This window comes from Sus scrofa, chromosome 15 (genome assembly GCF_000003025.6).
Source record: "Sus scrofa isolate TJ Tabasco breed Duroc chromosome 15, Sscrofa11.1, whole genome shotgun sequence".
Taxonomy (NCBI): domain Eukaryota; kingdom Metazoa; phylum Chordata; class Mammalia; order Artiodactyla; family Suidae; genus Sus; species Sus scrofa.
This window is the reverse complement of record NC_010457.5, coordinates 88,181,735-88,315,075: the sequence shown is the minus strand read 5'-3', so window position 1 is coordinate 88,315,075 and position 133,341 is coordinate 88,181,735. Positions and strand designations below refer to the sequence as shown.

General features: G+C 36.6%; 1 protein-coding gene and 1 long non-coding RNA gene across 8 annotated transcripts; one reads left to right on the top strand and one right to left on the bottom strand.

Annotated features, from left to right (window-relative positions):
- On the bottom strand, positions 58,680-116,325 carry DNAJC10 (DnaJ heat shock protein family (Hsp40) member C10). 7 transcript variants are annotated; one of them, XM_021076313.1, is made up of 25 exons: positions 116,079-116,300; positions 115,615-115,690; positions 115,443-115,503; positions 114,224-114,571; positions 112,555-112,720; positions 110,444-110,494; positions 104,632-104,714; positions 104,079-104,210; positions 103,402-103,495; positions 101,826-101,903; positions 91,700-91,743; positions 90,936-91,073; positions 87,815-87,904; positions 86,552-86,665; positions 84,814-84,928; positions 79,811-79,938; positions 79,390-79,506; positions 74,742-74,843; positions 73,109-73,264; positions 71,880-72,013; positions 70,912-70,965; positions 70,234-70,381; positions 62,716-62,835; positions 60,649-60,753; positions 58,729-59,526 (listed from the first exon to the last, which is right to left on the bottom strand). In XM_021076313.1, exons 4-25 carry the CDS (start codon positions 114,425-114,427, stop codon positions 59,515-59,517), a joined length of 2,385 nt encoding a protein of 794 aa, XP_020931972.1. In that variant the 5' UTR covers positions 114,428-114,571; positions 115,443-115,503; positions 115,615-115,690; positions 116,079-116,300; the 3' UTR covers positions 58,729-59,514. The 7 variants fall into 7 exon arrangements, 3 of the variants coding, with proteins under 3 accessions (XP_020931972.1, XP_020931971.1, XP_020931973.1); XR_002339457.1 differs by having other exon boundaries at positions 58,680-59,526; positions 60,649-62,835; positions 116,079-116,312; XM_021076312.1 differs by lacking the exon at positions 115,615-115,690 and having other exon boundaries at positions 116,079-116,325.
- On the top strand, positions 116,356-122,119 carry LOC110257183. The gene is made up of 3 exons (XR_002339458.1): positions 116,356-116,669; positions 120,254-120,349; positions 121,551-122,119. It is a non-coding gene; the product is annotated as an uncharacterized LOC110257183 (long non-coding RNA).

Sequence of the window (133,341 nt, the reverse complement as noted above, 5' to 3'; positions counted from 1 at the left end):
AGAGATTTGTGTGATTGTGTGTTATTTATCTAAATATCAAGTTCATCTGTGAACTCCCCAAGCAGTGTCTCATTTCTATTTGGAAAATTGCACTTGGTGTTTTTTCCATTGTCTATTTTGGTCCTTGTGAAAAGAAAATGGAAAAATGGCTTGATGAGGTGTCATAATGCTTAAATCCACACCCGGTCTCTAACATTTTCCCCCACAGGGTTCAGTCTACAAAGTCTCTAACACTTGCTGCTATTAATAAAAGCTGAATAAAACGATGCCTTTGTCTGAAGACATTAGCAGGATTGTAGTTGTGTTCCAGATGACTGGGGGCTGAGATGAGGGTGTGAGAAGGCCAGTTGCCCAGGGCACCGACCTGAAGGGTTGCTAAATTTGTGAAGGGGGAAGGCAGCCAGCCAGTCATCAATGAACCACAAGTTCTCCATGGCCAATCTACGTGTCCATGATGCTTGGAATAGTTCTGCTTACTTTGAGCAGTTCTACCACATGTGCTCAGACATTCTAATGATCATTTAAATATTTTATTGAAGCAAGATTTTAAAAATTGGACGTGAAGTCTTCATACTCGTGTTAATGACTATTTTAGAGTTAAGGTTATAAAGAGAGCTGAATATTTTGAACTTAAAGCAGGAAACCAGTATTGCACTTTCTTTCCCCTACTCCCCAAACCCTCCACAATAGAAGAAAGATTGTTTCCCTATTTAGTAATTTGAGGATACTGCAATATTTCAGCACTCTGGCCAAGCAGGAAAATCACCTGCTAACTGGGCCCCATCGTATTCCAATTCAAATGGGTCTCTAGTGGGTAGGTCTTAAATGATCACTGCTCCCTGGGTGTTTTGAATGAGAACCACGTGGCAATGGTTACTATAATAGCCTAAAAGTTTAGCTTACATCAGGAACACCTGGAGGGCTTGAAAAATGGGTTGCTGGGCCATGCCCCCAGACTTTCTAAGTAAGTCTGGCGTGAGACCTGAGATTCCCATTTCTATCAAGTTCCAGGACTCCTGGATGCTATCCCAGGGACCACACTTTGAGAACCACTGCTGGAATACGAATCCTGACTGCTGTGTATCCAAAGGTACTTTCACTCCTAGAAAACGTCTGTTGTTGTTTCTGGTGGAGATTTGGAGAAGGGGCACAGAGTTAGTGCCAACAGGCAGGAAGTAAGAGTTAAGATGAGAATGTTAAAAAAAATTGAAGAGGGGTAAATTTGATCTTTAAAAGTCCAGGCTAGACAGAGAAGTTTTACCAAAGAAGTTTATGGAGAGAAAACTAGAGGAGCTCTCATAAATGTAAGAGGATTTAAATGAAATTTAAATGAAAAGCTTTGTCAAAAGTCTCTATTTCTCCCTCAAAGTAACAAAACATGTAAGTAACACATGGTTTTTGGCGATTCCCTCTTACCAGTGCCCCATCTCTCTGGGATGGACCACATCTGTGTTAGGCCTATATAAGCATTACATTCCCCACTTTTTTTCTCCTTCTTCATTCTTCTCTCTAGGAGAACCACAACCTGACTTCAGCTCTGTAAAGAAACAAGAATTAGAAGGGATAGGGTTTCAAAGACTCAAAAGACAATACTCTTAGGGCTTAAGGAAAGAGGGGCTTGCTTGAATCTAGGAGAGACCATGTTCAGGGATGGAGCAAAAGGCAAGAAAATGTATTATTGGTCAAAAGAGATCCTGGAGTGTGGAAGCCCCTGCACTTCAGTTTTGTGTGTTGGCAGGGGTGAGTGAAGAGGTGCTCGTGAGGGGCCCCCATTGGTAGGGTGCCCTGGTTGCTCCCAGAAAAGCATCAGAGTAGACACAGAGCTGGGACAACATTAGGGCTGACGGGTTCCGGGGGGTTTGTAGAGGTGTGTGATTTGGTTTGAGGGGCATGGCCGACAGCGCCAACACAGAACTCTCAATCGCTCATGTAATAGGAATCTACATATAAAACAAACAGCCACAAATCCTAATGAGCCATTTATTTCAAAGTTCTCTTTAGATTTACTAGCTCTGCACATTCAGTAAACCCAGGCAGGCTTCCCTTTGTTCAGAGCACCCACACTCACAGCAGGAGACATTAAAAGACAAAAAGACTCAAAGCAAAATGGGAACATGGGCTCTGGTTCTCAACAAACAGGATATCATCTTCTGAATTAGGGAAAGTGGGTATGAGTGAGATGAAGAAAAAGTGGATGTCAAGATTTAATTTAGAAGGAGTTCCCGTATAGCGCAGTGGTTAACGAATCCGACTAGGAACCATGAGGTTGCGGTTTGGTCCCTGGCCTTGCTCAGTGGGTTAAGGATCCGGCATTGCTGTGAGCTGTGGTGTAGGTCGCATAACGCAGCTCGGATCCCGTGTTGCTGTGGCTCTGGTGTAGGCTTGCGGCTATAGCTCCCATTCAACCCCTAGCCTGGGAACCTCCATATGCCACGGGAGCGGCCCTAGGAAAGGCAAAAAGACCAAAAAAAAAAAAAAAAAAAAAAGAAAAAGACTTAATTTAGAAGAATCAGATGGGATACACTCTTCTTCGGTAACACAATTTTTTAGCCACATACATTTACAATTACTTTAAAAGGGCACCCACAGGTTGTGGGAAATGAACAATTCTGGGAATCAAAACACCTGAAATCTAGTCCTGATTTCGTCTCTAACAAGGGGCATGTGGTCAAGTCACTTGGGCTTCCTGAGTTTCACTGTCTTTTTACAAACTGAGGACCTCTAAGGTCAGCCCTGACAAAGATCTTGTGAAACAGAGACGAAGTCTGATGTGAGGTTCTGGTCAGGCTCCTCGTTTTGGAAACACAAAATGAATTTGTATTTCTTGCCTGTCTTTAACTGCGATTCAAATCTGGTAAAGCTCAGATTTCTTTCCTTGGGCTTGGGGTAAGGTCAAAATAAGGTTTCAGAAGCACAAAGAAATCAGTAGAGCCTGGTCCTTTAGGTTAGGAGAACACAGAATGAAATGTTGGGACAGTTCAATTTTGGTAAACAAGAAATTTGAGTACATTAGCACAACGCCAGTGTAGCGTTTAGTAAGTGTTCAGTTTCTTTTTTTTTTTCTTTTTTCTGGAGGTGGGAAGAAGTTTACATTCTTCAAAAAACATGGACTAAAATAGTTGATACTTAGACTGGAATCTCTTTTATAACAAAAAACAAACCTATTTCTCAGTTTCTTCTGTTGCTCTCTGTTGGTTCTGAAACTGGGAAAGCAGAACAATTTTTCAAAAATTGAGATTCAGCTCTTTATTTTATATGAAAATGACGTGTATTTGTTCTTGATTCTTGGTCTTTGTTTTTACCCCTTCTGCTATAAGCAAAAGTAGGAAGTTCTAAAAATTAGAATTCTGATGGAGTGTAGAAACTATAACTGGGTTATTAAGGATTTAATCAGGGAGTTCCTGTCGTGGCTCAGCGGAAATGAATCTGACTAGCATCCATTAGGATTCAGGTTCAATCTCTGGCCTTGCTCAGTGGGTTAAGGCGTGGCTGTGAGCTGTGGTGTAGGTTGCAGATGCGGCCCGGATCCCACGTTGCTGTGGTTCTGGCGTAGGCTGGTAGCCACAGCTCCAATTTGACCCCTAGCCTGGGAACTTCCACATGACGCGGGTGCAGCCCTGAATAGGCAAAAGACCAAAACAAAAGAATTTAACCAGAAATTTGGAATGAGTATAAATACTAGCTATTTCTCATAGTTCCACAATTAAATCAGTAAGAAAACAGTATTATGAAACAATTAAAAATTGGCCTTTACAGGTCATCTGTGGCTTATCAATTCTGGTGGTCTCACTAAAACTTACTTTTTCATTGGATTATCAATATAAAATGCATCCTTTGCTAGTTTCTGAGCCCATCTCTTACCCTCTCAACTTTCGTAACTTTCCTTTGCTAATTTCCTTTGTTAATTTCTCTTTGTATTTTGTATTCCTCTCCCTGTTGGGTTATTTTTGCCTCCACATATACATATGTTTAACATGTTCTAATCTTGAAAACAGATTCTGTCTACCCACTGCTGTAGCCCACTGTTTGACTTTCTCTTTTTCCTCTTCCTTTCTCCATTTATCTCTCCTTTTTTCTCCTTATCCCTCTATTGCTGTCCTCTTTCTCCCTTCCCCTCTTCCAGATGCTCCCTTTCATTCATTCACTGGGTTGGTGCTTTTGAGGGGATGGGTGTGCACTGTGTTCCTAGCACTGTAATGAGTTCTGGAAAACATGACCATACTAGGCAGATTGGGCTACTCATGGGGATCTTGTACATTAGATGTCTTAAGCTAAGTGCAGTTTAGGGAATCCTTTCTAATTACACGAAGATATATCCTTTCTTTCTTTCTTTCTTTCTTTCTTTCTTTCTTTTCTTTCTTTCTTTCTTTTTTTTTTTTGGCTGTGCCCACAGCATGTAGAAGTTCCCCAGTCAGGGATTGAACCCATGTCACAGCAGTGGCAATGCTGAGTTCTTAACGGCTAGGCCACCAGGAAACTCTAAGAAAGTACTTCTTTCCTGCAACACTGTGATCTGACCTGTGACAAATCTGTACTATACTCTGTGTAAATGGTTAACAAGTCATTTGCAAACTGAGTATACAAATCTTAGGGTTAGTACTGAAGTCTCTTCAGAATAGTCATCATGATCACAAAGTTTGTTTCAGAATTTGCAAGTATCAAGTGTCAGTCAAAACTGAAGATGAAGCACTCATGAATGGTGGATCCTCATGGGTCTTAAAATCTGGCAGAGGAGACAGACATTTTGTAACAAAGAAGATAAGTGTCATTACCTGTGTTCTTTATCTCCAATCCACTGCAATTCAGCTCAATGCTGTAGCCCAGGCCATTAATGATGCATCAATTCCAAAAGCACTAGACCTTTTTTTGTTTTATTTACACTTTTAATTTCTTATTAGAGTTTATCATTTTCATTCTTCTGGAAATGTCTTTCTCCTTTGCTTTGTGTCCTGGTTCTTCACTTTTTCCTTCTTATCCCCTAGACCCTTTTGATAGCTCTTCCTATATTTATCAATGAAATGGGTGTCATTTCAGAGGGTTCTACCACCAATCCTTTCGTAACTTTCCTTTGCTAATTTCCTGCGGTAAAACTGACTATTCTCATGCATTCTGTTGCCCCCTTTCTATGGGTAGCTACATATCCAATCATCTCTTTTTCATCCATTCAAATGTCTACTGGCATTCTATCTCAGACTCAACAGGTTCTAAATTGAACACACTTTCAACAAAACTGTATCTCCTCATGTGTTTCCCATTTTGTTTTAGACAATCACCATACACACAATTGCCTAAACTAGATTTATTATTGTAAATAAGAGCAGCAGGATTTTCAAGAACTGGCTTTTATAGGTAATATTCAGATTGAGATTGAGATTTAAATGATAAGAAGGAGCCAATCGCAAATATCTATAGGACAGAGTATTCTAGGCAGAAGGAGCAGAAAGTACAATGGCCTAAATGTGTTGAGGTGTTCATAGAACAGAAAGAAGCCTGGTGTGGCTGGAAGGAAGTGGACAGGAGCGAGAGTAGTGCCGGATAAGCTTGAGAAATAGGCCGGGGTTACATCACCAAGACTGTTGTCAATCAAGGAAAGGGTTTCATTTTATTCTAAGTAAAATGAGATGTCACTGAAGGATTCTTCAGCCAGAGAGTGACATTTAATTGATGCTTTATAAAGATCACTTCCTTGAATAAATGGTCATAATTACTAAAAAAAAAAAAAAAAAAAAAATAGATCACTTCCACTATGCCATGAATAACAAATTGTGGAGAGGCAAAAGTGCCAACATGGCATCCAGCTAGGAAGCTCTTTGTCAATCTAGGCAGGAGATGCTAAAAGCTAGAAATAGGCTAGTACTAAGGAGCTAAAGTCAGGATCAATTTTGGAAGTAGCATAAATAAGACTTACTGATGAATTGGATGTAGGGGGAAGGCAAAGGCATAAAAATCACTCCTAGGTTTTTGGTACAAGCAACTCTGGAGTCATTTTACTAAGAAAGATAGGAAAGGAATAGAAATTTTTTTGTGAGGAGGGCAGGGGCAATGTTTTGTTTTGATTATCTAAATTTGGAATGTCTTCAAGATCTCCAAAAAAAAAAAAAAAAAAAGTCAAATAGGCAGTTGGATGAATCAATCTGAAGCTTAGAAGAGAAGCTGAAGCTAGTGACCCAAGTGTGGGAGTCACTGACATGTAGAAAAGTATTTGAAGCCAAGGAGCAAATAAGACTGTTCAGTAAGTGAATGTAGGTGGAGAAAAGCAGAGGACAAGAGGGCAGAGGATGGAGTCTTGAGTTACACACACATTCAGAGGTCAAGTAGGAGAGAACTAGCGGATGAGTTCAGCAAACTGGGGAGGACCAAGAGAATGTGGTAACTTTGAAGCCAGAGAAGAGTTTGCTTTACTGGACAGTGATCAGTGCTAATGAGACTGAAGCAAATGGAGGGTGGAAAAGGGGCCTTATGATAGAGTCTGTCAATGACCCTGACAAGAGCAGTTTTAGGATTAAAGGGCTCCTGCCTTTGAGAGTAAGTGCTGCAAGTCACCCAGCCATACTTTACTTCTCATTATTCTTCATTAGGCTTACAAATGGCTGCATTAACACTGTATAGCCCTTTATAATAACTAGTAATGGTCTCCACTGCTGAGAACTCATTAGAGGGAATAGTGTGTGCAAAGGCATAGAGACATAAAAAATGGTATGACCTTTTAGGAACTGGCATTAGTTGAATGTGGCCAGTGTATTTTATGTGGGTGAGAGTGAAGGTGGACGAAGAATGAAGGTAAAGAAAAAAAGAGTGAAGGTGAAGTTGGATAGGTAGACAGGACAGATAAGAGTGGAGTCTCATGGTTATGTAGTTTTTCAGAGTTTTGCCATTTTCCTCATAGAGATCTTATACATATTTTGTTAGACTTCTACCTAAGTATTTCATTTTGAGGGGGTGCTGATGTAAATGGTATTGTTTTTATTTCAAATTTTACTTGTTCATTGCTGATATATAGGCATACCTCAGTAATATTGCAGGTCCAATTGCAGGCCACTGCAATAAAGTGAATATTGCAATAATTGAGTCACATGAATTTCTTGGTTTCCAAGTACATATAGAAGTTTTATTTACACTATATTGTAGTCTATTAGGTGTATAATAGCATTATGTCTAAAAAAAAATATATGCACAGGCCATAGTTTAAAAGTACTTTAGAAAAGGCGAACCATCATCTGAGCTCCTCAGTAAATTTTAAATTTTTTTGCTGGTGGAGGGTCTTGCCTCAAAGTTGATGGCTACTGACTGACTAGGGTGATGGTTGCTGAAGGTTGGGGTGGCTTATGAAAATTTCCTAATAAAATAGAAAAATTTGCTGCATTGATTGACTTCCCTTCATAACGATTTCTCTGTGGCATGCAGAGCTGTTAGCTTTTTACCCACAGTAGAACTTTTAAAATTGGAGTCAGTCCTTTCAAACCTTGTTGCTGCTTTATCAACTAAGTTTAAGTAATGTTCTAAAGAAATTGCCATTTTTTTAGCAATAAAGTATTTTAATACTATAAACTTTCAATTAAAAAATGTGATATCTGTGAAGTGCAATAAAAGGAAGTATACCTGTGTAGGAAAATGATTGACCTTTGTATCTTTGTATCCTATAACCTTCCAATAATTGCTAATAGGGAGTTTTCTTATAAGGGTTTTTTTGTTTGTTTGTTTGTTGATTGTTTAGGATTTTCTACATAGATGATCATATCATCTACAAAGACAGTTTTATTTCTCTTCCCCAACCTGTGTACTTTTATATGCTTTTCTTTTCTTATTGCATTAGCTAGGATTTCCATTACAATGCTGAAAAGCAATGGTGAGAGGGAACAGCCTTGCTCTGCTCCTCATGTTAGTAGGAAGGCTTCAATTTTCTCATCATCAAATGTAATGTTATCCATAGGTGTGTGTGTGTGTGTGTGTGTGTGTGTGTGTGTGTGTGTGTGTAATCATATGGAAGAAGTTCACCTATAAGCTTACTGAGAATTTTTATCATTACTGGCTATTGTTTCTGTACCAGATTTTTACTTCTAAGTAGCTTTTTACTTCAAAGGAGATTTTGTCTTTTGCTTTCACTTTTAACATTTTACTTTCAACTTTTGCTCTTATACTTTCTAGTTTTTCTTTTAACTTTCACTTTTTGCTTTGAAATTACACTTTCACATTCCATGTTTGCTCTTGCTTTCCACTTTCACTTTTAAGTTTTCACTCTTACTTTTACTTTTACCTTCTACTTTTGCTTTTTTACTTTCACCTTTTACTTTTTATTTCTACTTTTCACTCAAATTTTAACTCCTTTCACTTTTACCTTTACTTTTGCTTTCACCTTTTCCTTTTCACTTTACTTTTAACTTTTACTTTCAACTTTCACTTACCTCTACTTTGTACTTTTTAGTTTTGACTTTTTATTCTTCAGTCTTATACTTTTTACGTTTATTTATTTGATTTTGAATATTGAATCAGCCTGCCTGAGATAAATCACAAGGTTATAATGTATATACTTTTTTAATATATTTTCAAATTTTATTTTCTAATATTTTATTGAGAATCTCTGTATTTATGTTCATGAGAAATGCTTGGTCTATATTTTCTTGTCTTATAATGTCTTTGTCTGGTTTTAGTATTATGGTAATGCTAGTTTCATAGAATAAGTTAGCATTTTCTCTGCTTCTATCTTCCAAAAGAGATTATAGAGAATTAGTATAATTTTTTCTTTTTATATATATATTTTTTTCTTTTTATGGCCACACTTGCAGCAAATGGAGGTTCCCTGGCTAGGGGTTGAATTGGAGCTGCAGCTGCAGGCTTGTGCTATAGCTATGGCAACACTGGTTTTGAGCCACATCTGTGACCTATGCCACAGCCTGTGGCAATGCACGATCCTTAACCCACTGTGCAAGACCAGGATTCAAACCTGCATCCTTATGGACACTACATTAGGTTCTTAACCTGCTGAACCACAACAGGACTCCTAATTTCTCCTTTAAATGTTTGGTAGAATTCACCAGTGAACCTATCTGGGCCTGGTACTTTCTGTTTTATAAAATTATTAATTATTCACTTAATTTCTTTAATAGATATAAGCCTATTCAGGTTGTCTATTTGCTCTTTGTGAGTTTTGTCAAATTGTGTCTTCCAAGGAATAGTTCCCTTCATTTAAGGTATCAAATCTGTGGGCATAGGGTTGTTCATGGTATTCTTTTATTATCTTTTCAATGTCTATAGCCTCTATACTGATGTTCCCTCTTTCATTTCTGATATTTGTATCTTCTTTTTTCCTTAGCCTGGCTAAAGGCTTATAGAGTTTATTGATTTTTTTTTTTAAAGAACCAGTCTTGTTTTTTCTCTATTTCCTGTTTTCAATTATTTTTGCTCTTAACTTTTATTATTTTCTTTTGCTTACTTTGGATTTAATTTGCTCTTTTTCTGGTTTTCTAAAGCTGAATCTTAGATGATTGACTTTTAGATCATCTTTCTTAATGCTATTGATCTTCAGCAATGTGGAGGTTAGGGGCGATGACTCTCAAAGCAATTGAAAATCTGGACTAAATTTATACTTGGTCCTCTATTCTGTATGTGCAGTTCTGCATCTATGGATTCAACCATGGATTATTTAGTCCTATAATATGCATTTATTGGAAAAAATCTGTGTATAAGTGCAGTTCAAATGAGTGTTGTCTAAGGGTCAACTTTACACTTAATGGTATAAACTTCTTTCAAAGCACTGCTTTCATTGTATCTCACAAATGTTTACGAGCTGTGTTTGCATTTTCATTTTGTTTAAAAAATTTAAAGCATTTTCTTGATTTCTTTCTTGACCCATGTGTTAATTTAAATGTGTGTTTTTTAATTTCTACATATTTCAGGATCTTCCAGTTATCTGTCTAGTTTTTTATTTCTAGTTTAATTCTACTGTGGTATGAAAGCAGACATTGTATGATTCCTCCTGTCCTAAATATATACATTTTACCACACCATGGCATATGGAAGTTCTTGGGCCAGGGATTGAATCCAAGCCACAGCCACAAATTGTGCCACAGCTGTGACCACACTGGATCCTTAACCCACTGTGCCAGGTCAGGGATTGAACTTGCATCTCAGCCGTGACCTCAACCTGACTGAGACAACACAGGATCCTTAACCCTCTGGGCCACAGTGGCAACTCTCTATTGTTTTAAATTTTTTAAAGTGTATTTTATGGTCTGGAATGTGTTCTGTCTTGATGAACTGTGTGAGCTTGAGAAGGATGTGTATTCTGCTGTTTGAATGAAATAATCTATGGATGTTTATTATTTCTAGTTGATTGATGCACGGTATTGAGTTCAACTATATTCTTACTGATTTTCTGCCTGATGGAATGGTCCATTTCTGATAGGGAGTGTTGAAGTCTTGAACTACAGTAGTGGGTTCATCTATTTCATTTCTTGCAGATTTATCATCTTTTTGCTCTGTCAATAGGCGTATCTGTGCGGAAGATTGTTAAATTTTATTGGAGAATTGGTCCCTTTATCATTATGCAATATCCTTCTTTATCCATGATAACTTTCCTTGTTCTGAATTCTGCTTTTTCTGAAATGATATAGCTACTACCATTTTCTTTTGATTGGTGTTAGAATGATTTATTTTCTCTATCCCTTTACTTTTAATCTCTATAGACTTTATAGTTAAGGTGGGTTTCTTATAAGTAAAGTTATTATACTGTACACCTTAAACTTAGTGTGATACGCCAATTACAATCAGCTGAATAAAACTGAAAGAAAAAGGTCGGAAGATAAAAAATGTTGGTGAGGATGTGGAGAAAAAGAGCCCTGTACACATTTTGTCAGGATGTAAATTGGTACAGCCACTATGGAAAAACAGTAAAGCAGTTTCTCCAAAAATTAAAGATAGAACTACCATATGACCCAGCAATGCCATTTGTGGGTATATAACCAAAGGAAATAAAACCACAGTTTCAAAGAGAAAAAAAAAAAAAAAATGATTTCCTTTAGACCATATTGGTTGGGTCTTGATTTTTGATCCACTCTGACAGTATCTATTAATTGGTGCATTTAGGCCATTGACATCAAAATAACTAGAGATAACACTGCTGTTATGATACATAGAAAAGTTTAAAGTAAATCCTAAGAATTCTCATGAGGAGAAAACTTTTTTTCTTGTATCTATATGAGAAGATTGATGTTAACTGAACCTATTGTTGTAATCATTTCACAATATATATCAAGCCATCATGCTGCATGCCTTAAACTTGTAGAGTGATGTATGCCAATTACTTCTCAATAAAATTGGAAAAAAAATCAGAAAAAGACAAAAGTGACTACTGACATAGTTGGTTAATGTCTACCATGTCTCCGTTTTCTATTTTTGTTGCTCTTGTTCTTCATTCCTATATTTGACTCCTATTCTTTTCCTGCCTTTTGTGGTTGGAGCTGAATATTTCTCTTCCTTCAAGTCATTTAGATTCTGACAAAACTTTTGCAGGTTAGGCTCTGGTTAAGTTTTTTCTCTTGAGGGCATGTTTGTGAAGGACAAAATGTTCTACTATGTTTCAAAGTGGTTCCTTTTCCTCTCTCCCTGCTGGAAGCAAGAGGAGATTTTTCTCTGATATTCACCATGAGAACTTTGCAGAGTTTTAGGAGGTAAAACACAAAGTGTGAGGGACCATAATGACTGGATCCCCTAGGAGTTTTTCTCTCTGACTTGCCATATTTTGGCTCTAGAAATTCATTAATTATAGTTGAGATTCTCCAGCCCCTGCATGGGTTTTCATGGAGGTTTTTATTGACAGGTTTCTACTCTGTAAGTTGTGATTCTCTGCATTCATCTGTTGGTCTCTCCAACCAAGGGGCAGTGGTTGGTCCTATGACCTCACTTCCCTATGTATCTAGAAGAGTTGTTGGGTTTTTGCTTTTGTTTTTGGCTGTCCCATAGCATCTGGAGTTCCCAGGCCATTGATCAGATCCAAGCCGCAGTTACGGCTTAGGCCACAGCTGCAACAACGCTGGATCCTTTAATTCACTGTGCCAGGTAGGGCATGGAACCTGTGTCCTGATACTGCAGAGACATCACTGATCCTGTTGTGCAGCAGTAGGAACTCCGAGTTGTTGATTTTTAAGACAATCTTTTTAGAGGAGTTTTGGGTTCATAGCAAAATTGAGAGGAGGACATAGATATTCCTATATGCTCTCTGACCCTACACACGCATAGACTCTCCCATTGTCATCATTCCCCAGCAAGTGATACATTTGTAATAAATGGTGACCTGCATTGACAAATCATAATTCTCCAAAGACCATAGCTGACATTAGAGTTCATTCTTGGTGTTGTATATTTTTGGATTTAGACAGATGTATAATAACATGTATCCATCATTACAATATCATACAGAATATTTCTACTGCATACAAATCTTCTGTTCTCTGCCCAGTCATTACCTACTTCTGACTTTGAATTATTGATTTTTCAGTTTAGCTGTTTCTTCATTGTTAGGATGAAGTGTGACTTCTAAGCTTTTTACATGTCAGACTGGAAACCCCTTAACTTCATTTAATTTTTAAAAATAAAGGTTAAGAGCAAGAACTTTCTATTTAACTAAGAGCTTTGAGTGAATTTTGGACTTATTCAAGGTTTTATTGTATCTTAAGCCAGTTGAGATGGTTCTTCTAAAATATGTTGCAAACCAACTATAATGGAAAAAATAATAATCATTAAAAAATAAAATAAAATATATGTTGCAGCTAAGAATACAAGGAAAAATCTGCTGTTCATACTGGGGAAAAGTTATTAAACATCTATTAGCAATCTCATAACTACTGCTATAGTTTAGAATTATTCACATCTGAATTTAAATTTCCTGGCCTGCTCAATTTTTTAATCTCTAGTACTTTTGAGTCTAGAACACAAAAACACTAACATGCTTAAATATGGCAGTCTCACACTAAATAGGAATAATAGGCCAAATGCAATTACTTGAAAGTATGCATTTTTCATTATAATTTCCATTGTTATTTAAAATTGAGAGCTTGAGTACTATAATTTTCACTGTTTAGAAAAGAATATGTTTTTGGTTTCTAATACTTCAAGCATCAAAAAAAGATGATTGTTCCATGACACTGTTGAAGTGTTTCTGGGGCTAATACACTTAAGGGAAATTTATTTGAAAATAGAAATAAAATAAAAGTCTTGGTATATGTACCACCTATGTTTCCAATTGTCTGTAGATCCAGCCATTCATACACTGATAACTTAAAAATTGGATCCAGAGTCCTTTTAGAGGAATGCCATCAAGATTGATAACAGAAAACTTTCTATGTATTCGAAAGTGGTCTAATACCATATTTTAGGTAATTATCTTAGATAAATTATATTGCTGGAACTCTTGCATTTTCCCATCTTTGAAAAATGTTATAAGTCAGAATCTCAGTCATATTACAAATGGAAATTTACTAAGTGGATATTAAACAACTAAAAAGATTCATTGATGTGGTTTTTATATAGCAACACAAAAGGCAGAAATAAAGCGAGCAGTATAGTGATTGGTTAGCTAACAAATACTCAAGGATGTGAGGAATTAAAGTACATTTTCTTTTTTCTTTCTTTCTTTTTTTTTTTTTTTGTCTTTTTAGGGCCATACCCACAGCATATGGAGATTCCCAGTCTAGGGGTCTAATCAGAGCTGTAGCTGCCGGCCACAGCTAAGCCAGATCCGAGCCGCATCTGCGACCTACACCACAGCTCACGGCAACACTGGATCCTTAACTCACTGCAAGAGGCCAGGGATCGAACCTGCAGCCTCATGGTTCTTAGATTCATTTCCACTGCACCACAATGGGAACTCCAAAGTACATTTTCTTAATAATTTTATATTATTATACAGGATGGAGCCTCATGATGATAGGGAATCCTGCCTTCAAAAATACATTAGAAAAAAAATTTTTAGGAGTTCCCGTCGTGACGCAGTGGTTAACGAATCCGACTAGGAACCATGAGGTTGCGGGTTCGGTCCCTGCCCTTGCTCAGTGGGTTAACGATCCGGCGTTGCCGTGAGCTGTGGTGTAGGTTGCAGACGTGGCTTGGATCCCGCGTTGCTGTGGCTCTGGCGTAGGCCGGTGGCTACAGCTCCGATTCAACCCCTAGCCTGGGAACCTCCATATGCCGAGGGAGCGGCCCAAGAAATAGCAACAACAACAACAACAAAAAAAAAAAAAGACAAAAGACAAAAAAATTAAAAAAAAAAAATTTTAAACCCTTGGTATTATTTATTTGAAATGATTATCATATTTGAGACTGGGCATTATGTAATTATTGCTCTAATTTTATCCTTGTTTCATCCAATGTTAAAGCATGTGGTAGGCACTTAATAAATATTTGAATTAATGAGTGATATATTTAATTTGCATTATTAAATGAATGTCATTATTGAATGAGTGTCATTATTAAATGACCAATGTCATTTAAAAATACCCCAAAGTTCCCATGTGGCCTAGCAGGTTAAGGACCCATTGTTGTCTCTGTGAAGATGCGAGTTTGAGTTCTGGCATCTCTCAGTGGGTTAAAGATCTGGCAATACTGCAAGTTGCAGCATAGGTGGCAGATGCAGCTCAGATCAAGTGCTGCTGTGGCTGTGGTAGGCCTCAGCTGCAGCTCCAAATTTGACCCCAGCCTGAGAACTTTCCTATGCTGCAGATGTGGCCATAAAAATAAAAAGAAAAAAAAACCATTATTTTTATTTTTAACTTGAGGTAAAAAATAAAGGTATGGTGCTGTTCAAAAAAAATCTTGACATGGAATACATGTCAAAAATTGATCCTCATTTCTTGTGAATTTGTGAATCTGCCTATTCACTGAAATGTATTTCTATCCCTCATAATTGATATGATGTTTTCATCGTTGCTTGCAGACACATGCAGAGGAACACAAAGTTGACACTGTCCAAGGCACACACATTCTCAGCTGAAGCTGTGCAGGATGGCTCTCAGCCTTCTTGTTTCACTTATACTGTAAACAAGTGACCTCACAGTCTTTTTAGTGTCATGTGTTCCATGTTTTTGTGCTTTTTGTTGGTTATTTTGTGGCTTAAAATGGCCTCTGAGCAATACCATGCACAAGGAAAACTTCTTTCAGGTATGAGTTACAGTGTGATTGACTGAGTTCAATGTTAATTAATCAATATTATATGTTACATCAGGTGTCCTTAAACAGACATGCATAAAACAGGGCTACATATTGATCAGTTGTCCACAGTGTGACCTGAGGCTTGCAGGAAACTAACCCTGTTTCTCCTCCATGGACAGTGGTTCAATATTTGCTCATTCAGTGTTTGTGATGAATTTATAGAACATAACTACCCAGAAAAATGAGAATTGACTGTATTTATTGATGAAGTGATGGGTGGATCTGGGGTTTGCTTAAAAATAATTCACAGAGGGAGTTCCCATTGTGGCTCAGCAGGTTATGAACCCGACTAGTATCCATGAGGATGCAGGTTTGATCCCTGGTCTTGCTCAGTGGGTTAAGGAACCAGCGTGGCTTTAGCTGTGGTGTAGGCTAGAAGATGCAGCTCCAATTCAGCTCCTATCCTGGGAAATTCTACATGATACTGGTATGGCCCTGAAAAGCCAAAAAAAAAAAAAAAAAAAAAAAGGTTCACAGAGGCACAAGGGTTGGGATGGGGCATAGATGAAACACATGGATGAGTAGAAAATTAGTGAAACTGCAATTAGTTATTAGTTAGCTGCTCATTAAACTACTTCCCCTATTTTTGTAAATGTTCGGCATTTCTACAATAAACAGTTGTTTTTAAAATCCCATTCTGAAGTATTTAAAGAGTTTAATTTCAAATAATTTCACAAAGTTTGCTGCCATCAGTTTCATTACTTGACAAAAATTTTCCTATTTTTTTCCCTTCCTCTGCATCCTGTTCCCTCCAGGTTTACCATATTCTACTGTTGTAGGTAAAAGAACCTGGATGTTAGAATACAATCTGAGGGCTGTGAAAAGAGGGTCATGGAATTTTACAGGCACATTATGTCTGGCAGGGTTCTGTTCACCTCCCTAGAACAGTCAACACATTAAACAAGGAAGCTGCTGCCAGTGATTTAACTCTCCTTTCTACTTCAAGGACCGGGTGCCATCCTTTCCCCTTTTGCTTTTCTGAGGATGAGTTCTTGGAGAATGTATTAGGGAGCCTTCCTGGTAAGGGTTAAAACCCATCCAGCATGTCTAGGGTGATGCGCTGAGAGAGTTTATTTACTTTAAAGGGAAGAACACTCTTTTTTTAGTTTCTGGTTGACCTTGACTCTAGAGTATAGAGGATGGTCTCAGGACTGCCCTTGATAGATGAAGAATGTACGGATTGACCTATGAAGTGGGCTCATGGAGAGGGAGGAATAGGCCACCAGTTCTGTTTGTTTATTTGCCTTAATGAAAAAAGCCCAGGCAGAACTGAGAGAAATAGGAGAAAAATACAGGGAAAACAACATAATTGTACCTTGTGCTTTCCTAATGTTTCTTGCCTGTAGGGCTCAAAATATTCTGTAAACGTTAACTCAAACATCAGTAACTCCGAGGTACAGGCAGGGCAAACATTATTATCCTCATCTGAAAGATGAGGTTAGGCAGGGCAGGGAGTAGACAGAGCCTAGATTAGGACTCAAAACCTGACTGCTGTGCAGCCACCAGCAAAGTTAACTCCAGGACCCTACCTTCCCTTCTCGGGGTGGTTTTCTTTTCTTGGTTTAGTTGTAATCCATCCCCTCCCCATAGGCATTTTGTGATATCTCTTCTCTCATCAGTGAGGCCTTCATGGACCACCTACCCTCAGTAGTTACCCACCCCATCACATTCTGTCCTTCTCCAGCTTTACGATTGCTTGTGGTTCTTACTACCTGGCACACAGTTTATTCCTTGTCTCCCCTCACTAAGCTGCTCCATGAGGGAATACTGTGCTAGTGTGCCTCCAATGCCTGTGGAGCCCCAAATGGGTGTCGAGGAAATATTCGTTGACTATCTCCCTTCCTTTATTGAAAGCTATTTTTAGTTAAAATCCAATCGTATTATTTCAAGGTGTTTGAAAAATCTTAATATAAGAAATCATCTAGGGTTTACTTTTCTTACAATAGGAGAAAATGTGCTGTAATTTAGCCAAAGGAACAAAGCACTAATTCATTGCAGCTAGTAGTTTAAAGACAGTATTTTTTGCCCAGCAAGGGATCCTTTTGATGATCTCTGAACTATGTCCAAGACCAGCACCCACCCCTCCAACAGCTTCATCAGAGACAGAAAGTGAGAAAAGTGGATGAGAGACAGGCTTTGTGTCATTATATAACGGTAGTGCAGTTTAAATTGTGGAGAAATAAAACAGGATTTTATTATAACTGAGGTATAATTCAATATCAAGAGTAAAGCCTTTCAATGCTTTTAAACAACCTCCTTTTCTGTCCTACATCTTTCTTTATGTCAGGTATCTGACTTTCATTTTATCTGAATAAATTGTTTCCACACACACACAAAGGAAGCTTTGCCTATTAGCTAAGCAATCAGAGGGGTGCTTCTCTAGAGGCTCAGACCCTCATCTAATCAAGGATAAGGCAGAGCAATCCCTCTCCCACAGGCTTGTCTATTGATTAGGGGGTTTGTATAGCTTCCAAATGGTAATCTTTTCACAGTTATGTGGTATCAAGGGAGAGCCTTGTCTCACCCCATCATCAGGACAAATTGTAATTAGGAGCAAATCAGGGCATGATCAGACTTCTGGTAGCTTCTGAAAGATTCAAGTGCAGATTAAAGCCAATTTAGGTGATAATCCATATTGTGGTTATTGTGTATAGTTTATTTTTTAGTTAATATTTTCACATTGGTTATTTCTAATTTATTCTCAACTGCTATATACATTTTGATATTTTTTTGGTCATTCCTTTTTTTTTAACCCAGTCTTGGTCCAGGAAGCATTTAAAGTGGCTTACACACACACACACACACACACACACACAAAATAAGGAGAATGATTACATTAAAAAATTGGTGGAAGAGGAAACCAGTATAAAGGAAAAGTGAGGGTAAGCAAGGTGAAATAATAATAATGCCTAAACATAGACCATTTTCTGGTGGGTGGGAGGAGTAGGTACTGGTCTAAGCACTTTGCACATATGAATTCAATTTATTCTGATGACATCCATGTGAAATCAGTGCTATTAAATCTCACCATTTTACAGATGAGGTAACTCAGGCATGGAGAAGTGGTCGAGACCATACAAATAGTAAGTGGTAGAGCTCTGGGGCTTGAATCTGGGCACTCTAGCTCCACCATGCTTTACTGATTCAACAATGAAGCTGGAAATAAGGTTTATGCACAAAGTAGAAATTGTAAGGTCCCACCGTCCTGCTAGAGACCGACCACAAATTTGCCTCTAAGATTTTTGGCAGATAAAATCGAGAAGGAAAAACGATCAGTTACATGATTTGCAGTATTTAGGAGATAAAAAACAAGCTGGTTGCTCAAGAGAAGCATAATTATTTCTGGTTGGGAGACCAGGAAGAAAATCTTCTTGTAAATCCTCACAAAGAAGTCACTATGTAATGAAGTGGACACTATTCTCCAGTTAGGCTGTCAGGTTTTCATAGGTCTGTTTTTTTACAACATCCTTCACTGTGTCGTAATGTATAACCAACACCAAAGCCAAATTAAGTAAAAGGCAGTTCTGAAAGGGTGGGAATTTCAGAAGATGTGGTCAGGTTTGTGGATCTCTGCTGGTCTGGCTTAATTTAGGAAAACATTTTAGGCTATTTAGAGGGGAGAATGGACTGCAGATTCTGCAGGCCACTGTCCATAATTATTATTTCTCTCAATTGAGCTTTTGTAAAACTTTGAGTGGTAGCGAGTTTGAGGTTCTTTCCTGACCAGTACCTGGATTGCAGCTTTTCTGTGCTGTTGGTTAAGTAGAAGACTTTGCTTTAGCAGCCAGCTGAGCTGGGCGAAAGACAGATCTTCTTATAAAAGTTAAGGAAATGCAAGAATACTCTTTGAATAGAGGGCTACCCTATGGGATAGAATTCAATAGGGTAGAATGTGGGGCCCTGACCACCCCTAAAATGTATGGAGCCAGAAAGACTCTGTGCAGATCAAAAAGTTCCCCATAGAGAATTTCAACATGGACGTCTTCTTTTTTTTTTTTTTTTTTTTTGTATTTTTGCCTTTATTAGGGCCGCGCCTGCGGCATATGGAGGTTCCCAGGCTAGGTAGGGGTTGAATCAGAACTATAGCCGCCGGCCTACACCAGAGCCACAGCAAGGCGGATCCGAGCCGCGTCTGCAACCTACACCACAGCTCACGGCAACGCCGGATCGTCAACCCACTGAGCGAGGCCAGGGGTTGAACCAGCAACCTCATGGTTCCTAGTTGGGTTCGTTAACCACTGAGCCACGATGGGAACTCCAATATGGACTTCTTAAAGCAGGTAGAATCAAATGTGACTTAAAAAAAAAAATCTCAGTAAAGGACTCCTAAAATTTTTAAACTTAAAAATAAAACCAAAGTAATAAAATATAAACATGAATTAAAAAATAAAATCATATAAAGAAGCTTAACCCATAAAGTAATAATCCTTTACACCAGCCCTCTCCTTTCCTCTTTCACACACCAGAAACCACCACTCAAATTTTGTTGTTCTTTTTACCTAGAGATATATATACTTTTAAAAGTATTTTGCCATATTTGCTTTGTCATCCTCTCATTCTACATGCATATATGTAGACATAGATGAATAGACATAGGATTAGCTTCTTGACCATTTGAAAGTAGTTTGAATATGTTATGTCCCTTTACCTTTAAAACAGTCAGTACTGGAAGTTCCCATTGTGGTTCAGCCGGTTAGGAATCCAACATAACGTCAGTGAAGTTGTGGGTTCAAACTCCGGCCTTGCTCAGTGTACTAAGGATCTGGCATTGCCACAAGCTGCGGCATAGGCCACAGATACAGCTCGGATCTGGTGTCGCCGTGGCTGTGGCATAGGCTGGCAGTTGCAGCTCCCAAACCACCCCTGGCCAGGGAACTTCCATTGCCACAGGTAGGGCCATAAAAAGGAAAAAAAATGTCAGGATGTATTTCCAAAGTACAAGTTGAATATTGTATTATATAACCACTGCACTACTATCAAATTCAGGAAACTTAATATTAACTCAATATTTTATCTAATCTATAGTTCATATTCCAGTTTCATCAATTGTAATGTTCTTTGGAGCATTCGTTCCCTTTAAATATGAGATCTAGTTCAGGATTAAGAATTAATCTCCTTTATTCTGAAATGATTTCTCAGACTTTCTGTTTTTTTACTGTTAACACTTATCTTTTATATTAAAAATTACTTAAATTTTATTGAGATAAAATTGCCACACAGTAAAACTCTATGTAAATTGTACAATTTGATAAATTTTGAAATACGTAAACAAGATCTCATATTGTTGCCAGAATTTGGCCTCTATCTGCTGGTGCTGAATTGAAATGTGGAGACAGAGTTTGGGGTAAAGGAGAAAAAATAGATTTATTGCTTTGCCAGGCAAAGGAATGTCAGAGCAGGCTAATGCCTTAAAAACTGTGCCCCCCCCCCCCGCCTCCTTGGGAAGGATTTGGGGAAGTTTTATAGTTAAAAGGAGAGAAACTGGTTTCTGGATAAGAATCAGGGTTGGAGGTGAATATGCATTCTTCTTTCTTTGGGGGGAATCTTAGTCATCAAAGCTGGAGTCAGGAGATTTTGGTATGATCATGATGGTGGTCTTCTGGGTTATTGCCGAGAATAATAGTACTTGTGGAGAGGGCATATTGATCAGAGATTAGAACTAACTAGGAAAGTTCCTGAAAAACATCATATGCTAATAATCTTTAATGCACAGGCAATTGTGTTCAGGGTGCCTAATCTTTAGCTTTCAGGTGATTGTGTTTAGGGTTCAGTTAAGCCAGGAGGAGGACAAGGAAGGACTCTAAGCTGTCCTTGACTGTTCCTCCCTTGTCTTGGTATCCCCTCCCTTCCCTGATCAGCAACTGTCTGAACCTGTTCCTAGGAACTCAGGGAAGGTCATGGTGGCTGAATGAGGCCCATATCCTAAGAACAAGAAATGGGGGACACAGAAAGGCTCTTGCACTCAGGAGCCCCACAGAGCTGTGTCCAGTTTCAATATGTCCCTATGTAATTTCTCCCTCTAGCCACCCACCATCTCACCTGTTCCCCGTAGAACTGATTTGCTTCCTATTACTAGATTAGTTTACATTTTTAGAGTCATGTAAGTGGAATGATAAACTATGTATTTTTTTTCAGCTCAATTATTTTGAGATTCATCCATGTTGAAGCACACATCAATAGTCCATTCTTTTTTCTGTTGTTGAAGTATTCTTTTGTGTGGTTATCCTATAGATTGTTTACTCATTCACCTGCTGATGGACATTTGGGTTGTTTCCAGTTTGGGGAAATTACATATGAAGCCATGAACATTCACGTATAAGACTTGTATGGACATGTTTACCTTCTTGGTAAATATGTTTGACTTCTTAAGAAAGGGCTAAACATTTCCAAAGTGGTTGTACTATTTTATATTCCAATAGCAGTGTAGGAGGACTCCAGAGCCTAGTGAATGGTCAGTTTTTAAATTTTAGTGATTCTAGTAAGTGTGTAGAAGGGTTCATTGTAGTTTTAAGCATTTACCTAATGACTAATGATTTTGAGTACTTTTGGTGTTTATCATATGTATATCTTCTTTGGTGAAGTTGATATCACAGATTTAGATGGTCACCCTTCAAGCTACCTTGAATGTGACCCCTATGACATGCCCCATATCATTTTTGGATCATGTCCTTTCCATCCCGAAAATATAATCTAAGCTCACCTTGTACCTTTCTTGCTGCAGCCTTGAAGTTAGTCATTTTTCTAAGTGGAGAGTGATATTTAGAAATTAAGATCTGAACATTACATGTGCTTATTTCTGCTGGAGTATAATTGCTTCTAGGCCTTTTAAGCATATAGAGCCAGGGAATCTATCTATCTATATATCTAGGAATTGGAAAAAGTCAACAACTAGTTGGGGGTGGGTGGAAAGTCCTGATTTTTAGCATTTGCCAATTTCCATGATGTAAATTTTCCCTCTATGGATGGTTTCAATTTCATGAGCCAATAGGATTAGCTAGCTCATTTACCCTAGCTAGCCAACCTACCCTAGCTGATCATGCTAGCTCATCTATCTATCTATCTGTTCATCTATCCACCTACCTTCCTACCTCTCCAATTCCAACTCAACCCTTCAAGCTTCTTGGCTTCATTCACTTCATATTTTAACTTCCTTTATTCTATAGTAACTGTCCCAGCTCTCAACAACCTGAACATTTTAACTCATTTATTCATTCCTATAATCCACAATTGTTTAAGAATTGTTTAAGAATTACTACATTTATATCACTACCAAAATCATACCAATTAAATAAAGTTCAAGGAGTTCCTGTCATGGCTCAGTGGTTAACGGACCCAACTAGTATTCATGAGGACTCTGGTTCAATCCCTGGCCTTGCTCAGTGGGTTAAGGATCCAGCATTGCTGTGTGCTATGGTGTAGGTGGTAGACATGGCTCGGATCCCACATTGCTGTGGCTGTGGTGTAGGCCAGCAGCTGTACCTCCGATTCAATCCCTAGCCAGGGAATTTCCATGCGGCTCAGGTACAGCTCTAAAAAGACAAAAACAAGAAAAAGAAAAGAAAGAAAGAGAAAAAAAAATTCAAGATTTGTTTGCATATCTGCTAGGCTGCAGGCATGTAGTCAAATCAGGTTTAAAACTTTCTTGGTCTAGTGCCCTCTTCCCTTCAGTTTGGTTATGTTCATTTGAAATATAGATGGGTTCATTTATATTTGTTTGCTTTCATTTTTGTGATTTTGGGCTCATCTTTGTTGGCTTAGTTTTATTTTTTGAATATGTAGAATATTCCCATGACTCCAAAAGTACAAAAAGAGAAGTGAGAAGAAGTGTTGTTCCCTCCTCTATCCCTTTTACTCCATCTATCACACCCTTTGTAGGTTTCCAATTGCATTGATTTCTTTTTTATCTTTTTTGTGTTTCCTTTTGCAAAAATAAGCAAACACATGTATTTCATATTTCCCCTTTTTTTCTTAGGCAAATATACTATACTACAGATATTCTTTTGAAATTTGCATTGCTCATTTAACAATATATATTAGAAGCCACTCCATATCAGTTTATGTGGAACTTCTTCTCAAGGGATAAACTTAATTTTTTTTCACAGCTACCTTGTACTCTATTGAGAGTGCATAGTGTAGTTTATAAGACCAATCTCCTACATATGAGCATTTAGGTTGTTTACAATATTTTACAACTATAAATAATGCTACAATGACAAATTTGTGCATACGTATTTTCATATTGTTAAAGTGTATCTTCAGTGTATATTTCCTAAAAGTAGGATAAATGCAACAGTAGTTTTGTTATGTGTTGTGACAACCATTTTAAAAATTAACTTCTTTGAGTTCCTTGCTGGTCTAGTGGGTTAAGGATCTGGTGTTGTCTTTGCTGTGGCAACAGTTCAATCCTTGGCCTGAGAATTTTTGCATGCTGCAGGAGTGGCCAAAAATAAAAAAAAAAACAAAAAATAAAAATTCACTTTTTTTAGTTCTTCCTCAGGTAGTTAAGTAACATGCTTATATTGCTTTAAAAATACATTAATTTTTACATTGGCTTTGATTTCCTATTACAGCAGGTGAGGACTTGCACATTTACACCTTTTCTCTTCCTCCTTCTTCCCAATAGTTTTATCACCATTTCTCCAGCATTGGCACTTAAAAGTGGCTGGGAAAAGGAACTTTAGCTCAGATAATTTCTGCTGGCCCTCTCCTGAAATAAGCACAAATAGTATGCTTGCAATGCCAATGAAGCCTTAAGATACGTTCCCAGCTTGACTTCACTACGTGACCCTCCAGTGTTTTTTAAATTTTTTACTTCCCTTTTTTTTCTTAGCTTTTTAGGGCCACACCTGTGGCATATAGAAGTTCCCAGGCTAGGAGTCAAATCTCAGCTGAAGTTGCCAGCCTACAGCACAGTCATAGCAATGAAGAATCCAAGCCACGTCTGCAAATTACACCACAGCTCACGGCAACGTGGGATCCTTAACCCACTGAGAGAGGCCAGGGATCAAACCCGCATTCTCATGGATATTAGTCAGGCTTGCTACTGCTGGGCCACAACAGGAACTTCTGATTTCTTTTCTTTTTTTTTTTTTTTTATTGAAACGTAGATGATTTAGAGTGTTAGTTTTCAGGTGTAAAACATAGTAATTCAATATTTTTATACATTATACTCCATTTAAAGTACTTTTTGTCCTTTTTAGGGCTACACCATGGTATATAGAGGTTCCCAGGCTAGAGGTCAGATCAGAGCCATAGCTGCAAGCCTACACCACAGTCATAGCAATGCCAGATTCAAGCTGTATCTGCAACTTACACCACAGCTTGCAGCAATGCCAGATCCTTAATCCACTGAGGAAGGGGTTGAACCTGAAATCTCATGGTTAATAGTCAGGTTCTTAACCTCCTGAGTCACACTGGGAACTCATCCATTTAAAGTTATTATAAAATCATGGCTATATTCCCTGTGGTGTACAATATATCTTTGTAGCTCATTTTTTTAAGCTCATAATAGTTTGTATCTCTTAATCCCCTATCTATATCTTGCCTCTCCACTCTCCCCTCTCCTCAGTGGTAACCATTAGTTTGTTCTCTATATCTGTGAGTCTTTGTTCTGTTCTTTTTACTTTTAAAATTTTTTATTTTGGGGGAGTTCCCATTGTGGCACAGCAGAAACAAATCTGATTAGTATCGATGAGGATGCAGGTTCCATCCCTGGTCTTGCTCAGCAGGTGAAGGATCCTGCATTGCCATGAGCTGTGGTGTAGGTCACACCCACAGTTGGGATCCTGCATTGCTGTGGCTGTGGCCAGCAGCTGTAGCTCCAACTCGACTCTTAGCCTGGGAACTTCCATGTGCTGCAAGTTTGTCCCTAAAAAGCAAAATTAATTTTTTTTTTTGGCTATGGCTGTGGCATGTGGAAGTTCCTGGGATAGGGATTAAATCCATGCCACAGGAGTGACCCGAGCCATTGCAGTGGCAATGCTGGAACTTTAACCCACTGTGCCACAAGAAACTCCTTTTACTTTTTATTTTTTTAGATTCCACGCATAAGTAATAACATATAGTATTTGTCTTTTTCTGTCTGACTCTTTTACTAAACATAATAAGCTTACTAGGTCCATCCATGTTGTTGGAAATGGCAGAATTTTATCCTTTTTTATGGCTGAATTATATATATATATGACCTTTTTATCCTTGCATCTATTGATGGACCTTTAGGTTGTTTCTATATTTTGGCAATTGTAAATAATGCTGCCATGAATGTAGGGTAGCATATATCTTTTCAAATAACTTTTGTTTTCTTTGGATATACCCCCAGCAATAGAATTGCTAGATGATATGGTAGTTTTATTTTTAATTTTTTGAGGCACCCTCCCATACTTTTTTCCATAGTGTCTGTACCAATTTACATTTCCATCAACAATGTAATAGGTTTTCTTTGTCCATATCCTTGCCAACATTTGTTATTTGTGGTCTTTTTGATGATAAACCTTCTGACATGTGTGAGGTGATACCTCATGTGGTTTTTGCTTGCGTTTCTCTGATGATTAGCGATATTGAGCATCTTTGCATGCACTTGTTGGCCATTTGCATGTCTTCCCCAGAACGTTTATATTAAGGTTTTCACATATTGAATTGTATGAAATGTTTTATATATTTTTGATATTAAGTCATCAGGCATATCATTTGCAAATATTTTCTCCCATTTGGTAGGTTGTTTTTTGTTTTGTTGATGGTTTCCTTTGCTGTGCAAAAACTTTTAAGTTTAATTAGGTCCCATTTGGTTTTTTATTTGCTTGTTTTGGCTGCACCCATGGAGTATGGAAGTTCCTAGGCCAGGGATTGAACCTGCGCCACAGCAGCAACCTGAGCCACAGAAGTGACAATGTCAGATCCTTAATCCACTGAGTCACAAGAGAACTCCCCCTTTGTTTACCAAAAAATATTTCTGCAATTTACGTCAAAGTATGTTCTGCCTATGTTTTCTTCTAGGAATTTTATAGTGTTGGGTCTTAAATTTAGGTCTTTAATTCATTTTGAATTTATTTTTGTAGATGGGAAATTGTAGATATATTTTGAATTATATTTTGTAGATGAGAAAATGTTCTAACTTTATTCTTTACATGTAGCTGTTGAGTTTTCCCAGTACCACTTATTGAAGAGACTATCTTTTCTCCATTGTATATTCTCACTTCTGTTGTCCTAGATTGACTTAAGTGTGTGTGTTTATTTCTGGGTTTGCTATTCTTTTTTGCATTGATCCATGTGTCTGTTTTTGTGCCAGTAACTTACTGCTTTGATGACTGTGGGTTTGTAATATAATCTGAAGTCAGAGAGCATGATACAAAAGCATGAGCTTTGTTCTTTTTTCTCAATATTGCTTTGGCTATTCAGGATCTTTCTTAGTTCCACATAAATTTTAGGATTATTTGTTCTAGTTCTGTGAAAAATGTCCTGCATATTTTGATAAGGGTTGCATTAAATCTGTAAATTGCTTTGAGTAGTATGACCATTTACCAGTATTAATTCTTCCAATCTAAGAGCATGGGATATCTTTGCATTTCTTTGAATCCTCTTCAATTTCTTATTCCAGTATTTTATAGTTTTCAGCATATATGTTTTTCACCTCCTTGGTTAAGTTTATTCCTAGGTATTTTATTCTTTTTATATAATTGTAAATGTGATTTTTTTTGTTGAGTTCTCTGATAGTTCATTATTAGAATATAGAAAGGCAACAGATTTCTGTATATTGTGTATCTGCAACTTTTCTGAATTCATTTATTAGCTTTAATAGTTTTTTGCTTTTTAGGATTTTCTATATGTAGTACTATGTCATCTGCAAATAGTGACAGTTTTACTTTTCCCTTCCAATTTGGATACCTTTAACTTCTTTTTCTGATTACTGTGGCTAGGACTTCCAATACTCTGCTAAATAGAAATGGTGAGAGTGTCCTCCTATATTTTAAAGCTGCTTCTATCAGCTCAGCTTCTCCACTTATCAACTCTGTGCCTTCAAACAACTTCATTTTCTTGTCCATCTGCTATTTCAATGTCACAAACTGGAGATCCCAGGCTTGATTTGGCATTGTTTAGCCCTCAGAATATTTTTAAAATGTTTTAAAGTAGTTGTCAACATTAAAAGACTTTTTAATAAACATCCAGATTATGGCTTTTCTTGGTAAATTGGAATCTCTGGGCTTCTGTTTCCCATGTCTATAATCCTTTGGAGCTAAGGAACTGCTTTGCACCATTTAGGTGGGGGAGGTCCCAACTGCCCTCATTTACTTTGCTTCCTGGGCTACGTGAGTTTGCAACCCCTGAACAACAGTCTCTCTCCTCTCAGAGAGATAAGGACATTAATGTTCTCACCCTTCCCTTTATCTGGGTCAGTGTATATTTATTTTGCGTTGTTAAGTTGAAAATCAATGACAGTATTTGCATTTTCATGACTTGTTTATTTTATTTCTATGTATTATTAAAAAATAGCTCACTGAAGAGACAGCTGGTAGGTTAGAAATATGTTTTTTACTCCAGATTTAATGCTATGGTGACTCAAGGAAGAGTCTGAATTCATCCTTCATTTCTACACCCTGACAATTGCTTCCTATGTTCTCTAGTTTTTCTCAGACATGAATGTGCCCTAATAGCCCCCCTTTCTCCTCAGAGAATTCTTTCCCAGGGCCTCTCTTTCTGGCTCCAATCTCTGACCTGGGTCATCTTTAGTCTTCTTGCTCAGCCATTGTCCTGTGATTTTGCTTCACTGCTCTTTTGGGTTGGAGACTGGATCTCATGTATTTTTTTAAAAATGCCTTCTTATAAACAATTAGCAGAATCATACCAGCAACTAACTGTCTAAGAGAAGATATTTTTATTATCTGCCTACTCTTTGTGCCTGGGTAGGTGTGCATAGAAACCTAGATTAAAAATACTTTCCCCTCAACATTTGAAAGCCTTCCTTCACAGTTTTCCAACATATCCAGAGTTCCAATTACAATCTGATTCCCGTTATTCCATAGGTAACTTATAGTGTGTGTATGTTTCTTGTCTGAAAGTTTTTAGGATCGTCTGTTTTGTTCTGGAATTTAACAGTTTCATGCCGAGTAAAAGTTAAAGTCCTTATAATGACCCTCAAAGCCCTCTATGGTCTGGCTCCCCATTCTGTTTCTCCTCAAACCTTACTGCTCTCCATTAGCTCATTCCAATCCAGCGATAGTAGCCTCCCTATTATTCCCTGAACTTGTCTAGCATGTGTTGAAGCCTCTGCTTTGGCTATTCTCACTACTGATATGCTCCACCCATAGGTAACCTTCTGGCTATGTTTTTAGTTCCTTCAATGTCATCTTCTCTAGGAGACCTACCCTGCCTACCTTATTTAATACTACAATCCTCTTGCTGCTCCTGTACTCCCTCTCTCTCTTACCTTGTTGTACCTTTTCCTCTATTATATCTCCTTGTAACATATTATAATATTTACTTACATTGTGTTCATTTTCTATCTCTCACTGAGAGAATCAAATCTTCACAAAATCAAGACATTTAATTTTGTTCTCTTAAATGCCTAGAACAAAGCCTAGTACCTTATAAGAGCTCAATAAATTTTTTGAATGATATGGGTTATGTTGAACTCATACAGTTAGATCATAACTGATTCCTATTCAGACAGGCCAAAGGAAAGATGACAAAGAGAATCACAGTGTTACATTTGCAGAAGCGCTGAACCTAATGTCTACTCACTTTGAGATTAAAGGCTTGCAATTTATTAGGAAAGAAACTGGCATGCATTTTAGATGGACTGTTGGAAGTCAATAAGTCTGTATTTTGTGGGGTGCAAAGAGTTGTTCTTTCAAAAAAATGGGATATGTTAAGTGCCAAATCCATGGATGGAATTTCTTTGGCATTAACTTCAGGAAAAAACATAAAGCTGTAAAAGAAGCCAATCAGTTATGCCAGTGTGGGTAATAGCTTTAATGAAAAGCTTTGGGAGGAAAAAAAAAGAGAATGATTATGTCTTTTATGTTGTTTTTGGACTTCAAAATATTATCCTGTTCCACACTCCCAAAGCCACCTCACAAAGATAACCAACTACATTAGTGTAAACTTAGTTAATTTGATAAAATATACTTTAGCTGATGCATTTAATTCTAATGAAAACTGAAAGATCACAGCAAGTGAACAGGCCTGAACTTACACAGTGAGTATTAGAATCCAATTTTCTGATCGTTTAGAATACTGTTTAGAGCTTAACTTAAAAGTGTTTTCAATACTTTGTCAAATGCAAAATATAATTTCTTTTTTTTAAGTTCTAGTGATTTTATTTTATTTTATTTATTTTTTTTTTATTTTCCCACTGTACAGCAAGGGGATCAAGTTATCCTTACATGTATACCTTACAATTACATTTTTTTTCCCCACCCTTTGTTCTGTTGCAACATGAGTGTCTGGACATAGTTCTCAATGCTATTCAGCAGGATCTCCTTGTCAACCTATTCTAAGTTGTGTCTGATAACCCCAAACTCTCCATCCCTCCCACTCCCTCCCCCACCCATCAGGCAGCCACAAGTCTCTTCTCCAAGTCTATGATTTTCTTTTCTGAGGAGGTGTTCATTTGTGCTGGATATTAGATTCCAGTTATAAGTGATATCATATGGTATTTGTCTTTGTCTTTCTGGCTCATTTCACTCAGGATGAGATTCTCTAGTTCCATCCATGTTGCTGCAAATGGCATTATGTCATTCTTTTTTATGGCTGAGTAGTATTCCATTGTGTATATATACCACCTCTTCCGAATCCAATCATCTGTTGATGGATGTTTGGGTTGTTTCCATGTCCTGGCTATTGTGAATAGTGCTGCAATGAACATGCGGGTGCATGTGTCTCTTTTAAGTAGAGTTTTGTCCGGATATATGCCCAAGAGTGGAATTGCAGGGTCATATGGAAGTTTTATGTATAGATTTCTAAGGTATCTCCAAACTGTTCTCCATAGTGGCTGTACCAGTTTACATTCCCACCAGCAGTGCAGGAGGGTTCCCTTTTCTCCACAGCCCCTCCAGCACTTGTTATTTGTGGATTTATTAATGATGGCCATTCTGACTGGTGTGAGGTGGTATCTCATGGTAGTTTTGATTTGCATTTCTCTTATAATCAGCGATGTTGAGCATTTTTTCATGTGTTTGCTGGCCATCTGTATATCTTCTTTGGAGAAGTGTCTATTCAAGTCTTTTGCCCATTTTTCCATTGATTGATTGGCTTTTTTGCTGTTGAGTTGTATAAGTTGTTTATATATTCTAGAGATTAAGCCCTTGTTGGTTGCATCATTTGAAACTATTTTCTCCCATTCTGTAAGTTGTCTTTTTGTTTTCTTTTGGGTTTCCTTTGCTGTGCAAAAGCTTTTCAGTTTGATGAGGTCCCATGGGTTTATTTTTGCTCTAATTTCTATTGCTTTGGGAGACTGACCTGAGAAAATATTCATGATGTTGATGTCAGAGAGTGTTTTGCCTATGTTCTCTTCTAGGAGTTTGATGGTGTCCTGTCGTATATTTAAGTCTTTCAGCCATTTTGAGTTTATTTTTGTGCATGGTGTGAGGGTGTGTTCTAGTTTCATTGCTTTGCATGCAGCTGTCCAGGTTTCCCAGCAATGCTTGCTGAATAGACTTTCTTTTTCCCATTTGATGTTCTTGCCTCCCTTGACAAAGATTAATTGACCATAAGCGTCAGGGTTTATTTCCGGGTTTTCTATTCTGTTCCATTGGTCTGTCTGTCTGCTTTGGTACCAGTACCACACTGTTTTGATGACTGTGGCTTTGTAATATTGCCTGAAGTCTGGGAGAGTTATGCCTCCTGCTTGGTTTTTGTTTCTCAGGATTGCTTTGGCGATTCTGGGTCTTTTGTTGTTCCATATAAATGTTTGGATTGTTTGTTCTAGTTCTGTGAAAAATGCCATGGGTAATTTGATAAGGATTGCATTGAATCTGTAGATTGCTTTGGGTAGTATGGCCATTTTTACAATATTGATTTTTTCAATCCAGGAGCATGGAATATCTTTCCATTTCTTTACATCTTCTTTGATTTCTTTGATTAAAGTTTTATAGTTCTCGGCATATAGGTCCTTTACCTCCGTGGTCAGTTTTATTCCGAGGTATTTGATTTTGTGTGGTACAATTTTAAAAGGTATCATATTTTTGTATTCCTTTTTTCTAATATTTCATTGCTGGTATACAGAAATGCAACTGACTTCTGAATGTTAATCTTATATCCTTCTACTTTGCTGAATTTATTCATCAGTTCAAGGAGTTTTGGGGTTGAGTCCTTAGGGTTTTCTATGTATAGTATCATGTTATCTGCATACAGTGACAGTTTTACCTCATGTCTTCCTATATTGGATGCCTTTTATTTCTTTTGTTTGTCTAATTGCTGTGGCTAGGACTTCCAAAACGATGTTGAAGAGCAGTGGTGAGAGTAGGCATCCCTGTCTTGTTCCAGATTTGAGTGAGAAGTCTTTCAGTTTTTCTCCATTGAGTATTATATTTGCTGTGGGTTTATCATAAATGGCTTTGATTATATTCAGGAATGTTCCCTCTATACCCAGTTTGGCGAGGGTCTTGATCATGAATGGATGTTAGACTTTGTCAAATTCTTTTTCTGCATCTATTGAGATGATCATATGATTTTTGACTTTTCTTTTGTTAACGTGGTGTATGATGTTGATTGATTTGCGTATGTTGAACCATCCTTGTGAACCTGGGATGAACCCTACCTGGTCATGGTGTATAATTTTTTTGATATGTTGTTGGATTCGGTTGGCTAAGATTTTGTTGAGAATTTTTGCATCTACATTCATCAATGATATTGGGCGATAGTTTTCTTTTGTGGTGGTATCTCTGCCTGGTTTTGGAATGAGGGTGATGGTGGCATCATAGAATGTCTTTGGGAGTATTCCTTCTTCTTCAACATTTTGAAAGAGTTTAAGGAGGATGGGCACCAATTCCTCTTTATATGTTTGATAGAATTTGCCTGTGAAGCCATCTGGTCCTGGACTTTTATTTGTAGGGAGTGTTTTTATGACATTTTCTATTTCATTTCTAGTGATTGGTCTGTTCAGTTGGTCTGTTTCTTCTTGATTCAGTTTTGGCAGGCTGTAAGATTCTAGAAAGTTGTCCATTTCTTCCAGATTGTCAAACTTGTTGCCATATAGTTGTTCATCAAAATATAATTTATAAACACTGTAATCATCCATTGTTGAAATGTGAGATGTACTTTTGACTTTCAAATATCTATTTCATATCCATGTTGCAATTAATTAAAACATAATTCTATAAGTTCTAACCAGAAGTCTTATTATATAATGATTATATTCCTGTTTCTGAAGTGTCTTACCTATGCTACATTTGAGTGTCTCAAATCATGGTGTACAATTTATATACCTGGATGCTAGATTTATTAAGCAGAAAAGAAATGAGAAGCAGAATACAGTCATTACAGGAGCCAGGTTTCACTTGTCAAGGAAAATTTTTTGGAAGAAGGCAGTTTGAAGAGATCTTGATAGAGTTCCTGTCATGGATCAGTGGTAACAAACCCAGCTAGTATCCATGAGGATGTAGTTTCCTTCTCTGGCTTTGCTCAGTGGGTAAGGATCCAGCAGTGCTATGAGCTGTGGTGTAGGTCACAGACCAGCTTGGATCTGGTGTTGCAGTGGCCGTGGTGTAGGCCAATTCGACCCCTAACCTGGGAACTTCATATGCCCTAAAAAGAAAAGAAAAAAAAAGGTATGTCTTGAAGATGAGACATGGAATTGAAGCAGTTTGGGTCAATATTCTGTTAACAGCTATGTAATCATCATGGACACATCTATTTTCCCTAGCATAGTGTCAGGACACACAGTGACTTCTAGCTGGACTGAGCTTTTAAAAGTTCAAGACATGTGTATGTTTTTTAAATTTCACTTGACAGCAACTCACTTGATACTTATTTGGCCAAAATGATATTCAAAAATACCGTGTATAAATGGTCACCTGAACACATTTCTCCCTTAAATTCTAACTCTTGAGACCAAGTAAAAAGTTTTTATGTTGGGGCTTATTCACACCAAGGAATGCCAACTTTGTTTGCCAGCTAGTTATGATTCAAGAGGACTGTAAACTAGACTCTAGAGGTTTTTATTTTTTTTTAATTGGAGAATTACTGCTTGGATTCAGTTTTTATGACTTGATCCCATAATGGATGAATTGGCCTACTTCTGAGGGAATACATTTCATGTAGGGTAGATCTGTGTGTGGGTATTTATCCACTGAATTTATATAGTGTATATTGTATGCCAAATGAAGATCATTAAAAATATTTACTTGAAAATAAGTCATAAAATTTAAATAGTGAACAAGGGAGAAAGAGTAAGGAGAGTTGGACAAGAGGGGAGAAAGGATATAGTTACTTGGTAGAAGTAAGAGAATAAAGCAAAGACAAAGTCGAAAAAAACAAGTCAGTTTAGCAGGCAATGTAACTGATATATTAAGCAACTAAGGTGATTTGATTTCTGGTTCTGGAAGGCATGATTATTACTGTTGTAATTTATTTTAAGAAAGGGAAAAACATGCTTCATTAAATAATGGCTTTTACATTTGACATTTTACACAGCAGATTTAAACACATCTAAGTATTGTTCAGCTCTATAAGGCTGAAATATTTACTTTGTAAACTTCTCAAATTTCACACGCAGAAAGTCAAGCAAACTAAAGGAACAAGCTACCAGGAATCTAGCCCCCTAAGTATGTCAGTGAATCTTGAAGGTCACAAGTGAAAAATTTCTTTTGCTCTTATGGATCTAACAATCTACCTTAAAAGACAACATAGGACATAATTGGAGAATAATAAAGGGTTGAAAAAAGCTCATGCTTTCTTTTTTTTTTTTTTTTGGTCTTTTTGCTATTTCTTGGGCCGCTCCCACGGCATATGGAGGTTCCCAGGCTAGGGGTCGAATCGGAGCTGTAGCCACTGGCCTACGCCAGAGCCACAGCAACTCGGGATCCGAGCCGTGTCTGCAACCTACACCACAGCTCACGGCAACGCTGGATCGTTAACCCACTGAGCAAGGGCAGGGACCGAACCCGCAACCTCATGGTTCCTAGTCAGATTCGTTAACCACTGGGCCACGACGGGAACTCCAAAAAGCTCATGATTTCTTATAAAAAAAATACTGAATTATGTGGTAGAGAGATATTAGAAATTTAGAAATTGATGTGGAGTAAAGAAGTCGGCAAAGGCTTAATAGAGGAAGACAGAATAAGTTTAAGTTTGAAGGATGAAAAAGGCAGCCAAGTGGGAAAATGAGGCAAGGTATGAAAGTACAAATCAGTGAAGGTCCCAGAAAATATTTTGTATGGAAAAATTAATATTTAAAAATTCAAGGTGCAAATCAAAACCACAAGCTATCACCTCACACATTAGGATGGATACTATCAAACAGAAAATAACAAGGTGAAGAGCGAAGAGTTAGAGAAATTGGAACACTTGTGAACTGTGGGTGGGAATGTAAAATGGTGCAGCCACTGTGGAAAATATTATGGGATTCCTTAAAAAACTAAAAATATAGTTACCACATAATCCAGAAATTCCAATTCTAGGTAAATATCCAAAAAAACTGAAAGCAGAGATATTTGTATACTCAAGTTCATAGTGGTATCATTGACAGATTCCAAAGAGTGGAGGCAACCCAACTGTCTTTTGAGAGATGAATGGATAAACAAAATGTGATATACCCATATAACTGAATATTATTCAATTCTGAAAAGGAAAGAAATTCTGATAATGCTATAATATGGATGAACCTTGAGGTGAAATAAGCCAGTCACAAAAAGACACATACCATTTGATTTCACTTATATGAGGTATAAAGAGTGGTCAAATTCCTAGAAACAAAGTGGGATGGTTTTTGCCAGGGACTGGCAGAAGGGAAAATGGGGAGTTGTTGTTTAATGGGTATAGAGTTTCAATTACACAAGACAAGATGAAAAATTCCAGAGATTGGGTGCACAACTCTGTGAATATACTTAACACCATTGAACTGTACATTAAAAATGCTAAGTGGTAAATTTTACGTTATGCGTATTTAGCCATAATTAAAAAAAATAAAGGAATCAAGTGTTCTAAGGAAGTCACAAAATGACCTTTATTAATTTTAAACTTCCTTCCCCCCAAAGGTAAAACCTAGACATCCTCGATATTCTTGCCACAGTGTTAGATACTTCTCTAAGTCTGAAATAGTTGAGAGTTCTCATCAGTAGTGATAATTAAAAAATAGTTCCAGAATGCAAGGCCATTCTAGAAGGCTTCTAAATACTCTACCCTTACATTTTCCCAGGAAGGACATTACCTGGTTTTCTCCTGAGATAAATAATAGTCCTTTGTGCTGCAGAAGCTTGTTTGCTTTCCCTCTCCTCTAGGACTGATGAACACAGATGTAACCATTACTTGAAGGAAGACTTATTACTATTACCCATTGTTAACATTCTTCTTTCCGAGATATTTCAACTCTCCATTCTTACTTTCTAGATATTTTTCAACATTTAATACTTCCTATTTATCCTTTCTCATTTTGACTCTAGTTTTCTCTCATATTCCCTAAATAGTGGTCCTTTAACATATTTGTTATGCTTACTCATGAGATTTTAGTAGACGAGTATGTCTTAGTTTTCTATTAATTGTTAATTCGACTTGGAGGCATTTAACATCTAAGATGTTCTTTGTCTATTAAATTTCATTACATGAAAAATTTTCATTTCTATACCCATTTGGACTAAATTAGATTTCTGACTTTTTCAGCTGTCATGATTAAGCACATAAGCCTTCAGTAGTGGTCTTGCATAGAAAGATCTAAATCTAGATTCTCTGGCTTTGGCAGGCATATTTTGGTCTAACTCATGGACTGTTGAGTAGAAAGTAGTTCATAGGTTTGTCTGAACTTCTAACTCATACACCATTTAAAAATCAAAACACCTGTAGATAACAGTATATAAAGTAGGCTCACACTATTTTCTTCAATTTCTAGAGACGTAAGAAGCAGAGGCCCCCAAACTAGTGGGTGATGTGTCCCTCTCTGGAGCCAGACTGAATATGAACATGGTAACACCAGGAATCTGGATCATCCCCTCTGGTGCTGATCAGCTGATTTAGATACAGGACTGAAGCTGCAGAAAACACCAAGCACGAGACTGTGTTGACATGAATTTGTTCTTTACCTGATCCCAGCCAATATTTTTTCAATGAGTGAGAGATTTTTGGAAATGATTTTGTTTCAAATTGGACTTTACCATGTATATCAAGTACCGCCCCAGTTTAATTGTTTGTATTGCAAGAGGAGACAATTCACACTATCAAATTACCCCATCACTAATTCCTTTAGAGATACTTCCAAACCGCTGGTCTCTTGCACAGCTCCTACTCTTGCTGACCTCTTTATCCCCACTATTTCCATTGGAGATCTTACCTCCTGATATGGGCAGTACTTTCTCTTCATAGTCTTTACAAATGTTTATTCGAAGACTGCTGTGAAATTTGAAAATAGTAGTACAGCAAAAGTTTAGGTGCTTGAATCCTTCCCATAGTTCTCCTCTCAAACCAAGGGAAATTTCCTTTTTGAAAGCCACTAGACTTCTTAGGATTGAATTTGTGCCTCCAGCTTGGGGCACTATAGCTTACCTATGTTTCTAGGCCCAGTTTGTACATGTGCATGTTATCTATCACAGCTGGGACATGTAAAGAATCTTGAGAGTTGCACCTATAGTGCCCCCAAGAACTAAATTCAAGTTACATCAGAAGGAATGATGGGCTCTACTTGATAACACAGGGCAAGAGTAAGGAAAACTGTGAACTCAGAGGAGTATGGAAGCACATCCAAAGTGAAGAAGTCTGTGCTCTGCCTGAGAACACGGAAGGAGGTGAGGGGTCAGGCTGTGTATAATCGAGACTAGAATCCATGTGAGTCCATTTCACGCATTAGTTAAATAGTAATTTACTGTTTACCTATATTGCCTTTGGTATACCATGTTTCTTGAAATATACTATTCAAAGGTGTTCAGAATCATCTGGGATAGCTACTGCACAATGCGCAAAACTCTTAAAGAGCTGTTTATAGGGGGGAAATCTAGTTTCTCATAAATACACTTTTTTTGTATCGAAGCAGTACTGAGAAAATAACAGTGAAATGTTGGGCTGCAGGGAGAGAAAGAGATCAATTGATCCAAGGCAGGAAAGAAGAAATTCAGGAAAGAGCACCCCTGACAGGAGCAGCCACTGACGGTTGGCTATTCCAAGCTGTGGCATCCGTCAAGGGCAAGGCCTAGGTGCTGCCAGTCAAGGGAATGGTCCTTAGCAACTGCAGAGAAGGTCATGTTAGCCAGATGGTATACCCTGCCCCTTCCATCACCCTTGCAGAAGATGGTGAGACTTCTGTGCATCATTAGTTTTTAGTTTTGTTAGTCTGGTTTGACTAGACAATCTCAAGACAGTTCTTTCTGTTTGAGAATTCAGTCTTAAAACCTGAGTGAGGAAACGATCATAATTTTCAAGCATTCTAATAGCTTGGGTCAGTTGCATAGGCTCTAAATAGTGAAATGGTTCTCAGTTTCCAAGCTGGGAGGGAGTAATGAAAGGAAAATGAATTGCACATAATCTCTTCCAAAATAGCCCTGCTTAGTGCCAACCAACTCCATCTTTATCCTGCAGTAGTTTTCCTACTTCTCTTAATTCAGCAAACAGATAATTATAAATGTATCATTTGGGGTTCTGTATAAAATTTCAATAATATCTTCATTATAAAGATAATACTTTGCTTTTTAAAAATAAAACTTAGTTTAAAAACTTTATTATAGAAAAAAAATGGAATACTATGATCTACACCTATTTATTCATTATTCAGCTCCAGTACTTAATAAGATATCCCCATCTTATTTTTCTTAACAATCACTTCCAGCCCTTTGATTATTCCCCCATCCCCCTGCTGTTTTTGGTTTTGTTTTATTTTCCCCAACATTCTAGTTATTGAATTATCTTCAAGCCAGTCCTAGACATTATCATTTTGTAGATACCATTAGCACAACTAAAGACAATTCCACTTACCGAAGAATATTTAGTTAGTGTCAAATATCCACTCAGTGTTCTAAATATCCCCAACTGTCTCATAAATATTTTTGAAGGCTGTTTGTTCCAGTCAAAATCTAAATTAGGTCCGTATATTGCCTTTGGCTAATACGGCTCAGAAGCACTTTTCTCTAATATTTCTTTTAATCTATAGATTACCCTTCTTTTTGTATTTTTTTCTTGCCATTTTTTTAAAAGAAACTATGTCATTTGTTCTGTTGCCTGCATATATATTTTTAACATGTTATCTCATTTTGTCTACATGATTATCTGATGAAGTAGGTACAAGAAATAATTTTACTTTTTTAGCAAATGATCAGGGTACTGAGAAATAAAGTAAGCAGTTTGTCCAAATTTAGTAAGTAGTTGAACCAGGACTAGTATCCAGCAAATATAATATTTCTTTGACCAGAAGAGCAACCCTTTTTACCCAAACAGTGAGCCTCTTATTTCATGAATTAAAGCATTATTAAAACACCAAAAATACTGAGGAGAATTATACATAAAAAATTAAGGTATTATTGGAGTTCCTGCTGTAGTTCAACGGGACTGGCAGTGTCTCTGGAGCACTGGGACACAAGTTTGATCCCTGGCACGGCACAGCGGGTTAAGGATCTGCCATTCCCATGGCTGTGGTAAGGTCACAGATGCAGCTCAGATCTTATCCCTGGCCCAGGAACTCCATATGCCATGGGGCAGCAAAACAGAAGAAAAAAATTAAGGTACTATTAGTGCAATATATGTTTACATGTTTATGATTTCTTAAAAAGTAATTCTTATATATTTACCTAGGCACCATTTTCATGACTGAGAATCATTGAGCCTAAATATATGCATATATAATCACATGTCTACAGTAGTACATGTGTCTGTATGACTTTCTTAAATTTATTCTTTTATATCATTCACATGTTTAGTATTTGTCTTAGTTGCTATACTAGATTTTACACTTTTGAATACAAAGTACAGTGTTCGTTTCTTTGGAGTTTCTCATAGTAAAATGTATGTGACTGATATTCAGGATTTTTTTAGTTAAAAAAAGGCAAAGTATGCTGTGTGAATTCTCATTAAATATTGAGATATGAATAGCATTTTCTGTGTTAATGAAATACCTTCTATTTTTCTGCTTGTTTATCACTGCCATCTACTGGTGCCTGATGTTATTTCTGATTAAGATCCTTCAGCGAAGTCTATCATAGGGACTTTCATGAAGAAAAAAGTAATTATGAAATCATAAAAATTCTTTGAGAAAGCTCCTTTCAAAGGAATAAGTGCTTTCTTGATCAATAAAGCTACCTTAAGTGTACAATAAAAATGACTAACTTCTAAAAATTTTTCATAATATCTACAATACCCTCTAAGCATTTAAGAGTTGCTAATTAACTTATAGAACATCTCTACAACTTTTGAGGCATAAAATGATTACAACTTCTAGCCAGTAATTCTTATCACAGTTGAATTACTGACATATTAATTTTTTTTGTGTGTACCTGCAGCATATGGAAGGGCCAGGGACAAATTTAAGCCACAGCTGCAACTTATACTGTAGCTATGGCAACACTGACAAATGAATTTTAATAAATTTAGCAATATAGAACAATACTTCTGATTATTAATTAGAATATACATTATACATATATCTCTGGGTTATGAAAACAGAGCAGGATAGAACATAAGAAAGTCATGGCTTTGCTCCTAAAAGATACTGGGAGGAGGGAGGTAGAAAAATTTATTTAGAATTTTTTTAAGTTTATGCAAAACACATCAACAAAATGAGTTCTGAAATGTGCTTAATCTCTGTAGTAAAATGGTTTTTTGCCTTTTGAATTTATCATTAGTTAAAAATGATTAAATTATCTTTTAAATCCCTAATACGGTGATTTACATCAAGGCATTTTGATATGTTATTGAGTCTTGTGTTCTTTGGTTACTATTATTTGGGAAATAATGAATTGCTGAGGTATTTTAAAAAATCACAACGTAGTTGATCTAGCAATAATCTGAGTTTTTATACTAAACTATATGAAATGTTGCTGTTCCAAGCCTGAAAATTTCATTATAAAAATACACATATCACTTTTATTAATCACAAATTTTTTTTTCACTGCTGTGACAAAACAGAAAGTAAATGATATTTGAAACACAGAACTAAGGGAAGAAATGTTGATGACTAGTTACGGTTAGGTCTAAATTTAAATTTACTCAAAATAGAGTAAAAGTAAAGATGATATAGACAGACTTTATCGTACCTTCATAATTTTCATGGTAATTAGAAAAAAGGGAGATAAATATTTTTTGTGAATTAACTATTTTTCCTAAATACACTAAGACCACTAAATTTTTCCTGTATTACTGACTTCAGCTGGCAGTGGTTCCTGAAGTGTGTATATATATACACACACACACACATATATATACACACACACACACACACACAAACATATATTACATAAGTAACAATATATTTGGTGTCAGAGCCAAATATGTTAACATAATGGCCTGCAACAGATACTTCAATGCTGTGTCAGAGCCAAATATGTTAACATAATGGCCTGCAACAGATACTTCGATGCATAGATGGGGTTTTTGCTTGTTAAATGGTTTCAGAACCATGTTTTAGTTTGCCAGAATCTTATCATTTAGTAATATATTCATTAAGAATTTGAGTTTTCTTTGCATTCTCTTTAATTTCCTTGATTGATGTTTTACAGTTCTCAGCATATAAGTCTTTCACCTCCTTGGTCAGGTTTATTCCTAGGTATTTGATTTTTTGGGGTAAAATTTTAAAAGGTATTGTATTTTTGTATTCCATTTCTAATATTTTACTGTTAGTAAACAGAAATGCAACTGATTTCTGAATGTCAATCTTATATCCTGTTACTTTGCTGAATTTGTTGATCAGTTCAAGTAGTTTTTGGGTTGAATCTTTAGGGTTTTCTATGTATAGTATCATGTCATCTGCAAACAATGACAATTTTACCTCTTCTCTTCAAATTTGGATACATTTTATTTCTTCTGTTTGTCTGATTGCTGTGGCTAGGACTTCCAATACTATGTTGAATAACAGTGGTTGAGAGTAGCCATAAGTATCTTGCTCCAGATTTTAGTAGGAAGGCTTTCAGCTTTTCTCCATATTTGCTGTGGGTTTGTCATAAATGGCTTCGATTATGTTAAGGAATGTTCCCTCTATACCCGCTCTCATAAGTTTTTATCATGAATGGATGTTGGACTTTGTCAAGTGCTTTTTCTGCATCTATTGAGATGATCATGTGGATTTTGACTTTTCTTTTGTTAATGTCGTGTATGGCATTGATTGATTTGCATATGTTGAACCATCCTCGTGAACCTGGGATAAATCCCACTTGGTCATGGTGTATGATCTTTTTTATATGTTGTTGGACTTGGTTGGCTAAAATTTTGTTGAGAATTTTTGCATCTATATTCATCAAAGATATTGGCCGATAGTTTTCTTTTTTGGTGGTATCTTTGTCTGGTTTTGGTATTAGGGTGATGGTGACATCATAGAATGTCTTTGGGAGTATTCCTTCTTCCTCAACCTTTTCAAAAAGTTTAAGGAGGATGGGCACCAGGTCCTCTTTGTATGTTTGGTAGAATTCACCTGTGAAGCCCTCTGGTCCTGGACTTTTATTTGTAGGGAGTGTTTTTAGTACATATTCAATTTCATTTCTAGTGATCGGTCTGTTCAACTGGTCTGTTTCTTCTTGATTCAGTTTTGGCAGGCTGTAAGATTCTAGAAAGTTGTCCATTTCTTCCAGATTGTCAAATTTGTTGGCATACAATTGGTCATAGTATTCTCTCATGGGTTTTTTTATTTCTGTAGTATCCATTGTGATTTATCCTTTTTCATTTCTGATTTTATTTGGGTTTTTTCTCTCCTCTTCTTGGTGAATCTGACCAGAAGTTTGTCAATTTTGTTTACCTTTTCAAAGAACTAGCTCTTGGTTTTATTGATTTTTTCTATTGTTTTTTGAATATCTGTTTTATTGATTTCCTCTCTGATCTTCATGATTTCCTTCCTTCTGCTGATTTTAGGTTTTGTTTGTTCTTCTTTTTCTGATTCATTTAGGTGATGGGTTAAGTGGTCGAGTTGAGATTTTTCTTCATTTTTGAATAAGGCCTGTATTGCTGTGAATTTCCCTCTGAACACTGCTTTTGTGGCATCCCATAGATTTTGAGTGGTTTTGTCTTCAATATCATTGGTCCCAAAATATTTTTTTAATTTCCTTCTTGATTTTCTCACTGACCTATTGGTTTTTTAGTAGCATGTTGTTTAGTCTCCATGTAGTTAGTTTTTTCTCATTTCTTTTCCTGTGGTTGATTTCTACTTTCATGCCATTGTGATCAGAGGAGATACTTGAAATAATTTCTATACTCTTAAATTTGTTAAGGTTAGTTTTGTGCCCCAGTATGTGATGAATCCTTGAGAATGTTCCATGTGCACTTGAGAAGAATGTATATTCTGATTTTTAATGGAAAGATATTACATGCTTATGGGTTGGAAAAATCAATATTGTAAAAATGGTCATACTACCCAAAGCAATCTACAGATTCAATGCAATGCCTATCAAATTACCCATGATATTTTTCACAGAACTAGAACAAACAATCCAAAAATGTATATGGAACCACAAAAGACCCAGAATTTCCAAACCAATCCTGAGGAACAAAATCCAAGCAAGAGGCAGAACTCTCCCAGACTTCAGGCAATATTACAAAGCCACAGTCATCAAAACAGTGTAGTACTGGTACCAAAACAGACATAGAGACCAATGGAACAGAATAGAGAATGCAGAAATAAACCCAGACACCTATTGTCAATTAATCTTTGACAAAGGGGGCAAGAATATAAAATGGGAAAAAGATTGTCTTTTCAGTAAATGGTGCTGGCAAAACTGGACAGCTGCATGTAAATCAATGAAACTGGAACACATCCTCACACCATGCACAAAAATAAACTTGAAATCACTGAAAGACTTAAATGTAAGATAAGATACCATCAAACTCCTAGAAGAGAACATAGGCAAAACATTTTCTTATATCAACCTTACAAATATTTTCTCAGGTCAGTCTCCCAAAGCAACAGAAATAAAAGCAAAAATAAATTAATGGGACCTAATCAAATTGACACGCTTTTTTACAGCAAAGGAAACCATAAAAAAAAAAAAAAAACCCAAAAAGACAACTTACAGAATGGGAGAAAATAGTTTCAAATGATGAAATTGAGAAGGGCTTAATCTCTAGGATATATAAACAACTTATACAACTCAACAGCAAAAAAGCCAACGACCCAATGGAAAAATGGGCAAAAGACCTGAAGAGACATTTATCCAAAGAAGATATACGGATGACTAATAAGCACATGAAAAAATGCTCAACATCACTGATTATTAGAGAAACGCAAATCAAAACTACCATCAGGTACCATGTCATACCAGTCAGAATGGCCGGTATTAATAAATCCACAAATAACAAATGTTGGAGAGAGTGTGGAGAAAAGGGAACCCTCCTGCACTGTTGGTGGGAATGTAAGCTGGTACAGCCACTACAGAGAAGAGTATGGAGGTACCTTAGAAATCTATACATAGAACTATCATATGACTTAGCAATCCCAATCTTGAGCATATATCCGGACAAAATTTTCCTTAAAAAAGACACATGCACCTGCATGTTCATTGCAGCTCTATTCACAATGGCCAATACATGGAAACAACCCAAATGTCCACTGACAGACAATTGGATTAGGAAGATGTGGTATATACACACAATGGAATACTACTTAGCCATAAAAAAAGAATGACATAATGCCATTTGCAGCAGCATGTATGGAACTAGAGACTCTCATACTAAGTGAAGTAAATCAGAAAGACAAATACCATATGATATCACTTATATCTGGAATCTAATATATGGCACAAATGAACCTTTCCACAGAAAAGAAAATCATGGACATGGAGAACAGGGAGTGGGAGGGAGTAGGAGGGACTGGGAATTTGGGGTTAATAGATGCAAACTATAGCCTTTGGGATGGATAAGCAATGGGATCCTGCTGTATAGCACTGGGAACTATGTCTTGTCCCTTGTAATGGAGCTGGATAATGTGAGAAAAAAGAATGTATAAATGTATGTGTGACTGTGTCACCTTGCTGTGCAGCAGAAAGTTGACAGAACACTGTAAATCAGCTATAATGGAAAAAATAAAAATCATTATTAAAAAAAGAATTTGAGTTTTCTAAGTTTCTGGTTTCTTATTTTCACCCATTCATTCTTCTTTAAAATTAAGATGCAATTGACATGTACTCCTGTATTAGTTTTAGGTGTACAACATAATGATTTGATACATATACATTGTGAAATGATTACCACAGTAAGCTAATATCAAGCAACACACAGTTACAATTTTTTTTCTTGTGATGAGAACTTTAAGATCTACTTTCTTAGCAAGTTTCTAATTATAGTATTGTTAATTATAGTCGTCATGCTGTACATTACATTGCTAGGATTTATGTATCTTGGAACTTGAGGTCTGTACCTTTGGACCACATTTACCCATTTCATCACTCCCCCATCTGCTACCTCTGGCAACCATCTATCTGTCTATTCTCTGTATCTGAGTTCAGTTTTTTCTCTTTTTCAAAGAGTTTACATATACGTGAGATCATACAGTTTTTGTCTTTTGTCTGAATTATTTTATTTAGCATAATGCTTTCAGGACTCATCCCATCAAGTAGAGTGGCAGGATTTCCTCATTTTTTTTAGCTAAAAATATTCCATTATATATTGAATATAAATAATTAATGCTGAACTAAATAAAGTGTATAGATTTTTTTTTGATAGGCAAGAAATAGATTTATTAGGATAGGATGCTTATGAGAGATTCAAGTGGGCAGGCAAGGAAGCTCTGCTCTGAGGATCTGGTGGGCCACAATTTTATCATCCAAGGGGAGTGGGGGTAGGAAAAGACTGCCTCTTCCTTTCTGGGAGTAGTAGCTCTCTCCTTGGTATTCAGTAAGGTGTGTATTCAAATCAGCTGAAGGGTGGTCCTCAAACTCTTGCCCTTGGTCTGAATCTGAATGCAGGCCTCACCCCATCCCCCCCCCCAATGACCTGAGACAATTCTCACCCTTCCACTAGTCAAGCAAGCCTGCCTTGTTCTGATGGATTTTTGAGCAATTTATTAATGTAGAGTGATCTCCCAAAGTCCCCTAGATTTCCCTCTCTATCTATGAGCCTCTACCGGGACTTCTACAAATATTGTGCCTACTCCATCCCTATCATTCCCCCCTCCAGGTGTGTTATGCCTCTTTATGCATAAAAGGGATATTGGGTGACGACCATTCAGTAGCTACTTCCTGCTGAGTTAGGGCATAGGCCTGCCTAGGGAAGGAAGAAAACACCTAGCTAACTAAGGGCACAGATATCTTTTTGAGTTAGTGCTCTTATTTCTTTCAAGTACCCAGAAGCTGAATTGGTGGATCATGTGGTAGTTCTATTTTTAATTTTTTGAGGCACTTCCACACCGTTTTCCATCTGCCTGCATCATGCTACATTTCCACCAACAGTGAATAAGAGTTTCCTTTTCTTTACATCCTCACCAGCACTTGTTATTTCTTGTTTTTCTGATGTCACCTCACACCTATTAGAACGGCTATTATATCATTTTGGGTTTTTTTTTATAGACTAATAACAATTTTATTGATTTGAGTCCTCTCTCTTTTTTGCTTGATAAGTCTGGCTAAGGGTTTATCAATTTTGTTGATCTTTTCAAAGAACCAGCTTTTTGTTTCATTGATCTTTTCTGTGGTTTTCTTGTTTCTATTTCATTGATTTCTGCTCTGATCTTTATGATTTCTTTCCTTCTACTAACTTTAGGTCTTGTCTGTTCTCCCTCGAGCTGCTTCAGATGTAAAATTAGCTTGTTTATTTGAGTTTTTTCCTGTTTCCTGATGTGGGCTTGTATTGCTATAAACTTTCCTCTTAGAACGGCTTTTGCTGTATCCCATAGGTTTTGGAGTGTCATATCTTTGTTGTCATTTGCTTCTAGGTATTTTTTAATTTCCTCTTTGATTTTTTTCAGTGATCCATTGGTTGTTTAGTAGCATGTTGTTGAGTCTCCATGTATTTGTGTTTTTTCAGATTTTTTCTTGTTGTTGATTTCCAGTCATATAGCGTTGTGGTTGGAAAAGGTGCTTGATATGATTTCAATTTTCTTAAAGTTACCAAGGGTGGATTTGTAGCCCAGGATGTGACCAATCTTAGAGAATGTTCCACGAGCACTTGAGAAGAATGTGCAATTCTGTTGCTTTTGGATGGAATGTCCTATAAATATCTATTAAGTCCTTCTGGTTTAATGCATCATTCAGGGCCTGTGTTTCCTTATTGATTTTTTTGTCCAGTTGATCTGTCCATTGCTGTAAGTGGGGTGTTAAATTCCCCCACTATTATTGTGTTATTATTGATTCGTCCTTTTAAGGTTGTTAGCAGTTGCCTTATATATTGTGGTGAACCTATGTTGGGTGTGTAGATATTTAAAATTGTTATATCTTCTTCTTGGATTGATCCTTTGATCATTATGTAATGACCTTCTTTGTCCCTTAAAATATTCTTCATTTTAAAGTCTATTTTGTCTGATATGAGTATTGCTACTCCAGCTTTCTTTTGATCCCCGTTTGCATGAAATATTTTCTTCCATCCCCTCGCTTTCAATTTGTATGTGTCCCTAGAAGTGAAGTGGGTCTCTTGAGGACAGCATATATATGGGTCTTGTTTTTGTATCCATTCAGCCAGTCTATGTCTTTTGGTTGGGGTGTTTAGTTCATTATCATTTAAGGTAATTATTGATATGTATGTTCTTATTGCCATTTTATTAATTGCTTTGGATTTGTTTTTATTGTTCTTCTTTCTTTGTTCTCTAGTTCTCTCCTCTTCTGGTTTGATGACTATCTTTAGTGTTGTATTTGAGTTGATTTTTCTTTGTTTATGTATCAATTGTAGATTTTTGTTTGCAGTTATTCTGAAGTTTTGATATAAGAGTTTACATGTATATGAGATTGTTTTAAGTTGTTGTTCTCTTAATTGAAAGTTCATCTCCAGTGTCCTGCATTTGTACCCACCTCTTCTCATGATTTCTGATTTTGGTGGTATAATTGTGCATGGATGATTTTGTATCTTTACGGCATATACACCTTTACTGGTGAGCCTTGTCATGTGTGGAATTTTTGTTTCCTGTTGCTGTCTTGTCTTTTCTGCCTAGAGAAGATCCTTTAGTATATGTTGTAAGGCTGGTTTAGTGTTGTTGAGTTCTCTCAGCTTTTGCTTATCTGTGAAGGTTTTGATTTCTCCTTCAAATCTGAATGAGAGCCTTGCTGGGTAGAGTAATCTTGGTTGGAGGTTTTTTCCTTTCATCATGTGAAGTATATCCTGCCACTCCCTTCTGGCCTGCAGAGTTTCTGCTGAAAAAATCTGCTGATAACTTTATTGGGGTCCCCTTGTATGTTAATTGTTTCTTTTCCCTAGCTGCTTTCAAGATTTTCTCTTTGTCTTTAATTTTGGTCAGTTTGGTTACTATGTGTCTTGAGGTGTTACTCCTTGGGTTTATTTTATGTGGTACTCGTTGTTCTTCCTGGATTTGAGTGAGTGGTTCCTTTCCCATGTTAGGGAAATTTTTGGCTATTATCTCTTGGAATATTTTTTCTGTCTCCTTCTCTCTCTCTTCTCCTTCTGGCACCCCTATAATATGGATGTTGGTGCATTTCACGTTGTCCCAGAGTTCTCTGAGACTCTCTTCATTTGTTTTCAATCTTTTTTCTCTTTTCTGTTCTGCATCCATAATTTCTGCTAATCTGTCCTCCACCTCGCTTATTCATTCTTCTGCCTCCTGTACTCTCCTGTTAGCTCCTTCTAGTGAATTTTTTATTTCTGTTATTGTATTTTGCATCTCTTCTTGTTTAAGGTTTATATCGTGTATCTCTTTGGTCAGTGTTTCCTGTAAGTTATCCATCTTTGCCTCCAGTTTATTTCCAATGCCTTGCATCATCTTCAGCATCAACAGTCTAAAGTCTTTTTCCTGGAGGCTGAGAATCTCCTCATTGCTTAGCTGATATTCTGAGGTTTTTCCTTTCTCCCTCATCTGAGTTATAGTTCTCTGTCTTTTCATTTTTATAGGTTTTTGGTGTGGTGGCCTTTTTACAGATAACAGAGTTGTAGCCTCTCTTATTTCTGGTGTCTGCCCTTCACCCTTGTGGCTGAAGTCTGTATGGGGGCTTGCTGTAGGCTTCCTGATGGGAGGGGCTGATGCCTGCCCACTGGTAGGTGGAGCTGATTCTAATCCCTCTGGTGGGTGGGGCTTAGTCTCTGGATGGGATTAGAGGCAGCTGTGTGCCTGAGGGGTCTTTAGGTAGCCTGTTTACTGAGGGGCAGGGCTGTGATCCTACCTGGGTTGTTGTTTGCCCTGGGACTTCTCAGTACTGACTGAAGTGTGGGGCCAGATTTTCCCAAAATGGCCACCTCCAGAGAAAGGCACTGCTGCTGAATATTCCCGAGAGCTTTCCTTTCACTGTCCTTCCCCCACAACAAGCCACATTCACCCCTGTTTTCCCGGGATGTCCTCCAAGAACTGCAGTCAGGTTTGACCCAGATTGCTATGGAGACCTCGCTCTGCCCTGGGACCCAGTGCACCTGAATGTCTGTGTGCACCTTTTAAGAATGGGGTCTCCGTTTCCACCAGTCCTGTGCAGCTCCTGCACATAAGCTCCACTGGCCTTCAATGCCAGATGCTCCAGGGGCTCTTTCTCCCAGTGCCAGATCCCCACACGTTAGAGTTTGATGTGGGGCTCAGAACTCTCACTCCTGTAGGTGAGTCTCTGTGAACCAGTTAGTTTCCAGTCTGTGGGGCTTCTCACCCGGGAGGTATGGGGTTGTTTATATTGTGAAATTGCCCCTCCTACCTCTTGATGTGTCCTCCTCTTTTTCTTCTGGACTAGGCTATCTTTTTTAAGGTTTCTGGTCCATTTGGGTGAACATTGTGGTTTTGCGTTGCATTTCCCTCCTGTCACTGATGTTGAACACCTTTTCATGTACTTGGCCAATTGTACATCTTCTTTGGATTAATAATATCTATTCAAACTCTCTGCCAGTTTTAAAATAGGATTGCTTGGGTTTGTTTTTTGTGCTATTGAGTTTTTATGTATTTTGGACATTAACCCTGTATCAGATAATATGATTTATAAATATTTTCTAGTATTTGTAAATATTTTCTGGCTGTCTTTTCTTTTTGTTGATGGTTTCCTTTACTGTGTGAAAGCTTTTTAGTTTGATGTAGTCTCACTTGTTTATTTTTGCTCTTGGTGTTAAGTAAAAAAAAAAAAAAAAAAGAAAAAAAAAACCATTACTAAGGCAGATGCCTAGTTTTCTAGTTTTATGGCTTCAGGCCTTATGCCCAAGTCTTTAATCCACTTTGACTTGATTTTTGTGTATGGTATAAAGCAGTTGTCCAGTTTCATTCTTTTGTAAGAGGTGGTTACCCAATTTTCTTCACACAATGTATTGAACAGACTATCCTTTCTCCATTGTATATTTTTTGCTCCTTTGTCATAAATTGACTATGTACAGAGTTATTTCTGGGCTTTTGAGTCTGTTCCATTCATTTCTGTGTCTGTTTTTGTGCCAATAACATACTAATTACTATAACTTTGTAATATAATATAGTATTCCTCAAGATTTCTTTTGTTACTTGGGGTGTTTTGTGGTTTTATACAAATTTTAACATTATTTCTGTGAAAAATACCATTGGAATTTTGATTGGTATTGTGTTCAATCTACAGATTGCTTTGCATAGAATAGTCATTCTAATAATATTCTTGCAATCCATGAGCATGAGATATCTTTCCAATTATTTTAAGTCTTTTCAGTTTCATCAATGTCTTATAGTTTTTAGCATACAGGTCTTTCACTTCTTTGCTTAAATTTATTCCTAGATATCCCTGATGCAATTATAAATGGGTTTTCTTAATTTCTCTGACAGCTTATTAGTGTATGGAAATATAAATGATTTTTGTGTATTGATTTTGTGTCCTGTAACTTTACTACAGTTTTTTTTTTTTTTAAGAGCCTTCAGGGTTTTCTATATATAATATCATGTCATATGCAGGTAGAGATCATTTTACTTCATCCCTTCTGATTTGGATGCAATTTCTTTCTTTCTTTTTTTTTTTTTTTTTTTTTTTGCCTCATAGCTCTGCTAGGGTTTCCAGTACTATTCTGAATAAAAGTGGCAAGGGTAGGAATCCTTATATTCTTGATCTTAGAGAAAAAGTTTTCAGCTTTTCACCACTGAGTAAGTTGTTAGTTTGTCATATATAGCTTTTATTATGTTGAGGCATATTCTCTCAATACCTACCTTCATGAAAGCTTTTACTAAGAATAGACGTTAAATTTTGTTAAATGCCTTTTTCTGCATCTATTGAGCTTATCATATGCTTTTATCCTTCATTTTAAAATGTGACTTGTAGATAATTTGATTTCAAGATGTTGATCCAGCCTTGAATCTCTAATATAAATCATACTTGATCCTTTTATTGTATTGTTGAATAATACTTCATTAATCCTTTCTGTTCTTTTTTTAGTCTAATTTCTCTTTCTGATCTTTCATTGTAGATTATAGAAATGCAATTGACTTCTCTGTATTAATTTTGTATCTTGCAATTTTACCAAATCTGTTGATGAGCTCTAATAGTTTTCTAATACTCTTTAGGATTATCTAGGTATAGTATCATGTCATCTGCAAACAGTGATAGTTTTACATCTTCCTTTCCAATTGGGATTCCTTTTATTTCTTTTTCTGTTCTGATTGACATGCCTAGGACTCCCAAAACTATGTTGAATAGTATTGGTGAGAGCAGACATCCTTGTCTTGATCCTGATCCTAGTGGGAACAATTTCAGCTTTTCACCATTGAGAATGATGTTAATTAGCTGTGGGTTTGTCATATATGGCCTTTATTATGTTGAGGTAGGTTCCCTCCATCCCCACTTTCCGGATTTTTTTTTTTTTAAATAACAGAAACGGGCATTGGATTTTTTCCAAAAGCTTTTTCTGCATCTATTAGGAGGGTCATATGGTTTTTATTCTTCAGTTTGTTAATTCAGTTTATCCCACTGATTAATTTGTAGATATTGAAAAATCCTTGCATCACTGGTATAAATCCCACTTGATCATGGTGTATGATCCTTTTAATGTATTGCTGAACTTAGTTTGTTAGTATTTTGTTGAGGTGTTTTTTTTTTGTTTTTTTTTGTTTTTTTTTTTCTCTTTTTAGGGCTGCACCTAGAGCATATGGAGGTTCCCAGGCTAGGGGGTACTGAACTGGAGCCATGGCCACTGGCCTACACCACAGCCACAGCAATGCAAAATCTGAGCTGCATCTGTGATCTACACCACAGCTCATAGCAACACCAGATCCTTAAACAACTGAGCGAGGCCAGGGATTGAACCTGCATCATCATGGATTCATTTCCGCTGAGCCATGATGGGAACTGCTACGAGATTGTATTAAGTTGTTGGTCTCTTAATTGCATGTGCATCTCCAATATTCTGAATTTGTACCCTCCTCTTCTCACAATTTCTGATTTTTGTAGCATATTTGTGTGTGTGGATGATTTCCATATGTATGCCTTTACCATTGAGCCCGTTATTTGTAATATTTTTGTTTCTAGTTGTGGCTTTTTCTTTTTCACCTAGAGAAATTCCTTTAGTACTTATTGTAAAGCTGGTTTAGTGGTGCTGAATTCTCTTAGCTTTTGCTTATCTGTAAAGCTACTGATTTCTCCTTCAAATCTGAATGAGAGCCTTGGGTAGAATAATCTTGGTTGGAGGTTTTTTTCCTTTCATTACTTTACTGTGCCACTCCCTTCTGATCTGCAGAGTTTCTGCTGAAAAATCTGCCAATAACTTTGTTGGGGTTCCCTTGTATGTTTTTCTTTTCCCTAGCTGCTTTCAATATTTTCTTTGTCTTTAATTTTGGTCAGCTTGATTAATATGTGTCTCAGGGGGTTTATTTTATATGGCACTTGTTGTGCTTCCTTGATTTGAGTGAATGATTCGTTTCCCATGTTAGGGCAGTTTTTGGCTATTATCTCTTCAGATATTTTCTCTGGCCCTTTCTCTCTTTCTCTTTTCTTCTTCTGGCACCCCCATAATATGGATGTTGGTGCATTTAACATTGTCCCAGAGTTCTCTTAGACTGTCTTCATTTCTTTTCAATCTTTTTTCTTTTCCACATACGTGATTTCCACTAATCTGTCCTTCACCTCACTTATTTGTTCTTCTGCCTCCTGTTTTCTGCCACTGGTTCCTTCTAGTGAGTTTTATTTCTATTATTGTATTTTGCATCTCTGCTTGCTTAATCTTTAAATCTTCTATTTCTTTGCTCAGTGTGTCTTATAATTTATCAATCTTTGCCTCCATTTTATTTCCAAGATCTTGAATCATCTTTACATAATTAAAGTCTTTTTCATGGAGGTTGGTAATCTCCAGATCACTTAGCTGTTTGTATTTTTATTTTTTTCTTGTTCCTTTATCTGAGTCATAATTCTCAGCCTTTTCATTTTGTATAGATTTTTTTGGGTGGTCTCCTTTTTGCAGACAATAGGGTTGTACCTTCTGAGGTCTACTCCCCTTGTGGCTGAAATTGATACAGGGGCTTGTTTCAGGCTTCCTGATGGTTGGTACTGGTGCTTGCCCACTGCTAGCTGGAGCTGATTCTTATCCCTCTGGTGGGTGAGACTTTGTCTCTGGGTGTGATTAGAAGTGGCTGTGTGCCTGGGGGTTCTTTAGGCAACCCATTTGTTGATGGGTGGGGCTGTGTTCTCACCCAGTTTTATTGTTTGGCCTGGGACTTTTCAGCCCTGATGGGTGGGGCCAGATTTTTTCCAAAATGGCCACCTCTAGAGGAGTTCCCACTGATGATTACTCCTAAGAATTTTGCCTCCAGTGTTCTTCCCCCACAGTGAGCCAGTCACCCTGTTTCTCCAGGAGATCCTCCGAGAACTGCAGGCAGGTCTGACCCAGATTCCTATGGTGTCTCTGCTTTGCCCTCACACCCAGTGCACATGAAAGACTGTGTGCGTCTCTCAAGAGTGGGGTCTCCATTTCTCCCGGTCCCATGGAGCTCCTGCACACAAGCCCCACTGGCCCTCAGTGCCAAATGCTCCTGGGGCTCCTGCTCCCAGTGGCAGATCCCCAGGAGTGGAAACTGAGATGGGGATCAAAACTCTCTCTGAGATGTACTTTCCAGTCTGTGGGCCACCCACCTGGCAGGTATGGGTTTGCTTATACTGTATAACCATCCCTCATACAATCTTGATGTGGTCTCCTCTCTGTCTTCTGGAGTAGGTTATCTTTTTTACTAGTTTCCACTCTATTTTTTGAAGGTTGTTAAGCAGTTGGTTGTAATTTTCTTCCTTTTTTGGTTTTTGTTTTGTTTTGTTTTGTTTAGGGCTGCGCTCATGGCATATGGAGGTTCCCAGGCCCGGGGTCTAATTGGAGCTGTTGCTGCCTGGCCTACACCACAGTCACAGCAATGCCAGATTTGAGCCGCATCTGTGACCTACACCACAGCTCACGGCAACACCAGATCCTTAACCCACTAAGCAAGGCCAGGGATCAAACCTGCAACCTCATGGTTCCTAGTTGGATTCGTTTCTGCCACACAACAGGAACTCTCAATTTCGTTCCTTTTATGAGAGGTTAGCTCCAGTCCTATTCTGCCATCTTAATCTCATCCAGCATAACTTTCAATATATGAAACTTCTATGCAAGTTTCCAGAGATCTGTTGAGGCCCAGCCAGAGCAGTCTGGGCCTCAAAATATGCCTATAGTCATTTTAAAAAAGAAGGTTTCTTCCCTTTCTCCTTCTTTTGTTTCTGGGACCCCTGTAATGGAAATATTGGTTTGCTTGTTGGTGTCTTATAAACTTTCTTCACTCTTTTTATTTTACTTTTTGCAGATCTGATTGGATGAATTCTTGTCTTTGACTTCATTGATCCTTTTTCTACTTCAATCTGTTGACCTCTCAGTTGAACTTTTCAGTTCAGTTACTATATTTTTTAGCTCTTTAATTTTTATTTGGTGCATTTTTGTATTTTCTATGTTGAAATTCTCACTTCATGCATCATTCTTCTGACTTCAGTAAGCATCTTTATGACTGCATTTTGAAACTTTATTCAGTAAATCCATTTCATCAAGGTCTTTTTCTGAAGTTTTTATCTTGTTTTGTTTAGAACATAGTCCTCTGTTTATTTTCCTTGAATCTCTGTGTTGGTTTCTCTGCATTAGACAAAACCACCTCTCCTCGTCTCAAAGGAGTGGTCTTGTGTAGATGAATCTTGGCATTTTAACTATGCCTTAGCTCTTATCTGTCTCTCATACCTTTGTGATCTTCCAGGTAGGCTTCTTAGTGGTGCTCCATAGTGGGAGGTATACTAGGTCCCACTGGTGTCCCAAATGGGAGGATCTCAGTCAGCAATTAGATGCAGGCTGAATGGGGACAATTCTCAAGCAGTAGCTTTAAAAGTATGCAAGTATACCTCTTAAAGGGGAAGACTGGGAGATGGCATTTCTATCTGCTCTCTTTGCTCTGAGCCTTGGGGGGATAGCCAGTTACAAATTGTTTGCTACAGTGCTATGGGATCCACAAGTACTGGCCATTAGGTGTCCCCTGGGCAGCAGGTACAATAGCTGGGGTGCTAGATGCTTGCACAAGCTTGCTCCCTGGAGGTGCCAGTGATCTGGAGTGAGGCAGAGGGAGAAAACAAATATGGTGCCTGTCAGCCTCCGTGGTCTCCAGAGAGTACTAAAATGAGCTCCTAGAAGTATGCTAAGCTAGAAGCTAAAGCATTCAAGTAAGCAAATATGCCTCTTTCAAGTAAAGAATGGGCATGCTTCGGCATGTTGCCTCAGTGCTAGGTGTTGGAGGATTAGACATGGTGAGTCAATACAAGCCTGTAAGGAATTGCTTCTCAGATTGCACAAGCCTTATGTGTCTTGAGGATGCAAGCCCTACTGGCTTTCGAAGCCAGCTATATGTTATGGAGATCCAAGTCTTAAAAGTTAGAGTACCAGCTGTGGGGTCCATACTTTTGATCTTCAGGGAGAAACTGGTAGTCATGAGTTCCCTCCAGCTGTGTCACTGTGCTAGATCGGGTTTATGGTGAGACTGTGTCTCAACTGCTCTGACCCATTACAATGTAGGTTTTTTCTCATTCATGTGATGTGTAAGAATTGCTCAGCTAGGCTAGATTCTGGATTTCTTTTAGAGGGAATTGTTCTGCATGTAGCTGTAGATGTATTATGTCCACGTCAGGAGGTAAGTTAGGAGCCATCTTGTTTCAGAAACTATTCTTTTTTTTTTTTTGGTCTTTTTGCCTTTTCTAGGGCCGCACCCATGGCATATGGAGGTTCCCGGGCTAGGGGTTGAAATGGAGCTGTAGCTGCCAGCTTATACCACAGCCACAGCAATGCCAGATGCGAGCTGCCTCTGACCTACACCACAGCTCATGGCAATGCCGGATCCTTAATCCACTGAGCAAGGTCAGGGATAGAACCTGCATAGAAGGGATAGAATTCTTAGTTGGATTCATTAACCACTGAGCCACAATGGGAACTCCAGAACCTATTGATTCTTAAAAAAAAATTACCTTCTCCAGTAAAATATGCAGCTGTTAATGAAGAATTCTCCATCAGTAGTTAATAAACTTGTAGATTATTTTGATGAGCATCAGCACAGACTTTTTTGAATATGATTACTAATTTTCAGGACAGCAGGCTACTAAGGAATCTACTCAAGTGACAAGATAATGCAATCAAGTGGTCAAGAAACCACATTTCTGGATTTAATATTGATATGCAGCAGTCTGGTGTCAGCCTCCATCCATTATTCTGTTTAGTCACCTCTCACAAAATATAACCAACCACTAACAAGTGACAGTATAGTTGACTCTTAAAGAATATGGGGTTTTGGGTTGCCAACACCCAGCATAGTCAAAAATCCACATATAACTTTACAGTTGGGCCTTGGTATCTGAAATTCTGCATCTGTGGATTCAACCAACCATAGATCATGTATTACTATAGAACCTTTTTACTGGGAAAAAAAATCCAGGTTTGAGTGAAACTGCACAGTTCAGACCTGTGCTGTTGAAGAGTCAATTGTACAAGAACCTATCTGCAAATGCAGCATTAAATATGAAAGAAAATGACTCAAGCCATGAATCACTAACATTTTTATATATAATCAATACATTTATACTTTTGACCTAATTTTATTAGTCTTACTGAAAAGATTATTCACTAGAAAATTTGGATACATTTAAAGTTTTGGTCCATATGTAGTTTACTACCAGAAAGATTATTTCCTTTTCTTCTTCAGAATCAATTTTATTCTGCAAATACCATTATAGAAATTTAAAATGCATTTTATTAATTTAAAATGTGTATTATTTCTTAAAAAGTCTTGATGGATTGAACATGTCTAATTTAAGACATCTGAATTTGTTGGTAGACCTAAGGAATAAGACTAAACTACTACACTACACAAAAATGGTTAAAATGGCTAAAAAATACTGTATCATTAAAAACTTTCTTATACTAAGTATCTTTGTAAAAAATGTGTCCCATAGGAAACACGCTAAGTCTTTTCTGATAATTATATAATTCAAAGAAAATTCCTGCTTTGAATACTATTAGAAAACAAAGGACAACTTTAAAGAAAACCTTTACAATATTAAAATAGCATAGTTTAAATGAAGAAGGGATGGAAGACATTAAATAAAATTGGGGAAACTGGAACAGGCAAGCATCATTAATGTCCCCAATACAAATTCTAAATGGTTTCATATAGCCACATTAAATGTATCTAATTTTCAAATCTAGCTCCCTAACAGAATGCACTCTGGTGTGCTAGAAATGGTGCTGTTACCAAAAGCTGGTTGCACACAAAAACAGTGTTGCTGAGAGAAATGTCATATACCTGGCACTGTGGAGGTCTGTGCTGCACTAGTGTGGGCATTAAAACCTTTAATACTGCCAGCTGTTTTGAAATAAGCAGTGATAGTGATATGACTGCAGAAAATAACTTCTTAATGTATGCTACTTTCATGATACATATTACTTAACATGACTCCCAGGTAGCCCTGGATTTTGAGCTGATTCCACAGGAACAGACTTAAGCCCAGTTGCAATTCCAAAGAATGTTTACTATTTCATTTCCTGCATGAGATGTTTCTCAACAGTAAGTTCAGAATTCTACTCATAAGTAACAGAATACGTACATATGTAAGCTTGTTTATGCGTTATGTGTCAGAATTGTGAACTGCAGACACTGGGGAGACAAAAACTATGCCTTAGGTTTACTTTTGCACACTCCTCAGTGTCCACTGTTACTCACATAATTGGTACAATTTCAGGAAATATTTACCAAAACTTTAAGCATCTCATTTTGGAATACTTACAGAAAAAAGCTGACTTTGAAAATGTAATAAGTGAAATGCACTTGCCATTACTGATCATAATGCAAAAAGGTGGTGTAAAATGAAGGTCACAAGTGGTGAGTGTTCTGTCTGTGCCCATGTGTGTAAAGTGGAATTCAAGGTAAAAAGTTAACAAGATACAATAGAAACAACGTGGGAGAAAATAGGAAGAATAGGGCTAGACCTGAAATAGAAAAAATATCCATTACTTTGCAATAATAAATTGTAGTTATAAATTAATCTTCATGTTGAAATTTTGGGGAACTGGATTAAGTGACACAAAAAAACAAAAAAAAAACAAAACTCTCCCAATTTAATAAAGCATAATTCAAGCAGGTTTTGAGAAAACTTAAATTTTCAAAAAAATGTGTTGAACTTTTTGATCAATTAGGCTTCTTACCATTCCATAAACTCTGAATTATAACTAAAATAATTACATGTCACAATGTTTTGTTAACATGCAAGTGAAAAACAGTTGGATTCTTTGAGTCTGAACAACTAAAAAACTGAAAGTTGCCATTCTTAAGATTTCAGTAATTGATTTTCTTACAAAAATAACTTATTATGCCATCATTGATGTGAATATGGCAGCCTCTAGTAGTAAATAATTGGAATGTCTATAGTATTATGAGCTACAGTGAAACAAACCTGCAAAGTTAATTTTTTCTTAATTTAAATAATGAAGATTGGATAGGACTGAAAAACCACAACTATAAAGAAAAAAAGGCAAATATTAAATAAAGGATACACATCAGAACAGAGAAAGTCTAGAAGTCAAAAAAAAATTAGAAAATATGTTTCAAAAATCAATTACTATCACAGGGAAAACCTTTATGAAAGCAATTCCAAAACGACCATATATCTTTAAAACACAGAACTCAAAATACTTTAATTTGGGATACTGTACAATGCCCAGTTAATTGCTATAAATATTTTTTCCCGTTACATACTTATGGATGCTGTAGAAATCGAGAGGATTTCTTTACTTATTGTTGCAAAATTTTTTTCTCAAGTGAAAACTAAAATAAATTCAACCTTTAGAAAGCAAACAAACAAAAAAATGAAGAATCTCTTTACTACAATATAGCATGACAATAGGGTATCTGTTTACTTTCCCACACTGTATGTTTTTTAAATGAAAATATATGATCAGGGAATCAATTTCAGAGAATTCTTAGAACAGGTAACTGAAAACCAAGTTGTCTTTTCAGGCCAACCTCAAACTTTGTGATAAAATACACTTGGATAAATCTGTGTGTATGTAGATCACAGAGCAGGTTCATATTTGAGCCAGTCTAAATATCTTCCCAGGAGTCGGCAATCTGTGGTCATGGGCTGAATGTGGCTTGTGACCAGCCTATTTGTGTATGGCCCTGAGCTAAGAATGGTTTCCACAATTTTTAAAGGGTTGTAAACAAAACAGAAACAAAGAATATGTGACAAAAACCATATATGGTCTACAAAGCCTAAAATATTTATGGTCTGGACATTTACAGAAAAGTCTGCAGACCCGGTAGTTGTACAGAACTCAGGCAGTGCAATTACAAGTCCAAGGTAACGTTCATTTATTTTCATCAAGAATGAAGTAACATTCTGAAGAGGTCTCTTCTGATACCATCTGTTAATATCTTCATTTTCAACTTCACTAAAGTTCATCCTACAATAATAATGTAAAAGAGACTGAATTCCTTTCTCTTTCAACATCTAATGTTAAAAACAAACAAAAACACTGATCTAAATTTGACCTTTTCAGAAGAAATTACTCAATATTCTTATTTAATAGATCACCACACGAAATATACTTTATCTGTCATAACAGTGGAAAAGGGTATCTCACAGTTCTTACCTGCCCATGGCAGATAATACCAATTATAGTTTACCACACTTTCCAAGTCATATTTTGGTATGTTCTTTTTCTTAATTTTAGTTATGATATTCTATTTTAAGACTAATATTTTTTATTTCAAATGTTTAACTTGAGATAAAAGTCATGATTTAAAAAATAAAGCATCTTGAGAAAACTAACAGCCAAAACATGAGAAAAACATTTTTGTTCACTGAAACAAAGATAAAAAAGTTTTGTAACTTTCTCTTTCCTATCTTTTAGTTTTGGATAAAATAAAATTCATGAAGCAGGCTGTAAAGCTTCCTATACCTAGGTCTATAGGTCTAACATGACTCTATGAAGCCTGATGGTGAGAGGCTATGCTTTTCTTTTGTCTTTTCACCTTACAGGGAAAGAATCCAAGAAACCTCACCCATGACTGTATTAAATTCCATTCAGAAAACATGCCAGCACTCATAAACTCTGGTCTAAGTATGTCCCAGAAAGATAAATATTTAAAAAAGTAAGAAATGAATAGCCCTCTGAAAAATAGCAGCAAAGAGATTGCATTGCTTCTTGGTAGATTTATAATTCAAGAGGGGGCAACATGAATGTGGGTTCTAATACATCCTGACTATATTAAGAAAAAAGAAAACACGCTATTCAAAATGTGTTAGGAGGCTCCTGTATATTTATTTCTAAAACACAATAAAAACAATGCTTTTAATTTATGGCCATAGTCACTATTTCTCTGTTAAATGGTTTTACTTGTCCAAATTTCTAAGCATTTCAGTGTCTAGAGGCTATATTCTGATTGTCATATTTTCCAAAGAAATTTCTAACTACCTTACTACTTTTTGAAGCTTCATTTTACTGTTTATTGATACATGTATTGAATATATAGTGAGGATAAATTTAGATAATGTTTGTCAAAGTAAACTCTAGATTTCTTACCTTATTTCTCTTTCCATGATTTTGGAGATTTTCCAATTTTTCATATATTAAGGTAGTAATCTCTTTAGCATCTCTGGAATCTATTTGCTCTCCCCAAATATTTCTCTAAAATTAAAAATATTATTCTTATAACCTTTTTAAGTATCTCATCAAAACATGACATTTTTATCTAAGAAACTTGATGATAATATTCCTTAAAATTTCAATGTTTAAAACTCAAATTTAAGTAACTGCTGCTGCAAAAGCAGTTAACCAATAATTTACCTGAAATAACTACTAACAATACCATTATGGAAACATGTAAATTAATTCCTTGGTTAAAATACATTGCTAACTCCAAATGCCTCAAAGTAGAATAAAATGTCCCCAGAATACTCAAATTATTCTAATCTACAGTCACTGGCATAGACAAAACCCTGCCCAACTGTAACAATGGAAAGCAATATATATACTTCCTGGTTCTTATCTGCACACAGCAGAAAGGTGGTTAAAAAGCTGGGCAAGGGACAGGTCAATACATCCAGACCTGCTTATTTTGGATCTGGAGCCACCTGTTGTTTCCTTCTTCCTGGTGGGAACTCCAAACTGTATACTAGGATTTTGTTTTTCTGTAAAATTGCTCACCTGGTTTGTATTTCTCACTTCAGTCCTTATTCTGCTTTGGCCTTATCTGATGGACTTCTGGATGCCAACCCTGCCTTTCTGTTTGGACAGGGGTATTTTGGGTCCTAATCTTGTCCTCCAGGCTCCAGCGGACATGTGGTAACACCACGTTTTTAAACAGCTCCCTGTATCACCTTGTTAGTTCTGTGACTGCTCATTATATTGATACTTCCTTAACATCATTCTACCTGAATAGGGTAGAATGTCATCTATCATGTCATATATTTCCTACGTGTTCTGAGAATTGGGAAGCTAGTGATTCCAAAGGAATGAAGACTTAGGATCTGATATAAAACTCCTTTATTCTCATTTAGTTCTGCTTACCCCAGGCTGTTCTTAAGACAGAGGTAGCTTCCTCATAAATCAAAATGCTTCACTGAAAAAATCTAGATGTCTGATGACAAGTCTAGATTCCTGAAATTGTCTAATTCCTTTAGCTTTATATCAAAATAAATTATGGTCACAAATAGATAAGATCTTAATCTGATATCCTTTTTCAAAAAAGCATTATTTAAAATATTTGAAATTATTTCAATGTTTTACTAGGAAACATGAATACAAGGCAAATATTTGTCATATTACAGTTCTAATGTCAAAAATGTCTTATTCTTTTACTTGGGAGGACAGCAAAGGTTAACAAGTCCTCTCAATTAGCAATTATAATGACTGAAAAACATACACCTTTGTATCAATGACACAGGAGAGGTTATCACCTGAATTTTTTTCCCCCCTTTGGTCTTGCCTGAGCCATGAGGAAGTTCCCAGAGACTGAACTCGCACCACAGCAGCAACAACACCAGATCCGTAACCCACTGAGCCACCAGGGAACTCCTATTATCTGAATTTTAAGACCTACTGGTAGACGTCTAGTTTTTTTGTTGAGAAGAAAAAAGTTATTATCAGTAGCCCAAAGAAGAAATTATGACTAAACCAAGGAACTCTTAGCTTTTACAGTCTAAACTAATAAAGGTAAATGCTCAGATACTAAGGCTATTTCAAAAGTATTATGACAGTATATTCTTAGTTTTTACAAGAAAGAAAATTAGAAATATAATAATGTTAATTCTATGAAAGTGGAAAATACAAAATTTTACACAAAATCATCACCTTGAATTCTGTCACCCACAGAAAACCATTATTAGTATTTTGGAATGTCTCTTTAGTAGTTTCCCTATTCATGAGTATAAAAATTTTAACGCAATGAAGATCATATGAACTTTGAGACAGAAAATCTTTTAAAATCACTTGGTGTATACATAAAAAGAAGCTTGTTTCAGTTACATGCAATAAAATAAAAAATGACAAAGGGAAAGAGACTGGATAAAAGCATAACTCAGACGAAAAGCAAACCTTCTGAGCTTGGCCTGTGAAAGGAAAGGCACACAGAGGAAAGCCTATACGTACCCTTGTCCCTTCATAGGGATAAAATTTAACAGTTGGATAGGCTCTGATACCAGCTTTCTGGCAGGTTTGGGCATAAGCCTGACAGTCTACTTTTCCAGCTTTCACTTTTTCTTTAACCATCTGAAAAGAGAAAAATATGCTTTGTCATTCTCTTTGGCATATACTGCTTTGGCAACCACACAGCAATACGTACTACATGTTTAAAATATTTACAAACCTAAGAATTTATTACTTAAAATGTAGTTTTAATCTTTTCCAATTCAAACAAGATTGTTTCCAAATTCCTCTGAGTTCTAAAACTCCTATTTACCTATCCTCTGATAGCAAATAAACTCTCCTTTGCCTTATCAAGAAAATTGAGCTTTACCCTAAACTACCCCTTTCTTCCTGTTACTCACAGCTTGCCTGTCACACCACAAACATCTCAGATTCTGTCCTCATCCTCCCTCCTACCTCTGGTCCCATCTGCTGGGTGACTATGCCCACATTCTCTGGTGCCTCCCTGTCAGATCTTACTGCTCTTCGGCATATATGCAGAAGACCAGGAAAGAAGTTCTTCCTTAATTGCTCCGGTTTCTCTAGCTACAACACTGCTTCTCTTTTTTCAAGTAGTTTATTCTTTTACGATCTCCTCATCACCTGCTTATTGTCAACACAATTTAGCTAGCTTCTATTCTTACTGCTCCTCCAGTGAAACTGCTCTAAGTTAACAAATGACCTCTACTTGGCCAAACCAATGGACACCTCTCACTCCAAGAAGGGTGTCTGACATTGCTGACCACTTCCTTTCTCTTTGCTTTTCTTTCTTGGCACTTACATTTCTCTCTTGGCTATCCCATGCCTCTGGCCAGTCTTCCTCATTTCTACCATGAGGATCTTCTCCTACATCTGCCCCTCATGTCCAATCAGTTTCTTTTTTCCTTTCTTCTTCCTCTTTTTTTTTTTTTTTTTGCTTTTTAGGACTACACCCACAGCATATGGAAGTTCTCAGGCTAGGGGCTGAATTGGAACTGCAGCTGTGAAATCTGAGCTGCGACTGCAACCTACACCACAGCTCACGGCAATGCCAGATCCTTAACCCTGAGTCAGGCCAGTGATTGAACCTGCATCCTCATGGGTACTAGTCAGGTTCATTATTGCTGAGCCACTATGGACTCCCCAATCAGTTTCATTAATTTTTTCACTGTGAGAAATCCCCTCACCTTCCCCAACAATTTCAGTCAACCATGTACTGGCCTGCTTTGCCTAAATAAGCATCTTAAACACGACATTTCTAAAGTGAATTCCTTCCCCTCAATCTACTCTTTCTTTGTCCTGCTATGCACTCAGCTCAGGCCAGAAACTAAGGCATCCTAGACTTTTTCCTCCCACATTTGTCACAAACACTAAATCCTATTCATTTCTTATATCTTATATTTGTTCTGTTCTATGACCACTGCCTATCACCTCTCGCTTCAGGACAATTAAACTGTCTCTGCTGCCTCTAGTTTTGTCCCAATGGCTGGGGTACTTGAAGGCAGACTAACGTGTGCTAGGGTACCAGCGAAGCTGCAGGCAGAAACATTTGTGCACAGACAATCACTCAGAGTGAAGGCCAGAGAAATCGAGTTGACTTGTACTTTCAGTTATAGAAGGGAACCAATTTGTTTCTGGTGTTCTCATCTTTCTCTGGCCTTTTGGCCCATGTTCAGTCCATTCAAAGGGATCTTTCTAAAATATAAAATGGATCCTGCCCTAACAGTTCTCCTCCAATGCTGTTATAGATTTATAGATTACACTCTGAACAATACGAAATCACTGAAGCAGAGTGTGTAATCTGAGTAGTGTAGGCAAGCAGACCAAACCATCTCCTCCTGGCCAGTTTGTTGAGCCTCAGTTTTGCCTCTCCTCTTTTGTCTTTATCCTCTGGGACTGCTGGACCAACAGTGGAGATGCCTCAGTATGCTCCACTCTCTCATGTCCCTACATCTTTGCAAATTCTGACTTCTTGGCTTAAGGGTACTCTCCAGGCGATCTTTTCAAGTGCTATACTCCTAGCTATTCCAACATGAATGGTAATTCTCATCTCAAATACTAACTTTAATGTGGAGCTTTTTGTCTCCTTCAGGAATGACTCTGATATTCTTATTCCCATATTCTTATTTCACTCTAATTTCACTAGTAATTTCACCAGTAATGGTCCTGTTGATTTATATATATTTATTTGCATTTTATCTTCCAACTAGATTAAAGTCATATTAAAGACATGGAATTTTTGTCTTTTTTTTTTTTTTTTTTTTTTTTTAGTTCTAGTATTTGGCTTAATGCTTAGGTGTTAAGGATTTGTTGAATGACCTTTTCAAATAGTTTTCTTCTATATTCCCAATATAAGTGCATTACAAAATACATAGCTAAGTTTTTCAGTTTTTAAGTGATAAAGGAGTAAAACATTTTTGTTAGAATTACCAGAGAAAATTTGTTATGTAGTCAAACATCATAATGGTTAGAAAATGGCTGCAGGAGCTCTGGAGACAAGACGGCAGAGTAGAAGGACTCAAGCTCACCTACTCTCATGAAAACACCAAAATTACAACTAACTGCTAAACAACTATTAACAAAATAGACTGGAAGGTAACAAAAAAGATACCTACACCCAAAGACAAAGAAGCCACACTGAGATGGTAGGAGGGGTGCTTTCTCAGTATAAGCAATTTCATACCTGCTGTGTAGGTGACTCACAGACTGGAAAGTAACTATATTACAGAGGCTCTCGAATAGGAGTGAGAGTTCCAAACCCCACATCAGGCTCCCCAGCCTGGGTTTCTGGCTCTGGAAGGAGGAGCCCAGAGCATTCACTGGAGGCCAGTGAGGCTTGGGTGCAGGAGCTCCACAGGACTAGGGGAAAGAAAGACTCCACTTTTGGAGGGCACACAGGCTTGCATGTGCACTGGGTCCCAAGGCAAAGTAGGGACTTCATAGGAACCTGGGTCAGACCTACTTGCAGGTCTTGGAGGGTCTCCTGGGAAAGTGGAGGGACAGAGGTGTGCAGCTGTGGCTTGCTGTTGGGGCAGGACACTGGAGGTGGAAGTCCCAGGTCTTATCAGTGGTGTGTCTCCCCTGGAGGTGGCCATTTTGGAAGAATTTCCCCACCCATCAGTGCTGAGAAGCCCCAGGCCAAACAACAAACATGGTGAGGACAAAGTTCCACCCATTAGCAAATAGGCTGCCTAAGGTACTCCCCTGCACAGAGCCACCTCTAATCACACCCAAAGCCCCACCTACCAGTAGGCAGACACCTGTCCCTCCCAGCAGGAAGCCTGCCACAAGCCCTTGTATCAATCTCACCCACAAGGTGGTTAGAAACCAGAGGCAAGAGAGGCTCTGGCTCCATAGCCCGCAAAAAGGAGATCACACAGAAAGCTACATAAAATGTAAAGGCAGAGAGAGAGGAGCCAGATGAAGGAACAAGACAAAACCCCAGAAAAATAGCTAAGTGAACTAGAGATAAGCAACCTCCATTAAAAAGACTTTAGAATAATGACGATAAAGAAGATCCAAGGTCTCGGGGAAAAAAATGGAGATAAACGCTGATAAATTACAAGAAATATTTAACAAAGATAGAAGATTTTTAAGATTTAAACAAGCAGAAATGAAAAACACAATAACCAAAATAAAAAGTTCACTAGAAGAAACTAAGAGCATATTACAGGAGGCAGAAGAATGAATAAGCAGGTGGAAGAGAGGCTGGTGGGAATCACTAACATGGAAGAGAATAAAGAAAAAAGAACAAAAAGAAATGAGGACAGTCTAGGTGAACTCTGGGCAACTTTCAATGCACCAACATTTACATTACAGGGGTTCCAGAAGGAGAAGAGAAAGAGCCAAAGAAAACATGTGAAGAGATAAAGGCTGAAAACTCCCCTAACATGGGACGAGATTCACTCACTCAAATACAGGAAACGAAATGAATACCGTATAAAATAAACCCAAGGAGGATCACCCAGAGACACATATTAATCAAACTGACCAAAACTAAAGACAGAGAAAATACTGAAATTAACAAACAAGGCACCTTACACCAGCCAGAATGGCCATCATCCAAAAGTCTACAAACAGTAAGTGCTGGAGAGGTTGTGCAGAAAAAGGAACCCTAGTACACTGTTGGTGGGATTGTAAATTGGTTCAATCACTGTGGAAAACAGGATGGAGATTCCTCAGAAAACTAAACATAGAACTACCATTTGATCTGGCAGTCCCACTCCTGGGCATCTATCCAGAGAAAACCACAACCTGCAAAGACACATGTACTCCAATGCTCACTGCAGCACTATTTGCAATAGCCAAGACATGGACACAACCTAAATGTCCATCGACAGAGGAGTGGATCCAGAAGATGTGGCATATACACATAATGGAATATTACTCGGCCATTAAAAGGAATGAAATACCAGCATTTTTTGCAACATGGATGGACCTAGAAACTATCATGCTAAGTGAAGTCAGCCATACAATGAGACACCAACATCAAATGCTTTCACTGACATGGGGAATCTGAAAAAAGGACAGACTGAACTTCTTTGCAGAACAGATGCTGACTCACAGACATTGAAAAACTTTTATGGTCTCCAGAGGAGACAGTTTGGGGGGTGGGGGGATGTGCCTGGGCTATGGGATGGAAATTCTGTCAAATCAGATTGTTATGATCATTATACAACTACAGATGTGATAAATTCATTTGAGTAATAAAAAAAATGGAAAAACAAACAAACAAAAAACAAACAAGGGAACCCTAGTAAGGTTATCAGCTGACTCTTAAGCAGAAATTTGCAGGCCAAAAGGGAGTGCCACAAAATACTTAAAATGATGACACGAAAACACTTCCAAACAGGAATACTCTATTGAGCAAGGCTCTCATTCAGATTTGAAGGAGAAACCTATATACAGGCAAAAGCTAAGATAATTCAGCACCACTAACCCAGCTTTACAACAAATACTAAAGGAGCTTCTCCAGGTAGAAAAGGTCACAACTAGAAACAAGAAAATTACAAATGAGAAGGTTCACTGGTTAAGGCAAGCATATAGTAAAGGGAGGAAGTCATCCACACACAAATATGCTCTCAAAACTAGCAACTGTGAGAAGAGGAGGGTACAAATGCAGGATACCAGAGATGCATTTGTAACTATGAGACCAGCAATTTAAAAGACTCTTGTATATATATATAGACTCAAAACCTCATGGTAACTGCAAACCAAAAATCTCCAATTAATACACACACAAATAAGAAAAAGCAATCCCAACATAACGCTAAAGATAGTCATCAAACCACAAGAGAAAAGAACATAAGGAGGGAAGAAAAGACCAACAAAACCAAATCCAAAACAATTAACAAAATGTCATTAAGAACACACATATCAATAATTACCTTAAATGTAAATGGACTAAATGCTCCAACCAAAATACATAGTCTGGCTGAATGAATACAAAAACAAGACTCATGTATATGCTGTCTTCGAAGACCTACTTTGGTTCTGGGGACAGTTACAAACAAAGTGAAAGGATGGAAGAAAATATTCCATGCAAATGGAAATCAAAGGAAGCTGTAATAACAAAACTCATGTCAGACAAAGTAGACTTTAAAATAAAGACAGACAAAGAAGGACATGGCATAATGATCAACGGATTAATCCATGAAGATTTAACAACTGTAAATATACATGCACCAACACAGAAACACCTCATAAGGAAAAATAGGTAATAACACAATAATAGTGGGGGAACTTCAATAGCCTACTTACAACAATGGACAGATCATCCCAACAGAAAATCAATAAGGAAACACAGGCCTTAAATGATGCATTATACAACATGGACTTAATATATATTCATAGAACATTCTATCTGAAACCAGCAGCATACACATTCTTCTCAAGTGCATGTAGAACATTCTCTGGGACAGACTACATTCTGGGCCACAAATCAAACCTCAGTAAATTTAAGTGAAATCATATCAAGCATCTATCATGCCCACAATGCTTTAAGACTAGTAACCAACAAGAAGAAAAAAAAAGCAAAAAACCCCACAAACATGTGGAGACTAAACAATATGCTATTAAACAACAAATGGAACACTGAAGAAATCAAATAGGAAATCGAAAAGTATCAAGAGACATAACGATCCAAAACCTATGGGATGCAGCAAAAGCAATTCTAAGAGGGACATTTATAGCAGTATAAGCATATAAAAATCATAATTCAAAAAGATAACATGCACCTCAATGTTCATTGCAGTACTATCTACAATAGCCAATACATGGAAGCAACCTAAATGTCCACAGTCAGAGGTATAAAAGTGTGTGACACACACACACACACACACACACACACACACACACACAATGGAATAATACTCAGCCATAAAAAGAAGGAAATAATACCATTTGCAGCAACATAGATGGAACTAGAGATTACATACTAAGTTATACAATGCAAGACAATCATACAATATTACTTATATGTCTAAAAAAAGGATACAAATGAACTCATTTGCACAATAGAAACAGACTCACAGACTTTGAAACAAACTTATGGTTACTAAAGGGGACAGATGAGGGGGGAGGGATGGACCAGGGGTTGGGAATTGGCGTATGCACACTGTGGTATATGGAATGACTGGACAATAGGGACCTGCTGTGTATAGCACAGGAAACTCCACTCAATATTCTGTGATAATCTGTTTTGGAAAAGAATCTGAAAGAGAGTGGATGTGTGTACATGTACAGCAGACACCATCACAACACTGTAAATTAAACACTTCAATAAAACTTTTAAAAATGAAGAAAAAAAAGAATATATGTCAGGAAATGTGGTTAACAGCCAGAAAAGGTGCTATCTCAGAATCACCAAGGCAGAACTGAAGAAAGCAGACTGGCAACACAAAACTAGTTAAAAGGCACATATGATTAGGTCTACTTACTTATGGACATAGTTATTATTGATTGAATGCATAAAATTGTACCTTTTACGTAAACCCATGTTACCCCCTTTCTCTGGTAGAACTGCCACACATTATTTCTTTTAGGTCTCATGTAGATGAGATAGCTGTGAGCTCTATTCTTGGACAATTTCGAGAACTGTGTGGCTAAGCACAGTCTTACCCCAACCACCAACAACAAAGAGGACGGTAGAGGAAATGTATAGGAGATGACAGATTTGAAAGGCATTTAGGAAGTAGAACTGACAGGATCTAGTGACTGCCTAGAGGGCAGCAGAGTAATGGTGATGAAAAGGAAATAAAGAACAAGCAGAAGTGAAGTTTCTGGCTATTATGGTTAGATAGATGATGTCATTCAAGATAAGGGACATTAATTAAAAGCTTTAATAAAGAAGGAAGAAATCTACTGTAAAGATTACAGTCGTAGAAATAGAATGGAGTTTTTTTAAACTCTGAGAAAATTAAAAAATTGTATTTACAATGTTTTATCTAATTATTAAAACCTGCATGTGACCCCAACTTACTTAAGTAAATGGACAAGACTTACCCTAGCTAAGAGCTCAAACTCTGGAGCAAAGTTTTGGCAAGGTCCACACCAAGGAGCATAGAAATCAACCACCCAGTGGCTTTTCCCTTGTAAAACTTTTTCATTGAAAGTCTGAGGTGTTAGATCTATAGATGCTTGAGGTAAAAATCTGTGGTGAGGAATCAAAATTATTTTTCATTATATAAAACCAAAGCAAACATCTAAAGAAGAATATTGTAAATCTTTCTAAGTTTATGAAATGACTTCAAAGACTGATAATGTAATAAAGCAAAACTTTATCTTGGTAAATTATAATTCTTTATAAAGTACTTTAAAATGCTAGAACCTTAGGGAGTTCCCACTGTGGCATAGCGGAAACGAATCTGTCTAGGAACCATGAGGTTGCGGGTTTGGTCCCTAACCTTGCTCAGCAGGTTAAGGATCTGGTGTTGACAGTAGCTGTGGTGTAGGTCACAGACGCAGCTAGGATCTGGCATTGCTGTGGCTATGGTGTAGGGTGCTGCAGCTCCGATTTGACGTCTACCCTGGGAACTTCCATATGCTGTGGGTGCAGCCCTAAAAAGCAAAACATAAAATAAAATAAAATGCTAGAACCTTAAATAACTCAGTACATTTAGCTAAACACGTGACAGGAAGGTAGACAGCATTTATATAATAATACATATTTTAAGTACTCACCCTAGACCCCAGATTCTCAGGGAATAAGCATCCCTATTCCAACCATTGTAACTACTAAGAGAAGAAAAAATATGTAAGTTGTACATAGTATTTTCTATTACTGAATACGTTCAGAAAACAATCTCATTCTACCAATATAAAGGGTAACTTTAGTCAACTGACCTCATCTAAATCTCTTTCTCAGATAAACCTAGCTACAAATACTGCTTACATGGCTTCCCAAATATATTTCCCTCGTCTTGATGTCTTTTTGTGCTCCAGACAGACTCGAATGTTTAGATATCTACCAGACAGCTCCTACAGACACATGGTAATGGGAAAACCCAAAATGTCCAAAGCTTTAATTTCTGAATTTTTACTCCAGTTATTACTGTCAAATTTCTACTCACTTTAAGACCCATGTCAAAAGGCACCTCATAAATGCAGCCTTTCATGATTTCCTCTCATAGTTGTGATCCCTTTCTCCTTCGAATCTATGGTTAGATTTGAGTTTCTTACTTGAAGTGTCATACAGGGTTTGGAAATAGCATGGACACAAAGTCAGGCCTGAGTTCAAATCCCAACTTCAAACCTTAGCAGCTGTGTGACTTGGGGAAGTTATCTGTTATGTACATCAGTTTACTTATCTGGAATAGGAGGAAGGCTAATAATTCTTATTTCTCTGAGTATTTGTGAGGACTAGTGGAAATAATATGCTCAAAAAAGCCATCCAGTATAGCACCTGAAATCAAACAGGGACTTAATACATATTCTTCTTCTCCTTATTTTCTCCTTTATTAGACTGTCAGCTTCACAATCAATGGGACTGTTCATTGTTCACCTTCTAAATTTCTCATTAGCGCTCTATCTTAAACATGGCAGGCTCCGCCAAAGTACTTGCTGGTTTAACTTTTATTTAGTTAGGGTAACTTTTAAACTGTATAAATAAATGGTTATATAAATGTCTTCAGATTTTAGAGAACACTTACTGATACTGATAAGCTTTATTTGATTTTTGGGGAAAAAATCTTATCTCAGGATATCTCCGAACATTTTCTTGGGCACATAAAGAATGATATTGCTGGCAGTCTATACTGCCCACATTGATCAGTCCAGTTAATGTCTATAAAAGAAAAAAAATAGTCAAAGTAATTAGAATAAAATTACCTCCACTATTATTTTATGTTTATAATCAAGAAAATGTCACTGTGCAATGGTTACTATAATAATTATCTGTGATTTTCACTGAAGAAAAATTGGTAAGGGCTTAAAACATAATAGAACATTTATGGTAATGAACAGGAAATGTAATTTTGTAGTCAAGAGCTTGCTACAATTACTGTGGTTTAAATGACTGATTTTATTCATCTGTTAAACCAGGAAAGTTAGGTATCTCTAAAATTCAAAGTGTGGAGTTCCTGCTGTGGTGCAGTGGGTTAGGATCTGGTGTTGCCGCAGCTGCAGCTCAGATTAGATCCCTGGCCCAGGAACTTCCATATGCTAGGGGTGTGGCCAACAAACCCCAAAATAAACAAATAAGTAAAAAAACCAAAGTGTTAAGAAATGAAGAACTAATGAAGTTCTTTGCCATGGTATTTTAAAGAGAGACCATTTTTCATATGGAGACATGGGTTACAGATAGCATAGCAATTTATGCCAGAATTAAAAGAGTTTATTAGAAAGAGTTGAAAATTATATTAAATGTTAAGATATCAGAAATAAATTTAATTCTTTGGTCATTCATTATCTCAGAAATAATTATAAAATTATAATTGCATTTTCATTCTGGTATTTAAATAATTTGTTTTCCATCTTTCATGATTTATAAGATTTTATTTGTAGAAAATTTTAAAAACTGTTTCACTGATCAAGGCCACTTTTTCCCCTTACTTTTAAGGCTGACAATATTGTTAAGAAACTATCTTTAAGCTCTAAAAATGAAATAATAAAAAAAAGATAGTAGGAAATAAAGGGGATATTGGGTTCACATTTAGCAGAAATGTGGTCAAAAATGTACCAAGAGACACAGAAAAAGGGTAATTATTTTATACCATTCATATACCAGACAGAAACACAGGTGACTTCTAATTGGTATGTAAAAAACCATCAGAACTGTGCTAATCCAGAAGTGGGTTCACTCATTTCAATTCCAAAATAATTCCGTTAAACAAGAATTCTTAGTAAATGTTAAGATTTACAATAAACTATTTTACCATACCCGGGCCATTCTTTTCCATTCTGGCATTAAGACTTGACATGGATGACACCATGGAGAATAGAAATCAACCATCCAGACTTCGTCAGGTTTTCTTTGTCTAACTAGTTCATCAAAAGTGGTGGGTGTCAAGGAGACCACTGAAGGATTCATAAGATCCTTAAGAGAATACAGCTTTCATTATAACAAATATAAAAAGGAGTAGTTCATATATTCTTTGCAAACTGTATAAATAATACCTCATTTAGAAAATTTTTTGTTTTTTCTTGGAGTTCCTGCTGTGGCTCAATGGGTTATGAAGCCAATTACCATCCATGAGGATGAGGGTTTGATCCCTGGCCTCGCTCTGTGGGTTGAGGATCTGGCGTTGCTGTGAGCTGCAGTGTAGTTCAAGGATGCAGCTCGGATCCTGCACTGCTGTGGCTGTGGTGCAGGCTGGCAGCTGTAGCTCCAATTTGGCCCCTAGCCTGGGAACTTCCATATGCCATAGGTGCAGCCCTGAAAAAAAAAAAAAAAGGGAAAATTTCCTGTTTTTGAACTAATCAAAAGATACAACAGATATTTAAAGAGAATCTACAGTGAATTATTTTAAAAAGGAAGAAATGATCCTTATTTTTTAAGTTTGGATTTTGCCCATCAGTCTTCTTAAATCAAGGTGTATTTCCTTATTTCTATGTATCACTAAAATCATTTTAGGTAGAGAAAAGAGGAGACAAGAGTTCCAAGAGCTGCCCAGATGTCATAGGCCGTACAGTTCTTTCTGGAACCAATAGCTGGTTTGGAAATGACCCTTTAGTTATTAATGGAAAGCTAACTTTTCTACTTTTCCAACGTTCTGACTGGAGATATTAAGCTCTCTATAGTTCATTTGTTTCAAATGCTGTTTTAATAGAGCTTCAGTCTATCATGATGCACACTCAGGTAATCCTAACAAAGATGTTAGCTTCCTGGGGAAATAGTCAAAAACACCACAAAACAAAAAAAAACTATTATTCTGGAGGAGGAGGAAGAGATGAGTAAGACAGAGGACAGAATGGTCACTGAGTGGATAATAAGCTAGAACTGTTCATTTCTTTCTTAGGAGGCCCCTGTAACTGTTTTGGTCAATTACGACCATTAGTGAGAAAAAAAGAGATGCTGCAGATGTAGGGCACTTTTGGGCTCAAAACACAGAAGGCTTGGCAAAACTGCCTGGCCTTGAAGAAGCCCTCCATTGGTGGCTGGGGTAAGACTGTCCTTAGCCACACAGTTCTCAAAATTGTCCAAGAATGGGGCTCACAGCTATCTCATCTACATGGGACCTAAAAGAAATAATGTGTGGCAGTTCTACTAGAGAAAGGGGGTAACATGGGTTTATGTAAAAGGTACAATTTTATGCATTCAATCAATAATAACTATGTCCACTAAGTACAAAGCACTATACTCAGTAACAAATGAAAGATATACTTGCTATAACCTCTGAGAGTAAGTCTGTAACAGGAGCAAAACATTAGAAAATTAAAAAAATTTTTTTTCTTCTCAGAAAGTGTTCTGGCATGAAAATAATAAATCCTATTGTTAAACATTATTAAATATTCATACAAAGTGTATACATACATGGAAAGATTTATAGCCATAGGCTACAACTTAAAAGTACCTCTACGAACTCCAAGATCTGTTCAGCAGAGTGATGACCTTCATACTCATGAATGTTGGACTGGTTGAACACCACTGTTGTTGGATAAGCTTGAATGTTATACTGTTAGAAATGAGAACACATATTACACAAAGATTTTATACATTTTACCTATTTGTTTTAAATTTATAACCAGTTTGCCTTTATTTAAGTAACAAGATTTTAAGAACTCATTGCTAAATTTCTGGTGACTGAAAAATTTTAGTGTAGCCAAATTTAGTAAAGGAAATAGATTTACAGTTGCACTCTTAGGCAGTACACAACCCTTATTTATAGCTAGCTACTCCATTAGCCATAAAATCCATAGGTAATGAAACACTGAGAGGCAAGCATGGATAATTATGAGCTTGGTATTTTTCTACTCTCCTGAAGCACGGTAGGTGACGACGTAAAGAGCAGACTAAACTCTAGCTTCAGTGTTTTTTTTTTTTTTTTTTTTTTTAAACCATAACACTCCAACTTGTCTAGAAGTAAAAGAAAATCAAGGAAATACAAATACCAAGAATAAGGGAAGAAGTAATTCATGTGTACACAATCATATTTTAGGGTAATCATACCCTAAGAATGAGGTTGTTGTTTATTCTTTGTTCAAGACAATTTTTACGGTAAAAATTAATTTCCTCAGAATTATCATGAACACTAACCCAGCAAACACTTCTCTAAAGTTTTAATTTTTCTTTTTAAAAACGTTATAAAGAGATCCCTGTGGATTTGCTGTAGCCGAGCTTTGCATCCTCAATTTTGACAAGTACTCATTGGCAAACTAGAGTCTCTTACTAGGATTAAAAAATAACTTTAGAAAAAAATAATGGAAACATTTATCAAATTTTTGAAAATGAGCACAAAAAACCCATTATGTGAACAAAACAATAATTTTACCTAATATCTGATGTATTTAGCACCTTTTTAGCAATCAAACATGTAGTTTCCAATCTGTTCCTCACAACAATTCTATTCAGAAGCTAAAATTAGTAAGTCAACTTTATAGATGAGGAAACTGAGGTACTAAGAGATTAAATAATTTAGTCAAAGTTAACCAATTAGTAAGTGAATCCTGGCCTCTATTCCAGGTGAATTTGATAAAAGAGTTTGATACAAGACATTTAAAACCAAAGGCCCTATTTATTTTATTTAAAAAACATATTTTAATGACATTTCAAACATAATGAAGAGAGAAGATGATCTAACACACACCCACATATCCCTCTGCTCCATTTTGGGATGATTAACTTTTCTGCCGTACTGGCAGATTGTTGGAAGTTCTCGTTCTTGATCCCATTTCCTTTCCACTCTGACACCAGGAACAACCAATACCCTGAAGTAAGCATCTATACAATCCATTGATGTTCTTACACTTTTGCTACATACGTATGTCTCCCTAAGCAGTCTACTGTAATGTCTGAGTGTCTATAAAATTTCTATAATTTTATCATATTCTATATACTACTCTGCAACCTTTTTTCATTATATTCTTGAGATTTACCCACGCTGTAAAAAAAAAAAAAGAGATCTAGTTGTAAATCCTCTTTGGTTATTATACCATGTGCCTGGATAATTTATTTATTTATGTACTTGCTACTGTCAGCTAAATTTTTGTTAATTTGATGGATGGGGAGGGTGTATGACTATTGCTATAATTTGTACTTTCTTGATGACTAATGAAGTTGAACATTTTCCACATTTACTGAATTTTCTCCTTTATAAAATGGCTATAAACCTCATTTTTTCCTATTTTAAAAAACTGATTTGCAGTCTTTAAATATTCTGAACACTAAGGTTTTGTCAAGTTATATGTGCTGCAAATATTTCCTCAATCTGTTGTTTGACTTTAAAATGTTTTTCTTTCACTGGCAACAGTTTTAACATTTAACGTAGCCAAATTCCTCCACATTCATAATTTTTACTTAGTGTACGTATGCACATGCATGTGCGTGTGTGGAATGAAATTCCTCACATGGGACACGTGTAGATATCACTCTACATTTACTTCTATTATTTTTTTAAACACACTGCTTTTTAAAAATTGAAGCATAATGTAACTGAGTCATTTTGCTGTACAACTGGAACAAAATATTGTAAAATCTATTGATCAGTTGTACAGATCAATAGCTGTACAGCAAAATGATTCAAATATGTATTTTTCTGTTTATTTTCCAGTATAGGTTATTACAAGATATTAAATTCCCTGTGCAATACAATAAATCCTGGCTGCTTAACTATTTTATATATAGCAGTGTGTATGTTAATCTCATACTCCTAATTTGTTCTTCCCTCCCCCTGCAACAATAAGTTTGTTTTCTATGTCTGCGAGTCTGTTTTGTATATATTCTTATAAATTCATTCATTTATTCATGCATTTAAGCGGTGCCTATAGCATGTGGAAGTTCCCGAGATGGGATCAAATCTGTGCCAGAGCAGTGACAACCCAGATCCTTAACCTGCTGCACTACAAGGGAATTCCATTCATATATATGTGTTAGATTCTACATATAAGTGATACAATATTTGTCATTCTCTGACTTACTTCACTAAATATAATACTTCCTAGGTCCATCTATGTTGCTCCAAATGGCAATATTTCATCCTTTTTAATGGTCAAGTAACATTCCATTGTATCTATACCTTTTCTTCTTTTTTTTCCCTGTTTTATTTTTCTTCTATTTTTTTTTTTTTTTTGCTTTTTAGGGCCACACCTGCAGCATATGGAAGTTCCCAAGCTAGGGGTCAAAGCAGAGCTGCAGCTGCCAGCCTACACCTCAGCTACGGCAACATGGGATCTGAGCCACATCTGTGACCTATACTGCAGCTCACAGCAATGCTAGATTCTTAACCCACTAAGCAAGGCCAGGGATCGAACCTATATCCTCATGGATATTAGTTGGGTTTGTTGCTGCTAAACCACAATGTGAACTCCTCTTTCCTGTTTTTATTTAAAATTTTATTATAGTTGATTTATAATGTTCCTTCAATTTCTGCTGTATAGCAAAGTGACCCAGTCATACATATACATACTTTTTTTTTTAATACTACCTTCTATCATGTTCTAACCCAAGAGGGTGGACAGAGTTCCCTGTGCTGTACACTAGGACGCCATTGCTTATCCATTCTAAATGTAATAGTTTGCATCTACCAACCCCAAACTCAACATCTTCTTAAGCCAACCATATCATAAGCCAATTGCCAGTTGATGGGCACCTAGGTTGTTTCCCAGGTCTTGGCTATTGTAAACAGTGCTGCTATGAACAATGGGGTGCATTTTTCTTTTTTTTAAAGCAGTGTTTTTGTTTTTTCTGGATATACACCAAGAAGTGGGCTTGCTGGATCATGTGATACCTCTATTTTTAGTTTTTCAAGGAACTTTCATACAGTTTTCCATAGTGGCTGTACCCATTTACATTCCCACCAACAGTCAGTATAGCTGGATTCCCTTTCTCAACACCCTCTCCAGCATGTTACTTATAGACTTTTTGATGATGGCCATTCTAACTGGATACCTCATGGTAGTTTTGATTTGCATTTCTCAAATAATTAGCAATTTGAACATCTGTATGTCTTCATAATAATAATTACTGAATATCATCAGATATCCTGTGTTTGTTTTCCCAATTATCTTTTTTTTTTTTTTTTTTTTTTTTTTTTGCAGTTGGTTGGAATTGCATCCAAACAAGACCTAACTAAACGCTGCATTTGAATGACAGGTCTTGTAAGTCTTTTTAAATATCTTTTCTCCTTCTTTCAGTGACTATGTACAGTAAACTAGGGTCTATCCTATAAAGTTCTCCACAAGCTGAGATTTAAAGATTGTATGTACACAGTGTCACTTAACACATTCCCCTGTTACTGGATTTCCTATACAATGATATCTGGAGGCTTGATTTGATTTAGTTTTCTTCCCCAAGAATATTTTATAATTTCTAGTTCTTCCTAAAACTAAAGAATGAACATTTATTAATCTAAAGAATTATTTTTATGTAAATAAAGGTTTCAAAAGGCTTAATTTATTTCTACTAGCTACATTTAGAAGACAATAAAAACTATACACTGACAAAAGATAATATTAAACTAAAAAAAAAGGGGAGTTACCATTGTGGCTCAGCAGTAATGAACCTGACTAGTTAGTATCCGTGAGGACATGAGTTCAATCCCTGGCCTTACTCAGTGGATTAAGGATCCGGCATTGCCGTGAGCTGTGGTGTTGGTCGCAGACATGGCTCAGATCTGGTGTTGCTGTAGCTGTGGCATAAGCTGGCAACTGCAGCTCCGATTTGACTCCTACTCTGGGAACATCCATTTGCCACAGGTGTAGCCCTAAAAAGACAGGAGGAAAAAAAAGAATAATTGAAAAATCATATTTTATCAAGTCAACTAAATATTTTTCTTGAGTTTCATAAATAAGACCCTATCTACACTGAGTCACACAGATTATCTATACATGTTTTAATCAAGTGATAATACTACAGCATTCTTGGGGAGGTTATTTGTTTGAATAATTTGTTACTACTCTGAATGCAGATGCACATTTGAAAGTTATTTTATTGCTTTAACAATGGGCTGCCAAAACATTTTACAAAAACATTAATTAGAATAAATTGGTTATACTTTGCCTTACCATGTTACAGAGTCCCTCGTGAACTGTACAATCTAGTGTACCAAACTTAAGCTGACCATAAAGATGCTTTGATGCTTTTCGTAACTCTGGCAATAAAGCTCGACATGGTGGACACCACTATGAAAGAAAAAAATATTCATAGGCACTGAGCCAAGCGAAACAAAAAACACACACCATTTCTGCAACAAGCAATATGCTAAGAAAGACAAAACATACTTAATTGCAATTCTTATGCATTTATATACTCCATCCTTGGAAAGCCAAGTATATCAGCACTTTCTTAGAAGAAATATGTGATAGTGGCCAAAACTGGGTAACATGATTCTAATGTTCATGGTTAGAGGTTACCTAGAAAATGTCTTTTTGCTGTGACAAAAGAAAATCTGACAATACTGAAATTTGACAAATAAACATAACTTACAGGAGCAAAAAAATCAACTAGCCATGGTTCTTTGTCACTGGTGGGAAAATTTTGAGGTCCAAGTGTGGTAACATGAGAATTAACACTTTCTTTGGCAAAGGCAAGTATATCATATAAAATCTTCTTTCCTTTGAAACAGACAAAGAGAAAAATTAAAATTCATTCTTTTTATCCACAGAAATAATTCAAAGTTTTTATATGAAATACATTCTATATTTAAAGAGAAGAAGATAAACTTATAAACAAGCTATTTTTTGGAGGGTTTAGTGTTCTGTATACTATATATACCTAGGTTTGCACCACCAGGAGAAGCCCTTTCCTTTATTCTTTTTCTTGGAGGATCAGGTAAAATGTCAAGATCTCTGAAAAGTTTTTTCATCCACAGAGGCAGTGTTAAGTTCTTTTTGCTTACCTCAACTATTATTATGGTCTAACTCTTTTTTTTTTTTTTTTTGGTCTTTTTGCCATTTCTTGGGCCACTCCTGTGGCATATGGAGGTTCCCAGGCTAGGGGTCCAATCAGAGCCATAGCCGCTGGCCTATACCAGAGCCACAGCAATGCGGGATCCGAGCTGCATCTACAACCTACACCACAGCTCACGGCAACACCGGATCCTTAACCCACTGAGCAAGGCCAGGGATCGAACTCACAACCTCATGGTTCCTAGTTGGATTCATTAACCACTGCGCCACAAGGGGAACTCCTATGGTCTAACTCGTAAATCTGTTTCTTCAGCCTAGACTTCTTTTATGAATTAAAAATCTGTACATCTAACTGCCCAGTGGAAATACTTACCTGGATGTCATATAAACAATTCAGGCATAACATATCCAAATTGAATGTGAGTTATTTTTCCCTAAACTCTTGCTCCTTTTCTCACCTTCCCTACTTTGGCAGTGGCATAATCATCCACCAGGTGCCTAAATAAGACTTCTCAGAATCAATCTTGCCTTCTTTCATTACTCTTATATCAAAACTCTATCTATTCTATCTCTTACCATCTTCCACTCCAATTTAGGCTACTGCTTAAATTTAGTCCAACCAACTGAAATAACCAAGCTACTCTCTCTGTCCTGTCTTATTAACTACTTCATTTTCTACATTGCTACCTCAGGGAAGTTACAAAAACAGTCTGATCATCTTGTCCCCTTGCTTAAAACCCTTTGATGATGTGCCACTATCTGAAGAGCACACTCTTGGCTTGGCAAATAATAGCTTTCTTTGGCTCAGTACACAGTTCATTTTCCGATGTATCCTTTGATTTATTCACTTAATGTTAAGTCAAGCACCTACTGTATGTCAGGCCCTGGATATGCAAAATAAAAAAATACAGACCTTCTCTTTAAGGAGCTCATAGCCCAGTAGAAGAAACATTTTCCTAAATATTTAAATAAAGTGATAACTGATACTACATTTTCCTTTTTTAAATCTTTGGCTGCCGCTGCTTGAACTGCTTCATGAATTCCTCTTGACAGTCCCTTGAAAATGATCTATAGAATCCTGATCTTGTCTCTCTATTCACTTTTAAACAAGTTCATCCTCACCTAAATTTTCAGTTATCATTGATATGGTGATTATCTGTATATACAGTTTCAGTCCCAATTCTAATGCTGAGTCCTAGACCCGTACTCAACTGTGAATGGGGAGTGTCTACCTCATGTCAACTCCTCCCCACCAAATGGTGCTACCAGTCACTCAATTGCCAATTCACCAAGTCAGAAACTTCAGCTTCCTTTTCTTATTACCCTGCATCTAAACATAATCAAGTTATACTGATTTTGTATTCTTAGTATTTAAAAAGTCTGTTCACTTCTTCTCATGTACATCACCATGATTTAGAAAAGGCAGCCGACACTTTCATACACAACTGCATCAGACCTGCTCTCCCTTCCTCCGATTTTGCTTCTACTCATTCTAGGCAACCAATCACCTTTCTAAAATGTTTTACTCTGTCTCTGGGATAGACTCCAAATTACTTTACCTGACAGAAGACCTTTGGTGCCTTCTCCAGCCTCAAGTCTCATTTCAACACTCAATATTCCAGCTATCCAGAAATTCCTTCTAAGAATGAATGAGGCGCTTTCTAATTTCAAAGTCTATGAATACATTTGCTCGTTCCAGTGCTTGGAAATGTGTTTGACACCTCTTTATTTGTGTAACCATTACTTCTACTTTAGACCTCAATGAAGAGATTGCTTTCTCCAACCTCAGAAAATTGCTCTTCCTGGATGTTGTTCCTGAATGTAACCCATACTCATCTGCTTTGGTAGTCACTCTCCAAGACAGCCTGCAATGACCCCTACCTCATGCACTCATACTACTGCTGTGCCAGGGTTGGTGTATGTGACCAACAGAATGCAGTGGGTGTGATGGTTTATCTTGTCTGAGATCAGATTATAAAAGACATCACTGCTTCTGTGTTTGTGTGTCTCTCTGATCATTCACTCTGGGAGAAGAGACAAGCCCTACAGAGAGGCCAATGCAGTGAGGAACTGAAGTCTTCTAACTATCCTGTGAGTCAGCTTGGAACCAAATTTGCCAGTCGCAGTCTAACCTTTAGGTGACTATAGCCCTTAACTGCCTTGACTGCAAACTCATGAGAAAACCTGAGCCAGAATCACTCAGCTTAACTGTTCTCAGATTCCTAAATACCAGAAACTGTGTGAGTTCATAAATGTTTGTCGTTCTAGGCTGCTAAATTTGAGGATAATTTACTACTCAGAAATAGATAATACTCGCTTAAACAAAGACATTTTAAAATTTGCCCATCTACTTGTCTGTTTTCTCTACCAATCCATAATGTTCTTCAAGATAGAAATTAATGGTAGTTCACATTCTTTCCTACTCCCTAGTACTGGTACATACCTCAATACCTATTTGTTTACTTACTTATTTTCTTTTCTTTCTTTCTTTTTAACATCTGCACCTGTGGCATACTCAAGTTCCCAGGCCAAGGGTCAAATCGGAGCTGCAGCTGCTGGCCGATGCCATAGGCACAGCAATACCAAACCCAAGTCACATCTGTGACCTATGCCACAGCTTGTGGCAATGCCAGATCCTTAGCCCACTGAGCAAGGCCAGGGATGAAACCCACATCCTCACAGATACAACATCAGGTGCTTAACCCACTGAGCCACAATGGGAGCTCCACAATATTTAAATCCAAGGAAATAACACAAGTTATGCTATAAAGTTAGTGACAACACACAAAAGGAAGTACTTGAGTATTCATGGAATACTCCCAGAGCAGAAAATGCTTTAAGTTTTGAAGGGTGACTTGGAGTTTGCTAAGTTATTTTGAGGGGCAATAAGAAATAACCAATGCAGGAGGAAGACAAATTTTGTGTGAAGCAAGTAGAGGGAAAGATCCTATCTTCAAGGATCCACAAGTAGTTGGAGAAAAGATTATTTGGAAGGGCAGAGGTGGGAGATGAGGCTGAAAAAATAGGCAGAGGGGGACAGTGAATGTACCCTATTAATTTAACAACTATTTACTGAATTCCTATTATACACCAGCATTTTAGGTGCTGGAAATACAGTGGTGAGCAAGACAGACAAAGTCATTGCTTCTATGCTAAGGAATCCGTAGTTTACTCTAAAAGAGATCAGGAGATTCAAAGCAAAAATTGACATGTAAATATTCTAGGTATTCTAGGGTAATAACTCTGCATAAAACAATTGTAAAGAGAAAATGCTACGAGACAGGCATTGCATTAAAGGATATTATAGCAGATGAAGGACTGATGAAGATGAAATGAGGCAGCAAGCATAGAATAGAGGGAGAATCTGAAAAACACTTCAGAAGTGATAAAGAACAGAACTCCATTAGTAAAACTTAGGTCAGTTCTAGCACTTTCAGGATGTGGCACAGTTCAGCACAGCTATAAGCCTAGGAAAACAAGTTCTGACACAAAATGTATCAGTTGCTAGTTATCTGACATGGGGAAGTAACTTTATCTTTCTGAATCTCAGTTTTCTCCTTTGTTAGACTGTTGTGAACATAAATATGTAAATGCAAAATATGCAAAAGCCATTAAAAAAACATTTGATTAAATGTTTTGAATAAACATGTACTGAATAATCCGTAGTTACTGTAAGTTTATCTTGTCAAGTCTTTGCTCACATAGTTCCTTCAGCCTACAGGGCCTCACTTCTTTTCTATATTTGTTTTGGGAAACTGAGCATTCAAATGTTACCTCAATTCAAACATCATCTCCTCACCTTTATTTGATCTTATAATTTATACATAATGGCCATTACAACAGTTTTCATATTTTCTCATAAATCTCCATCCTCTTAACCTACTAGATGATATTTTAAACCTCTTTAAAGTAGAGTCCATGTCTTTCAGCTTTATATTTCTAACACCTAAGAGTGCTTGGCACATGATAAGTATAATATCAATATCTGTTATTTACTAACTGTGTGACAGTAGCAATTTGTATGTCTCTTTCGCTACATTTGACCTTTTTCAGGGCAGGTATGATCATGTTTCCCAAACCCTAGGAAGGGAACTGTATTTACATGATAGAGGGCTAAAGTCCCAAGAAACACAGAACTATAATTATAACTTCAAGATTGATAACAAAGCAGTTAATGGAGATGTTTGGTTGTTGAATGTCGGAAAAATCCAAAAGACTGTCTAGACATTAACCATAATGGGTGAAATGCTACATTTGGCACACTGGAATGGAAACTGTAGGTGTGGCTTGTGTCATCAAGAAAGACCCTTAAATTCCTCACTAGCTTGACATGTCACCAGAGTTTTCGCTGAAAACACTGATCGAAATATTGTGTAGAAAAAACGGATTTATTTTAAAAAGAAGAGTAAGGTATATTAAAAAGAACTATACATAATCCAAAATATATTTTCCCGCAAGAAACAATTTACTAATAAATGAAAGCATAGTTATTTATAACATCTATATAAAACAAGATAAAAAGTATAATTAAAAATTACTACTTGAAAATAAAGAATTTTTAATCATTTTTCCCCTTCTTACCATGATGAATTTCAAATTCTTTGGTTCCCTGTCCTTTAAATACTGCTAGACATGGCTGAAAAACATAGAGATTACTACAGATGTCTGGTGCAGAGGAACAGTCAAACTTGCCAACCTAAAGTAGAAAGAGAAGGTTCAATCTGTCACAATCTTATCCATTCAATTAAATATTCATGGGATAACCCCCAAATGACATTGCTCTAACACAGTTTCTAAACAGAAGTTAACAGACCATGAAAATAAGAGACAGAAGTCATTAGTTTACATTTAACGATGAAACTAAATTAAAAAAAAAAAATGCCTGAGAGATTTTAAAAATCTGAGAAAATTTCCAAGAAAATATTGTTTAAGAAATCCACCATTCTAAAAATGTAGAGGATGTTTATATAATCTTGGGGTGGAGGAGAGAGAGAGAGAACTTCTTGAGTAAGACTGTAGAAGCAGATATATTAGCAAAGGGTTGACATTTTCAAACAGTGTGGGGGGCAAAAACCTAGTAGGCAAATGATAAACCAAGAAAAAATATTTGCATCATTTAAGAGGATCCACTAAAAAATTAAAAGATGAATATCCCATCAGGAGAAAAAAGTGGGGCAGAGACATACAAAAAAAAAAATAAAGTAAAAAGCAAATAAATAAGTAATATTAACAACACTTTTGGCCTATTGAAATACTGCTGATTATAAAGAAAGGGTTGGCACTGGTGCAGAGAAATTGTTACTCATATGCTGTCAGTAAGAATATAAACTGATATAAGCTTTCTAGGACTGTAGTAATGAGGATAAAAATTTTTAAAAATATGTAACTTTGGTTCAAAAAGTCATGTTTGCAGTATATGTAACTATAGAGTGAAATACTGCTTAGTCTTTAGGATGAGAATTGATACACACATAACCACATACACATATACACAAACACATTTCACTAGTATGTGGAAAAGTTTGTATCATTGAATGGAAGATTTTACATAAGAGAATATAGTGAAAAAATTTTGCTTAAAAAGTATACATGTAAATTTACATGTGTGTCTACTACAATGACTGTTACAATATGAGCATGTGTGCAAACAACATACATATGCCCACATATATAAAAAAAGTTTTGAAAGATTATACAGTAAATTCTTAGGATTATTAATAGTGGTGAAAATATGGGTAATTTTTAGGTATCTATTTTAATTTATTTTTGTGTTTATTTATATACATCTTAATTTAAAATAATGAGCATGAACTACACAAAAAAATAAGAATCTTTTCTTTTCTGGCTGCAACCATGGCACATGGATGTTCCCGGGCCAGGGACTGAATCTGAGCCACAGCTGCCACCAACACCACAGCTATGGCAACACCAAGATCCTTTAACCCACGGTGCTGGGCCAGAGACTGAACCCATGCATCTGCAGTAACCTGAGCCACTGCAGTCAGATTCTCAACCCACTGTGCCACAGGAGGAACTCCATAAAGAAATAGGAATTTTAAAAAGGGGTGGATACCTTGTATGTATTTCAGAAAAACTGTATAATACAGATTTATCATATAGCAAATACTTGAGAAATGAAAGTTGACTTTTTTCAGGTATTTTAGTTTTTAATAGAAAAAAGAAAACAGAAGAACAAAAGCATTTAAGGTTTCTCAATCTAGAATTTCAAGTGAATATTTTTCTGTTACTTAAAACATATTATGTACTAGATTAAAAAGAAAGTACACAGCAGAAAACTAGGCAGAATACATTTTCTTACTTGAATATGTTCATTTTTAAGTAGAGTTTTTAGTTTCTTCAACTCAGGATCATTTGAAAATTCATTTTTTCCAAAGTAAAAAAATAAGAGCCACCGATGATGAGCCAAACGATCCTTGAAAGTGATTTAGAAAAATGATAAAAAAGTCAGAGATAGGAAATCCTAAGAATTCTAATTTTTATTCCCTTGACTTAATAACTATCCTACCCATTACTTCTAAATACTGCCTAAAATTTATACTTTATTTGGAATAATGCTATATAAATCAACTAAATATTACAGAAAAGAGTCACTAAATTATAACATCTTACAGTAAGATGACTGTGCCAAGAAATAAATATATAGTTTTAATGACAGCGAAAAAGTTGAAAGCTGGGGAAGTCAGATTTTTCAGGTTTAACAAAATGTTTGGTAAGGATATAGTTAGAAAACTCTGGGATCAATAAGTAGAAAAAAAACTGATTCTAGTACAACCTGAATTATTTCTAAAGTTGCTTCCTAATTCTCAGTGAACAATATAAATAGTTCTATAAGTGAGAACATGAAGTTCCAGATTAGATCCAAAGTTGATTTGTGATAAAAATCTTGCTTTTGGCATTCTCACAAAACCTACCTTCAGGACTAGTTAGGTGTTCCCTAACTACAAAGCCACCCTGAAGTTGCAACCCCATAACCCAGCAACTCTAGCATTAATCTAGAATCAACTGATACTATATATATATATATATATATATATATATACACACACACACATACACATATATGTATGCTATATATATACATACACATACACATACATACATATATATTTATATAATATATATAAATTCCTCTATACATATATATAATCCTTTATATATACATAAAATCTTTTCTAGATAAAATCCTTTGAAACTGCTACTTTCTCTCTGAAAGCCAATGCTGATTTTAACATCTTAGGATTTGGGAGTTCCCATTGTGGCTCAGTGGTAATGAACTCGACTATTATCTATGAGGATGCTAATGCGAGTTCAATCCCTGGCCTCACTCAGTGGGTTAAGGATCCGGCATTGCTGAGCTGCGGTATAGGTCTCAGACACTGTTTGGATGTGGCGATGCTGGGCTGTGGTGTAGGCTGGCAGCTACAGCTTCGATTCGGTCCCTAGCCTGGGAACTTCCATACGCCAAAGAGCAGCCCTAGAAAGACCAAAACAAAAAGAAAAACAAAAAGGATCTGAAATGTTACTAACATTTATTACTTTTCATTATGAATAAAAATATTACCTCTAGTGTGTTTGCTGAAAGTAGTTCAAAATCTGGAAGATTATGCATTATTTCCAAATATATTTCTTTAGCATCCAAAGAATTAAGAAACTAGAATAAAAGACAATACATTGTAATCTTTGTAATCAATGTCTGTTTATTTTAGTGTCTTTGTTTTTTTTTTTTCAGTTTTCAGTTTGGGGAAAAGAAAAAATCATAGAGGTTAAAGTTTTCAAGCTAATTATTCAAAACATTGTCCTTTTCCAAAAAAAAGAAAAAAAGAGAGAGAGTTTGTCATATTTTGGCAATTATTAAAAAGCTGTATAACAGGCTTGTTTCTTTAAAAAAAAAGTGATGTAAAATAAATTTCATTATTAGGTCATTATTAGGTATTTTCTTACCTGGAATTTTCCATTAACTATGCTGCATATTCTATGATAATCCTCAAAATAACCCAGAGTCACCTCTGGTTCATTGGAAAAAAAGCTATATTATGTTCAGTTTAACTTAAATGCCAACCATATTTTACAGAATGACAATGCATTACAAATTCTTTAAAAATTGTTAAAAAAACTAGAATATTTGATGATCTAAGATGTTTCCTACCCCAATCAGTAATAGGAATTAAGATAAGAACAATTTATTACTGGAAGACTGGAATAGGCCTTGCTTATTATGGAGGTTTTTAGAAATAACGTCTAAAAACCAAACCACCTGAGTTTGGTAGAGTAAAATATATTGATAGATTTATTTTAAATATATTTTAGATCTAGGCTGATTATTTAAAATACAAACAAAAGAAATAGGCATATTTCAATTCTAATAAATCTTTATTTCTGTCCAAATTTTATCCTCAGGATATTTTTCTCATAGAACTCTATATCTACTTGTATACCTTTAATTATAAACTTTGACAGTTCAAATATTACTCGAAAGACCTAAAATTTCATTAAAAACTTGTAGGAACTACCACTGTATTCACAGTTTAATTGTGTTTGACAAGAGAATAATTATATGGATAGAAATAATGTCTATAACATAAGAACAAAAAACTCAGCTTTTCTGCTTAAAAAAAATCTACAGCATATTCTCAAAAACTTATGAAATAATTTATCAAAGGGCTTAAAAGGTCAAAACAAAAAACTTGTGCCTCAGTATTATAGCTCATTCACTTTAGTCACATTCATCAAGAAAATTTTATTAAAAATATACCTATAGCAGCTTATATAAACAGTAAATTATAGATCCACACAACCTCACTATAAACATCTTTGAGTTAAGAGTAAAATCTGGCAGTTACACCTATAAAGGTATTGTCTAGCCTCTGAATTTCATCTGCCAGACATATTTAGCCAGCATAGTATTTTACATTTTTAAAAACTTGAATGCTTATAGGAGAGATAAGGACTTCTAATTCATCACTCTGTGTGATCACATTTCTAGTATCACTCCTTTATATTTACTAAGGTCATATCTGAGCTTGTTGTTTTATATCAAAACACCCAAATATCTCACTAAAATAGGAGATTGTGTACTGAAGTCAAGAGCCTGAATTAAGTGTTGGCCAGCATACAGGTAATCTTCATGCTGATGGCAGGTGTAAATAAATCCAGCTTTTCTCAGGGCAATCTGGCAACATGAATTTAAAACTACTGCATCACATACTAAACATATAATGGAAGAAGTGTACAAAGGTGAACAAGATAATTTATTACAACAGTGCTTATAATCATGAAAAAGTAGAAACAACTTAAGTATATAGATAATTAATCCAAGAGAGGACTGATTAAGTATGTCACCTGTAGTCAATGGATGACTATTCAGGAATTGATTTATTTGTGATTGATGTATAAATTTATAGGATTTTTTGTATACATTACTATTCGGGGACACACACAGCATAAGGCACATAAATAGGCACTAAATATAGTACTTAAGTACTAGTACTCTTCTAGGCATTTGGGATTTAACAAAGGAAAATTCAAACCAAAAATTTACTGCAGGAGAAAATAATGAGAGAGTAAATAAGTAAATTATAGTGTACATTATAAGGTGTTAAGTGCTCTGGTAGCAGTGGAGGTGGCTTATGGAAAGATTTTAAAGACAGAGACACAGATTTTCCTAATGAATGGGGTATAGGTTATAGGGTATGAGAAAAAGAGGAGTCAAGAATGACTCCAAGGTATTTGGCCTTAATGATAAAAGACGACATTTTCATCAACTGAGATGGGGGAAAACTGGAGCAGGTTTATGGGGAAACAGCAGGAGTATAGTTATAGACAACTAAGTTTGAGACATCAATTAATATTCAAGGGGAGATACTGAACAGGCTGTAGGATATCTATGTTTGGAGTGGAGCAGAGGTCTTGGCCAAATATAAAACTGGTAAGTTGTCTGCATGAAGCTATAATTGCATGCGTACATAAGCAGAGATCTAGAAGGGTATGTACCAAGATTTGATGATGCTTGCCAATGGGTGATTTAGCTTTAATGAATTTTGCATCTTTCTTTATACATTTATGTACCATATGTAAATTTATGTAATAAATGTGTAATCTTTATCAACATCAAAAAAATTAAAATTTAGAAAACTATAGGAAGTATGTCACATAATTAATTAAAGTTTTCTTTTCTTCTGAGGTTCCATAGGGACTAATCTGATATCCCAGGTATTTGTCTCAGCTCGTTGATAACTACCTTGGACCTCAGCTTCCTCATTCATAAAATTAGGGAGGTGAACCACACCAATAGATTGTCAAATTGAGTTTATATCAGAATCAAACAAGATACTTTAATAAAACAGTTACCAGATTCCACCCCAAACCAATGATGTATATTTTAACTTTTGAAAATATGTAAATAAATGAAACCAGTAAATAATCATTTAATAAACTAAGAATGTATTCCATACCTTTGGGTTTTAAAAGTACAATGGTTTATGCCAGTTTAAAAATAATCCTTATAGCTGAGTTTTATAAATGGAAGTGCATATTAAAGAGGATCCCAGAAATTAAATATTTGTTCTAAATAATTAATGTTCTATAATTAGATGATATAAACATATTCTTTGTTTCTCACTGTTTATAAAATGATATATCTGAATGTATATGTTTATACATAAAGAGATTAAAACAATTCATACCAAAATACTGCTTTTCTCTTTGTTATTTAAAGTGGCTCCAGGAGGAAAATAGGCAGTAGTACTTGTTGTAATATCTAAACTTTTACAAAGGTTGTCCTGGGTGGCACAGTCCATCCATCCTACATTAACAAGACCATCCTAAAATGGAAAGAAACAAAAAACAGGTAGTGCTATAAGTGGAAGAAAAGGTTAAAAAGATATATATTTAGCAAAACCACAACTTTTCTACTTGTAAATTAAACTTTTAAAAGACCACTCGAAAAATGATGCAAATTTGAAAAACATGATCAACAAATTTGATCTAATAGATTAATAAACTATACCTAACATACATAGGAAATATTTTCAAGTATAAACAGGACAGTAAGGGGCAAACTTTAACCCACAAAGGAAGCTTCAATAGTGTTACAATAACAACACAGACTGTACTCCCTGACCATAATATCTTAAGAGCTAAATAAACAAAAAACCACACAAAAAAAATGAAGTTTGGAAATGACAAAAACACTGTAACTCTCTGATTAAAGAGGAACTCGTAAGTAAATTATAGAATATTAAGAAGTGAATGACAGCAAAAGCACATGTTAAAATGTCCTAAACTTAGCTAATTAGAAACTTATACTTATGAACACACTTATCAGAAAACAAGAAAGGTCACCAACAAGTGAGTTAAGTGTTCAAGAAATGACCAAAGAAAACATGTGGAATCAGTTTTTAAATGTTTCTTAACAATGGTGATAGTTTTAAAAATAACTGATGCTTACCAACATACCACTTAACCTGAGACGTGTCTGTGAAGTCAAACAATCTGGGAGGGGGAAAAAAAATTTATGAGGCAATTTCAGCTTTATTAAGTCTATACTTTCATTCACCATTCCTCCAAACTATCATGTTGATTCTAAGGCTATTAATTGGGCTGTGCTGGTAAATATTGAGACCTTTATTTACTTGGTAGACACACAGGTCGAAGTCTCATTTTCCTTCCTCCCCACACCTGTTTCCCTCCCTTCTCCTCTCCCCCTCTCTTCACTCTCATTCTCTCTCATTACTCAGGATTTCTAGCTAAAGAAAAAAGAAGGAATTCCCTCACAAACACTCTTTAGGATCTTATTTTCCAATTTCCCCTATCAACAGTCTCCTTTATACAAAGGATGTCATGATTTGGAGTAATAAAATGCAATAGACCTATTTGATAACTGTAAATATAAAATTCTTAAAATACAGTATAATCTTAAAATAGTTTTTTCACCATATTTATGGAAGTTCTATAAATATGAATCCTAGGATATGAGACAGATTTAGAAGAACATGTATCATTTAAGAGCTTACTAAGAGAGGCAAAACCAATCTACCTGTGGTGCAAGTAAGATAGTATCAGAAAGTTTTAAGTCTTCTTTACTTGTGGAATGGACAGAAACATGTGCATTAGGCCAAAATAAGACAAAACTCTTCAATGACAAAGTTTAGGGGTGATCAGGCAATTTTTGCTGCAAAGCAATAACTTCCTTAAGATGGGTCTTACCAGGAGTTCCCGATGTGGCTCAGCAGTTAATGAACCTGACTAGTATCCATGAGGATGTGGTTTTGATCCCTGTCATTGCTCAGTGGGTTAAGGATCTGGCGTTGTCATAAGCTGTGGTGTACGTCGCAGACACAGCTTGGATCCAGCATTGCTGTGGCTGTAGCGTAGGCTGACAGCTTCAGCTCCAATTTGACTCCTAGCCGGGGAACCTCTGGATGCTGCGGGTGCAGCCCTAAAAAGACAAAAAAGGAAAAACAAAACAAAACCAAAAAAAAGAAGGGCCTTACCAGATGAGGTGAGTGGTTGATTTCAGTTGAAGTTAATACCTTTTCAACACAGCAGCATAAAGGCTGAGAGGCAAAGTATGGGGAAAAGTCCTACTGCCTAAATAGAGTTCACCATTTGTATAGGGTAATGTACTTTCGGCTTGATTTTACTAGGGGAAAGTTCCCCAGAATTGGAAAATCATCTTCAAATTTATGAGGCAAATGTGTTCATTTTTGATATGAAAATAGGGAAAATAAAAAACTGCAAAAAAAAATCATTATTTTGGGAGGGTTGTATTTGTCAACAAATTATTTTTTCAAAGTGTCAAAAACATTTTTATCTATCTGATGGTACAATTTACCAGGAGTATAATAAATTTGAAAAATTTGCCCAAACATAAACTATAAATGGTACTTTAAGAAGTTAGTAATTTCAGAGGAGAGATCAAGATGATGGAGACAGAGGACGTGGAACTCACCTCTCCAAACACATCAAAAATACATCTACACGTGGAATAATTCTAATGGAAAAAATGGCAGAAATACTGTACAATCAAAGTTGCAAAAAAGGAGTTCCCATCGTGGCGCAGTGGTTAAAGAATCTGACTAGGAACCATGAGGTTGCAGGTTTGATCCCTGGCCTCGCTCAGTGGGTTAAGGATCCGGTGTTGCTGTGAGCTGTGTGGTAGGTCACAGACGCGGCTCATATACCGCATTGCTGTGGCTGTGGCGTAGGCCGGCGGCTATAGCTCCAATTAGACCCCTAGCCTGGGAACCTCCATGTGCTGTGGGAGCAGCCCTAGAAAAGGCAAAAAGACCAAAAAAAAAAAAAAAAAAACCCACCAAAGGTGCAAAAAAGATTTCCATAAAACCAGGTAGAATAGAAAAGGCCTGAGTTGGAAACCTCTGCCCGAGTGTGATGTGAAAAGGAAGAGAAGGTCCCCACAGGCAGACCAGACCCTCACTGTAGGGAGCAAGTGGGCTGAGCTACAGACTGGGTATCCAGTCCTGGGGTCCTGCAAGGAGGAGACAAGTACCCTTGGCTGCTGGGAGAACCACTGGGACAGAGAGAAGGGCTAGAGAAGCCCAGATTCTACTCATGAGGAGTGCATGTGTGCTGGCTTACCAACAATCATGGTGGAGAGAGCTTTGCACTGGTAGCTGCCCCTTGTCAAACTCTCCAATCTGAGCCATGTGAATACCCCATCCCTGTGCACTCTACACCACAGTTTGGCACAAGATCTGGGCCAACCCACCCTTGGAAAAAGACTCAGTCTGGCTACAAAGTCAGTCTAGGGGTCCAGGGATATGATCCAGATTGGGCAGAGGTGGCCTCTGTCAGCACTCAGTTGGGTGATACCACAGAAGTACCCTCCAGTTTGCCTCCCAGCAGAAACTGCAGTTTGTCTCCCAGAAGAACCAGCACTTTGGCTCTACTCAGTATACACAGCAGCTTAGCCTTGGATCCAGGTCACACAGGTCCTTTGAGAAGCTCTCTGGTGGTGGCACATCTATCTCAATTCCTGCAGCCTTGCACTTGACTGGGATGAACACAACAAGGGAAGGGACACAACCTTGGGATGCATCTGAGTAGAGCCTCAGACACACTACGCAGGTGCCATATTGGTCCTCTGTGAGCACACAGGCCTTGCTTCATCAATCATTTCCTTTGCAGGCAGGGCAGTATTTAAGGGGAATGTAGCCCCACCTCAGGGCATCTGGGGACCAGACCCAGCCCTTGAGAGGGCAACACCAGCCATGGAACAAAGAACAAGTTCCGTCTCACACCCTGCACAGGCTTTAGATCCCCCAAATCCAATCACACGCCCTATTCAGGGTGGTAACGAGCACACCCTGAAGAAAGATGCGGCTGGTGTCCATATCAAAATCAGTACTTGCACCAAAGAAATGTACACATGCAATCTACAAAGGGATGCTCCCATAAAAAATACCCTTTTGAGACCACAATAGATAATAGTTTCTCCCAAATTCATGGAATCAGAGAAAGTTAAATAAAATGAAAAGGCAGAGGAACTACTCCCAATTAAAAGAGTAAGGAGATAAAGAAGATGTGGCACATATACACAATGGAGTATTACTCAGCCACAAAAAAGAAGGAAATAACACCATTTGCAGCAAGGTGGATAGACCTAGAGATTATCATACAAAGTGAAGTTAGTCAAACAGTGAAAGACAAATCATATGATATCCCTTAGGTGTGGGGTCTAAAAGGATACAAAGGAACTTATCTGCTGAACAGAAACAGACTCACAGACTTTGAAAACAAAGTTATGGTTAATGAAGGGGACAGATGCAGGGAAGGGATGGATTTGGGGTGTGGGCTGGCATAGGCACATTGTGGCATATGGAAGGATTGGTCAACAGGGACTTGCTACATAGCACAGAGAACTCTACCTAATATTCTTGGAAAAAGCATCTGAAAAAGAATGGGTGTGTGTATATGTATAACTGAATCACTTTGCTATGGAGAAGAAATTATCACAACATGTAAATCTACTATACTTGAATAAAACTTTACAAAATGAAAAAAAAAATTGAAACAGAGCTCACCAGCCTACCAGATTTCAAGTTCAAAAAGGTGGTAATAAAATTGTTAAATGAATTAAGACAGATTATCAATATAAATGCAGATCACTGTAACAGGGAACTAGAAACTATAAAGATGAACCATTCAAAAATACTTAATTCAACTTTTTAAATAAAGCAATCAAGAATCAATGAACAGGAGTTCCCGTCGTGGCGCAGTGGTTAACGAATCCGACTAGGAACCATGAGGTTGCAGGTTCGGTCCCTGCCCTTGCTCAGTGGGTTAACGATCCGGCGTTGCCGTGAGCTGTGGTGTAGGTTGCAGACGCGGCTCGGATCCCGCGTTGCTGTGGCTCTGGCGTAGGCCGGTGGCTACAGCTCCGATTAGACCCCTAGCCTGGGAACCTCCATATGCCGCGGGAGCGGCCCAAGAAATAGCAACAATAACAACAACAACAACAAAAAAAGACGAAAGACAAAAAAAAAAAAAAAAAAGAATCAATGAACAGCTGACTAAAGGGCACAGAAGAATGAATAAGTAATGTGGAAGACAATAATAGAAATCACCTTATCAGAAGTGCAGACAGAAAGACAAATTAAAAAAAAGAAATGTGAAATTTATGGAATAAAACGTGCAAAACTATGCATAACCAGTTCTAGAAGGAGAGAGAGAGAGAGAGAGAAAGAACAGATCAAAATGTATTTGAAGAAATTATGGCTGAAAATTTCCCAAATCTAAAGAAGGAAACAGATATCCAAGCACAAGAGGTACCAAATGTCCCAAACAAGATGACCCCAAACTGACTCAGAACAAGATATGTCACAATTAAAATAGTAAAATTTAAAAATAAAAAGAGGATTTTAAAGGCATCAGGAGAAAAAGTGTCATGTAAAGGGAACCCCCATAAATCTATGAGCTAATTTCTTTGTAGAAACTTCACAGGCCAGAATGGAAGTGGCATGATATATTCAAAGTTCTGAAAAGGAAGACCTGCAAGCTATGATACTCTACACAGCAAGATTATCATTTAGAATAGAAGGAATGATAAAGAATTTCTCAGACAAGCACAAACTGCAAGAATTCAGTTCGGGGTCTTCTCTAAATAGAAAAGCAGTGAGACTATAGGAAAGGAAAAACCACAATAGGAAAGGCAAATATATGGTAAGGATTGAAGATTACAAAACAACCAGTATGTAAACAATCAAAAAAATTTGTAAAAGCAAGTAACTACAATAAACAGTAAAAGGAAAAGCATGAAGATGTTAAGACAAGACATCAAAATCATAAAACATGGTGGAGGGGAGTAAAAATATGTACACCTTTTAGAATGTTTTTGAACTTGGATGAATATCAGTTTAAAGCATGTTAGTTATAGGTCAACAGACATGAACTCTATGGTAACCACAGATCGAAAACATGCAACAGAGTCACAGAAACCAAAAAAGAAAGGAACCCACACATGCTACAAAAGAAAATTATCAGACCAAAAGAAAAAAGAGAAATAAGCAAAGAAGTACTATGACAACAACTGGAAAATAACAATTAAAATGGTCTTCAGTACATACCTACTAATGATTACTTTGAATGTCAACAGACTAAATGCTCTAATCAAAAAAGTGGCTGGTTGGATTAAAAAAAAAAAAAAAAAAGAACCTAAAATATACTGCCTGCAAGAGACTAATGTCAGGGTGAAAGACACCCACAGACTGAAAGTGAAGGAAAAAGATATTTTGTGCAGATGGAAGTGACAAGAAAGAAGAGGTAGCAGCACCTGTATCAGACAAAGGGCATTAAATAATGGCAAAGAGATCAATATAAGAAGAGAATATAACATATATACACACTATATAGGAACATCTAAATATATGACACAAATTCTAACACACATAAAGGGAGAAAGTGAAAATAATACAGTAGCAGCTCCTGCTGTGGCTCAGCAGAAACGAATCTGACTAGTATCCATGAGGATGCAGATTTGATCCCTGGCCTCGCTCAGTGGGTTAAGGATCTGGTGTTGCCATGAGCTGTGGTGCAGGGTGTAGATGCAGCTCAGATGTGATGTGGCTGTGGCATAGGTCGGAGGCTACAGCTCTGATTTGACCCCTACCCTGGGAACCTCTGTATGCTGTGGGTGTAGCCCTAAAAAGACAAAAAAGAAAAAAAAAAGAGAAAAGAATACAATAGTAGGAGACTTTAACACCCCATGCACATCAATGGCTAGGTCATCCAGACAGAAAATCAATAAGGCAACAACCATTTTAAATGGCACAGTAGACCAGTTGAGCTTAATAGATTTCTACAGGACACTACATCCAACCCCCCTGCCCAGAATTCATACTCTTTCAAGTGCATATGGAATGTTCTCTAGGACAGAGTACATACTAGGTCACAAAGCAAGGCTCAAGAGATTTAAGATGACACATGTAATTTAAAGCTTCTTTTCTGAGCACAATGGTATGAAATCAGAAAACAACTACAGAAAGAAAAATGAGAAAAGAACAAATACGTGGAGGCTAAACAACATGCTACCAAGAAACTAATGAGTCAAAAATGGAATCGAAGAAGAAACTGGAAAATACCTTGAGACAAAGGAAAATGAAAACACAGTATTACAAAATCTATGGGATGCAACAAAAGCAATTCTCACAGGGAAGTTCATAACAATATAGTCCTTCCTCAAAAAAAAAAAAAAAAACAAGAGAAATCTCAAATGAACAACCTCTCCAACCACCTAAAAGAATTAGAACAACAAATCCCAAAGTCAGCAGAATGAAATTTAAAGATCAGAAAGAAATAAATAAAAATGACCAGGAGAAAGAAAAAAAAGAATCAATAACAAGCCAGGCTTATCAAGAAGAAAAGAGGAGAAATAACTGACACTACAGAAATAGAAAAAAAATCAAAGAATACAATGAACAGTTATACGCCAACAAATTGGACAGTCTAGGAGAAATGGACAAATTCTTAGAAACATACAGTTGCCTTGACTAAGAAACAGTTTGAACAGACTGATCACTAGATATAAAATAGAATCTGTAATAATAATAAAAAAAAAGTCTTCAAACAAAAGTCCAAGACCAGATGGCTTCACTGAAGAATTTATTTCTATCCTTCTCAAATTATACCAAAAAAATTCAAGAGGGATCACTCCCAAATTCATCCCACAAGGCCACTATTACCTTGATATCAAAACTAGATGAAGATACCACAAAAAATAAATTTACAGATCAGTATCTTTGATTAATATAGATGAAAAAAATTATCAACAATATATTAGCAAACTGAATCCAACAACACCTTAAAAAGCTCATACACTAAGATCAAGATGGATTCATTCCAGATCATTAGGATGGTTCCACATATGCAAATAAATCAATGTGATACACTACATTAACAAATGGAAAGACAAAGACCACATGATCATCTCAACAGATGCAGAAAAAGCATCTGATAAAATTTAATATCCGTTCTTGATAAAAACTCTCATCACCAAAGTGTGTGTAGAGGGAATATATTTCAACACAATAAAGGGCATTTATGATAAACCCACAGCCAACATAATACTCAACTGTGAAAAGCTAGCAGCCTTCCTTTTAAATTCAGGAACAAAACCAGTATGCCTACTCTCACAGCTTCTATTCAACAGAGTATTAGAATTCTTAGCCATAGCAATCACACAGGTAAAAGAAATAAAAGGTATTCAAATTGGAAAGGAAGAGGATGATACTCTATATAGAGAGCCCTAAAATCTTCACTCAAAAAGTATTAAAATTAATAAAGGAATTAGGTAAAATGGCAGGATACAAGATTAACACACAGAAATCTGTCATGTTTCTATAAACTACAGATGAAATACAAGTATAAAAAAAAAAATCCCACTTAACATCACATAAAAAAAAACCACCTTGGAATAACCTGGTAACCTAGTAACCAAGGAGGTGAAATACCTACACAGTGAAAATGAAAATGCACTGTTAAAGGGAAATGAAGACGATTCAAAGAAATGGAAAGATATCCTATTCTCTTACATGGGAAGAATTAATGTTGTTAAAATGGGCACACCACCCAAAGCAATCTACAGAGTTAATGCAATCTCTACCAAAATACTCATGACACTGTTCACAGAATTGGAATAATCTTAAGATTTATATGAAATCACAAAAGACCAAGAACTGTTAAAGCAATTCTGAGGAAAAAGAACAAAGCTGGAAGCATAACACTTCTTGAATTCACAGTATATAGCAAAGACAGTAATCAAAACTGTGTGGTATCGGTACAAAAACAGACATATAGATCAATCAATGGAACAGAAGAGAAAGCCCAGAAATAAATAAACCCATACAACTATGGCCAATTAATCTACAACAAAAGAGGCAAGAGTATAGAAAAAAGTCTCTTCAACAAATGGTGTTAGAAAACTGGACAGCTACACGTAAATCAACAAAATTAGAATACTCCCTCACACCATATACAAAACAATATAAAGACCTAAATATAAGGCATCCCATCATACCATAAAATTCCTAGAGGAGAACATAGGCAAAACATTCTCAGGCATAAACTGTAGCAATATTTTCATATATCGGTCTCCAAAGGCAAAAGAAATAAAAGCAAAAATAAACAAATGGGAACTAATAAAACCTTTTCACAGTAAAGGAAATCATCAATAAAACAAAAAGACAAACTACAACTGGTAGAAAATATCTGCAAACGATCTGACAAGGGCTTAGTTTCCAAAATATAAAAAAAATAGAGCTCAGTAATGAAAAAACAAACAACAAACAACCCAATCAAAAAATAAGCAGAAGACCTAAATAGATATTTCTCCAAAGAAGACATACACATGGCTAACAGGAACATTAAAATATATTCAACATCACTAATTATTAAATAAATGCAAATATTAAATAAATGCAAATCAAAACTATAATGAGGTATCACCTCACACTAATCAGAATGGCCATCATTATTAAGTCTTACAGATTACAAATGCTGGAAAGGGTATGGAGAAAAAGAACAGCTACACTGTTGTTGGTAATGTAAGTGGGTGTAGCCACCATGGAAAACAGAATGAAGGTTCCTTAAAAAAAACTAAAAACAGAGCTACCATATGATCCAGCAATCCCACTCCTGGTATGTATATATATATATCCAGAAAGCAAAACAAAACAACCCTCTAATATGAAAAGATAAATGCACCAAGTATTCACAGGAGCACTATTTACAAAAGCCGAGACATGGAAACAACTCAAGTGCTCATCAACAGACAATTGGTTTAAGAAGATATGGTACAGATAAAATGGATATTATTCAGCCATGAAAAGTATGAAATAATGACATATGCAGCAACAAGGATGGACCTAGAGAATATTATAACTTAGTGAAGTCAGACAGAGAATGACAAATATATGCTACACTTGCATGTGGAATCTAACAAATAATACAAATGAATCTATATACAAAAAAGAAAAAGAGACACAGAAGACAAATTTATGGTTACCAAAGGGGAAAGAGAGAGGGAAGAAGGAATACGTTAAGAGTCTAGGATTGAGAGATATAAACTACATACATAAAATAGCCAAGCAATAAGGATTTATTGTATAGTACAGGGAATTATACCCAATATCATGTAATAACCTATACTGGAATATAATCCACAAAAAAACAAATATTATGAATCACTATGCTTTACATTTGAAATTAACACAATATTATAAATCTATACCTTGAAAGAAGAAAGAGTTTTTGCAAGATTTTAATTTTTTCTATTATAGTTGATTTTACAATGTTCTGTCAATTTCTGCTGTTCAACAAAGTGATCCAGTCATACGTATACATGACTACGTAAATGTATATGTATAGATAGTCATACATATATACACACACACACATTCTTTTTCTCACATTATTCTCCATCATGTTTCATCACAAGTGACTAGATATATGGTTCCCTGTGCTATACAGCAGAATCTCATTGCTTATCCATTCCAAATGCAATAGTTTGTATCTAATAACCCCAAACTTCCAGGCATTCCATTCCCTCCCCCTCAGCAACCACAAGAAATTAATAATTTTATAACTGTAGGTATAAAACAATAAAAAAGGTAAATATTCATTAAATTAAAAAATTATAACTGGGTATAAATAGAACTCTGAAGTATTAAATAATCAGTTATAGTAGCATACTTAAGATTTTCACCTAGTCTAAGGGTACATATCTCTAGTTATAAGATTAATAGTTTCTGGGGATCTAATGTACAGCATATAGCTAATAACATTGTATTAAATACTTGGAAGTCACTGAAAAAAAACAGATCTTAACTGTTCTCATCACAAAAAATAAATAGTAATTAATTTCATAACAGAATTAGGTGTTAAGGCTACAGTGGTAATCATTTTGCAACATCTAAGTGTATCAAATCAACAGTTTGTATACCTTAAAGTTATAGAAGGTTCTATGTCAATTTTATCTCAGTAAATTTAGAAAAACAAAGATTGTCAACTGAAAATCAAATGTCATAGTCTCTTCATCATAATGAGATAACAAATATTACCTCCTCCTTTGGAACAAAAAGTGATCAGCCAGCCAATACCAGCAGCAAACGCTGTTTGAATGGAGTTAACGAAATTTCCTTAAGAGAAAATAAAGCAAATTTCTTACTTACTATTCCATAATGGAAACTGGTCTCTAAATGGTTTTGCCATTCTAATCTCACCCATTTCCAATAAACTATGCGCAGTTTTCAGGAGTCCCCAAAAATCTTCAGTATGTCAAATTCCTACACTGACTTTTTTCATCACATAAAATCTAAACAATTTTCTTAAGAAACTCAAATTCGCAATTAAGCCCCTTGTGATCTGAGCTTTGTCTACCCATCCAGCCCACCATATTCTTCCTAACATCATTCTCAAAAAAATTACTCATTTTTTGGTTAGATTCATGAAATATTGCCAGTTTTCCAAATACAGTGACTTTTAAGGCTTCTTCACTTTTAAGACAGACTGGATTTGACTGACTTCATTCAAGAAATTTTTCCTAACCCTTCCTCTTTTCCTCACCTGAATTCTTTCATATACTTCATGCTTTCCTAAACTTACCTCTATCATAATAGTTACTGCATTATATCTTATTTTATTTATCCTTCTGGCTACACTCTAGCATGTGGAAATTCTGGGCCAGGGATCAAACCTGAACCACAGCAGCAACCCAAGTCATTGCAGTAACAACACTGGATCCTTAATCCTTAACCCGCTGTACCACAAGAGAAATTCCACTGTCTTATATCTTAATGGTTTACTAACGGGGGTCCTGCAAGGCAGGGATTATATAATTTATTACTGAAGCCCTAGTATTTAACATGGTTTCAGAGACATAACTGGTATTCAATGAATGATATGAGCATTCCTTTAGAAGCAAATACTATCAATAGTTTCATGGGTAGTACAGAGTATTTAAATGACCCATCTAAAGTCACTTGATAAATTAAAAGCCTAAGTTTAGAAGAGTTTTTAAACTTTAAACTAAAAAGGCAAGAATTTACTGCCTGATGTAGTATACTTAGGAAAGTAACACAACATTTGGCTTACAAAACATTTAGCTGAACTTTGAAAGTTGCCTTTTCATCCAGCCCCATCTCATATCCTATACCTTAATTGTTTCGGTTTCTGTGTAAATATAATTAATTAAATGTCTACTATTCAGTGGAGTTCAGAACAAATGACACAACTGCCTTATAGGAAGCATGGAAAAGATATTTTAAAATTTCAATATTATGGAGTTCCTGTTGTAGCTCAGCAGTTAGTGAACCCAACTAGCATCCATGAGGATGTGGGTTCAATCCCTGGCCTCACTCAGTGGGTTAAGAATCTGGTGTTGCTGTGAGCTGTGATGTGGGTCAGAAACGTGGCTCGGATCATGCATTGCTGTGGCTGTGGCCTAAGCTGGCGGCTACAGCTCTGTTTTGACCCCTAGCCTGGGAACCTCCACATGCCATGGGTGCAGCCCTAAAGAGACCAAAAAAAAAAAAAAAAAAACAGTATTATGACTAAAACGTTACCACTGTCACTGAAAAACTTAAAATACCAATTTAAAGTCTTTGAAAATCAAGGAAATTATGAAAATAAAATTACCTGTCCATAATTCTGTCACTGTGCTTCTAACATACTGCATAGCGAAATTCACCAAACTTTCCTTTGATCTGTCACCGTGGTACTTTACCGCAGCCTATTTTTTTATTTATAAAAAGAGAAACATATTTTAATTTCCTTTTTAAAACTCATACCAAATACTTTAGACTCAGTATTAGATTTAATATTATTCTGAATAAGATCTATCTCTCAATAGTAGTGTATTTCTAAATGATATTCTGAGAATCTTGACTGCATAGATTCCATGGCAGACATTTGAATAATACTATTTATAAAGATTTTAGTTTCGGTTTTATCATTTAATACTGGGGGAAAAAAGGGAAATCAAAACTTTATATTCAATGAAAGAAAATACCTGTAAAATACTTTGTAAACTATAAAATAAAATAAGCATATTGGTTACATTACGTTCTTTAAGGTAGAAATAAATTGGAAAACATTTAATTTGAAAAGAATGAAGTCAAAGTAATGGCATCTAAAGGTATTCATAGTGAAATCAAAAAATGTTTATGACTAACTAGAGCATAGTTAGATGTCACCTAAAATACTGAAAAATGAAAACATTCTACAAGTTCACATATTGTGTTTTCGCTAGTATTTCCCTTGTTATACTGTTTCACATATTTAAAAAAAAAAAAAATGCCAATTTTATTTCTTACCATTCCAGACCTAAAAATGAAGAGGCTGGGATAACTGCTGACTCCTTTCATTCGGCAAAGCATCCTATCGTCGCCACAATTAACAGCTCCAATTCGAAGCAATCCATCCACTTCTCTAGCAAAGTCTCTCCACTATGAGAAAAAAAAATTTTCTTTGATTAAGATCATCTATCTCCTCCAAGCTATACATTCCTTTTTCTTTTATGGCCACACCTGCAGCATAATGGAAGTTCCCTGGCCAGGGATCAAATACAAGCTGCAGCTGTGACCTATGCCAAAGCAGTGGCAATGCTGGATCCTTTAACTCACTGCGCTGGGACAGGGATTGAACCTGTACCTCTGCAGTGACCAGAGCCTGATCTTAACCCACTGTGCCACAGAGGGAACTCCAAGCTATATATTCTTAGAATATTTTTAGCAAATAAAACCATATACATGTGAAAAAATATAATTGATAGTTAAAATTAATATTAATAGAAAAAAATCCTAACATATTAAAAAACAATCAACAGATCAACTGTAAATAATAAATTTTAAATAAAAAAATACATACTGTGGGAGCTAAATCATGGCAGTGCGAACAACCTGAAGAGTAAAAGTTCACAAACCACAGTTCTCCAGAATTAACAGCAGCATCTAAAAGTACATAAAATGGAAACAACTCAGAATTATTTACTAAAGGTTTGTGCATATTTTAATTAAAAATTTTCATTAAGATCAAAATAAAAAATAGTTGTATATCTATTATATTGCCTTTATCATTTTCTATAGAATTTGTTTCTATAAGAAGAAAACATACTATTTCAACTGTCAAATTAGCTATACCTTAAAAAAAAAAAAACAAAAAAAAACCTCTTCCAAGCTCTGAGTAAGAAGCAGCCTCAAACTGCATGAGCCATGTCACCACGAAGCTGTAAAAAGAAAGGAAGCAACACAAGGAAGCAAGAGACAAAACCTCATATGAAAGTTTGTGTGGATGACAGAAATGAGAAGCAGTGACAGACTGATATTTAACCTCCTCTTCTACCATCTGAAGCATATACACGTGGTCAATCAATTCTGACAGCTACTCCAGGTTCTGAAAGAATGAAGACCTACTCAACATATTAAGGAAGGTGGGGAATTTAATCTCTGCTCTTTTTTTTTTTTTTTCCATTTTACAGTCTGTTTACTACTCAACATGAGTCTTCTTTAAGAATTAATCTCTGCTCTTAATAAGACATACACCTTGGAAAACTGTATTATCTGAGATATTATTAGATCAAGGTTTTTAACAATTCAAAATAAGTATAGCTGTTAAAATAATAGATCTGAACACTACAAAATATCTACCCAACAATACATCACTCATTATAAAAAGATGACCTCAAAGTAAGTAAAAAAAATTTATTCACTTAATTATTTTATCATCTTAAGGATGATGAAAAGGTTAAGACATTCAAGATGAAAAGGTTAAGACATTCTTTTTTTTTTTTTTTTTTTTTGGTTAAAGAGTTTCCATGTAATTCTATATCAAATTCAGTTATCAGTAATTTTTTAAAGAAAAATTTAAGTTAAAGCAAATTATAGTGAGAAATCAAAACATGCATGCTATTCTCTACATGTGTAACTGAATAATTAAGGTTAATTAGTAACATATGTAGGACTCCGTGTTCACTCATATTTCAATTGCAAGAAGCATGGATCTATGGGAAAAATAGTTAATCCATACTCTTCAGGAAAAGTGTATACATTAGGGCTTAACAGCTGTTCTTTGATAAAGTTTAGAAAGTCTGACAAATAGACCAATCTGTATAGGTTACTAAAATAATTGCCATGCTGACTTAGACCATTAACTGGCATAAATTTAGGTAAAATCTTGTATGTTCTCTACCCCTTTCTTCCTCTCTTCTCTTTCTGGGATACCTATAATGCAAAAGCTAGTACACATGACGTTGTTCCAAAGGTCTTTTCAACTGTCCTTATTCCCTTTTTTCTTTTCTTGTTCAGCCTCAGTGATTTCCACAACTCTGAATTCCAGCTCACTGATCATTCCTCTGTATCATCTGATGTACTGTAGATTCCTTCTAGCGTAGTTTTCATTTCAGTTACTGTATTCTTCATGTTACGTTCTTCTTTATATTTTCTAGCTCTTTGTTTAAAACCTTCTAACTTCTCACTCTGTTCATTCAATTTTCTCATATGTTCTTTGAACATCTTTATATTTTGTGATGAGGGAAAACCCTAAATACAAGGGTACTCTATGCAGCAAGGCTTTCATTAAGATTTGAAGGATAGATAAAAGGTTTACAAGGAGGCAAAAGCTAAGAGTTCATCACCATGAAATGAGCTTTTACAAAAAATGTTACAGGGACTTCTCCAAGTGAAAAAGAAAAGGCCACAACTAGAAACATGAAAGTTATGGAAGGGAAAAATACCTCACTGTTAAAGACAAATATACCATAAAGGTAGTAAATCAGTCATGTATGAAGCTAGCAGGAAGGTTAAAGAACAATATATCCACAATAAGTAACTGAGAAATATACAAAACAAAAAGAAATAAAATACGGTGTCAAATCAGTAAATACGGTAGTCAGGGGAGTAAAAACGCAGGGCTGTTAAAATGTATTTGACTTTAAGAGATCAGCAACTTAAAAATAACCACACATATATAGATTGTTATGTACATGGTGGGGAGTACAGTCAATAGCTATGAAATACCTTTGTATGGTGACATATCATAACTAGACTTACTGTGAACATTTTGAAATGTACAGAAATACCAAATCACTATGCTGTGTAATAGGTAAAACCGTGTCATAGGTTATTACACTTCAAAACCAAACTCATAGAAAAAGAGATCAGATTTGTGGTTATCAGAGGTGGGGTTGAGTGGGAGGGTAACTGGATGAAGTTGGTTAAAACATACAAAATTTCCAGTTATAAGACAATTAAGTACTAGGGATGTAATGTACAACATTATAATCAACACTGCTGTATATTATATATGAAGATCTTTAAGAGCAAATCCCGAGAGTTCTCATTACAAGAAAATTTTTTTCTATTTCTTTAATCTTTTATTTATGTGAGACAATGAATGTTTACTGAACTTATTTGGATAACCATTTCATGATGGATATAAGCCAAATTATGCTGTACACCTTAAACTTATACAGTGCTGTATGTCATATCTCAATAAAACTAGAATGGAAAAAAAAGATGTATGACAAATCTGAATGGCATTTATTTGTCACAAAACTTGTTCTAAGTGGAAAAAAAAATGTCTACCATCTAAATACTTTGTTTTCATAGAGTACTTCTAACTTATGTGCTCAGGTCCCACTGTTGTTAATAAAAATAACATTAAAAATATTTTTAAGGCTATATTATCAAAGCTCAATGGGATTCCCCCCCCAATCTTTGGCCACACCCATGGCACATCAAAGTTCCCAGGTATCAAACCTAAGTCACATCTGTGACCCATTCCAAAGTATAGCAATGCTGGATCCTCAACTCACTGCGCCAGGGCGGGGATCGAACTGGCAATGCCACAGAGACAAGATGGATCATTAACCCACTGTGCCATAGTGGGAACTCCCTCAATGGGATGTTTCTGCATAACCCAATAACCCAGAAGAGCACAAGTATATTTCAAAACGCAATTTCCAGCTTCTAAATTACACAGCTACAGTTAATGTCTGTTTAATATCTGTGCAACCACAGCTAAAAGCTTCTCTTAGCCTACAAAAATGTACAAAAAGGCGTAGATACTTTTGAGTTCCTTTTTAATTTCTTGAGGTTATCTTCAAAAGGATGCCTATACTGTGTGGGTGCTATTTAGAACAACTAGTGTTAAGTGCAAGATGTTCTCTGCTTTTGCAAATACCACCTAGAACTTGTTTATAATAATCATATAATACTTTTCTATGACAAATAAAAAGATAAAATGCATCATGTTTAATGGGAAGGATAAGAACATTTTCAAAGCTTTCAAAGTGAGTTTATCAGTCATATTTTCTCTTCTGTACTATAGCTGAACATTTAAGAGTTCCACTCCTGTACAAAGTAAACTATGTAATTTGGATTAACTCTTCCATGACAACTGTAGACCTGGACAAAATACAAGCAACCCAAACCAACAGAAACCACTGCTACTAGAAAGAAACCCACAACCAAGCAGGCTACTGTGAAATTTACATAGCACAAATTGATACTACCATCCATACTTGCCATCCTCCCTCAGCCTCTTCAACTAAAACTTTGTCTTAGCCTAGTAATACACAAGGTAATATTAGAGCCCAGACTGAACACAGGCAACTTTGTACTGAACCTATCAATGTTAGTTAATTATTTCTGAAAAATTGTCTCTAGGATTTTGTGATTTTAATTTATTCTTAACTATTTGGAATTCTATCTGAACTATTAGCAGCTCTTAACCTCTTCTTCACAGTGACAAATCTGAACCCATGTGCAATATAACCATTAGGGAAGTCTTTCCTTAGGGTGGATTCGTGGATTAGTCAGCTTGCAAGTTTTGTTCAGTTCCTCCAATTCTATCTGTAATTCCAAAGTTTTCTGTCCCATAGGACTACAAAATGCTTACTGATACACTAGCAGATGAGAGACAACAATCAGAGAAAAAGCAATAGGTTCATATAACTACATGCCAAAAAGTTATGATTCTGCCAGCTTGTGACATCACTATCAGTTCTATCAAAAATACAAATGAATCAGATTTTCCTCCATTTCCTTTGTAGGGAAGATATTCATTTTGCTTAGAACTTGTTTATGTATTCACCCTAAGACTTTTAACAAAGTACTGAATAGCAACCCTGCAGGCCTGAACTCACCAATACATGATGTAGAAAATAAGAATATGATGCAATTCTTGCTTAGAAGGAACTGCACCAAATCAAGTGTAACACATTGTTAGGAAATGATAATGAGAAATTATATACATATATTTTGCAACTGGTATGCTACTTTAGTTTTCTAAACTAAATGAGACTGTAATATAGCAGAATAAAACTAAAGTTTGATTTGAGGTAAAATGTATTGGTTTGAAGTAGAAAAAAAGAATATGTTATTATATGTGTACAAGTTTGAAAGTATAAGAATCTAATCCAATGTTTAAGGTTTTCTAAAATGCAATGCAAAGCGTAGTAAAACTCTATTTTTATATCCATTTTCACACAAATCAAATTAAATCTGCTTCTAAAATAAACACACACATTCAAAACTCTGAAATACAAAAGTTCTAAAACCAAGAGTATTTTTGCAAATTTGCAGGAAACTCACCTGGCATACAAACTTCTCCTGAACTGATATGGGGGCTATGTATTATTTTTACTCCTTTTTGGTTTTTTTGGCCACTCTGGGCACATGCGGAAGTTCCTGGACTAGGGATTGAACCTGCACCACAGCAGTGACCTGAGCTGTTATAATGACACCAGATCCTTAACCCACTGAACCACAAGGGAACTCTTGAGAATTTCTAATTTTGCTTTGTTCATTTATTTGCTTTTTAAGGCCACAACTTGCGGCATAAGGAAGTTCCCGGGCTAGGGGTCAAATCAGAACTGCAGATGCCAGTCTACACCACAGCCACAGCCCCTCAGGATCTGAGCTCCATCTGTGACCTACACCACGGCTCATGGCAATGCCGGATATTTAGTCCACTGAGGGAGGCACGCATCCTCATGGATACTAGTAAGATTCGTTACCACTGAGCCATAATGGGCACTCCTACTTCTTTTATTTGGCATACATACTTATGCATTTCACTTAGTAAATATTATTTTTTAAAAAACTAGAGTTTTCTAAATAGTATACTGCCCCACATTCTGCTAAGAACTTTATTTTTTATCAGAACTTTACTTTCTTCTCATCTAGCTTTTATCCTTTATGCATATATGTGTACACCTTTTGTATGATTTGTATTACACTGCATGTATAATTTTGTAGTTTTCATTCTTAAATGTAAAAACTTTTTAATGTGAAAAAATATGGAAAAAAATAAGATATTGGTTAATTATTATTTCAAATGTATCAGTTATAAACAAACACAAGTATAAAATGTTGAAGATGTTGCTTAGCACTTCTAAGGTTTCACTTCCTCATCTGTGATATGACAGGAATAACTGTAGCTAATACACAGGAAAGTCATAAAAGTTCATTAACATAACGGAAGGAAAGTTGATGATAATAAAAGAAACTGTGAAACTCTCAACTATGATTATAGAACATTATTGAAATATAGCAAATGCCAAATTACCCTGCTAAAATTCAAAAAATTTCTAAATTCTAAATACATTTGTCCTTAGGAGTTTTAATTAAAAGACTGGTCTTAAACTAGTTTTTAGAGAATCATATGCCCACAAACTTACCAAATTCACTTCTATCCAATGTTATGATTTCAGGATCATCGTCATAAATGCCTAATTTTAAAAGTACATAAAATTACAAAATTAAAACTTCATCATAAAAATAAATTACCACAAAAAAGTCTTACATTTGTTTCAGTCATCAAAAATCAGATTACTATATTAAATCTCAAAGTTGAAGAATGTGAAACATACTAAGAGGAAAGCAAAGAGTAAATACTACTACTGCTGATACATTTAAAAAGTGATCAAAAGGTATTAGTTGCCTGATATGGACTGTCATAGGAGTGTGTGTGTAAGGGTTTCCTAATATTCACATAATTTCAACTCCACAGAAAATTTCTATTACATTTTTTAAAAATTTCTTTATTTTGAATTACTTATACACTTACAGGACACTTTAAAAATAGTTCAGACTTCCATTTACCTTTCACCCAGTTTCCTCTAACAGTGACATATTACATGATTTCAGTACAATATCCAAATTCAGAAACTGGCACAGTACATTACTGTTAACTAGGTTACAGACCTCGTTCACTTTCAGACTGCATGGTTTTTTCAGTAAGTGTTATCATTTAAAAATATTTTACATTGCTAAAAATCTTATATAATTAGAATATTTACAGAGGTAAAAGCAAAATTATTAATATAAATTTTATTAATGTGAGAAAATTTCTCATTACTTTATAAAATATCTAAATGTTAATGATGGATATATATCAGGGATCAGTAAATATTTTAGGTTTTGTGGGTCATATGGTTTCTGTCACCACTCTTCTGCTCCTGAAGTGTGGAAGATAAATGAGCATAGCTATATTCCAATAAAACTTTATTTATAAAAGCAGGTGGCATGCTGGATTTAGCCTGTGAAATGTAGATTGTTGACACTTGTTACAGACTTCGCAAGCAAGAGTGAATATACTTGAAAATATTATTTTGAAAAGAAATTCAGTCTTGAGAAATAAATTCTCTAAATATAAACTGAAAATATTTTATTCAGTCTAAGATAAAAGCATACTTTCAGTTCTTAGCCTGAATTTGAGGCTAATCAATGACTATAGGAACTACTGGGTATATAAAGAATCCCTTTTCCCTCGATACCTGTGTTTGCTTTCCCCCTCCCTCAATCTCTTTAACTTGTTTTCTCTCTCAGCTCTTGCCTCATTTCTCATTCCTGTCAAGACCTTAAACTGTTATTAATCATCATTAATTAAGAAAGTATGGCGGAGTTCCCATGGTGGTGCAGCAGAAACACGTTCGACTAGGAACCTTGAGGTTGTGGGTTTGATCCCTGGCCTCACTCAGTGGGTTAAGGATCCGGCACTGCTGTGAGCTGTGGTGTAGGTTGCAGATGTGGCTCAGATCCCACGTTGCTGTGGCTGTGGTGTAGGCTGGAAGCTGTAGCTTGGATTAGACTCCTAGCCTGGGAATCTCCATGTGCCGAAGGTGCGGGCCTAAAAAGCAAAAAAGATAGTATGGCATTTCTATTGAAGTGACCATTATTAGTAAAGGAAACTTTAGTCATTCTCAGAAAATAAGATGCTCTAAAAATACTGAAAGGCTTTAGTATTTAACTTTTTTTTTTTTTTTTGCCACTTTTGCAACAGGTGGAAGTTCACAGGACAGGGATTGAACCTGTAGTAGCAGTTGTGACCCACGCCACAGCTGCCACAATGCTTGAGCCTTAACCTGCTGTGTCACAAGGCAACTTCCTTCAGTATTTAACTTCTAATAATTTTTTTTTTTTTTTTTTTTTTGCCACACCTGCAGCATATGGAAGTTCCCAAGCCAGGGATCAAAACCGCGCCACCATAGTGACAACTCCAGATCCTTAATCACTAGGAAACCAGGGAACTCCTAATACAAATATGTTTTCAAGTTAAATAGTAATCCTTATTTTAAAATTTAATAAGATTATGATCAAACACCTTCATATCTATACAGATATCTACATGCTACTTGACTTTCCTTTTGAATTCCATTCCCATGCTATATTAAAAAAAGGGTCAAGGAGACACATATTATCTACATAAACTAAGTGATAAAAGAAAACTAACTTTCTAAATTTTCTGAAATAAATAAGGATTTTCATAATGAATATCATATCACCTTACCAAAATCATAACGATAATAATTCCAGCTTTCATACTGGCCTCCTCCTTGATTATCTGCAAGTCCCTTTTCTCCATATTTGTCATACTTTTTCCGCAGATCTTCATCTTTGAGTACTTCATATGCTTTATTTATTTTCAAAAAATCACTGTGTGCGTTTGGGTTATTCTATTAAAAATATTAGATATAATATTTGTTTCAGATACACAATGAAGTCTCTTCAGAATCTATGTTGATTTAATTTAATCATGAGATTTGTGTGAGAATACCAAGATAAAGAAGAGTACAGTATAAATAATCATGCATTGAAGTAAAAAGTAAAATATGTTTTTAAAGTAACTACAATCTTAAAAAAGTAACAGAAATAAGAATTGATGCCTCTGAAGGTTGACAGAGATGGTTGTAAAATGCACACCTTCTAAGACATGCAACTGAAAAAACTGATTAGTGAACCCTTGGAAATGCTTAATATTGTAAATATTATGTGTTACCTCTAAAACAATCACAAAGAAATTTACAGGTTATTTTTCTATTTGAGGCATAACTCAACATAATAAACTAAAAAAAGTATGTACCCTAATCTATCAGATAATTAAATAAGAACTATCACAGAAACAACTCAAAAACTGTTTCATAGAATTGTTTTCTGAAAAATGCTTTCATCTAAATACTCAGTTGCAGGTGGTCTACCATCTTTCATATAGAAACCTAATATTCTGAAATTTTAAACAAAAATCTGAGAAAATAAAAATTCTAAATAGAATGTGGACCTCAGGAAAAGATTGCCAATTAACAGGAGTTTTAGAGAAATACTGATTCCAGTGATCAGTTTCATGAAATCAAAATAAAATAATCTTAAAATTCTATATAGAAAACAAAAATTAAATATTTTTCCTTGATGACAAGTGAAACTCATTAAAAAAAAATGAATTATAAAAATATGTTAAGAATTAAAACTAATACGGTTTTTACATGGCACAGGGAACCCTATTCAATATTCTGTGATAAAGCTAAATGGGAAAAGAATCTGAAAAAGAACAGATGTTTGTATATGTAGAACTGAATCACCTGAACAGCAGAAATTATCACAACATTGTAAATCAATACACTTAAGTAAAACTTTAAAAAGAGGAAAAAAACAGTATGTTTTTTTGAAAGATTATAGGATACATCATCAAATATTTATAATTGAAATTAACTGGATGTGGCTGCCCTCAAGTTTTAATTTATAAATTCTGACTCTTAGACTTACACATGGGAGAAAACAGCTGAAGTTTAAGCATTCTATCATTAGCTATTATTGCCATTTTTAGCAAGACAAATTCTCTAAGTTCTAAATAAATAATTTTTCTGTTACCATTCCAGAATACTTGATTTTAACATGCTTTACTAAGAAAACTACTTCTTTTTTGGGATTAATATCTGTAATAAAACTGTTGGAAATTAGTTTTCAAATTAAAAGGGAACTACATTTTCAGTATTGACATTCCTTTACACTATTCTAAACCGAGAATATTTTGCTTCTTCTGTTTTTAGTACAGAAGCTGAATTATGGTTTTTGACGTGATTGTTCTTAAGCATTTTGAGCACTTATTTAAAATAATTTAAGTATACAGCAAAACTTACCAAGACACATTAATTAGATATGTTTAAAAAGAAATTTTTACCTACCGGGTTTTTATCAGGGTGTAGCTTCAATGCCAGTTTCTTGAAAGCTTGTCTTATTTCTCTACTGCTTGCAGTTTTGGATACTCCAAGTAAACTGTAAAAATCCTGATCTGTACCCACTAAAATGGCCATATACACTAATAGAAAACAGAGAATGACCCTTTTCAAGTCTCTGATATAGGCATCTTTATTTAACCAGACTCCCATTGTTTTTCCTGAAGAAGTTCTGACTTAAGTGAACATTAAGATAATGCCACTGGTTCCAGTTGATGTAATATGCAAATTTGAGAACTTCTCTCCACATTACTTCAAAGGTGAATCAGGCATCATGAAGTGTCTCAAAATGTTAATCTAAAAAGAGAAAATTGGGTACTTAAAAATATATTAATAAAAAACACCTTCAACAACACATGTTACAAATGACATGGCCAGCAATACTATCTCTGGTAAATGGCAAATCAGGCTGGTTCTCTGGGGGCCCTCTTCCCCCTTCTATATCTAGGTAGCCAGGTTCCTGCTATCACTCAAGAGAGCAAATAAAGGCAAAAGGTAGCTATATGGTTGCAGCCAGCTAGAACACTTTACAAACCAACCCAGCAATTTGCCTTGATCAGCACCTGAACACCAAGGGGGGGGGGAGTCGTTTCCTTCCTCCTGCTACCCAGCTTAAGAACTGCCCTTTTCATTTGCTTCCTTTTTGGTTATTTCTTCACCCCTTTTAAGGCTATCCAGTTTTCATTTCAATCAACCTCGCCTGTAGGAAATACCCTTTGAGAATGCTAGAAAGAAGCAGGAGATCTTCCAAAGGGTCTGTATATTTTATACAACTGGTCCAAAACCGGCAGTGAATTTATATTACTGAAACAGACAACTTATACACAATAAGCCATTTTCTTTGCCCTGAATTTTCTCAGAAAATGCTTATGTTATGTTTAAGTAGATACTATTTTATATAACTAGTAGGATAACTGCAAGTTAATAGTGTAATTTTATTGCAAAGTTTTCCTTTGGCATAAATTAAAAACAGAAAAACAAAAAGAGAAAAGGAATCAGTTCCGACATGCTCAGCTGTGTAGGGTAAAAATAAGATCACGTGGAAATTTGTATAGTTGAGTTCCAAAGATCTCATGCTTTGAAAAAAAAAAATCTAATCTTTCTAGCATCCTCAATTCCTCCTTCCTTCATTTAATCCTAAATATTTTTAAAAATTTTTTCTCCTTACCTGTGAATGGTTTTTGGTTCATTTCTAATTCCGCCTTTTCACACCACCAAAAAAAAAAAACCTTTGTAAAATATAATGATAGAGATTAATAAACATCTAGACTAGAAAACAAAGCTTAGGAAAAAATAGAGAACATACTGTCAAACACCACTGGTACACGTGGGGTTCATACCCTGCCTAGTGGTGGTTCTCGGTACGTGTGGGCGTGCCTGACTTGCTCAGCGCCAAGCTGCGGGGACAGGTGGAAGCTGCAGGTAAATGCAACACTGTTAACTCCATGTTGCCACCACTCCAGAATGGGATGCAAGAATGGAAAAATGGAAACGTGGGTGAAACAGACTGTCAAGTGTTGCTGGTGTGTGCAATCTCAGGTTGAACTAACGGAGAAAGGAACCTGGATAACTAAAGTTAAAGTTAGAAACTGGAGCAAAAAAGCGAGGAACCGCTGGGCGGAGGAAGGGTGGTGCAGGTAGAAGGAAGGAAAACAACTGAGAGCGAGAACACAATAAACTGGGCGCAGAAGAGATGAGGAGGGGGATTCCTGCACAAGGGCATTTCGCCCCTCCCTTCCCGCAGGTCCCAGGCCGCGGCCAGCATCAGCAGAACCCCGGTCCCCGGCTCCCGGCCCATGCCCACCTCACTGTTGCGGGGTCGCCTCCTGCAGCTACTCCCCCATTTTCAATCCCCGTCGGCGGATCCTACTCGATAGAGCACAAGCTGTGCGTGCAGGAGTGAAGCACGCACTCGGTAGCCGCCGGCCCGCCGCGCCCGGAACGGGGGAGAACCAGCCACACCCGCAGCAAAGAGTGCGGCCGGCTCCGGTCCGTTCCTCGCGCGGCGGTCTCCAAGGCGAGGAGGGGCGGGGACTGGCGCGGGGCATTGTGGGAAAGGCGTGGAGAACGCCGCTTGGGAGGACTAGCCGAAGGACCTGTGGGCACCGCAGGGTGGGGAGGGAGGTGTAGGTTTAGGTTGACGTGGCTGTCTGTGCAGAATCCGGCTCCGGCTCCGGTTCCGGCTCCAACCCGAGCTGCGGGAAGCGCCGTACCGACGAAGCCCGCGCCCCCACGTCAACGCAGCCGGCGCATGCCGCAGGCTGGATGTGAGACGACAAGGCCCGCCCCTTCCTGCTCCAGTTGCTGTGGTGACGGGAACCCCTGCCCCGCGGAGGGCGGGTTTAGGCGTGTAGTTTCCCTCTGACCCTGTTCTTAAAGGGAAAGGTCGGGCAAGGTAGGGCTATAGAGGATTTTTCTGGTTGAGGGGTGGGGTGCAGAAAGGGGAAATTTTGCGGGAAAGGGGTAGCTTGACTGAAATGACATTGATTGTAGTGTCAATTTAGAGGGTTGAAAAGATAGTAGGAAATTTGGGGAAAATAAAAATATTCATGGATGTGTGTGGGTAACAAACATTAGAGCATTCTGCGGCATTGCCCGTCTTCCTAGTCATTCCAACTGGAATTTGAGGAGTTGTCCATACTCCTCTCTCGCATCTTTATGTCTAAGTAATATGGAATAGAAACTGCATTTTTGGTCTGCAATATAACTAGAACAATTGAACTAGCTGCATTTGCAACCATCAAAAGAGAAAAAAACATCGTGATGAAGAGGATGCTGGCTTATGACATCAACCATAGTATGAAATAAATTGTAATTGGTAACAATTTCGTGTAGCAAATCAAATAGCAGCTTATTAAAAAATGCTGACCATGCAGGATCCGTAACAAAACGAAGACATTTCTAGAAGTAAGAGAAAGTAGTCAGAACAAAGACAGAAATAATAGAAGCAACCTAATGTAACAGCTAGTAAGTGCCAGGAACTGGTCTAAGCACACATTAGTTAATTCAGTCCTCCAAATAATCTTTTTTTTTTTAACATAAATTCTTTAATCTTATATTAGCTACTTTGACAATAGTCTTTTCTTCCATTATAAATTAAGAAGCAATAACATTGTCTAACCTATATTGTTGTGTTCTTAATTCATAATTTCCTTAGAGTAAATTAACATGTGGACTTCTGGTAGAACACATGACATTGAAAAGAGTACATTTTCCTGAGCTATATCTTACAACTCAATTTAAAAACTGTAAAGACAACAAAAGCAAAATCTACAGACGTAATCCTGGAGACAGCAGTGGGTGAGACTTTCATAAAAAATTCAGAAGGTGGAAAAATATCAGGATAAACGGTAACAGATTGAACAAAGGGAAGAACATTGAAACCCAACATGCCTGAATCCAAATAATCTTATATGATAGGGGTTTATTATATCCACTTCACAGGTGAGGAAACTATACACACCTGAACACCCTAGCTCCAAAGACTGTAATGTTAATCATTATGCCGCATTGTGAGCCACCAAAATCTTTAAATTGAAAAGCAGAAATAAAACTAGAGAATCAAGCAGGGGCTAGATGATGGGGGTTTTACTCCACCATGAAGCCGTATCTTGCAGGTAATGAGAAAGCTAATTAAAGCTTTTAAGTAAGGTACTGAGTCTGTATTTTAGATCATTCTGTAGCTATGAGAGAGTGCATACAAACAGGACATGACTGGAGAAAAGGGGAGCAGTTAGGAGAATGTTAAGACAGAGTAAATTGGGCAAGAAATGGTGCTTTGTTGATATGAGCGATAAAGGATTTAAGGTTAACTTCTGATTTAGGTGTCTGAGTACCACTCACTGAATGAAGATGTGTTTAGAGAAAAGAAAAAGGATTCTGATCTGGATATGTCTATTTCAGTTTTACTAGGATATGTCCAAATAAAGATATACAGCATAAAATTCATGGAAAATCAAATAGACAATTTTATCAATTATCTGTGGTGGTTAGACCCATGAGTATGAACATGATTACCAAGAGAAAGTATGCAGAATAAGAAAAGCTGTGGACCAAGGATAAAATCTTGGGGAATTCTAATATGAAGACTGTTTCACAGCCAATGAAACATCAATATCTATGGAAAGAAAGAAAATGTTTGCAAATCATATATCTGATAAAGGGTTTATATCCAACATATATAAGGAATTCATATAACTGAATAGCCAAAAAAAACCCCAAAAAACAAAAAACCCAAAACAAACAAAAAATCCAATTAAAAAGTGGGCAGAGTATCTGAATAGACGTTTTTTCAAAGAAATACACACAACCAATGCTTACATGAAAAGATGCTCAACATCAATGGAGTCCAAGCTTGCTGCTTGCTGCACAGTCAACCAATAAATAATAACTTGTTGGGGCAAGGAATAGTGACTTTATTCAGAAAGCCAGCAGGCCAAGAAGATGGCATATTCATGTGCCAAAAAACCATCTTGCCTGAGTTAGAATTCAGGCTTCTTTTTTGTCTTTTGAGGGCTGCACCTGCATCATATGGAGGTTCCCAGGCTAGGGGTCTAATGGGAGCTGTTGCTGCCGGCCTACGCCATAGCCACAGCCAATCGGGATCCGGGATCCAAGCCGCCTCTGCGACCTACACCACAGCTGATAGCAACGCCAGATCCTTAACCCACTGAGCGAGGTGAGGGAGAGAACACGAACACGTAACCTCATGGTTCTTAGTCGGATTCGTTTCAGCTATGCCACGATGGGCACTCCCAAGCTTCTTTTATACTAAAAGGGGAGGAGTAAAGTCAAACTATTTCCTGGTCTGGAAACCCTCTGGAGATGTGTTAATTTCTTCCTACTTACAGTCACTCACAAGTGAGCCTGGTCAGAATGTTTCCCATGAGCTAAACAAAGGCATTTTAGCTTAATACTTATTACCTGGGAGGCAGGGGTCCCAGAGATGGGCCATTGTGTATAGTTTAAGCTTATAGGCAACAGCCCTTTTGTTATTAACTTAGAATAAAAAGCTTCTTCCTTATTATATAATCATCACGGAAATGCAACTCAAAACCAAAATGAGATATCACCTCACACCTGTTAGAATGGCTATAGTCATAAAGAGACAAATGCTGGAGTGGATATGGACAAAAGGGAACAGAGGCACTGTTAACAGGAATATGAATTGGGGAAACCACTATGGAGGTTCCTCAAAAAGCTAAAAATAGAACTACCATATGATCCAGCAATTCTATGTCTTGGTATTTTTTAATCAGGAGAAAATGAAAATACTAATTAGAAATGATATGTGCATCTGTATGCTCATTATTTACAGTAGCCAAGATTATGGAAACAGCCTAAATGTCCATTAAAGGATGAATAGATAAGGAAAGTATATATCTTACTCAGCCATAAAAAAGGATGAAATAATTTGAGACAATATGAATGGACTTTGAGGGTGTTATGCTAAGAGGAATAAGTTGGCAGAGAAAATACCGTGTGATCTCACTTATATGTGCATTCTAAAGAAAAACCCAAAACAAAACAAAAAACAAGCTCATAGATACAGAGAACAGATTGGTGATTACCAGAGGGTGGGGGTAGGTAAAATGGAAGGTGTCAAAAGGTACAAATCTCCAGTTATAAGATAAATAAGTCCTGGGGATGTAATGTACAGCATAACAACTATAGTTAGTAATACCATGTTGTATATTTAAAAGTTAAGAGAATCAATCTTAAAGTTTCTCATCACAAGAAGCAAGTTCTATAAAATTCTTATTGTGGCAATCATTTCACAATATATACAAACATCAAATCATTATGTTATACACCCAAAACTAATATAATGTTACATGTGAATTCTACCTTAATTTTAAAAAGTGTAAGCTCCAAAAAGACAGGAATAGGGATTTTTGTTTGTTTTAATTACTATTGTATCCCCAGTTGTTCCTGGCATGTGATAAATACTAAATAAATATTTTTTTTGAATGAAACTAGTTAATTTAAGAAGTGATCTGAAAAAGAAGAGCACATCAAGGAGATGATCAGAGATTCTCAAAAAGAACATCAAAGAAGTTAATACAAATGATTCAGGTAAGATACTGACTAAAACTTGTTTATTGGGTCTAGCATTTAGGAGGTTATAGCCCCCATAGGAAGTACACCTTTAGTGGATGGTAAGGGTGAAAGTCAGATTTCAGTGGACTGGAAATTGAATGGGAGGAAATGAAAATTGCAAATCTATAAGACTCTATTGAAAGTTTGGATGAAGAGAGAAGCAGGTAATTCAAGGAGGATGTGGATTCGAAAGAGGAAATGCTATCAGCCAAGACTTGAATAAGTTTAAAAGCTGGTTAAGAGCCAAAAAAGAGAGGGAGGATGCTGCGGAGATAGCAGAGAGTCAAGAGCACAAGTGAATGGATTGATCGTAAACAATTCATTTATTTATTAAAATCATTTATTGTCCTTTGGGCTAGAGTTACATCTCTGTGGTAAGCAGAGATGTAACTCTGCCCCAAAGAAGTAGGATGATGGAAGACATGTTAATCTTTTAGTCAAGCTAATCTAAATTATGAAGGGAAAATACACAGAGCTGTGAGAGTAAATAATGGGGAACTGACCTACTTTGGGGGACAAAGGTTTTGAAAAGGTATTATCAAAATTAATAAAATAAAAAAGAAATTTAATGTATACGGGTAAGGAGTTAGGGAATGTTATAGGTAGAGGGAACAGCAAGTGCATAGGCTTTGTACTTCAAAAATCCATGGGTTGTTTAAGAAACAAAATGAACAGAATGCAGTATGCCAAAAAGAGTCAACAATATGACACTGAAAAAGTAGACGGGAACAAGATCATGCAAAGTCTTATAGTTCATTTTAAGGATTCTCGTCTTCTTTCTAAGAGCAATAAAAAGTCACAGAGAAATTGTAGGCAGTGGAATGTTATCATCATCATCATTTTTATTTTGCTTTAAAAAAATTGGAAACAATCTCAAAGTTACAAAAAAGTTCAAACTATTGTGCGAATAACTTTGTTTTCCTCAACCATTTGAGAGTAAGTTGCTGACGTTTCCCCATTATTTTCCAAAACTGTGGTGTGTATTTTTCACAAACAAGGACATTTTCTTATATGTCCACAACATGATCATTAAAAATCAGAAAATTAACATACATTATCACCATCTCATCCTCATATCTTTTGCAGCTTCTGCCAGTTGTCCCAGTAATGTCTTTGTAGGATCCGGAGCAGAACTACAAGTTTCATTTAGTTGTCATAACTTTTTATTCTCCGTCAGGTCGAAGAAACAGCTCTTCAGTTTTTCTGTAACTTTCAGTGCCTTGAACTTGTGAAGAATACAGGTCAGTTATTTTTCAGCTGTCTCTCTTTTTGGTTTGTCTGATGTTTCCCCATGACTACATTTAAGTTATGCATCTCTATCAGGAATATAATAGAAGTGACAGTATTTTTTTAATTGCATGTTATCATGTGGTCCCAAATACTGATTTAACCCATTACTGGTAGTGTTAAATTTGATCGTTTGATTAAAGAAATGTCTGTGGGGCCTTTCCACTGTAAAGTCACATTTTTCCTTTTTGAAATTAAGAAGAGTTTTGTGAGGAGATACTTTAAAACTTCATCAAACTTTCAATTTACTCACTGACTTATGGATTCATAGATTCCTATTTTATTTAAAGGGTTAAAATCCATTATTCCATTACTATTATTTATTTAGATGCCTAAAATTTTCTAGATTTGACCATTTGGAACTCTTTCAAACTGACTTTCACATTTCTTTGACAATCTCCATCATTGTTTGTTTGTTTGTTTGTTTGTTTTTATCATACCTGTGGCATGCAGAAGTTCCCGGGCCAGGGACTGAACCCACACCACAGCAGTGACCCAAGCTGCTGTAGTGACAATGCCAGATCCTTAACCCACTGAGCCATAAAAGAACTCCAACCATCCTTATCTTTTTTTTTTTTTTTTGTCTTTTTGCCTTTTCTAGGGCCACTCCCGTGGCATATGAAGATTCCCAGGATAGGGGTCCACTCGGAGCTGTAGCTGCCAGCCTACGCCAGAGCCACAGCAACGCCAGATCCCAGCCACGTCTGAGACCTACACCACAGCTCACAGCAATGCCGAATCCTTAACCCCCTGAGCCAGGCCAGGGATCGAACCCGCAACCTCGTGGTTCCTAGTCGGGTTCGTTAACCACTGCGCTACGATGGGAACTCCTTTATCATTTTTTGAGTATGCTTCTTTTAGTGCATGGTAAGATGTTCTAGACTCATCCAGGATTTTTCCTGCTGCCATTTCTATAAGTCCTTGTTATTTTGGAGAATGGTATTTAGATAGCAAGTTCTTCATGCTAACCATGCTGCATGCTTTTGGAATGCTCTTACTCCCAGGTCTTATCAGTGGACAGTAGTTGGGAATACATGTTTGTAGGGATACACATTCACACACACATGTTCACATTTACATATGTATAAAACTTTGAGTTCACACCAGTAACTTAAATTCCAATATGGTAATACAGGAGTCATTTCATTTACTCTCTTCTCCTTTTCATATATGCAGCATCTCTCCCTGACAATGAGAAAACTGATTCCCATTGTCCTTGCTGTATATATACATAATGTTCAATTCTCCCTGTATAACTGTTGCTGATGCTAGCACCTCTCCTGTGCAGTTGCCCTCTTCATCCCGCTTGGGCTCCCATACTTTATACTGGACTGCTCTCCTGAGCAGATGCTCCACTCACTTCACACATTCCAACCTATGCCAGGCTGCCCTCCCACAGGGACACCCTGAAATAGCTCCAATATGCAGCCACTGACTCCCTCATCTCTCTACCATCCCCTAATATAAACACTCTCCTCACCTTGGTTGGCTCTAACATTGCGCCAAAGCCACCTAATGGCTTTCAGTCTGAATTATTCATGATGGGGAAGGGCCAGGATTATCTTTTAATAATCATTTTAGCTATAGTTTGAATAATGTATAGCAAGAGGGCAATAGTAAATATAGGAAAACTGGCTAGGAGACTACTGTAGTGGCCCAGATTATAGATGATAATGACTTGGACTAGGATGGAGTCAGTGCAGATGCAGAAAAATAAACAGATTCAAGAAAAAAAATGGCAGTAATATATAGGATGATGAATTGATCATAGTAGGAAAGAGAAAGATGTTTGAAGAGAGATCTCTACTTCAGATAATTGATGTCCACTTGCTTCAGGGAAACCAAAGCCTTGCCAGCCTCAGTATAATAAATCAAAACTTGATACAACAACAGCCCCATCATATATACGTCAGATATGTTATAACAAGGGGACTGTTTCATTTCATTTTTAGTTCTATCTGGGGAATTGCTATTCATCTTTTAAGAAGTAGTTCATGTTTCTTCTAAAAAATAATTTTCTGTGCGCCATTCAAGCATATTTGATCACCCCATCCTTTATTATTCCATTTATCATACAATATTGTAATTATATTTCAGTGGTTGGTCTACTGTAACGAATTCTTTGAGACCAGGAATCAGATTTTATTTACTTTTTTCCCTTGGTGCCTGACTAGAACAATGCTTGGCACTTATTCAATACACACATTATGATGGAATGAAGAATCAATATTTTTTTATGTACAAAGAGGAAAGAAGATCTTTTGTCCCTAGGTTCATATTGTCTGGTCTGGAGGACAGGCATGAAGATCAAAAATTCACATGTAGAAGTATAATAAATGTTGAATGAGTGATATAAACAATACATTTCACAGGGACTCAAGTTTTAGGCTCAAGTGAAGAATTGAATGAGAGGACACTACAGGTGTTTCTAAATAAAAAAATCATTCTTTAATAAATTTGGAATTTTAGAACCAGGTAGAATCTTTGAGGTCATGAAGTTTATTTCTTACATTCATAAAGGAGGAAACTGAGGCCCAGGAAAGTTGATGAGTGACTTGTCTAAAGATATTCAAATGTAAATGAATGACATGAAACTATAACCCTGTGAAATGATAATCGTAACTGAATAACTGAAACTTACATATGCATTATATGTCCCAGGCACCATATCTAGAACTTTACTTATAGGAACACATTTAATTGTCATAACAACTCTGGGAGGTAAGTGCAATCATTATGTCAGTTTACAGATGAGAAAACTGAGGTTAAAACAGTTTAAGCTACTTGCCCAATGTTGCAAGTTAGTAAGTAGTAGAATCTGGTTTCTAACTGGGCTGGGTTTTTTGTTTTTTTGTTTTTGTTTTGTCTTTTTAGGGCTGCACCCGTGGCATATGGAAGTTCCCAGGCTAGGGGTCCAATCAGAGTTGCAGCTGCCAGCCTATACCATAGCCACAGCAAGACCAGATCCAAGCCACATCTGTGACTTACACCACAGCTCACTACAACACCAGATCCTTAACCCACTGAGTGAAGCCAGGGCTCAAACCTGCCATCTCATCCATACTAGTCGGATTCGTTACTGCTGAGCTATGATGGGAACTCCAAACCTGGCCAGTCTTGATCTGGGGTCTATGATCATTTAATTAATTGAAATAGTTTGGACAGCATTTATTTAAGCTAAATAAGGTGGTTTTTTTTCATAGAATGTTCATAGAAATTTTTATAATAATCTCACAGGTGCTTGATTTGGGGGTAAATTGTAATACTCTATTAGATGAGACCTAATTTATTTATTTATTTATTTATTTTTGTGGTCACTTTTTCATTTTTTATTTTTATAATTTTTTATTTTCCCACTGTACAGCAAGGGAGTCAGGTTATCCTTACATGTATACATTACAATTACATTTTTCCCCCACCTTTTCTTCTGTTGCAACATGAGTATCTAGACAAAGTTCTCAATGCTATTCAGCAGGATCTCCTTGTAAATCTACTCTAAGTTGTGTCTGATAAGCCCAAGCTCCCGATCCCTCCCACTCTCTCCTCCTCCCCCTCCCATCAGGCAGCCACAAGTCTCTTCTCCAAGTCCATGATTTTCTTTTCAGAGGAGATGTTCATTTGTGCTGGATATTAGATTCCAGTTATGAGTGATATCATATGGTATTTGTCTTTGTCTTTCTGGCTCATTTCACTCAGTATGAGATTCTCTAGTTCCATCCATGTTGCTGCAAATGGCATTATGTCATTCTTTTTTATGGCTGAGTAGTATGATGAGACCTAATTTATAAAGACAAATTGGCTGATGTCTTAAAATCACCTATAGCACCTACTGGTAGAATTGATATTTAGTATATGTGTTGAATTTAGTTAAATTTGCAGTTGCTTATATTTCTATGATAATTGTAATTTCACATTTTCATCTCCAATAAACAGATCTTCCTTTAGCTATAACTGACCATTCTTTTATGCTTATTTTCCTACATTCCAATTATTTTGACACTATAGTTTATAGTGTCAAAAAAGTTATGTGGTAATTAAATACTTTAAAAAGTCATAATAAAACATACATAATAATGTATACATATATATACACATATCTGAATATATATTTTATATACATTGGCTTTTTTGGGCAATATTACTAAATAAATAATTGCTAAGTTGAAATGAAAGCAAACAAAAAGCAAAATATAAGTTGACAGTACTAATGAAAAATTTTTTTCCCATTTTACTTGATAAAAAATAGTGGACCAGGGTTATAAATGGGTAAAATGTGCCTGACAGCTTATCACATCTCAAATCTTTAGAGATGATAGAGAAGTTTATGGAGTTCCCCTTGTGACTGAGTGGGTTAGGAACCTAACATAGTGTCCATGAGGATGTATATTTTATCCCTGGCCTCTCTCACTAGTTTAAGCTGTGGTGTAGGTCACAGAGGCAGCTTGGATCCCATGTTGCTGTGGCTGTGGTGTAGGCTGGCAGCCACATCTCTGATTAGACCCCTAGCCTGGGAACTTCCATATGCTGTGGCATTTGGAGGTTCCCAGGCTAGGGGTCTAATCAGCGCTATAGCTGCAGGCCCACGTCGCAGCCACAGCGACGCCAGATCTGAGCCACGTCTGCCTCCTATACCACAGCTCACGGCAACGCTGGATCGTTAACCCACTGAGCAAGGCCAGGGATTGAACCCGCAACATCATGGTTCCTAGTGGATTCGTTTCCACTGAGCCACAATGGGAACTCCCGGCTCTGGATATTTTTAAGTAAAGAAGAGAATGATGTGGGGATGAAGGAACTTGGAGATCTTGGTTGGTTGAGGCACTGAATTTAGGGTAGTTATACAGATGGACCCCTGTATTTGGTATCCTCAAGATTATCCCCAAGTTTAGTGATTCACTAGAATTACCCATCTGACTAAGAATATAACTGTATTCATGGCTAGATTTACTATAGGGAAAATATACAAAGCAAAATCAGCAAGGGAAAAAAATGCATGCACAGAGTCTGGAGAAAACCAGGTGGAAGCTTCTAAAGTCATCTCCCAGTGGGGAATGTACAATCCAAGCAATGAATTGTAACAATATGTGCAAATTGTTTCAACACATGCAAAAGTTGTGTACCAGGAAAGCTCATTTGAGAGTAAGTGGCTAAGATTTTTATTGGCAAGCGGGAAGCGTTCTCTGCTTAGCAGATTCCAAAATCATAGACCTCCAGAAGGAAAGTAAATGTTCAGCACAAAACACATTCTTTTAGAGTTTAGGTACAGTGAATTATTTTTGCCATTTAAGGAAAGTTTTGCATCTGGAAATTGTTTACCAGCCAAGTTCCAGACCACAGACAAAGACCAACTTGCCAGCAAGACTTTCCAAGGATAGCAATCAGGTTTGCTAATGTTAACTCTTTTCTCCTCCGACTAATCAAGAAGTAAACTTTGGAGGCATCTGCTGCCAGACAGGTACAGTGAGGACATGAGATTTTTCAAAGTGTCAAGGAAAGGTCCTGGTTTTCTAGAAGGGAGGAGAAGATGGCATACTCAGAAAATTAATGATTAACACATTCCTCTCAGTGGCACATTTTTCCTTCCTTCATGAACAGAATGGAGATCCTACTGTACATAATAATATATACACATAGACTGTCAAGATGAATTGTAAAAACAATGATAGCATAACTAAGAACCATCAAAATTTGAAGAACAACTCAGCCAAAAAGGTACAAAACTAAAAAACAAAAAACAATAAAACAAACAAAAAATAGGACTAAAAAAGAAAGGTTAATAGTGCACACAAAGTGGGTTATGTATACCCCAGGAGGCACACAGGTGATCTTTAGGGAGTAAGGACAAGGAGGAAAAATTTTTAATTCTTTATTTTTAGCAAAAAATAATGATAAAAATTCAACTTTACTTATATTACTAGAATGGCAAATACGTGGAGTCAGAAAATAGTGTCTGAGGTGGGGGGAATGTGCCTGGGCTGTGGGATGGAAATCCTGTGAAATCAGATTGTTATGATCATTATACAACTACAGATGTGATAAATTCATTTGAGTAATAAAAAAAAAGAAAAAAAAAAGAAAATAGTGTCTGCCTTTTTCTGTGATATCCTAGAAGTGTCTGTTAAAGAGCAGATTTTAGTATTTGTTGAAAGAATAGATTAGTAAATTTAATATGTGAATTAAGAGTAGCAAAGTTATTTGTAAATAAATATACTGATAAAAGTACACCCCTCTTCCCTTTGTCCCCCTTTCCCCCCAAAAAATTTGGAGACCAAGACAGGTTGTTGTAACAAAGAAGCAAATTCAATGCAACTGCAAATTAAGAATATAATCATTAAAATAAAAATCACAAAGATGGACTGAGTAGAGAGATGGCCACAGAAAACCAGCAAGCTGGAAGATCAAATGGGGAATTTTCTAGGAATACATTACAAAAAGATATATCTATTGGTTTGAGAAGTTGGGAACTCTAGTAGAGATTCCAAGATGAGATGAGAGAGAAGAGGCTGTGTAAGAAATTTCAAAGACAAATTCACTATAGTAGGAGATTCAACTTTTTAGATTAATAGGATTAATACTGTACTGAACAACATGAATGAAAAACATATTTTGTGATAAAACAAGCTCAAAGGAATGAACAAAATAATAAATGCTTCTGAAGAAAAAAGCACACATGGTATTCAGATTAATGGCAAACTAAATACTATAAGACATGTTTTCCTCAAAGTTCTGAGAGAGTATTAACTTTATTTTTTTATGCTGTTTTCAATTTTATAATTTACATTTTTCAGTATTTTTTGTTCATGGTGAGTATACAGTAACAATTATTTTTACATATTTTATATCTTGCAACATCATTAAATTAACTAACTGGTAACTTTGTAGATTACAATGGATTTTCTGTTAAAAATATATTGTCTATGAATTAAGACATTTTATTTCTTCTTTCCAACCAATACTATTTATGTCTCTTGTTTGCCTTATTGCACTGAGTAGAACCTCAGTACAAGGCAGAGAAGTGCTGAACAAATTGTTTGTAATCTTAGGGGAAAGTATTCAGTGTTTCACCAATAAGTATGATGTTAGCTATAGGTTTTTTTTTTTTTTGGTAGATGACTTTTATCAAATTAAGAAAATTCCCTTCTCCTAGTTGGTTGAGAGGCTTTATTAGGAATGGATGTTAGATTTTCTGAAATGAATTGTTTATATTTATTGAGATGATCACATTTCCCCCCCCCCCCCAGTTTGTTAACATAGTGAATTGGAGAGGGCTAAACCACCCTCGAATTCTTTGATAAATTCACTTAGTCATAATCTAGTTCCTTCTAAAATATTGTTATACTTGATGTTCTGAAATTTGTTTAGGATTTTTGCTTCTCTTTCCATGAGGGATATTAGCTTCCAGTTTTCTGTAATGTCTTGGCTTGGTTTTGGTATCAGCATAATGATGTACTCATAGAATGAGCTGGGATGCATTCACTCCTTTTCAATTTTTTGGAAGAGTTTGTGTAGACTTGGAATTATTTCTTCCTTGAATATTGGTATAATTCACCAAAGAAGCTATCTGGGTCTAGGATTTTATCTATGAGAAAGTTTTTAACTTCGAATTCAACTAAAAAAATAGGAGTTCCTGTCGCAACTCAATGGTTAACAAACCCAACTAGTATCCATGAGGATACAGGTTCAATCCCTGGCGTAGCCCAGTGAGTTGGGGATCTGGAGTTGCTGTGAGTTCTGGTGTAGGTAGCAGACTCGGCTTGCATCTGGTGTTGCTGTGACTGTAGTGTAGGCTGGCAGCTGCAGCTCTGATTAGACCTCTAGCCTGGGAACCTCCTTATGCTGCAGATGCAGCCCTAAAAAAGACAAAAAGACAAAAAAAAAAAAAGATATAGAGCCATTAAGTTTATTTATTTTTAATCTTTTATTTTAAAATTGTGATAGATTCATAGAAATTTAAAAAAGAGAATACAAATATGTCCTGTGAGCCTTCACTCAATTTTTCCCAGTGAGCATATTTTACATAATTATAATGTTAAAACAAAGAAATTGATATTGATATGTTTGCATAGTTCTGTGCCATGGTGTCACCAGCATTACACTCAATATATAGAACTATCTCACCACCACACAAAGGTCTTTTTTATGTCATCTGTTTAGTCACAATATTACCCTCCCCCACCCTATAACCCCTCACCTGACAAACATATTTCCATCTTTTTAATGTTGCCATTTGGAAAATGTTATATAAGCCAGTGACATTTTGACATTTGAGTTTTCATTCAACCTAATTCCCTTTAGATTCATCCAAGTTGTTGCAGATGTCAATAGTTTGTTCCATTGGTTTTGTTTCTAAAAAGTATCCCATGGTATGTTTAAGCATTCCTCTATTGTAGAACATTTTGTTTGTTTTCAGTTTTGGACTATTGCAAATAAAGCTGCTAGAGCGTGATTGCTAGGTTGTATGGTACATGTATGCTTATTTTAAAAAGAAGTTTGTAAACACTTCCAAAATGGCTATACCATCATGCATTTCCACTAGTAATGAATGAGAGTTTCTGTTGGTAAAACAGTGCTCTTATCACAAAACCAAAAGATGGGACTGCACTGCCTGCTCAAGAACAAATGGATTTTCATTTCTTCCTGGGATTTGTGGTGATAAATGAGCTTAATTTCTGGTGGCAATGTCAGCAGAGTTAACTGCATAAGATTGAGAAGAGGCATATGCCACATTTCTTAGTAGTAGGGCTTAGAATTGTGCCAGCCACATAGGACAGAAGCCCTGGGAGGTGCTAATCTACCAGTTAAAGCAGATTCTGGGGCACATACAAATATGAAATAGTATCAAAAGAAAGGGCAAACATGGGAGAAAACATCCAAGAAAGATGAGCTCTCATCAAGAATTGTAAACCTGGTATATATTTGTATAAGTCAGACATCAGTGATAAGCACTATATGAGAAATTGGTTTATTTCTTCTTTTAAAACACCTAATTTAAGGAGTTCCTGTTGTAGTGCAGCGGAAATGAATCTGACTAGTTTCCGTGAGGATGTAGGTTCGATTCCTGGCCTTGCTCAGTGGGTGGGAGATCCCGCATTGCCATAACTGTGGTGTAGTTTGCAGGTGCTGCGCGGATCCTGCGTTGCTATGGCTGTGGTGTATGCAGGCAACTGTATATCTGATTCGACCCCTAGCCTGGGAACTTTCTATATATGCCTCAGATGTGGCCCTAAAAAGCCCCCCCGCAAAAAAAAAAATCCCCAAAACAAAAAATAACCCCCCTCAAAAACCATCTTTTTTTTTTTTTTTTTTGTCTTTTTGCCATTTCTTGGGCCGCTCCTGCGGCATATGGAGGTTCCCAGGCTAGGGGTCTAATCGGAGGTGTAGCCACCAGCCTACTCCAAAGCCACAGCAACGCGGGATCGGAGCCACGTCTGCAACCTTCACCACAGCTCATGGCAACGCCAGATCGTTAACCCACTGAGCAAGGCCAGGGATCGAACCCGCAACCTCATGGTTCCTAGTCGGATTCGTTTCTGCTGCCACGACGGGAACTCCAAAAACCGTCTAATTTAAAATAAGAGGTGAAGAAGGGGTAAAGCAAAGGAACCAACACTGTTTTATATCATAATGTAATATACTTATTCTCTGTGAGAGAGATAACCTTATACATTTTGTTGCAGTTAAAAGCTTTTTTTTTCCTATGAAAGAATCAATTAGGTCTAAAAAGAGGGGAGATTTTGCATGAAAGGAAATGGGAGATTTAAGCATTACAAAAGGAACTTTAAATATGTATACTGAAAATATATAAAGGAATAAAGCAGAATAAAAGTTTAGGAGTTCTCATTGTGGTGCAGTGGAAACGAATCCGACTAGGAACCATGAGGTTGCCGGTTTGATCCCTGGCCTTGCTTAGTGGGTTAAGAGATCCAGCGTTGCCGTGAGCTGTGGTGCAGGCCACAGATGCAGCTCAGATCTGGCATAGGCTGGTGGCTACAGCTCTGTTTAGACCTCTAGCCTGGGAACCTCCATATGCCGTGGGTGTGGCCCTAAAACGACAAAAAAAAAAAAAAAAAAAAAAAAAAAAAAGTTTAGCTTATGTTTGTCTCAGACTTATTCCTTGCAGGTTTACTTCTCAGAAAGGGATTTGACCTTTTGCTAATTTTCATAGAAATCAGCCTTAGCTGAGTATTTAAGGACCTCAAATCCTGGTAGAATTTTAAGGTGATAGATCAAGCCACTGGTTCCACATGTGCAACCACGAGCTTTACATCCTGAGCCTTGATCATGGCATTAGGGACTAGTGTTTTTGAAGTCAAAATCCCACAGCACTAGGGCCAGGATGGTCTTTCTGAGTTTAATATCTGCCCTTCTAGATGCCTGGGTCCTAGCCCAGGATGTGATAGGTAATGGAAGACCTGCACAACTACTACTTCTTTCTTAGGAGTTTTATACAGCCCTGGAGTAATTGATATTGTTCGATTAACAATTGGCCCCCCAAAGTAGGGCGTCTGGCCCAGCATACCAAGGCACCACAGATGAAAGTCCTACTGCAGAAGTGGGAAAAGCCCAAATAGGGCAGTACGACTAGTTTCAAGGACTGGAATAGAAAATGCCAACTCGTTGCAGGAACTAGTCCTTCAAAGTCCCAAGTTTCTTAAGCAATACACTTGCTAAGAATGTCAAGACCTGGGGAGATACCAACTGTCAATATTCTATGCCTGTTAATAAGGCCTGACAGGGAGTTGCACAGGAGGTGAAGCAGAAGAGGAGAGGTCAACTGGAACTGGAAGTGAAACTACTAATGGAATATTCTGATGGTGGAATGGGTGAAGATTTTTGTTTGTTTGTTTTTGCTTTCTAGAGCTGCACTTGTGACACATTGAAATTCCCAGGTAGGGGTCAAATTGGAGCTGTAACTGCCAGCCTATGCCACAGCCACAGCAACTTGGGACCCGAGTTGCATCTGTGACCTGCACCACAGCTCATGGCAATGCTGGATCCCCGACCCATCGAGCTAGGCCAGGGATTGAACCTGTATCCTCGTGGATATTAGTCAGATTTGTTTCTGCTGGGCCACAATCTCTCCTTTTCTCTCCTACCCCAACTTGGTCAATCAGTTAGGAAGCCTAGACTACATCCTGTGCCAGTGGCTGGATGGACACCAATGTGGAGGCACTGCTATCTCCTGACCCACTGTTGTGGCCACCCAACCAGGGCCATGCCCATCTTCTACCTTGTCCCTTGTAATATTGCACTTCTGGGCACAGACACTCTGTCACATGGACACTACACTTACCATTCTTATTACACATGCACTCATTCTTATCTCTATTGTGTGGGAGCGTGTGGTGGCAACAGGAGAAGTTCTAGAAATTTATTTATGGTTTGGTGGATCAGATAGCACACAGTTTATGGTTCAGTTTACTTGGTAGCCCAGGGTCAGGCATTTACTATCTACCAGGGTCTAGGAGAAAGCTGAGAGCTAATTTCACATTGGTAAAAGAGGATACAGCTGCCGTATAACAAAACTCTAAAGGCTAGGCTGTGATTCTTCTATTGGGGCATATCAGAAGCACCTCATAGTGTCTCTGTCTGCCAAAGGCACTTTCTTTTTTTTTCTCTAGGGCCACACCCGTGGCATATGAATGTTCCCAGGCTAGGGGTCCAATAGGAGCTGTAGCTGC

Bases quoted from the DNA above. Each gene is read 5' to 3' on its own strand.
- DNAJC10 (XM_021076312.1), bottom strand. From the start codon at position 114,427: ATGGGAGTCTGGTTAAATAAAGATGCCTATATCAGAGACTTGAAAAGG. The intron at 103,496-104,078 runs GTAAGAAATAAA...ATAAAAAAATAG, and splicing joins TCATTTTTAGGTCTGGAATG to GCTGCGGTAAAGTACCACGG. The intron at 101,904-103,401 runs GTAATTTTATTT...TTTTCTCTTAAG, and splicing joins AGTGACAGAATTATGGACAG to GAAATTTCGTTAACTCCATT.